At 40.7% G+C, this 127,675-nt stretch overlaps 1 protein-coding gene across 3 annotated transcripts; it reads right to left on the bottom strand.

The window, feature by feature from the left end:
• Positions 1–16,751: 16,751 nt before the first annotated feature.
• On the bottom strand, positions 16,752–114,906 carry AKAP10 (A-kinase anchoring protein 10). Of its 3 annotated transcripts, none has more exons than XM_045889772.3 (15): positions 114,652–114,906; positions 103,747–103,794; positions 96,949–97,131; positions 93,317–93,874; positions 66,196–66,294; positions 53,996–54,080; positions 53,054–53,177; positions 51,868–52,004; positions 48,996–49,140; positions 46,816–46,989; positions 40,306–40,415; positions 37,277–37,359; positions 28,960–29,012; positions 28,222–28,317; positions 16,752–23,761 (listed from the first exon to the last, which is right to left on the bottom strand). In XM_045889772.3, exons 1-15 carry the CDS (start codon positions 114,737–114,739, stop codon positions 23,756–23,758), a joined length of 1,989 nt encoding a protein of 662 aa, XP_045745728.1. In that variant the 5' UTR covers positions 114,740–114,906; the 3' UTR covers positions 16,752–23,755. The 3 variants fall into 3 exon arrangements, 2 of the variants coding, with proteins under 2 accessions (XP_045745728.1, XP_064439283.1); XM_064583213.1 differs by lacking the exon at positions 114,652–114,906 and adding an exon at positions 106,277–106,421; XR_010408682.1 differs by lacking the exon at positions 28,960–29,012.
• Between the last annotated feature and the right edge of the window lie 12,769 nt (positions 114,907–127,675).

Genomic DNA, 127,675 nt, shown 5'->3' with positions numbered 1-127,675 from the left:
CCCAGGGCTTGATCCCAGGACCCCGAGATTGTGACCTGAGCCAAAGGCAGACGCTTAACAGGCTGAGCCACCCAGGTGCCCCAGCACAGAGGACTTAATGTGCCAATCCCCTCCACCACCAAAAAAAAAAAAATAGCTCTTCAGGAATATGTATCTTATGGGCTATAGGACCCTGAACAAGTTACTTACAACCTCCCGTGCCTCAGTTTCCTCATCTGTAAAGTGAGGAAGTAACAGTAACTGCCTCATCAGTCTCCATTAAGTGAGTTAAACATGTGAAGTACTTAACCAGTGCCTGGCTTGTGCAAAGAACTATTTAAGCAATCACCAGGTAAGTAAGTGAAATCAAACCTGGCTTTCAGCAGTACTTCCCCAATCCCACACTGGTGCCCTTAGGATGGTTCCTCCTTCCCTCCTCTGTCTACTCCCATGGTAGTTCTTCTGTGAACAGAATCAAAGCTTCTCAGCTCCAGAGGTGGACCATCTATACCCACGTAAGGGTGGTTTATCTAACACATGTCTGGAGAATTCCACCTATAAACTTTCCCTGCAGGAACAATTAGTATACATTTTTTGGGATAGCAGAGAGCATTGGGGAGGTATACATCTAGACTAGGTCTGACAGTCTTTCCCACATGGTACTTGGCAGCCAACATCTCGGGAAGCACAGGGGGTGTCCTTCCAGGCTGCCCAGAAGTGGCTGAAGATGCTGCCTGGGTCTGCCTGCTGAGATGCCCCTCTGGGGGTCAGTATCTTCTGGGAGCAGTACTCTGACCTTCCTGCTGGTCACCTCATTGTCCCAGATGAGGACAGGTGTCCCCTTTGTCATCTAAGCCAATGCATATTTTACACATATCTGTGTCTCGGGCCTTTTGTCATGAAAGATAATTCATAACCCAGCTCTGTTCACAAGGTCCCGTCCGCTAGGAATTGAAGCTCATCATAATTAATATACAATTTTGAGCTATTTATATTTAATATCATTAGAATTACATCCCCACACTAGGACATTATGAAGGTGTTTTGTTTTGTTTATAAGATTTATTTTATTTTGACACAGAGAGAGCACTTGCAGGGGGAGCGGAAGGCAGAGGGAGAGGGAGAAGCAGGCCCCCCACTGAGTAGGACCCTGGGATCATGACCTTAACTGACTGAGCCACCCAGGCGCCCTTATGAAGATTTTATTTATTTATTTGACAGAGAGACACAGCGAGAGAGGGAACACAAGCAGGGGGAGTGGGAGAGGGAGAAGCAGGCTTCCCGCAGAGCAGGGAGCCCGATGTGGGGCTCGATCCCAGGATCCCAGGATCATGACTTGAGCCGAAGGCAGACGCCTAACGACGGAGCCACCCAGGCGCCCCTATGAAGATGTTTTTAAGAAGCCACCCAGAGGCCCTTGATCTGGACCTGCATCCCATTCTGTATGCCATGCATGGGCTCCATAATGCACCATTGCTTTAAAAAAGTACAGTACGCAGCTTGCACACTAAGGATCTCTGACGTCAAGCCTTATTACGGGAGCAGGGGCAGTTTAAGGGAACGTTTAGTTAGGACTATGTTGGTAGCACAAAAGAAACGCTGACTGTGATAAAGCAAAAAATGGAAAGAATGTAGATAAGGATACAGGTGTGCCTCTCAGCGTCCACACGCAGGGCCTTAAAAGCAAACTACCAGGAGGACCTCGGACTCAAGGGGGACTGCTTTGCACCTGCTTCTTGCTTCTTTACCTCTGCACTCCTTCGACATGGCAGAAGGTCACAAGCACTCACAGCCACCAGTCTCAAACCCAAATTCTTTTTTTTTTAAGATTTTGTTTATTTTGAGGCCCCTGGGTGACTCAGCCGGTTAAGTGTCAGCCTTTGGCTCAGGTCATGATCCCAGGGTCCTGGGATCGAGCCCCGCATCGGGCTCCCTGCTCAGCAGAGAGTCTGCTTCCCCCTCTCTCTCTGCCTGCCTCTCTGCCTACTTGTGATCTCTCTCTCTCTGTCAAACAAATAAATAAAATCTTTATTTTAAAGATTATTATTATTATTATTTAATGATAATCTTTTTAAAAAGATTTTATTTGACAGAAAGAGAGAGAGCAGCAGGCTTCCTGCTGAGCGAGGAGCCCGACGCGGGACTCGATCCCAGGACCCTGGGATCATGACCTGAGCTGAAGGCAGACGCTTAACCGACTGAGCCAGGCAGATGCCCCTCAAACCCAAATTCTTAAGCAAGGGATTCTGATTGGCCCACCTTAGGTGAGGTGCACTGAACAATCGTCTTAAGCCAGGGATTGGAGATGAGGGAGGCAAGTCAAGTTGTGTAGCTAGGACTGTTCCCAAGGCAAGTCTGCAGGTGCAAGAGCGGGGGTCGGGGCGGGGGGGAAGGAGGAGGACATCCACCCAGAAGCAGGGGCTGGACGGACAACCCAGGAAGTATTGGCCATGGGTCAAATTCAGGCTTTCTTCAGGAATGGAAGCAAGGGGGAGTTTTAGTTTGCTTCTGAAATCACTCAGTGTGGCCAATCTAATTCACTTTCATTGGTCTTAATTTGTCCAATCTAACTCTCTGTGTGCGCATGCGTGCAAACGTGCCTATTGATAAACTATTGAAATGTGTCAGTGCTAATTAGTAAATTGGTTACTAGTGACCACAACGAGAGGTAAAATGAATTACTAACATAAATTCTAGTATGCACTTTATCAGCCAAATGCTGGAGGATGTCATGGTGAGAAAAGAACCTCTTGGACGATTAAATGTGAGGAATATTCACAGTCCAGTCCCCTGGGCAGGGAGGTACTCAAGATGTAGGAGAATCGCTGGTTTATCATTCTCTTCAAATCACATCATTGCTTCTGTTTCAGTTCTATTGTTTCTACGTTGATCCTACTGCTGATGCTCTGAAATTCTTGTGAATAGTTAGTATGCAGAGCTTTGATATTTATACATGCATGAATTTATAATAAATTATGGAAATAACCACATAAAATGAAGAGACAACAAGATTTGGGTATATTTCTTAAAGCTTTTAGGAAATATCATAGCCACAGTTCTTCTGAATCATAAACATACCTCTTCTGAAATTATACCAAAAATAGACTTCAGCCTAGATATCTGCTGGTACTCTGATAATGTGACGACAGCAAGGAGCATCTTTCCATATCGTGCAAGAACTGGAATAAAATTTGCATTTCTAAAATGACAAACAGTTTGATTGTTTCAACCAAAATCCCGAGTAGCTTATTTTTGCTATTGCCATAACTGTTAGACCCAAATGGTGCTCACAGTTTGAATCATTAAAAGTTAAACCTGCTAAACACACATTTCGTAGGACCGGCTGTAATGTTTTGCTAATGCTAACAGGTGAAATAAAGAATATTTGCAAACATCACCGAGATAAATTGCAAGGAACACCGTGAGTCAGTTTTCCCAATAAAGCATCTGAAATATTAAAACTCCTAAAAGAAATATTTTAATGATGTGAATGATAAAGAAAATGAAAATTTTTAAATTTTAATCCAAAACTTAAACAAGGGGTGCCTGGATGGCTCAGTGAGTTGGGTGTTCCAACTCTTGATTTCAGCTCAGGTCATGATCTCAGGGTCATGAGACTGAGCCCCACGTCGGGCTCCCCATGCTGAGCGTGGAGCCTGCTTGGGATTCTCTCTCTCCCTCTCCCCTCCTCTCTGCACACCCCCCTCTAAAAAAAAAAAAAAGTACTTGAAAGTACTAAGAAGAAAAAAGCCTCAGAGTTGACTCACGTTGAGCCAAAATGTTCCAGCTCACTCATCACCTGTTGGGGCTGCACTTCAGGTATGACTCCAGGTGGGCTAGGCTGTGGTCAGGCCCTGGAGGACCAGAGAGCCGGAGGCTGACCGAATTTCCCCAACCGAGCAGTGCATCCTTCCTCCCACTGAGGTCTGGGCAACATAGCTCCAAGTCGACTGCAATGTTTTGGAAAACTTAAGAGTCAGGCTGTAAAATTTCTATCATTGTCAATGATGTGTCTATTGTTTCCCATACAAATATTTTTGCTTTGCTTTGTTTTTTTGTTCTTTGTTTTTTTAAAGAAAAACACTGTTTATTTTGGAAACTTTCAGAGTGTTGCTGTGCTCGATTTGTCCATCTGTTTATTTGTCCAGAAGTACCAGGCTGCGGGGCACCTGGCTGGCTCAGTCCAAAGAGTATGTGACTCTTGATCTCGGGGTTGTGAGTTCGAGCCCCACCTTGGGTGTAGAGATTACTAAAACAAATAAATAAACTTAGAAGAAGAAGGAGGAGGAGAAGAAGAAGAAGAAGAAGGAGAAGAAGAAGGAGGAGGAGGAGAAGGAGAAGGAGAAAAAGCACCAGGCTGCTAGGATGGGCCCAGAAACTAAGCTTTGAAATTCTTGTGAATACTTAGTATGCCTCTCTAAGGCTGAGTATTGGTTCTCCTGCTGGTCCTCTTTCTTTCCAAATCCACCTGCCCACTGTCAATCAGCCTGTAGCTTCTCCAGCCACACCCACACCCACTCATCCTCCCTCTTCACCCAAGAGGCGCTGTGTTGGGAATCTGGCCTCATCACTCAGATAGCAACTTGGGCCCAAGGCGGGGTGGTGCTGAACAAGGTCCCATCATCCTGAGACCAAGGACCCCAAGGCTCTTCATCCCCTGGTAGGAGTGGACAGGGGAACGGGGCCGAGGGCAGGGATGGGGTAACCAGTCCAGAGGACCACAACCCTCCAAAAAACTCCTACAAACAACTCTCAAAACAAGTAGCAAACAGAGGTGCAAACCATTCCCAGGCCCACTCATTTCCTTCTCCCAGCAATGGGCCAGCCATCCTACCCTAGATCCTCTTCCTTTATAGTCTGGGAGTCTGGACCAGAGTGGGCTCAGGCTGGGGGCAGACCCCAAGTGTCCCTGCTGCAGCATTCCCAGCTGTGACTTCCATGTCCTCCATGCTGGCTGCCTCATCCTCATCATCCTCACCTGGCTCTCTGGCTGCTCTGGCCCTGCCCTTTCTTTGGGTGATGAGGGAGGCCATCTCCCTCCGAGCAGCCCTCTCCGCTGCTGGCTCACCTGGAGCAGAATCCCATCCTCCTGAACACATCAAACCCATTGGTCTGAGCTGCCCCATAAGCTTCCACCTTATCCAGCTCCTGGTCCACCTCTGGTTGGTAAGTCGAGGTCCAGATGGTGAGCCCTTTATTCACAGAAGTGCGCATTGTGGAAGAACTGCTCCATTGTACCCAAAGACTCTGGCCTCCTGGCCATAGTCCCTCTGAAGCCGTTCTCCATAGCCATCTGCAAGACCAGCCGGGGACCCTTGGTGCGCTGGCACATCTCTCCCAGGCCTGCCATCATCCGGCTGCAGACCCCACATACAAGTATCTTAATCCTGTACTTACAGTGCAAAATGGAAAACTTGGAAGATTGTTGACCGGTTCTTACGGATGATGTGGCGCTAACAGGAATAGCACCTAAAATCAAATCATATATTGAATTTGATGGTCAGTGCTCTGGAAAAAGGGTTTCAGTGAGAAATATACACGTGAGAACTTCATTGGATGTTGCATGCATGGGGCCAGTGTAATGCTAGGGACAAAGTCTAGCATTTCAAAATTTTTGGAAAACTTTCAGATGTTTTCATGGGATGCTTAGTCACTGTGTTCAGTCATCACTGGATGATGCAAGACATTTACAAATCAAGTAACGCACTTTAAAGCTTCCCTTGATAAATGTTTTTACTACCCTGTGTCAAATAAACAGCAGGGAGAAGGAAACAAAATACTTGACAGCAGGGATTGAAATAATGACAGCTGGATGAAGACTTGGCTCTTGATAGGCAGTCTGTTATCCTAGGATGACAAAGGAGTTAAAAAATTATATCAATTGGAGCACCTGGTTGGCTCAGTCTATAGAACGCAGGACTCTTAATCACGGGGTTGTGAGTTTGAGCCCCAAGCTGGGGGTAGAGATTACTTAAAGAAAAAAAAAAAATTCTATCAGTCCTGCTCTATGGAGTTTAATAAAAACTATAAAATGGGAGTGGCTAAATAAATAATAAATACATGGAGAACTTTATGTGTTTGGGCTTAATAAGCGATATTACATATTTTCAACTATCTATTATCATAGAAGAATCAGCACTTTACAAGATATTGTTGAAGCTGAAGAATCAATTCAATGGTCCTCAAAATGTGGATTCCTGAAGATTCTGGGCCCTTTCAGGGGTTCCGTGAGGTCAGACCATGAAGTCTTCCTTGTATTTTCATAAAAATATGAGTTGCCCTTTACGTTGTATTAATATTGGTACTGGTGGTGCAAAAGCCACTTTTCTCGCTAAATTTGTTTTGGAAAACATAGTTATTTTTTATTACAATATGTTATTTGTGTTCACTTACAATGGGCTTATTATTGTTGTTTTTAAATACAGAATAAATTTATTTTGCATTTCTTAGCTTTAATTTTTTTTTAAAGATTTTATTTATTTATTTGAGAGAGAGAATGAGATAGAGCATGAGAAGGGGGAGAGTCAGAGGGAGAAGCAGGCTCCCTGCCGAGCAGGGAGCCCGATGCGGGACTCGATCCCGGGACTCTGGGATCATGACCTGAGCCGAAGGCAGTCGCTTAACCAACTGAGCCACCCAGGCGCCCTTAGCTTTAATTTTTAATACAGTAAATATATTGGGTCTTGAAGCTAAACAGTTTGAGGACTGCTGGAGTAATTAAGCCATGATAAAAGTGATTAAACATGTAAACCTAAAGACGGGAAACTATGACAAAGGAGTGGGTGAAAGAGAAATAAAGAAATATGGTGTGCTATTAGAAATAAAACAGGGGCACCTGGGTGGCTCAGTCGGTTAAGTGTGTGACTCTTGATTTCAGCTCAGGTCATAATCTCAGGGTCATGAGATCGAGCCCCACGTCAGGCTCCTGCTGGGCATGGATTCTCTCTTCCTCTCCCCACCTCTCTCTCTCCCTCTAAATAAGGAAGAAAGAAAGAAAGAAGAAAGAAAGAAAGAAAGAAAGAAAGAAAGAAAGAAAGAAAGAAAGAAAGAAAGAAAGAAAGAAAGAAAGAAAGTATCAACCCCAAGGGAAAATCTTGGTTATTTAATTACATAATAAGGAAATTATTTAATGACAACTACAGTAAACTTTTAAAACTTTCCATTTATTAAATGCTGAAACTTGTTCAAATGATGTTTTGGCTTCATGGATTGAGGACGAACAAAAAGTCATACAGTTACATCAACTGATTCAATAAGACGTGCCAATAATCTTATATATACTTGATAATAAAGATGTTGAATGTATTTTTTAAATCTCTGAGATTATTACAAGGATTAAGAAAGGATTCAGAGTCATGAACAACATAGTTTATATATTTTTAAAGATTTTATTTATTTATTTGACACAGAGAGAGAGGGAGAGAGAGCACAAACAGGTGGAGAGGCAAGCAGAGGGAGAGGGAGAGGGAGAAGCAGGATCCCTGTTGAGCAGAGACCCTGATGCGGGGCTCAATCCCAGGACCCTGGGATCATGACCTGAACCGAAGGCATACGCTTCACCGACCGAGCCACCCAGGCACCCCAACAACATAGTTAATATTAAGAGACATTTGCTACTTATTAAAAATATTGAAATTATTCTCAAATTATGAATACTGAAATGCCTTACGACTTTCAATTCAATGGAGAATTCACAAGGAGGGTTTGCTGTATTCCCTATGGTTAAATCATGGTCCAAACAGAGCCCTCATTTGACTAGTGACAGCCAGCCACATCAGAGAAATGATCACCCAATAATTTCAAAACATGAACAAATCATTCATGAATTATCAAAGTAATTTAATAAATTATTTATGCTACATCGTATTTGCGCTGGGAAGAAGCTTTGTGGTGTATTGTTTAGCTTACTCAGATAATAAAATGGAATGTTTAATTTATTATTATACTTGTATTTGAGCATATAACATTGTTTATATTAAATACTGTTAGATATTTTTTTTTAAAAAAAAGGTTTTATTTATTTATTTGACAGAGAGAGACACAGCGAGAGAGGGAACACAAGCAGGGGGAGTGGGAGAGGGAGAAGCAGGCTTCCCACGGAGCAGGGAGCCCGATGTGGGGCTCGATCCCAGGACCCTGGGATCATGACCTGAGCCGAAGGCAGACGCTTAATGACTGAGCCACCCAGGCGCCCCAATACTGTTAGATATTTTTAACATCACCCTGGATACAGAAAAGATTGGGTCCCTGTCCTCAGTAGCCTCTCAAGGATAAATAAAAACTGTTTCAGTAATCTATTGCCACATTGTAACACTTAGTTGCTTAAAACAAGAAACTTTTTTTTTTTAATTGCTCACTGTTCATTCCATGGGTCAGGAATTTGGATGGGGCCCATCAGGCATAGTTCATCTCTACCCCACATGGTATTGGCTGTGTGGCTTCATTGGGGCTGGAGAATCCAAGACAGCTTCTCCTGGGTCATGGCTTGGCCAGCTAGGACCTGCTGGAAGCACCAAGACTCTTCTTGTCAGGTGTGCCGGATTCTTTCAGAGAACCCCTCCAGCCACCACCCCCCAAAAGGGTAACACTATCCCAACTTGTGGATTGAGTTTTATCCGCTTTGTGCATGGCATCTTGTGCTCTGCGTTATGTATCCGAGAATCATCCAAGTTGTCATTAGTTCATTCTTGTTGCTTTTCAATACTGCACAGTATGAAGACACCCCAACCTGTGTATCCATTCTGCTATTGATAAGCACTTAAGTAACGTCCATTACAAACATTACAAACAAAATAGTTTGTCTATTACAAACAGTGCTGCTATGAGCACTCTAGGACATGAATTTTGGTGAATATAGGTATACATTTCTGGTTGGCGTATACCTAGCAGTGGAGTGCCTAGGTCATAGCGTGCATACTCAATGCTGATAGATGCTAAGAAAGTATATTCCAAAGTATATTCCAATGTACACCCCACCAGCCAAGTATGAGAGTTCTGGTTGCGTCAGTCTTTTTATCACCTGGAGGCTCTGACTTGACAGCCTTAACCTCCTCCTCCGAGAAGGTTGTGAGCTGCATTATATGACCCAAGGAAATCCCACGGAGCTGTTGTCAGGTGCAGAAAGAGCAACCACCTCCCCTCACCCAGAGGGATCCAAATTTCCTGCCAGTTGGTTGGACAGATGATGATCTGAAAACCAGTGGGAGTGAATTTGGGGATGTGGGTGATGGTTTTGTTCCCTTGGTTCCCTCAGAGTCTTGTGGCATCCCCAGCCCCTGAATCAGGAGATGAGAATCCACATCCTGATTCCTTCCTGCTCTGTTTCCCCTCACCCTTGTCATCACACACCCCAAATTCAGCTCCGGACACTGCAGGCTAGTCACATCTCAAACGCATCAGCCCCTTCACACCTCTGAGATGTGGTTGCTGTTGTAATCCTTCTGCCTACTGTGACTCTATTCTCCACCAAAAGCTCTCTAAAGGCCCAACTCAAGTGTCACCTTTCTGGAAAGTTCTCCCACATTCCCCAGTCCTTTCTGGATCTCCTCACGGCAAGTTATCTGTGTCCTGCATCAGGGTCTTTGCATCTGCTGTTCCCTTAGCCTGGAACTCTTTTCCTTTCCCATTTCCCCCTCACCTCCTTCTTGTCTGTTTTACCCCTTTGTCTCTCTAGTGTCTGTCTGCTCTCACTAGAAAGGAGGCTCTGTGGGGGCAAGGATTTGTGTCTGTTTTCTTACTGCTCCAGCCCCTGTGCCTGGAAATGTGTCCGATGAAGGGTAAAGGCTCAGTTTGTTGAATGAATACATTTTGTCTTTTGATTTACTTGTCATGCAGTGGCAGGGGGCTCCCACAAGCCAGAGCAATCTGCTGAAAGCTGAACTAGAATTAGAATTAGAAGAGCTGATCCTATCTAGAAGGAGTCCAGTGAGGCTAAAATGGAGTTTCGGGTGAATCTGGAAAACGAGTCAGGTGTCCATGAGGAAGGAAGGCTCCTCAGACAAAGTTAGCAGCTTTTGCCCAGATCCAGCAACCGCATAAAGCCTCGTAGGGCTGGGGTATAGGGATTGAGTAAGGGATGAAGAAGATGAAGCCAGAAGGTAAAGAGCAACACAGCCTTTCTTCACTCAACAAACATTTGTTTAATACCTGGACAAGAGAGAGGTTTGGGAGTCATGAGTGAACATGTATGAGACAAAGCAGCGAGAGGGGTTGAGACAAAGAGGAGAGAGGAAGTGGGAGCCATTGAAGCATCTGGTGGGAGGATACTAAGAAACGTTCCCTGGTCTTCTTGTTTAAAATATTATCTTTACTTATAACAAAAGCAATAGCAGTTCATTGTAGAAAATTATGAAAAGACATCCAGTCTGAGCATAGATACCCATCGTTTTTTGCCCTATCTGTGTACAATTTTAGAAAACAAGAGGGATGGTGGTAATGTGTCTATTTTAAGCTATTTTAAAGTTTATTGATATATTCACTTATGTAGATTTCCCCCCCAAAATTATAGAGTATTACGCTATACGTGCTGGCATTTTGTTTTCCTACTCTTTTTAAGTTTTCTTCTAATTTTGCTCACCTCCCTCTCCTTCCTCTTTCATGAGACACATGTCAGCAACCTGTTATAGATTTTCCCCAGGCAACTACAACCACATAGAAACTTATTTAAACAGATGCTTATAAATACGTATGTGGATAACACCCTTCCTGTATATGTCAGAGTTTGACAAACATGGGATCACACAATAGACACTTTTCCTGCATTTTGCTATTCTTAGGTTATGACCTGATAGAATTCCTTCAAGTTAACCAGAGCCAATCTAGTTACCTCCTTTTTCATGGCTGCATAATATTCCACAGTGTGTGATGAGGAAAACAAAGGTGGGAAGAATGTAACCAAAAGAGGATCATCTTACAACATGTGGCCCCCTGATGCACATCTGAGCCATGCGGGACACGGCATTCCTACAGGGTCTCACGACTAATGTTTTACTGATAGTAAAGGGTAAACTTGTCTTGACAATAGCCAGACCTCCAAGGTCCTGTAAACTTCACTTGCAACATACACAAATTCCCCAGATATTTTCTTATCCCAAACCCCCTAACTAACTGATCGGTCCCTCCTCACAATCACAAGTGCACTTTTTTCTGCCCTCGGGTCCTGTCCCCGTGTTTTAATAAGAGTACCTTTTTGCCCCGTGAAACTTTCTCAAGAATTCTCTTTATTTTTTAATTTATTTTATTTTTTTAAAGATTTTATTTATTTATTTGAGAGAGAGAGAATGAGAGAGAGCAAGCACATGAGAGGGGGGAGGGTCAGAGGGAGAAGCAGACTCCCTGCCGAGCAGGGAGCCCGATGCGGGACTCGATCCAGGGACTCCAGGATCATGACCTGAACCGAAGGCAGTCGCTTAACCAACTGAGCCACCCAGGCGCCCTCAAGAATTCTCTCTTGACCGTCATGCTCAATGACCCCGCATCAGCGTGGATGCACCAGAAGATATTCAATCACCCTCTGCTGTTGGACATTCACTGTTCCCTGTCGTGTGTGTGTGTGTGTGTGTGTATGTGTGTATTTGCTACTATAAATCATGCTACGTTACATCTATACTTTATGTATCAAGGCTTTTACTTCTTGGAATAGATTGCCAGGAATGTGATTGCTAGGTCTAAGGACATATGAACTTTTTTCGTTTTAAAGATTTTATTTATTAGAGAGAGAGAGAGAGTGCTCATAAGGGCAGAGGGAGAGGGAGAAGCAGACTCCCCGCTGAGCAGGGAGCCCAATGTGGGGCTTGATCCCAGGACCCTGAGATCCTGACCTGAGCTGAAGGCAGATGCTTAACCAACTGAGCCACCCAGGTGCCCCAGATATATGAATCTTTAACTGTAATGGATTTTTCCAGACTGCTTTCCTAAAATGCTACCATGGTTCCCATTTCTACCTCTTTAGTGTTTTCCACTCTCATGGCAATAAAATGATGTTTCGTTTTTCTCTAATGTGATTTTTCCTAGAAACTAAGGAGCCCACACATCTTTTCGTGTACTTGTAGACCATTTGGATTTGCTTTTTTGGTGATTTAATACTTATGTGTCAATGGCAATGTGTCAGAGCTCTTCATGGAACTATATCACACACACACACACATGCACACAGAGACTTTGTCATTTGCCTTGAAAATATTGTTTTTCCAAATCTATAATTTATGTATTGGCTTAGTTTACGGTGTTCCTCAAAACACATTTTTAATTTTCAAACATGGATTTCTTCCCCTCCCCTCCCCCCCCAACCATTCTCTGGGTTTCCAGTGTGAGTAGGGAAGTGGGTTTTTTTTGGGTTTTTTTACATTTGATTTTTTAATCCATCTGAAATTTATCTTTTCCTAAGGTAAAAAACGAAAATTTAACAACTTGCTCTTATTAAATAAGGCATATCTGTTTTATGATGTCTCTGTCATTCCTTCTGCTTCTATCCGCTGTGTTGCGCCCTAGGATGACCACGATGGAGGTGTGCATAACTGATGTTTTGTAGCATGGCTACATGGATAGAGGGTTGGCTCTGAGACTCAGAGTTCAAAACCATCACAATGGCTCACAGCAGAGTTCATGCAAGATGTCTTAGGGGCACCTGGCTGGCTCAGTGGGTGGAGCATGCAACTTTTGATTTGGGGGTTGTGAGTTCGAGCCCCACATTGGGTGTGGAGATTACTTAAAAAAATAAAATCTTAAAAAAAAAGTCTTAGGGAAAAAATATGACTCCCAAGACCATAAAGTTGAGCATATCTGAAGAAATCCCATTCCAATCAGAAAGGGGCTCGGAACCTTAGAAGAATAAAAAGGTGGAATCAAGGAGACGGTGGAGGAAGAGGAGATATTGGTTGAGATTTTAGTTGCCTTGATGTGGGCGATTGTCTCCAGTGCCATTGCCCTGGATCAGCAAATGACCTTGGTTCCAATTGCAGCTCACTCAGTATCCCTGGAGATCTGGCTTCCTATGTGGCTTTACGGTGGCAAGGCATGTCATGATCTTCAGACACAGCATTCTAGCCCACATATTCATTCATTCAACAAGGATTTATGAGTGAACCAAACCGACAAGGTGTCTACACTCAGGAAGCTTATTCCCTGGTGGGGGAAGTAGACCATAAATAGGATCAATAAAAGAAGATGTTAGCTAGTGATAGGTACGAAGGAGAAAACAAAATCTAGGAAGGGAGGTAGGAAATATGGAGAGAGGGATATAATTTTTAAAAAGATGACCAGGAATGGCTCCACTGAGAAGGTGACATCTGAGTAAAGACCTGAAGGGAAGGAAGGTGTGATCCATGCAGGTATTTAGAGGGAGAGCATCCCAAGTGCAGAAGCCCTGAGGCAGGAGCATGCCTTTAGCCCAGAGTGGCTGGAGCTGGTGAACCAGGGGGAGGGTGATTGAAGATGATGCCACAGAGTCAACAGGCCAGATGCTATAGGGTCTCAGGGGTCATTATAAGGACTCTGGCTTTTCCCCTGGTCAGATCGGAAGCCTTTGTAAGGTTTTAAACAAAAGAACACCACCACTGCAGCAAAACTGAGCAGAAGGTTGTCCCCACCCCTAGAAGAACGTGTAATTAATGACATAATCACACTGTAATATAAATGTATCAGATCGACACGCTGTGCCCCTTAAACTTACACAATGTTATATGCTAACTATATCTCAATTTAAAAAATGGAGCCGAGGGTCGTCTGGGTGGCTCAGTCGGTTAAGCATCTGCCTTCGGCTCAGGTCGTGATCCCAGGATCTTGGGATCAAACCCCGCATTTGGTTCTCTGATCAGCCGGGAGCCTGCTTCTCTCTCTGCCCCTCCCCTGCCCGGCTCGTGCTCTCTCTCTCTTTCTCTCTCTCTCTGAAATAAATAAATAAAATGTTAAAAAAATGGACCAGGAAGTGCAGAGATTTTGCACATATATCCCGTTCCCACATGTGCACATCCTCCCCAAATGTCCACATCCAGCACCAGAGTAGGACATTTGGTACAACTAATAGGCCTTCGTCGGCACACCATTATTCCTCAGAGCCCATAGTTTACATTAGGGTTCACTCCTGGTGTGGCACACTCCGTGCGTTTGCACAAACGTCAAGGTTGAGAAAAGTTCACCTCTATTCCTGGTTTGCATGAATGGGTGTTGGATTTTGCCAAATGCTCTTTCCGGTTTCCTTTTTGACAGTTGAGCTTTTTCTAATAAATCAATACATCGGTCCTCTGGTGTATATCTCTGGGAACTGGGTTGATGCGACCTGTTCTTGAGAGAATCTCTCAGCCTGACCTCTGGATGCTCATGAAATCGGGGTTGTGTGAGTTCTCTGGAGGAGGCTCCCCTCGTAAAGCCTTAGGGAGGACAGCGGGGCTGCCGGCTTCTCCTGATGTCCCTGCTCCTAGTCAAAGCAGTGCTGAGGGCTAACCTCAGACCCACAACCTCCACGAGCTTCCTTCCCGAGAGGCCTGGAGTCTCAGGGCTGTGGCTGACCTCAGGCAACACAGAAGGGATTGCTTTGGGCCCCGCGGTCAGGACAGAATGTTCACTTCCTCCTGAGTTGGGGGAAGACGTCAGATCAGCAGTTCTCACCACAGTGGGGAGAGGAGAAGGAAAACTCCTTTTTCCGGTGCCGGCAACCACACAACCCCAGTAAATCCTCACGATCAGACACCTCGAACGAGGAACCAAGGGCCTGCGTGACCTGCTGGATCTACGCTATGGCAGCAGCTTCGGAAGAAAGATTTTCGGAGAGGGTCTTTCTTTGTAATAATCTAAAGAAAACCAACTCTTCACCCTCTTCTTCATAATACATCATCAGGACCTTTCGATTGCATTACCAAAGGTTTCTCGAATCGGTGGACTTCTTTCTCTCTCTGCCACCACCAGCTGCTGAAGAATCATTATCTTCATTTCTGTAGATGATACAGAGGCCCAGAGAGGTGAGGGAAATGCTGAAGATCCCACAGCAAGGATGCAGCACGATACGGGATAGAACCTGTTTTCATGCCAACAGCACAGTGCGGATAAGGTCTGGCCTCCTTGGTGTGGCTTTTTCTACCAGCCTGAGGTTTAGACAAGTGGTGTAGTTCTAAGACTTCCTCATTTTGGCAACCTTTCATGCTCTATTGGTGGATCTTGCGCTTTGAAAATGAATCTCTTACCGATGCATGGTTTGGCTCATCACACCTTGGTCATTTGGGAAACGGTTCATTGGGTTATGCAGATCCTCCAAATGTTGACACATTTCATCAGACGGTATCCAAAAAAAAAAAAAAAAAAACCCAAAAAGAATCATATCTGTTAATCCGCTTGCGACAGAAATGCCTTGTAAGCATGGGAAGCTCTCCAGCTCACGGTGGCAAAGACCAGTTCTCCAAAATTCTAAATTTTGCCTGAAAACTCACATTTTTATCCTTGGCAATAAATGTTGTCAGTGTTTTCTTCTCAAAGCTGTAGGCTTGCTTCTCTCGTTTTCGAGAAAACGTCTTTTAAAGAGCCAGGTCTTTAATACCCAGGTCTCTAATACCCAGTTAGTCAGCTGTTTGTTCTGTAGCCGGTTCTGCTAACAACCCAAACAATTGCATAAGTGCTTTTCCTGGAGCTACCGTCATATTCGCTGTGCAGAAGTGTTTTATCGGTACTTCCCATTTTGTCCCCCGTGATATTAAAAAACATGTACTTGAGGGTTGAGATTTAATAAAATTAATAATTGTTTCTGCTTCACCAATGACACTCTTATGGAAAACTGTTTTTTTTTTTTTTTTTAGGACAGGTGCATGATAGTGAAGAATACAGACTGCTGGTCCAGTTTGGTGTCACTGTCCAGATTCCTGGAATGGTGCCAGAAGTTTCACCCACCATTGTGTTTGCCTTGTCAGTGTAAATATTCACATGGTGGAAAAGGTACTTAATGTCTTAGTGTTATTATGATACATAATTTTGAGCCTGCAGACCTCCTGAAAGGGTCTTAGGGCAGTCAGGCACTTGTGAATCAGACCTTAGGAATTGCTGGACTAGTATAAGAGAGTGACATCTCAACAACAGCCTCTTGCCAGGAGCAGGTAGCAGGGACCCACCCCTTCAAGCTCTAAGGAATAGGACGACTTAGTCCTGATTCTGGGTATATGGGCCTGGAAGACCATTAGCTGGGGCTCATTTAAAGCAAGTTTTTTTTTTTTTTTCCCCCTTTCCTCCAGCATCTCCTGGGCCATGCTCTGTGGATCAACCCCAGCTCTTCCCTGGGAAGAGCTCACTCATATCTGGTGAAGCCGACCGGCCCAGAACCAACCCTCCATGACATCATATTGGAAGATGTGTGAGAACGTGCTCCAGGGAACTCAGACAGACTGGGCACCAGGGAAGGTTTTTGGAATAAGAGGCAGAGGAGGAAGTGAGCCAGCTTTTAGAGGCGAGAAGGACTTCTTTAGGCAGGGTGTGGGGGAGGACATTTTAAACTGTAGGCATTGCTTGAGCAAAGGCACAGGCTCAGAGGCGTGAAAGCCCACTGAAGAAAGGGTGCAAAGAAGTATGGCTTAAAGTCTAGTGTTCCAAGATCAAGGCAGCTAGATCAGTCAGGGTGTTAAATGCTACATAAGGAACTTGGAATTTATTCAGCAGCAACAGGGAGTTCATTAATGATATAGGTGACCTTGTATTTAAGGCAAATCCCTATTTTCCTAATGAAAACATTTTTAAAAATTAAGGGATCAATCCAGATAAATTTAAACTCTTAGGAACGTTGATGAACTAGTCAGATGTCGAATTATAATATTTAATTTATTTAGTTACACATGCATATTTAAAATAACATTATATACAATAATACATTAATACAAAATATGCTTCCCCCCCCATTCTTACATGTCAAGTAACAATTTTATTCAAAGTCTCTACATGCATCTTGGACATCAATGTCTTCATCATATCCAGAGCCACTTTCTTCAAATATATATCCTTCAATTGCATCTAAGTTGTCTGAGATGCAGCATTTAAAAATACTTGTCTGACACTGTCATTGGAAAGTTTGATCCAAGTCACCACGTTAGGACAGTTCTCCCCCCACCCTCAACTTATCATGTAGGTGCAAGTTTATAATCCTTACAACAAAAGTATTCACTTATTGCTTTTGAAGTTGCTCTTTGAAAGGCTGGTTTACAAAACCGAACTCTTGTAATAGTGAGGGCACACTCCTGGAATGATTACGAAGGTTCTTCCCACCTCTCTTTTCACCCATTCCACTAGGAGTCTATAACATTTCTTGCATCGTTTGTGGTTATGGTGGGCTAAAATGTGAGGAGAGACCAAGCAGAGGTAGTAGAGCTGTTGCAGGAGATGACAAGACCTAGTTACGGGTGAGACTGAAGAGTAAAATACGTTCTTGAGAACGAAGAATGACAAAGAGCTCTAAGTTGGGTTGCCGGGTGGATCATCATGATGGACAGTCAAGTGTCTTGGGGTGGGAATGAAGCAGTGATGCATCAAGGACTTGGCAAAAGATAGCTGGGCGTGTCCTGGAGCCGGGTAGGGGCAGCCTCCCGACGTGGCAACGGAGGATGTGGAGCAAGGATATGGAAACAGCACTGGCCAGCAGTGGGCAGTCATGCCAATATACCAATATGGAGTCCTGGTCCAGTTGCGGGGGGAAGGGGGAGTGTCGGGACTGGGAAGAAAGGGTATCTTGAGGTAAGAGATACATGCAGAATGGACACGCTCTGGAGGAAGACTGAGATGATCAGGAAGTCTGTGAATCACAAAGAGGGGTCCACCTAGACTGCCCCCAACGGTTTCTCGTGCTCTCCCATAACACTCATCGCACGCATAGTCATTGTTTTCTAGACTGCAAGGAGGATAGGCAATATGTGTTCTGAGGACTGCTGTACCCCCAGTAACTAGAAGAGGCATATAACAAGTCCCCAGGAAACATGTGCTGAAGGAAGAAACGGGGAGGAGGGAGATGAAGAGGGGCAGAAAGGAAGAACAAGGTACCAGTGTCCTATGGGAGGGACTTAAAAAGAAGGACAGTAAGGGAGACGGGTCAGGAAAGGCATGGTCAAGACCTTAGAGGGCAGTTGGCATCAAGGAGCTGGGGGACACACTTGAAGGAAGTGGACCAGACAGGGATTGCACCCAAGATTCCACTGGGGCCTTGGGTGTGATCCCAACAGCCCAAAGTCTCAGCCCTGGAAGAACATGTCAGGAGCACTGCCCGGCAAAGGCACGGGGCATAGGGTGGGCAGAAAGTGGGGAGGAGACCGTGGGGCTGAGACTAGACTGTGGCTTCTTCTAAGCCTTACCCCAGCAGGAGACACTTGCCTCGATGGTCTCAGACCTGCTCAGTGACTGAGACAGTGGGGTGGCGTTTGGGTGTTTGTTTTGGCGTTAACATCTGAATACTAATAAAGGATACGTGTGCTTGTTTTGGTGACTCACGAGTAATAAGCCTCAAATTCCATTTCTGTGTAGCATGGGCATTTCCAATAAAAGGGAATGAAAATACTCAGTTCCCAATTTGCAGGAACAATTGGAAGGCAGTGATTCTCAAAAGTCTGGTCTCTGATTCTCTGGTCTGGTCTCAAAAGCAGCAGTAGCATCACCAGGAAATGTGTTAAAAATGCTAATTCTCAGCCCTTACCCCAGACCGATCAAATCGGAACCGGGGTTAGGCCCAGAAATCCATGGTTTAACAAGTTTCTCCAGGGGATCCTGATGCATGTGAAAGTTTAAGAACTGCTGCTTTAAAGCAATGGATGGAATGTTTTAAAGCCACGGTCCCCTTTTCTGGAAACCTTCAGCATCTGCTCCACTAGTCTTTAATGAGTACCAACAAGCAGCACAATGAGAGAAGAGCCGAAGGCGACTTACGACAGAGCAGGGTGGTGGGAAAGAGTAGGTTCACTGCCTGGATTGGCTTCCTTGGCCTCTGGAGCCTCAGCCTGCCTCATACGAGGGGAAGAGTAGGTACTTACCTTTCCAGTGCCTGGCACCGTGTTAAGTACTCAGTTCTGCTGCTTGTTGTCATTATCATGAAAGCAGAACTCAGAAAGAGCTGATCACCTCATGGAATCAGCTCAGTCGCTAGCTAGCTTCTTCCAAGGCTGGGATTTTGTCTCACGTGCAGGTAGTAATTTTACACTACTAGCCTTCTCGTTTCTGAGAATTCACATTTCCCCAAGTTCTGCAGAGAGCCCCCAGGGGGCTGAGACTGAGCCTTTGGCCTCCTCTTAGCCTACCCCACTCCGAGAGACTTGCTTGATGGCCTCAGACATCAGGTGCCGCCCCTTGTCGTCAGCCAGGTGCTCAACACCTGAGTGTTCTCGTTTTGCAGGGAGTAAATGGAATGGCGGGGCAGCCAGTCCTCGAGGGGTGGGTGCTCTCGGAAGAGCGACCCCTCCTTAGGCCTCTTCTACCCTGTGGGTCTCTTTTACGGGTCAGGAAAGCCTAGTGACCCCCTGCAGGGCTCTATAAGGAAGGGGTGTTAAATCATAGGCTCAAAAGGCTATCTTGAGTCCAAAAATACCAGCAATCATAGATGGAGCTCCAGCTTCTATCTCCTCCTCAGTAGAATGGAAGCTCCAGGTGGCCCAGAAGTTTGTCTTATTTCCCGTGTCCCTGCACTGTAAACAGAGCCCGGCACTTGGTAGACATTAAAATACTTTGGAATGGGCAAACATTTGCTAAACCGGTGGCTCTGTCATTAGAAGGAACAAAAGGTTGCTCTCTGTTAAGAGGAGGGAACCGAAGGTGTGGGTGGAGTGCACTGGGTTCTGGGGAGCACCAGAGCTACGCAGTGTGGAGGCCCATGGTGCTGTTTGGCTAGGGCCTTTCCACGAGTTGCATGGTGGGCAGGACTCTTACTGTGACTAGGCAGAGGCCAGCCGGGGATCATCTAGGGGGTGAGCCTGAAGACACATTCAAGATGGGGGACTCAAGATACCTGAAGTCAGGGGAGATGCCGGTCACCACAATCCTATCTGCTCCTTGGCAATTCCCAGCTTTCTCTGAGCTGAACTTAAGCCCACTTTTTCTAGGCACCTTGCGCGCCCACCACAGGCCCAGAGGGCCCAGCTGCCCCGGCCTGTGCTCATGAACACAGGTTACAACCAAGGAGCAGTGGTGTAGGCGTCTCGGCGGTGCCTGGGGGTGAGGGGGTGGGGGGGTGGGGGCACTACCACCCTTGGGCAAGGGGCTTAATTATTCCAGGTGAATTCGGACACCCTCATTGTCCCAGAGCAGGCGGTTTGAGGGGAACATACGGAGGAAATAATTTGGTCGCATTAAGTTACTAAGGCAGAAATACTCACTACCCTGTGTGACAGGCAAGCAGATGAACTTCCTCCTCCCTAAGCATGAAGGTCTGGCTTTTGCTCATATGGATTCCTCCAACACTCGCTACACCATGGCCATTTCCACCTGTCCCAAACCCACAGGATACCATACTTCTTACTCCCAGCCATTCCCAACCCTGCCTAAGCAGAGAGGCCTATTAAGTGCCCACAATGCTTATCTATGAGGGGCCTCATGAGGTAATTATTAGTGTGGGTCTCCTAAGTTCGGAACCTTGAGGGTTTCGCTGAGATTTATTCCCACTTACGGTTCCAGCCAAAGGACAGAAGTCTTGCCTAGTCCACAGAAGTGGTCAGCAGGTACCTATTTTGTAGTAATCACTGCCCTCCATCATTTGAAGATTATCAGTTACTCATTGATAGAAATGCCCTCTATTTCTGGGTTTATTATAGTTGCTAAAAGCGGGGATGGTGTTTATCCTTTGGAAGGATGTTGGGAAGCATGAAAAGGCCCTGGTCCAGAAGGCCTGAGTTCTAACGATGACTATCCCCACAGCAGGCTAAAGACCTACCCTTTTCCTGGGCCTGAGTAACTCCTCACTATAAAAATGAGGGAGTGTCTTTTAGCTCCATTAGTTGAGGATTCCATTTTGAGAGAATTTACAAGATGACCAAAGGTTTGCTAAAGAAAAATTCTCCCGAATGTAGGGGTATTTTGCAAACATGCTAAGGATGCATGATCATGAGTTAATTACAACAGTCTGGTAGTACTTTCGTCAAGGTCCTTTTGGTTGCATGTCATAAAAAGTCACTTCAGACTGATTTTGTAGGAATGAGGGCAGGGTCAGTGTGAGTCAGGCGGGTACCCCCAAACAGTATCAGCAGAGAGAGAGAGGTCAGCTGCTTCAGCAGGTGCTTAGTTACGAGTACTTAAAACAAAGTCATCTGTAATTGTCTACAATTCAGAGTGACTTTCCCTCCAAATTCCTACCGAACTTATCACAGCTCCAGAAATGTGCATTACTTACCTTACATAAAGCTCTACCAAATACTGAAAAACCCAAGTTGAAAAAGTTACAAAAAGTTGCTCCCTGTTTTATTGCTCTTCGCTGGACTTGGCTGACATTTGCTTTTTACTTTCCTCAAATCTTACAGGAGTGAAGACATGGCAAGTTACAAACGGTACCCCTTTTGCACTAACATCTTTTCCAACAGTTTGCGTTGAGATCAGCAACATGGTAAAAACGGATGCTCAACGGATTCCTCGAGCCTATGAAAATCCTGCCGAGGCCTCATATTTTGTGGGCGCACTGCATAGAGCCTGGAACTCAGTGGTGCTCAAAGTCAGGCTGAATCCAATTCCAATTTTAATGTAAGTAGAAGGATCATACTTCTGATCAAATATTAAATTCGGCTAATAACTGCAGGCCACAATCTGCTTCTGTGTCCCACAGCAGGTGGGGCAGAAGAAAGTAACCAAGTCTCCAACTTGCTATTCTTCTCTTTATAAGAACCTTACGACTACGGACATATCTAGCTCAGAAGCACAAAACGTATACAAAGAAATTACTACGTATTAACTGAAAGCACGAGTTTAAACAGCCTAGAGTCTTACAGAAATTGTTATTGCAAAACATGCTCAGGCAGCAAGAGTCACCCAAAACCACATTTTATTCTATGACCTTTATATTGCTTTTCTGTTACTTAAAGGTTGAAGCAAAGTGAAAGGATGGAAATATTTTGTTAAAAGAACAAAATGCATCAATCACAGCAAATACACCTCATAAAACCTCAGGTCTATGCCGTACACTCCAAACACAAGGCTAAGTCCAGGAGTGGCTCATGTCTGGGTTTTTGTAAAGCAAATGGACATATATGGAAGAATCAACACATTTCAGTAGAGGACTGTAAGTGCCCTGAAAGCAGAAAGTTGACACAATTTTAAATATAATTCTCATATATATATATTTTTAAAATCAAACACAATTAAATAGAATATGGTTTAAGTACATGAATACTTCGCTTTAGAAGAATAACAGAGGTGGTACATAGTACCAAAAACTTATACACAGCCTTTTTGCTTCTTCTGTTGATGAAACAGTGAGCCTCTATACAATCACATATTGCAATGAAATAAATTCTCTATTCATTCAAGACTTTCTCAAGGACAGAGGTGATTAATAATTATATATTTATATATATATATATATATATAGATCTTCTCTTTTTTTTTTTTTTTGCAAAGTCTGAGCAAAAGCAGTAACACCTAAGAGAACGTTCTTCCCCCTCAGTCACGTGCAGTGAAGAAGCATCGGCCTCGCCTGGCCGGTGGACTGTGCTTGCCGGCGGGGTGGCCCTGCTCATGGCAGCGAGGCCCGCGCCCACTAGCTGACCGAGTGGGAGTGCAGTGAGGGAGTCTCCTACTCTCCTGAAGACAGAATGCAAAAAGGCCACCAGCTGCACACTTCCCAGCTCATAGCAAAGAAAGGAGAGGCGGTCAAGGTTGAGTGTTTTTCCTGCCTCCTCCCACCCCAACGCTTGCTTGCCAATCTTAAAAAAAAAAAAAAAAAAAAGAAAAAAAAGAAAAAACAAAACAAAAACCATACAATCTAGGTATAAACATTTGTCCAAGATATCACAGGGGGAAACTGGAGTGATTGTTACTCTTCCTTCTTTTCCACATGTACTCTGAAGGAAAAGTTAAGTAACTTGGAGCAGAGTATTCCAGAAGGGCAAGTCTTCACGCTCAATATAAAGGAGACTCATCTTTTTGTTAAGCAGGGGAGACTGGTTTTCAGTATATTGCATCTCAGGAGCAATTAAAATGTGAAAATTGCATACTGTCACCAAAGGGAAGGACAATGTCACAGAGACTTGACCTGTCGGCTAGCTTCCTTCCACATTAATGCCTCTGTGAAGGAAGACTGCCAGGGAGCCCTCGCCCCGTTCTGCTGAAGGAGAACAACCCACTAGCACCGTACCGCCGCTCTGAGCTGCCTGGCTCTCGGAGGGGCTGACTCACCTGTGTGTTTAGGAGGCCAAAGCAAAGCACTTCTGGTACCTGCTTTAGGATACTTGTAGGGCTGGGCCACTGCTACAGAATGTGCATCAAATATCAGCTCTACGCTCACCTACCTCCCACAGTATGTGGTCCCTGTCTATTCCAGTGGACTAAAACTCTTTCAAAATGGGTTATTGCCATTGGAAAGCTATTAATTTTCTAGTAATGTAAACAATACCACTTTGTCTCTTTATGACTTTCACTGTGTGAACATCATGTGCAGCAAATATGTCTACATGTCACTCTGCTTATGATGGAAGTCTAGGATTGTCTGCCATTCTTTCTTGGGAACAACAGTGATATATCAGTGAAAAGAAATACAGTGCTTTGTTTTCATTGGCTGTGTTGAAGAATCCAACCAAAGGAAAAAAGTTCTCTTATTTTTCAAAAGCAGATTTCCTTTATCTCAGGTCTTGAGTCATAGCTGAAAAAAAGAAAAAGAAAAAGAAAAAGGTAAGGCACATTTTTATAACCAGTGACATATTATCATTACAGATTAAGAAGGGAACCAACACTTAGTGTTTACTACATACCAGCACTTATGACAGCCAGGATCTGACTACAATAATGAGGTAAAACGCTAGAATTATCTTCATTTACATATGAATGAACAGAAGCTTAAAAAGGTCAACCAACTCACCCTAAGGTTACGCAATGACGACTGGCACCCAGATCTGCTTTTATCTTTCCCTTTTGGCAACAGATATTAGAACAAAATAGCTACTCTTTGATAGAATAATTCTGTTTCTAGGAATTAACCATGGAGCATAGAATTATACACGCACACATTCATTCAAGTATTGTTTGTAACAGGGAAAAACCCAAAACAACTTAAATGACAATCCACAGGGGATTCATTAAATCAGGAGAGCCATAATACAAAATACTCCAATACCTTTAGAAAGAAAAAAAGAACTCGGATTTCTAGCCACCTCACACCAGGTTCCTGAGGCGGAGACCCCTTTATTCACAGCACTGGGGAGGAAACAAACATCCCAGGAAACAAGGTCCTTGGGACCTATACACATGAAACAATTCAGAAATGCTGTGAGGTAGTTTATGTTAAATGCCCAAGTACATTTTATAGACAAGCGTAAAGTAGGACATTCAAAGCAGAGAGGCTTCAACATGGGCTAGACAGGCTGGGTATTCTTTCATGGAAATAGGATGTCTTACGTTCATATATAATCATGGAATGAGAATCAGAAGGGGATCTTATGAGACTATCCTGTCCAATTTCTCCGATCTACTGATGAGGAAATAAGACTTGGAAAAGGAAAGTAACTTGCAAAAGGTCACATATGTGCATTAAATAAAGTGGGATGAACAAGTTCTGTTTAGCCTAGCACTTTTTCCATACCAATATGCAGCGGATCCCTGAGGATGGGCAGGACAGAGATCTTAGCCAGCCAAAGAGAAGGGCTAGCAAGCTTAAAAAACAAAATACAGCAAAATATATCTGTATATCCTAAAAATAAAAAGCACATGGTAATAAAATCTGAACAATGAAAAGCCTTAATTTTATTGTTTTAATTTTTTTTTTAAGAATTTTTTATTTATTCATTTGAGACAGAGAGATACAGAGAGAAAGAGAGAGAGTAGGAGCAGTGGGGAGAGGCAGAGGGAGAGGGAGAAGCAGACTCCCTGCTGAGCAGGGAGCCCGATACGGGGCTCGATCCCAGGACCTGGAGATCATGACTTGGGTCGAAGGCAGACGCTTAACCATCTGAGCCACCCAGGTGCCCAAGCCTTAATTTTAAATATTTGCTTTCTAAAATGGTGCCTAAAGGGACATTTTTGTATCGTTAAACATTTGCTCCTCAAAGATAATGGGGAATCACAAACTCATACACCTTTATCTTGCTCTTTGCCATTTTAGGTTTGCCTGAGCCAGTGAAGATAATTATAGATAAAAATTATCACCCTTACACAGAAAAGAGGATAGAATCTGCACAAGTGAACAGAACTTTGGTGTGAATCAGCTCAGTGTTAAGTTCAAAATTAAACCAAGTTCTGGTAATGACAGTTCTCAGAGTAACAGTTGGCAAAGAAAGGGGGATGCTGGGCCTCAATCTAAATGCAAGCCCTCTGAACTACTGTGGGTTATGTGGGATGTCATCTGAACGTATTTAATTCTGATTCCCAATTTTTGCTAATGTAAATAAGAGTAGTTTAATGCCTTCATAAGGAACATGAGTTAGAGAAAGTTAAAACTGCTGAGGGGGCGCCTGGGTGGCTCAGTCATTAAGTGTCTGCCTTTGGCTCAGGTCATGGTCCCAGGGTCCTGGGATCGAGCGCCGCATCGGGCTCCCTGCTCCGCGGGGAGCCTGCTTCTCCCTCTCCCACTCCCCCTGCTTATGTTTCCTCTCTTGCTGTGTCTCTCTCTGTCAAATAAATAAATAAAAATCTTAAAAAAAAAAAAAAAAAAACTGCTGAGGAAACTGGGAATGTCTGGCTTGAAGAGAGGATCTGTAGTGATGTCCCCTCTTTCAATCCCGGTATTGGTAATTCATCTGATCTCTTTTCCCCTGCCTCCCCCCGCCCCCAGTTAGTTTTGTTAGAGGTTTATCAATTTAATTGGTCTTTTTAAAGAGCCAGATTTTGACTTTTCTCTATTATCTATGTAATTGATATTCACACTTTTTTTAAAAGCCCAACATAGGGCTTGAACTCATGACCCTGAGATCAAGAGTCGGATGCTTAACTGAATAAGCCCCAAGTACTCCAGATATTGAATTTTATCTTTAATATTTCCTTCTTTCTTTGAATTTAATTTACTCATTTCCTAGTTTAAGATAGACGACTGAAAACTTTTTTTTTGTCTATTTAATATAAACATTTAATGCTATAAATTTCCTTCTAAGGACTGCTTTAGCAGTATTCCACAAATACTGTTGTATTTTCATTTTAATTCAGTCCAAAGTATTTTCTAACTTCCATTTTGATTTCTTCATTGACCAATGGAAGACTAAGAAGTATGCTGTTTAATTTCCAAATACTTGGAAGATTTTCCACATATCCTTCTGTAATTGACTTCTTGTTTAATTCCTTTGTGGTGAGAAAACAGACTGTATGATTTCAATCCTTATAAATTTATTTATTTATTTAATTTTTTAAAGATTTTATTTATTTGACAGAGAGAGAGATAATGAGAGCAGGAACACAAGCAGGGGGAGTGGGAGAGGGAGAAGCAGGCTTCCCGCCGAGCAGGGAGCCCGATGCTGGACTCGATCCCAGGACCCTGGGATCATGACCTGAGCCGAAGGCAGACGCTTAACGACTGAGCCACCCAGGCGCCCCTCAATCCTTGTAATTTATTGAAACTTGTTTTATGGCCCAGAATATGGTATATCTTGGTAAGTGTTCTATGTGTAGGCCAAAAGAATATGTACTCTGCTGCTGCTGAATGCACTGTTCTATAAATGTCTCTTAGGTCAAGTTGGTTGACATTGTTGTTGAATCCATTACTGAGACAGGGCTGTTGAAATCTTCAACAGTCATTATGGATTTGTGTATTTTCCTTATAGTTCTATCAGTTTTTGCTTTGTGCGTTTTCAAGCTGTTATTGGATGCATACACATTTAGGATTCTTGATGTCTTCTTGATGAACTGACCTTTCATATAAAATGTCCTTTTTGCCTGGTAATATTCCTTGTTTTGAAGTGAACTCTGACTTGTAATACAGGCAGTCCAAATTACTTTGATTATGTCTGCATGGTATATCTTTCCCATTCTTTTACTTTTAGCCTATGTCTTTATATTTAAAGTGGGCTTCTTACAGATAGCAACTAAGGAGGTTCTGCCATTAAGTATCTAATCAATCTGTTTTTAACTAGACTATTTAGACCATTTATATTTAATGTGGCAATTAATATGATTTCATTTAAACCTACTATCTGGCTATTTGTCTTTCATTTGTCCCACAGGATTCCTTCTTCTCTTTTCCCCCCTTTTCTTGAGTTCTTTTGTATTCAGTATTTTTTTTAGGGTGTGGTTTCTATAGATGGCGTTTTCTCCTGATTGTGGGTTAAGTTTTTCTGCTTCCTTGCATACCCAGTAATACAGTGGATGGCAGACACTGTTATTTTTATACTGTTGAGTGCTGAACTTCATTGTGTTCCTTTAAAGAGGGTTGGCCTTTGTTCTGACATGCAGTTGTTACTTAAAGAGCAGTCTGATCCTTTCCAAAAGTTGCTTTTAAGCTTGGTTAAGGTGCTTTACTCTAGGGCTAATTTAGCTCCAGTGGTAAGGCATAATGTTTCTGAGGACACTACCCAATGTTTTGTACAAGATCTATTCCACACTGGTCAGTAGGGATGTGACCTATTCCTAACCCCATGTTTCAGGAATTGCTCAGCCTACTAATTTCTGGTACTTTTTTCCCTCCCCATGGGCATTTTCACCCAATACATGTATAGATCAGTATTTGGCCAAGGACTTCAAGGGACCTCCATAAGGAGATAAACTCTAGAGCTTTCTTTCTGTGAAGCTCCTTTTCTGGTATCCTGCTCTGACTTCTAGATACCTTGGGCTATCCAAACTTTGATTTCTGACTCCTTAATTCAGCAACACTATGAACTCTGTTAGGCTCTCCCCTCCCTGCACTTTGAAAACTGCTTCTAGGCAGTGAGCTAGGGATAGTGTCAATGTTACCCTTCTTTCAAGGATTACAGACTTCTACTGCCTGTTGCCCATTATCTGGAAACAGTTGTTTCATTTAGTTTGTTAGTTACTTAGTTGTTCATGATGAGAGGTCAGTTTCTAGAGCAGCTAATCCTTCAAAGGCAGAGGAATGTCCCTTATGTCCTTTTTAATTTTTATATATCTGGAATGTAATTCTTCTCAGTTTTATGCAAGCTAGATCAGAATACAAGTCATCCTTACCTTTGTAGACTTCTCTAAAGGTTGATCATATTGTGCCTGTTGCATAACATCACTGACTATCATTTTAGCAATCTTCCAAGCTAGCTCTTCTTGGGCCTAAAACAAAACAAAAAAAACCCCCAATTCAACTGTTGATAATGGTTATTCATTAGAAAAATCAAGACTTATATTATCAGTGCTCTAACACAACTATATATGCATATCATGTCTACTTCTTTGGATAAGAAGCACATTCCATGTATGAACGGACCTGGACCACCTTCTGGCTACACTACATTAACATGCTGTTCATGCACTGTCTTCTAGGGTCAGCTACTGGGTACCCAACATCATGACTATTTTCATGTTAGATGATCAAAACAAAAAGTTTTCTTTTTCCACTCACATCTCTCAATGTACTTAACTAACTAGTCAAAAACCAAGCCTCTTCTGAAAACTGACAGTGAGGAAGGAAACATTTGAGCTTTTTGTTTCTACTGATGCCTGCTGGTTGATGAAAACTTGAAGGCATGGATATTTTTCAGTGGCCAGAGTTCTGAACTAAAGATCCTGCACTGCCCCATGAGGCAACTGTTAGATGCTAAATAGGGCCTGCCCTTTCTTGTTACATCCTGGATAAAAGAGCAATGTGCCACACCACTTAAACATGGGAACTAAAGAAAGAGAAAACTTGAAACCTTACTTACACAAGGTGCCACTTATAAACAGGAATTTCTTTACACTAAAAGTAGACTTTACCTCGTCAGTATTTCCTTGCACCCATTTCTTCATAGCTTGTGAGAACATGAATCCTAGTAAACAAAACCAAAACTGAATGTAGATTTCTTGCACAATTTTACATTTAAAAAGTGCTCTCATTCAAAAGCTACTTCAGAAATGGATATTCTTTTTTTGTACAATCTCATCTAAAACATTAAGGAATATTACCATTAATCAAAACTGATTATCTCCATTAACAAGTATTTAACTTGCAAACACCATGGTTCAAAAGACCGAAAAGCTGTTTCAGAGTTCTGGACTTTTCTTTCTTTTATTCTCCTCTATCATCTAGTGTTAGATTTTCAGCAAACATTAAGCGAGCAAAAGAAAACTGTGACCAGCATTTGGTCTTAGGTAAGAATCTAGCAATACATCAGGAGATATCAATCTATTTGCTATATATCCAAACTTTTCAGACCAGCTCCTATACAAAGGGGCTTCCAGTAGAGATTACACTGTTAATGCTCAATCTCTGGTCTGTATAAATTAGCTGGGTAAGAGCAGAGTTTTAAATAGCCATGTGTGTCTGAGCCATGGCACACCTCACTCTCCTAGGAGATATGCAAAAACCTATCCACATCTGTACTCAGGTGCTGAGGAATCACCAGGACATAGGCTAGTCACTTTTTCCATGAAGGAAATACACAGCTTATCCTTTCATTAACACAAATAGGCTCCTGTCCTAACTCTGCTTTAAATCAAATGGTTGGTAGATTATTTCTTAGGCAAGGTCCTTATTAATTCAATGGCTGGATTAGAAGTAAAAATAGCATTCATGAGAAGTACAAAACCTGGATCCATTCCCTAATTTTCAGTATTAGCTAAAAGTCTGAATACTGGTCTAGTTATACTTTATGGCCAAGCAGTCAACAGGGGCCACAACATTACATGTTCCGCCTAAAGTTGCAAATGGCTGTTGAATTGCCCACTTGCTGCTTCCTCTTCAGGCTCACCCAAAGAGTCACACTGTTGACAGTCTCCTACTTGCTTAACACTCTCTCTCCTTTTCTTTTTAATACCTACATGTTTGACTCCTTTCTGTGCATTCCTTCCTCCTTTAACAGAGAACTTCTCCAGGACCCCATTCCCCAGCCTTCTTTTCTCCTTCAACATATATTCTTTGGGGTATCTCATCCCCTCCTGTGACTTTAACTTCCTTCCAAATGTAAATAATCAAAAAACTTGTCCTTGGGTGTTAAATTCATACTTACAAATTATCCTAAGGTGTCTCAAACTTAATGTGATCCAAACTGAGCTCGTCTGTTTCCTACCTACTCTTTTTTCTTATATCCTCTATATCTCAGAAATTAATTTAATCCTTTATTAAAAATTCACATCATAAATTTTCACCCAGAGAACCCATGTTAAAAAACTCAATCCACCGGGACACCTGGGTGGCTCAGTCGGTTAAGCCTCTGCCTTCGGCTCAGGTCATGATTCCAGGGTCCTGGGATCGAGTGCCACATCGGCCTGCTTCTCCCTCTGCCTGCCTCTCTCTCTCTGATTGATAAATAAATAAAATCTTTAAAAAAAAAAAAACCACTCAATCCACCTTCTTCATTTACTCTTTATATGAAATCTGTCACCAAATTCCACCTTGAATGCAATCTCTTGAATTGCCCTTTCCAAGTCTTAGAAATCTGACCTAATTCCTGCTAGCACTACCTACTTTCAAATCCTCTTCTTCAATCTACATTACTAGCTAATTCTACTACCTGACTGGTTTCTCTGATACCAATTCATTCCTGTACCCACTGCCAGAAAAATGCATCTAGTTAGTACTCTGCTAATGCTGGGGGGCACCTGGCTGGCTCAGTGGGTGGAGTGTGTGATTCTTGATCTCTGGGCTGTAAGCTTGAGCCCCACGTTGGGTGTAAAGATTATTTAAAAATAAAATCTAGGGGCGCCTGGGTGGCTCAGTAGGTGAAGCATCTGCCTTCGGATCAGGTCATGATCCCAGGGTACCGGGATGGAGCCCTGCATGGGGGCTCCCTGCTCAGCAGGAAGCCTGCTTCTCCCTCTCCGCCTCTGCCTCCGCCCCTCCCCCCCATGCTCTCACTTGCAGGTTCTGTCTCAATAAATAAATAAATAATCTTAAAAAAAAAAAAAGGAAGAAGAAAAAGAATCCCTGGGGCGCCTGGGTGGCTCAGTCGTTAAGCGTCTGCCTTTGGCTCAGGTCATGATCCCAGGGTCCTGGGATCAAGCCCTTCATTGGGCTCCCTGCTCCGCAGGAGGCCTGCTTCTCCCTCTCCCACTCCCCCTGCTGTGTTCCCTCTCTTGCTGTCTCTCTGTCAATAAATAAAACCTAAAAGGAATCCCTGATACTTACACGACAGGAACCCAGGCTTCTTACTACAACACGCCAGGGCTTTCACAACGTAAGTGCAATTTCATCTCCCACCACTGTATCCAAGCACTAAGACTAGCCACTACACATGCTCACGACATCTTTTACAATTCCTTGTTATACTTTCTCCTAAAGGATTAGAATGCAACTTTTTTTTTTTGAAAAGATTTATTTTAGAGAGCAAGAGTATGTGTGCACATGCACAAGAGCAGGGGGTAGGGGGGAGAGGGAGAGAGAGAATCTCTAGCAGACTCCCAGCTGAGCATGGAGCCAGACCCGGGGCTTGATCTCATGACCCTGAGATCATGGCCTGAGCCGAAATCAAGAGTTGGATGCTTAACCAACTGAGCCACCCAGGCACCCCTGAATGTAAATTTTAAAATTACTTTGCTTGCCCCGAAAGCGAAGTTCTCATACTCTCAGAAGCCTCTGAGATATAGTCTCAAAACTCAACCTTTTCCTCTGTGCTCTATCAGTATTTCAAAACCCAAACTCAAACTATAGGCTAGTAAATGATGAACATTCTTGCAGCTATCCTCAGCAAGGGAGGAGAAGAAGCAGAGCTGAATTGTCACAACAGTATTCTGAGCCAAAGCCCCGAGATTGCTATTAATCTGCTCTGTGATCCCTAACAAATTATAATTTCCCGGATCTTCAACTGCTTCCTTTGCAGAATAAGGAGGTAGTGTCCATAGAGGTTGCTAAGAAATCTCCGTTTACTTGGGGTCTGAGAAGGCTTGGGAATAGGGTTCTGTGAGTATCCTCAGAATAATAATCTGGATAAGAAAACGGAGTGTCTGTGTCAGTTCAAAAAATAGTACTTTTCTTAAATTAAATAAATATGATCCATAATCTTACTACCTAGATGGTCTCTGCAGAAATTCCTCTAGATTAATTAATTAAATCAACAAATAGTTAATTAATGCCTATCATGTGGCAGGCATAATTTTAGAATCAGGGAATACAGTGCCAAGTAAGATAGACAAAATCCCTGCTCAGAGAGGTGATATTATACTCATGGAAGAGAAATAGATGATAAATAAGTATGCAAATAAATGAGTAAGATCATATCAGACAGTGCTAAGAAAATAAAGAAGTAGTATGTTAGTGGTACAGATGAGTTGAGATCATGTGGGCTGGGAAGTCCTCTGAACAGAATACTTGCCATGAGAAAGAGCTCATGAAAGCCATGGCAGGGGGAACAGCAAATGAAGAGGCCCTAACAGAGAAGGGACCTCAAAAAAAAAAAAAAAGGAGATTCTACTTAGATCCTAGTCCATGAAGCAGAGAGTGGTGCAAGGCAAGGTTGTAGAGGCAGGCAGGGAACATTCATAGGTCACAGCAAAGAGGCGATCCAAAGCTATGGGAGAAAAGATAGTTGGGTAATTAAGCAGTAAAGCATGTAGGGTAAGAAAATTCAAAAAGTAGAGGAAAAGGTATAATGAAAAGTAGAAGGCGTCTCCCTCTTCTCAGCCTTAAACTATGTTACAAGCTTTGTGTATCCTTTCAGGAAATATATGTATATTCTTCTAAAAATATCATATACAAGATCACCTATGATGTATTCTAATCAAAAGGTGTAACTCAAATCGATTTTAGGTACAAATCCCAGTTTACAAGAAACACAGGTAAGAAAGGAATAAGCTGAATAGTATAACCAGGAAAATCCAGAAGACTGGGCATTTTACAGAATAACTAGCACGATAGGCTTGTGAAGTCAGGGTCACAGAAGAGGGACTAAGCTAGATTCAAATAAACTCAGAGTACACCTTCTTATTTGTATCCTTGGCATATAGCATCATCTCTGGCCTTCTGAGTAATGAATCGAATCTGCTGGCTCCTGTATTAGGTCATTTACGTACCACAAAAATACATGACTTAAAGACATGTCTGGACAGCTAAAGGAAGCACTGGGATATATGGCTGCAATTACTCAAACTGCAGAAATTACTATTAATTACTTTATGTAGGCATGTCTCAATTACATTAATAATGCAAGTAACTTGATGGATAAGCCTGCTGGTAGATATATAATCCTGTTGCCTCTACCTTCAAACCCAACCCAAGTCTGACCATTCTTCCATGACCTAAATCACGACCACCATCATCATCCTTTCCTTAGACCATGGCAAGAATGTTGTTTCCCTGCTTCTCCTCTTAACCCCTACATTCTGTTTTCCAAACAGCTGCCAAAGCCACACCTTTAAAACATGAATCACATCCTGGTACTCCCCTGTTCCAACTTCTAACACTTTCAACATCCTACCATGGTCTGTGAGAACCCTCCCAACCTTACTCGCCTCCTCCACTCATCCCTCTGCTCACTTGTCTTCAGCCACACTGGTCTTGCTGCTGCCTGATCACGCTGGACTCTTAAGCTTCTTGTTCTTGTTCCTCCTGCCGAGAACCCCTTCCTGCAGATCTTGCCAGGGCTTACTCCCCCATTTTGCCCAGGTCTCTACTCAAAATGCAACTTCCTTAGGGAGACCTTTCTTGACAACGTTTTTTTTTTTTTTAAAGATTTTTTATTTATTTGAGAGAGAGAGAATGAGACAGAGCGAGTACATGAGAGGGGGGAGGGTCAGAGGGAGAAGCAGACCCCCTGCCGAGCAGGGAGCCCGATGCGGGACTCGATCCCGGGACCCCAGGATCATGACCTGAGCCGAAGGCAGTCGCTTAACCAACTGAGCCACCCAGGCGCCCCCATTTTTTTTTTTTAAGTAGGCTTCATGTTCAGCGTGGAGCCTGACGTGGGGCTTGAACTCACGACCCTGAGATCGAGACCTGAGCTGAGATCAAGAGTTGGATGCCTGACTGAGCCACCCAGGCACTCCTCCAGACAACCACTTTTATTTTTTCCTTTTAAAGACTTTATGTTTACTTATTTTAGGGAGAGAGAGAATCCCAAGGAGACTCCACACTGGGCGCAGAGCCCGATGTGGGGCTTGATCTCTCGACCCTGAGATCATGACCTGAGTCAAAATCAAGAGTCAGACGCTCCGGGTGGCCGGGTGGCTCAGATGCTGGGCGTCTGCCTCCGGTCTGACCTGGGGCATGATCCCGGGATCCTGGGATCGAGCCCCACATCGGGCTCCCTGCTCCGTGGGAAGCCTGGTTCTCCCTCTCCCACTCCCCCTGCTTGTGTTCCTTCTCTCGCTGTCAAATAAATTAAAAAAATCTTAAAAAAAAAAAAAAAAAGTGTCAGACGCTCAACCAAATGAGCCATCCAGGCGCCCCTGACAACCACTCTTAAAACAGAACTCCCTACTATTCTGGTACGTGCACCCCGATGTTTATAGCAGCAAAGTCCACAATAGCCAAACTGTGGAAAGAGCCAAGATGTCCATCGACAGATGAATGGATAAAGAAGATGTGGTATATATATATACAATGGAATATTATGCAGCCATCAAAAGGAATGAAATCTTGCCATTTGCAACAATGTGGATGGAACTGGAGAGTGTTATACTGAGCGAAGTAAGTCAATCAGAGAAAGACAGGTATCATATGACCTCACTGATAGGAGGAATTCTTAATCCCAGGAAACAAACTGAGGGTTGCTGGAGTGGTGGGGGGTGGGAGGGATGGGGCGGCTGGGTGATAGACATTGAGGAGGGTATATGCTATGGTGAGCGCTGTGAATTGTGCAAGACTGTTGAATCACAGATCTGTACCTCTGAAACAAATAATACATTATATGTTTAAAAAAAAAAAAAAAAGAAGAAGATAGCAGGAGGGGAAGAATGAAGGGGGGGAATCGGAGCAGGAGATGAAGCATGAGAGACTACAGACTCTGAAAAACAAACTGAGGGTTCTGGAGGGGAGGGGGGTGGGAGGATGGGTTAGCCTGGTGATGGGTATTAAAGAGGGCACGTTCTGCATGGAGCACTGGGTGTTATACACAAACAATGAATCACGGAACACTACATCAAAAACTAATGATGTGATGTATGGTGATTAACATAAAAAAAAAAAGAACTCCCTACTATTCTTATATTTTTATATATAAACACACACACACACACACCCAGAGTATTTATCTGTTTAATGTCTCTTCCACTATAATGTGAGCTCCACAAGGGCTAGAAATTTCATTTTCTTCTCAGAATTTAGAACTGTAGATGGATAGAGCAGGCACTCATATTTTAGAGTGAATGAATAAATGAATATTATGAAGAGATTGAATAAACAGAATGAGCAGAGATAGTGTCTGGGGAAACAAGTTTCTTGTATATCTTTAGCTACTAACTACATATCTTAATTCCTATATATACTAAAAAATAAAAACAAACCTGCAAGCACCCACACCTATACTCTAGAGAGGCAGCACTTCTTCATGAGATGTCAGAGGAATAAGACCAGCTTTTTAAAAAATTAATGAGCTCAGAGATTCTCTTAATACTGGAGATGTCACTGTCCTCACAGAGCCAGCTGAGGACGATGTGGAGCCCTTCCTGGCCAATCCCCCACAGAGCTTGTCCAGCACTTCCTCTGCTCCAAGGCTACCAGGAACCTCTTCCTCCTATTCATGTTTTACCCAATAAAAGACGCTACTAGACTCTAAGTTTCTTAATGGCAGGACCTGTATCTTCTAACCCACCCAGTGAATATGAGTGCACAGAGGCACTAAAAAATTATTTACTGAATGAACTGTGTAGACTTCTTTCAGTCTTTAAACTTTCCTGACCATGTACTTCAGACTTCTTTGACAAAACAGGAAATAAAATCAATTACTTAAATAAACTAATAAGGTGAAGTAGGTAACAGGCCCTTTTTTGGTCTAAATTATTTCAACAATTTTTGCATTTTTTGCTTACTCTGTCAATGTATATCTGACCCAAAAATAGACTGTTCATCAACATAAAGTGGTGTGATTCATTACTCAAACAATAGTTGCATTAAAAAATAAACATAATATGGGGCACCTGGCTGGCTCAGTCAGTAGAGGAGCATGCAACTCCTGATCCTGGGGTCGTGAGTGTGAGCCCATGTAGAGTTTACTTAAAAAAAAAAAAAATTTAAAAATACACATAATAGGAATGCAGTCCTACTAAATTTAATAGGAAGATTAACAATAGCTCTTAATTTTAAACACACTTACCAAAACAGAACATTTTTTTCTCTAAAAAATTTTTTTAAAGATTTCATTTATTTGAGAGAGAGCAAGAGTGCATGCAGACAAGGGGGGGGGAGGGGCAGAAGAAGAGGGAGAAGCAGACTCCCTGCTGAGCAGGGAACCTAACGTGAGGCTTGATGCCAGGACCCTGAGATCATGACCTGAGCCAAAGGCAGATGCTTAACTGACTGAGCCACCCAGGTGCCCCTGGAGTATTTTCTTCTTACAAAAGTTAGTATCTTTTACTCAAGACAATACTGTCAATCCAATCATACTGAAAAATTTCTAGATCCCAAGTGAATGGATCCACATTGGTTTCCAAAATCTTCCTGTGTAACCAACTGTTTGGAAGTTGAGATCAGTCACAAATAACGTTCTTGTCAAAAAAGACGTATATGTTTAACTCTTGCAGTTGACTGAGCACTCTCCTGCTGATTAAACAGAGGATTTGCATTTCAACCTATTAATATTTTCCACGAATATTTCATAATAACTTTTAGCAAATTAGAGGAAATTTAATGAACTAAGGGTCTCAAGATAAACGCTAAGTCCAACCTGGGCTGGGTATTCATCATCTTTAATAGAAAGGTGACGAACATTCTTTCATAAAGATGTGCTTCTGTAATGGTTAAGCAAGTTCACGAACTTTCGTTCAGAAAGACTGTATACAGACACAACCACATGTAGCCCTTGGACTCAGCTGTGATTTAAACACAAGTGAGAGACAAGCAGTTACTTCATAAAATAAACGGTTTAAACCTTAATGATCCTTCACTTAAAGTCAATGACTAATGTGACTGAAGGCTTAACATGGAGTATAAAACACCACAAACCTTTTGATTTCTTTACGTCAGGTTCAGGCTCAGATTCTCGGATGAATTGCCCCAAGTCACTTACTCTTCCAAATGTCATCTTCCTAAATAAGTACAAAAAGAACATAATTTCTAACAACCAATTTTAAATTAAGGAAAGAACCCCCCGCCCCCGGCAAACAAGGAAAGAAAGATTCCATTCTTAAGCATCTCATCTAAATCTAGAAGCTAGAAATACAACGTATAGCTAGCTCATGTTATTCAAAGCAAGGCTTATTTCAAATAGAACTATCCCCAAAGAAGCAAAATAATCTTTAATTCAATGTAATTCCATTCAAAATCCCAAAAAGGTTTATGAAACATGATGGGTGAAGAGGCAGCTCACAATTCTAAAATTTACACAGAAGAGAAAAGGCATAAAATAAAAATAGCCAAGATAATTTTGTAAAAGAGATAAAAAGGTAGGAACCTGCCCAAATCAAAATGTGTACTATAAAGCTAGAATAATTATATACAATAATTAAACATGCTATAAAGCTATAACAATATAAAAAAGTTAAAAGGCAAAGAACACAGTGAAAGATCTTATTTAACAGATATTACTCATCAATAATAAATATTAAAAAACATACAGAATTCCAACAAGTCACTAAGAAATCATACAACAGAAAAACATAAATAGGAGACGAATAGTCAATTCATAAAGAAAAACCTGAACAACCAGCAAAATGCCAAAAGAAGCTTAATCTCATGAGCAGTATAGTCCAGATTGGTAAAAAATCAAACATCTGAGGTTATTTAGTGTCAATAAAGATGTGGGGAAAATTAGTATCTTTATTAATGGGGGGTAAGAATGCAAAATATACAGATACTTTTAAAGGTAAATCGGTAAGACCTATTAAAATTTAAAATCTGCTTCTTCATCTGCCTTCGGCTCAGGTCATGATCCCAGTGTCCTGGGATCGAGCCCCGCATTGGGCTCCCTGCTCCGCGGGAAGCCTGCTTCTCCCTCTCCCACTCCCCCTGCTTGTGTTTCCTCTCTCGCTGTGTCTCTCTCTGTCAAATACATAAAATCTTTAAAAAAATAAATAAATAAAATAAAATAAAATAAAATCTGCTTCTTGGTATAAGTGAATAAAAGGAAGTCTTTTGCTATTCTGTATGTAACAGTGAAAAACTGCAAGCAACTTAAATACTCATCAATACCAAAGGGCCAAACAGTGGTCACGGTTATGAGCTATAATTAATATTATATATAGAATACTACAACATAGTCAAAATGACGTAAATCTTTATAGATTAACAAAGAAAAATCTCCAAAACTCACTGTGAATGAAAGCACAAGATACCGAATAAAGTATGGTATCAATTACACAAATATAAGCAAACAAAAATACATACTGTAACATAACAGTGATTATCCTGAGTAGGAAGGGGAGAGAATAAGCATTGGTGTGTGACCAAAGGGGACATTAGCCTCATCTATCCATTTAATTTTTATAAGAGATTAATGTATTTGTAATTAAAAGTTAAGTAGAAAAAGAAACTCTGTGATGCCTATGTATTATTTCATTCTGGGCACAGTGGGTCTTATTTTAGGGCTATTGTTCCTAGTAAGTCATCATTTCACATGTGGTTGCAATACACCAATGGATACAAATTTGTCTGCCTTGAGAAAAATTTCAGGAAGATGCCAAAACCATAAAGCTAAAACAAACACTGAAAACCATCTTTAAACATTATTTCTCTATTTCTGACCCATTTTCTACAGTATCTGTTAAAATATATTTATTTTACACACACAAAAAACTTACAGAAGTAAAACATTTTGCAACTGACAGACTGTCTTAAGTAAGGTTTTAAGTAAATGAACCAACCATTCCCTAATAAATATAATCTTTGGTAATTAAATCATGTAGGCTTACTGTCCACCATTTCCTAAAAGACGAGCTAAAGATTACAACACTGACTCAGCTGTAGTGTGCTTTTTGAAGACAATGTAGTCAAACAGCCCTTTATTTACTTCTGAGTGCTTTCCAGGATTCCTTGGTCTCCCAAGTATCACTGTTACTTTTTTCTAATTGATTTAAACATGTTGAAATCCCTTTTTCATGGTGATGCCAGGACTGCGGTTGGGGTAGGGTAATTAAGAATTTACACAGGTTTATGGGCTCATCAAGCCATCTTTAGTAAAGAGGAAGTGATTTTATGATTTGATCTGTGGTAAATGCTGGCAAGTGGCATATGCTATGAACTGATGTCTTTTTGTTACAGGATAAAATAAACACCCAATCCTTAAATACAAAGAAATAATTGTATTCCATTTTCAAGTATTAGTTATACAGTCTGTAATAAATGATGCTGGCATCTTTGTACTTTATTTTTATTTTTGATTTTAAGAGAGACTTTGAAATAGCTAACATATGAACCAAATGAAATATGGGAAGAGATATAGCCTAAAACATATCACATACATATGATACTCATCAACCTTGTCTAGTGTGGTGGAATGATGATGGTAATGATATTTATGGAGTGTTTACTAGATACCCGGCATGGTTTTGAATGCTTTTCATGTACCTCATTTAATCCCCTAAACAACCCAATGAAGTGGAGATGAAAACACCGAGACAGAGAAGTTAAGTAGTTTGCCAGTAAGTGGCTGAGCCAAGATTAAAACCGAGGAAGTTGCTCCCGAGCCTCCACTCTCAACTGTGGTCTACTGTATACTATATATAAAAGTGCTGGGTATGTAATAGATTAGAAACAATTTTTAAATTTTATTATTATTTTTTAAATCTTATTTATTTGAGAGAGAGAGAGCACAAGCAGGGGAGCGGCAGAATGAGAGGGAGCAGCAGACTCCCCACTGAGCAGGGAGCCTGATGTGGAACTCGATCCCAGAACCATGAGATCATAACCTGAGCTGAAAACAGATGCCCAACCGACTGAGCCACCCAGGCGTCCCCAATTTTTAAATTTTAAATAAAAACATAAAAGATGCAAAATTCGGTAGACTTGTAAAAATTCCAGACACTAGTTAAACTTACCCTGCGTATGTCCGCTGATACAAAGATTCTGGATCCAGACTCGCAGCATCCACAATTATCGCTTCATCAAAATTTTTCAGAATTTTAACACTGGCTTTTTTCATACTGGACTACAACAGAAATTGTAAAATTAACAGTATGTTATTCGGGAATCAAACAGTCCCAGGTTTGGATTATGACAGATTTTACAAAATCTTCAGTATTTGAAATACATGTAATTCTCACTCAACCCCATCATTATAGAGATGCTAAACAGCAACGATTCTGAAATGTAACCTCAATATACAACTACGGGAAGAAAGCACAGTATTACAATGTATAACATATGCATTTAATGCCAAATCTGTTTCTTTATGATCTAAGTTCCAACAAATGTGCTATCTTCACAGGCATTACATTCCCAAGTGTGCAAGATTCGCATCCACCCAGACATATATAGCTTAGCTACCTTTTACAAATAAACATGAATACTTTTGATTTTCAGTGAGGCTATGCGACAATGGAGAAGCTAAAGAAATCTTTCTAAAATGACCAGCTAGATGAGTGTAGTAAGTTCCCCTCCAGCATGTCATCTCCCACTCCTCATCCCACAAAAAAAGCAAATCAGAATTGGTATTTCTATGAAATACCAGAGCCACGGGTTTTCCCAGATATTCCACCTCTAAAAACTCAATTACAGACAGACTCAGTTCCACAAAATGACTAATAAACAAGATTATTATTCACTGTAGCATTGTTTAAAATAACAAAAGATGGGAACGTCCTTAATATCCATGACTAAGGGGCGCCTGGGTGGCTCAGCTGGTTAAGCGACTGCCTTCGGCTCAGGTCATGATCCTGGAGTCCCGGGATCGAGTTCCGCATTGGGCTCCCTGCTCGGCAGGGAGTCTGCTTCTCCCTCTGACCCTCCCCCCTCTCATGTGCTCTCTTTCTCATTCTCTCTCTCTAATAAACAAATAAAATCTTTAAAAAAAAAAAAATCCATGACTAAGGTATAGGTTAAATTAATAAAATAAAAACTGAATAGACACTTATAGAACACACTCTACAGTGGGGGGTGGGGGGGAGGGGTTCTCTTTATGTGCCAGGAAGGGTAGATAATTAAAAAGAAAGAGGTAGGGGCGCCTGGGTGGCTCAGTCGTTAAGCATCTGCCTTCGGCTCAGGTCATGATCCCAGGGTCCTGGGATCGAGTTCCACGTCGGGCTCCCTGCTCGGCAGGAAGCCTGCTTCTCCCTCTCCCACTCCCCCTGCTTGTGTTCCCTCTGTCGCTGTGTCTCTCTGTCAAATAAATAAATAAAATCTTAAAAAAAAAAAAAAAAAGAAGAAAGAGGCACCAAAATAAAGAAGAGAGAACACTTCTTTGAGGCCACTGTTAACTCAGATACCAAAACTGGACATCATAAGAAAAGAAAACTAAAGGTCAATCTCTTGTGAGTATAGATCCTAATAAAATACCAGCAAACAAGTCTAGCAATATATAAAAATATATATCATGATCAAGTGAGATTTATCCCAGAAATGCAAGGTTGGTTTAACATCTGATAATGGGGCGCCTGGGTGGCTCAGTTGGTTAAGTGACTGCCTTGGGCTCAGGTCATGATCCTGGAGTCCCGGGATCGAGTCCTGCATCGGGCTCCCTGCTCGGCAGGGAGTCTGCTTCTCCCTCTGACCCTCCCCCCTCTCATGTGCTCTCTCTCTCTCTCTCTCACTCTCTCAAATAAATGAATAATCAAATAATGTAGTACAACCGTATCAAAAAGTAAACACCAAAACCCACATGACCATCTCAATTAATACAGAAAGAACATTTGACAAAATCCAACACCCTTTCCTGATCAAAAAAAAAAAAAAAAAAATCCAACAAATTAGAAATAGAGGGAAATTTCCTCAACTTGATAAAAAGCATTTATGAAAAACCCATACCTAACATTATATTAAAAGATGAAAAACTGAAAACTTTCCTCATGAGGTCAGGAATAAAACAAAGATGCCCACTTTCATCACTTCCATTCAACAATGTACTGCAAGTTTAAGCCACGGCAATTAGGCAAGACAAGGAAATAAAAGGTACATTCAATGTAGACAGGTAGAAAGAAAACTATTTCTATTAACCGATGACACAATCTCATATATAGAAAATCCTAAAGAATCTGTAAGAAAGGAGCGCCTGGGTGGCTCAGTTGGTTAAGCTTCTGCCTTTGGCTCAGGTCATGGTCCCAGGGTCCTGGGATTGGGTCCTGCATCGGGCTCCCTGCTCAGCGGGGAAGTCTGCTTCTCCCACTGCCTCTTCCCCTTGGCTTGTGCTCTCTCTCTCATTCACTCTCTTTCTCTCAAATAAATTAAAAAAAAAAAAAAAAAAAGTATCCAAAAGAAAACTATTAGAGTTAACAAAAGAATTTAGTAAAGTTACAAGGTACAAGATCAACACAAAAAGTTTATTTCCATGCATTACCAATGAATAAGAAAATGAAATTAAGAAAATAATTTTATTTATAATAACATCAAAAAGAATATTCAGGACAAAAATGACGCCAGGACATATAAGACTTGTACACTGTAACCTACAAAACAGTGATGAAAGAAATTAAAGACAGCTTAAATAATGGGATGACATCCCATGTTCAGGCTGGAAAAAGACTTAATATTGTTAAAATGGCAATACATCCCAAAGGAATCTACAGATTCAATGTAAACCCAATCCTAGAATTCTTATGGAATTGCAAGGGACCCAGAGTAGCCAAAATAATCTTACAAATTGAAAAACACAAAGTTGGAGGACACACAGTTCCTGATTTCAAAACTTGCAAAGCTGTAGTAATCAAAACAATGTAGTATTGGCATAAGATACACGTAGATCAACATAGAACTGAGTGTCCAGAAATAAACCGGTGTATCTAAGGGCAAATGATTTTTGACAAAGATGCCAAGATCATTCAATTTACGTAAAAGAATAGTTTTGTCAATAAATGGTCCTGGGACAACTAGATATCCACATGCAAAAAATAAAGTTGGCCCTTATCTCATACAACATGCAAAACTAACTCAAAATGGATCAAAGGCCTAAAATTCTTAGAAGAAAACAGGTGGGCATGGGGAGTGACTGCTTAATGTTCCATTTGCGAGGTTTCCATTTGGGGTGATGAAAAAGTCTGGAACCAGTTAGTGGTAATGGTTGCACAACACTGTGAATATACTAAATGTCACTGAATTAGACACTTATCACAGCTAACTTTATGTTAGGTGAATTTTACCACAATTATAAAAAATTGTATTTCTATACGTTTACAATGAAAATATGAGCGTAAGAAAAAAATTCCATTTATAATAGTATAAAAAAGAATAAAATACTTAGAACAAACTTAAGAAATACATAACTGATACTTGAAAACTACAAAATGTTATTGGAAGAAATTAAAGAAGATCTGAATAAATGAAAGGCATCAACTATGTTCATGGGTCAGAATATTTAATATTGTTAAGATGGCAATTCATCCCAAATTGATCTATGGAACCAATGCACTCCCTATCAGAATCCTGGCTGGAGTCTTCATAGAAGTTGACAAACTGATCCTTAAATGCATTTGAAAACTCTAGGGACCTCGAATAGTCAAAACAATCTTGAAAAAGAAGAACTAAGTTGGAAGACTCTCCCTTCCTTCCTGATTTCAAAACTTGTTACCCAAGCAAAGGTAACTAAGACAGAGTTAAACAGTTATCATTTTGGCTAATAATTCTAATTCTAGGTATATACACAAGAGAAATGAAAACCTATATCCACACAAAAACTTGTACAGCAGCATTATTCATAATAACCAAAAGAGAGAAACAACCCAAATGTCCATCAACTGATGGATTAACAAAATGTGGTGTGTACAATGGAATATTATTTGGCCATAAAAAAGAATAAAGTTGTGGGGTGCCTGGGTCACTCAGTCAGTTGAGCGTTGGACTCTTTTTTTTTTTTTTAGATACAGTGAGAGAGGGAACACAAGCAGGGGGAGTGGGAGAGAAAGAAGCAGGCTTCCAGCGGAGGAAGGAGCTCGAGGTGGGGCTTGATGCCTGGATCCTGGGATCATGACCCAAGCCGAAGGCAGATGCTTAACGACTGAGCCACCCAGGTACTCCCTGAGCGTCAGACTCTTGATTTTGGCTCAGGTCATGATCTCAGGATCCTGGGACCGGGCCTAGCGTCAAGCTCCCTGCTCAGCAGGGAGTCTGCTTCTCCCTCTCCCTCTGCCCCACCCCTGGCTCATGCTGTCTCTCTCTCTAAAATAAATATATTTTTTTTAAACCAACAACAAAAACAAACAAAAAAAGGAATAAAGTTCTGATACATGCTACACATGGATGAACCTTGAAAATAGCATGCTAAGTGAAAGCCTGTCTCGAAACCACACATCATATGGTTCCAATTATATGAAATGTCCAGAATAGGCAAATCTATAGACAGAAAATAGATTGGTAGTAGCCTAGGGCTGGAAGAATTGGAAGATTTGGACACAGGTTAGTTAATTAGTTAAAGGACACAGGGTTTCTTTCTTAGGTGAAAAACTTTTTAAATTGGCTGTGGTGACAGTTAAGGAACTCTATGAATATACTAAAACCACTAAATTATACAACATAAATGGGGGAATTGTATGGTATGTGAATTGTATCTCAATAAAGCTGTACCAAAAAAAGAAAGAAAGAAAAAAGAGCATATACAGAATGATTTCAATTATATAACTATTCTGAATAGGTAATACTAACCTATACCATCAAAAGTCAGGATAGTAGCTATCCTGGCAGGGAGGACAGTGACTAGAAGAGGGCACAAGAGGGTTTATGACATACTGGTAATGTTGTGTTTTTTGATCTGAATGTTACACAGATCAAGTCTGTTTATGAAAATTCTTCAAGCTACATATGATATATTGAGTTTTCCGTATATATATTAAACTTCAACCGAAAATGTAAAAATATGTTTTAAGGTCAGCACCTAGACCTTTTATTTATTTATTTTTTTTTAAGATTTTATTTATTTGAGAGAGAGACAATGAGAGACAGAGAGCATGAGAGGGAGGAGGGTCAGAGGGAGAAGCAGACTCCCTGCTAAGCAGGGAGCCTGATGTGGGACTCGATCCCGGGACTCCAGGATCATGACCTGAGCCAAAGGCAGTCGCTTAACCAACTGAGCCACCCAGGCGCCCCATCACCTAGACCTTTTAAGTGCTTAAATAACAACAAAACATTCTAGCCTATATCAAAAAACAAAATGGCAACCGCTTTCAGCAGGTCATTTGCCACATAAGCTAAATAGGAGGAAAACGTACTGAGGAGAGCCTTGTTAATGGTAATAAATAGTACTGTCGTATAAATTAAGAAAATTTATCCAAGGCCCTGTGTCAAAAAATCTGAAGTATTATTTATGTGTCAACAGTGTGATGAGAAAATAATTATGCTACATTATGGTAGCAGGGAGCCCAATGGGGGACTTGATCCCAGGACCCCGGGACCATGACCCGAGCCGAAGGCAGGCGCTTAACAACTGAGCCACCCAGGCGCCCCAAAATTAGTTAACTTAATACCTTCCTAGATCTCTTCTCTCGGGGACAACCCATTTAAATGACCCAATTTGGGGGAGAATCAGATAAGGTTTGATACATGAAAGCACTCCAAAAAACCAAGTAAGATTAAGGAAATATACAATGGCACTACAGTTCAAAATGAAACCAAAAACTCTTTGGTGAAATACAATATTAAGAAAGAATTGTTTTTTTTTAAAGATTTTATTTATTTATTTGACAGAGAGACACAGCGAGAGAGGAAGCACAAGCAGGGGGAGTGGGAGAGGGAGAAGCAGGCTTCCCACTGAGCAGGGAGCTCGATGAGGGGCTCGATCCCAGGACCCTGGGATCATGACCTGAGCCAAAGGCAGACGCTTAACGACTGAGCCACCCAGGCGCCCCAAGAAAGAATTGTTAAGAATTAACAATTAACAAGAGCATCCGACTCTGGGTTTCAGCTCAGGTCATGACCTCAGGGAAGTGAGATCAAGCCTGCTGCCCTCGGTGTGGAGTCTGCTTGCGGTTCTCTCTCCCTCTCTGTCTCACTCTGTCCCTCCCACTCATGTTCAGGCGGTCTTTCTCTCTCTCTAAAATAAAGAAATAAATCTTAAAAAAAAAAAAAAATTATTCTATAAAAAAGCATCCCAAATGTATTTACTAAAATTTCCCAAATAATTACACAAAGAGCTCTTCAGAGGCTATAAATGCATGTGGCATAATTGATGACTGATACCAGCAGCTGGAGTGTGAGGCAGAAAAATGGCCTGAAACAGCACAATACCTTACAATATAATATACTGTTCACTACAGATATTCTTATTAAAACATATAGTAACTAGGCTAATTGTATTTTCTTCTTTGTTTCTTCTACAACAAAAACTCCAAACAGAATCTGCTATTGGTATTTGAAGGACATGATCTGTAACCCTTTCTTCCAATTGGCAGAGGCTAACCGATTAATACCTGAGCAGCCGAGCTGTCGGAACCACCTGGGTGAGAGTCATCAGGAGGGCCGACAGAGCCATGAGCAGTCAGTGAAACAGTTCCTCCCAGAAACTCATCTCCTCGAACCGAATGGATGAGATCATTCAAATACTTATAATAAAGATTGCTGGACAAGAAGCCAGGCAAAAAGACCTGAAAGAGAGGACAAGCATTATTTTAAAGGTGAGATCAAATACAATTAAAACTTTATTTGAAAACAAAATTTTATGCACAATTCTACCAGCTAGCACAAATGATTTTGCTTTTCCTTGTTATACTCCAAGTATTACCCCTTCGTGTACAGTTCACGTTGTGACTAAAATTATGAGTACAATTTATAGGTGTGTGTCCCCCCCCACCAATGCCTGCCATAAAACTATTACATAGACTTGATATTCAGACTTCTTAGTGACCAGAAAACATGCAGGGAGTGAATCTAATCTGAAATTAGATTTTTCTGGTTATAAATATTAAAGTCTTTGTGCATATATTAATTTTTTTTTACTTTGAACTGATTTCCTTAAGATAAATTACCAGGTGTGTGATTATTCAGTTAAACGGTGTGAACGTTTTAGCTTTGATATATATGGCCAATTTACTCTTCAGAAGGATGTTGTCAAATTTGTATCATTCGCAGTATACTAAGGTCTCTGTTTTGACACAGGCTTTCCAACACCTGAGTGTGTTTTTCCAAATCATTAAGTAAGTGCCTAAAGGGGCGCCTGGGTGGCTCAGTTGGTTAAGTGACTGCCTTCGGCTCAGGTCATGATCCTGGAGTCCCGGCATCAAGTCCCGCATCGGGCTCCCTGCTTGGCAGGGAGTCTGCTTCTCCCTCTGATCCTCTCCTCTGTCATGCTCTCTTTCTCTCTCATTCTCTCTCTCAATAAAATCTTTTTTAAAAAGTGCCTAATGATATATGGATGTTTTTATTTCCATTTAAAAATTATTAATGATGCCGAATAAGTTCCCATGTTTGTTACCGGCATTTCCTATTACCAACTTTTACTTCACAGCAGTTAACACATGACTGTAACTAGTATGTGTTAAACATGTGCCTTCTTTACAGACAGAGCTCCAGGAAGGCAGGAACCACATTTCTCCTGATTACCACTAAAACACCAATACCTAGCACAGAAATTCTCTACTGATCATCCATGTCTTTTTCTCATTCATCTACTCGATATATTAAAATTAGTGTTAAGTTCTTTACATATACACATTTTATAAGAAAAGAAATATTAACACTGTTTTTCTCTGTATTTTCATTTTCTTTTTTATCCAGCAAGTTTACATTCTTTATATGATACAGATTTGGAACTTTACCTAATTTAAGATCAGAAAGATTTTAATTTTAATCATGAAGAACTCTTTATCCCTGGGCAATAGCTGATACTCTATTCAGCTTACCATGAGCTTTTTTTAATGACTTGATTTTTATATGTAACTCTTCCATGTTCCTGAAATTCAGTTCTCATGTGGGGTATTATTTAACAGTGCTTACTTAACCCTTTTCCACCTAGAAACACAGGATATATATAAACGACATAAACTCATGACTTATCCTGCGCTCTGTGCAATTCCTGGTAAAATCTGCTCTAGTTCATTAGAAGAATAAATCATTCACAAATTCTAACACATTATTATTAATAAGCTATTAGTGATACCCCAGAAGTTACGATACACAAAACTAGTGTTCTAACCCCATTGATAGATATTGATGAAATGTTTGGATCATTTTAAGCTAACTTTGCCCAATACTGCTATCTAATTATTTTTGAAAATTTAATAATAACAGTGGTAATAACTGCCGTTAAAATTTTTTAATGCTTACTATGTGCTGGATGCAATGCTGATCATAAGAACTTTATACATCTTACCTCATTTTTATCTTTAAAATAACTTTTAGGTAAGTATCCATATTATCTCCATTTTACAGATGTGGAAAATGGCATTAAAGAATTTCAGTAGGTGCCTGAGGTCATTCAGCCTATAAAGGCTAAATTAATACATACCAAGTCAGACTCAAAGCCTCTGCTCTTAATCACTATGCTCCATTGCTTCAATTTTCCAGTTTTGTTACATTTGTTTTTCTCCCGTGTTTTCTGGGTTTCACCAGTAAAAACTTCTTGCAGTTTAATATTTTTGAAGTTCTTGGTTACCTTCTCCATGGTCGTCCAGGCCTGACGTAATGGAGTTGTGAAACAGTTAGGGAGTGGCCCACCTTCCCTGCAGATATTGGATTCAATTTCTAATCGCACAACATCATCAAATCCAAGAGGATGTGTGGCTTGGAGGGAGAAGTACCTATGGTAACAAGACAGCCCAAGTCAAACCAAACCTCCTAGCCTGTATAAGCAACTTTGGCACCTACTCTTCTACGAGGCTACTTGATTCAGCCTGCAGATCTAGGACTTGAGAGCCGGCTCCTAGAGGCCATGCTGCAACCTTTATTCCCACAGCCCCAAAGGTATCTGAGTCAACTTGCTACCTTCCTATCTCCTTCCATCTTCCTTAGTTCTTAAGATTGCTGAGGGTCAGGCTACAACTGAGACAAATCAATCAATCACACATTTTTTTTTTTTAAAGATTTTATTTATTTATTTGATAGAGAGAGAGAGCGAGAGCAGGAACACAAGCAGGGGGAGTGGGAGATGGAGAAGCAGACTTCCCGCGGAGCAGGGAGCCTGATGTGGGGCTCGATCCCAGGACCCTGGGATCATGACCTGAGCCGAAGGCAGACACTTAACGAATGAGCCACCCAGGCGCCCCAATCAATCACACATATTTAATGGGCACCTATTCTCTGTTCAGCACTTGCGAAACAGAAATGGACTTAAAAGAGGGTAAGACACAGTTCTTTCTCCTGGAAAGGGAGCAGAAAAGATCCCTGTATCAGACACAATGAGAACACACCGCTGTAACTATGGGGCATAGGTAATATTGATGCAGGAACTGAAACCACAATAGCACCGAGGGTGAAGCAGATGGATTTCATGTATTTGGACAGAATAATAGGACTTGGTGAAGACTGGATGTAGAAAGGAAAAGGAGTAATCAATGCTACCTCAAAGATTTCTAACTTCATAAGCTATAATGCAAAACTAGTGGTTTGGCAAGCTGATTATAAAGTGGATACCAAAAAAAGGAAGATTAAGAGCAGAAAATCTATGTATGTTCTCTTCCAAGCATTCTAGGGACTTCTAAATCTTGTCTATGATACAAATACAGAAAGACTGATTAGGTATGACTGTGATGATACATACATAACATACATAAGATATAAAAACAAACAGGGATGGGGGGGCCTGGGTGGCTCAGTCGGTTGAGCGTCCAACTCTTGATTTCAGCTCAGGTCCTGATCTCAGGGTCGTGGGATGGAACCCTGTGTTGGGCTCCGTGTTCAGCGGGGAATCTGCTTGAGATCCTCGATTCTCTCCCTCTCCCTCTCCCTCTGCCCCTCCCCTGCCTCATGTGCTCATTCTCTCTCAAATAAATAAATAAATCTTTTAAAAAAAACTCAAAACTGGCATCGGTGAAGTCAAATTTGGCACAGTGAACTTGACAAAATAACAGTGCCAGTGGGATGCTATACAGTGATCTTCATCTTAAAAATGGCTCCCAATGCGAAAATGGGATCCAGTGAGACAACAGGGTCTCTGCTCTGTGTGGCAACTGAGCTCCAGCCAGGACCTTACTACCAGTGCCACTCTTCTGTTCTAGCATTAAAATAAAAAAATTATTTTTCTGTTATTAGACTTTTCTTAACAAATAGTCTCCCATCTTGTAACAAATAAGTTGGTAAATACTCCTCCATGATTGGAATTTTGGGGCACCCCAGACCAAATTTCTAAATGTAAACACTTGCTATTTCAACATCCATGTAACAATGTTTCTTATATAATATTTTCCACAAATACATTATACTAAAATAAACACTGGGCAAACATTAAGAATTGCATTCCAGCTCAAGTTCTGCCACTAACTTGCCCCGTGACTTTGAGAGAAAGGGTCTTTGTTTTCTGTTCTGCAAAATGGGAAAATCAGACTAGATCCTGAATCTGGCTACCCATCAGCATCATTTGGGGTATCTTCTAAAAATAAAGATTCCTGGGTCATGCCTCAAATGTGCTGAATCAGAATCTCTTAGAGCGGAGGGCTGGAAACCTATTTTTAACAAGCTCCCAGCTGGTTCTTACGCAGACAGCCCAGCACGGACCTGCAGAGCAATGCTCAGGAACCACTGACCCAGATGCACTCAGCTCTCTTGCAACCCTAACTAACATCCTAAGAATTTTCCTCTACTGTCAAGTTATCTTCTCAGTGGTTGCTTGTGGATACAAATTGCACATTACTTTTCTTTACAGAATAAGAAAAATTAAATGAAAATTAAAAGAGTGGCAACAGTTGGCCATAGGCTTATCACTCAACTGACCAGATGTTTTCAGTTCTGTTCACTGTAAGATTTTGCCATCCTCTCATTTTCAATGAAGACCAATGAAAAACTATTATTCATTGAGTATTAATTTGGCCGTGCAGATCTGCACCAGAAATATGATACACCCATACACAGATATCTAAGACCCTTTCCAATATATTCCCTTTAGTTTCTTCTTCCTCTTACATTCCCCACCCAAGTTTTACTTACCCAAACTCAAGTTTCCTGAAAGTGCCACATTCCCCTAAGTCTCTCTGATTTGCTTCTGTCAATGCCTCTGCCTAGAATGTTCCTTCCCGCCTTCTCTGGCTAGCAAAATTCATATTCAGGATCCAATTCAAATCTTTCTTCTGTGAAACCCTCCCTGAACGCCACTGTCATCCTTCTTGCCACACACAAATCTCCCGTTCCCCTAGCAGAAACGTTTGTTCTAGGAATCCTAAAACCTTATACACACCATATGAAAAGCGGCTTTTATGCTACTCCCTGTGAGCTCCTTGACAGCAAAGACTGGATTTGTTCATCTTTATTTCCGAAATACATATCAAATACTCAATTAACATTTGCCAGATGCTGAATACATCAATAAAACTCACTTGTCATACAAAATCATGGCATCGTTCTGTGCCTCCTGTCCATCATACTGGCCCTTTTTGGCAGCAAGTTGAGACTGGAAGTTATCTGCTGCCAACCAGAACTGTAAGATATTCACTGCATCCTCTTTTTCCATGTACTAGGAAGGAAAAATACAAAAAAAAGAAAAAAAGACTATAAACATATTTCTCTAACCATCTCTAATCCATAAGCCCATCCATTAAAAATATAAGACATACACAAAAAACAAAAATAAAAACAGATCCACTTGTTCAGTTCATGCCAGTCAGCAACTCACAGTTGCTTTTGAGACTGAAAAGTTGAAAGCCATTCTTGTAGGGGAAAAAAACAAACTAACAAAAACCCCACCACACTGCTGGATACAAACTTAAGTGAACTGGAATAAGAATCACAGTAAAGATGATTAGTGGTCCCTCAGCAGCTAACATACAAAAAGTAAACTAACCAGACCAAATCTTTTATACCTCATCATTTCCATCACTCCATGCAGCCTCAGTAACCTGAACAAATGCGGACTTACACTTACAAAGAGAGGGAGTGAGAAAGTAAATCAACCGAAAGCTCTATTCTTGGGAGAGGCAGAGTGCAAGTGTGTATCTAAGTTAATGCTTTGTGACCCTGGAAATCCTCCCCTCTCTACTTAATAGTCATTTGCTTTGCAACAGAAGAATTTCATTTGCCCAAACCTAACAAATACCATTATACTAAACTGTACACCTCAAAGAAATTAATCTATTCATTGCTTGAGAAATCCTATCGAGTGGCTAAAGTAAAAGTGATGATAGCAAGAAAAAATTTACTCCTTTTCTTCCTCTCTTTTGAAGCCTGGTCTGCAAATATGTGTGCACTGGAATCAAGTATCAAATCTGTGGTTTTAAAATGGCTCCAGATAATTAAAAATATGCAGTCTCTTATAAGCAGAAGTTTGATTAAGTTTTTCAAAATTAGAGTTATTTTACACTGAATTTTCACATTCTCTTTAATCTAATATGCCATTAAAGTACTCTTGCCATTAGGTGTACAACATAAAAAAATTACTTCATTCCAACTGATCTTTTCGGAAATGATTTGGCTCTTCCATGTTATTTTCTATAGAGGGGGCCCCAGCATTTCTAGTTTAGAGGCTGGAATGCTCTAACAGAGTGTGAAAGGAAATGCAGACTTTACCTCAGAGAAATAAAAGAGGGCTGACTCACAGAAGAGAATGTCAGCCAGGTAAACAGTTCCACTGGTCAGCACTTCAATCTGGTATTTACAGAAATGGTGACTTCGCAGAAACTCACTAAAGTGCCTGCACATGGACAAAAAGGGAAAATTTGAGGGAATGACCAAGGAAAGAGCTTAACTGGGAAAAATATACTCTTTCCATTCTGTGCCTACTGTATCTTAAAAGCCTTGGTCCACACTACCTCCCTTCCCATGCTGTCCTTCCTGGTTCCTACGCCTGGAAGTAATCTCTCCCGCCTCTTAGAAACTTTGTAGCTTTCCTCTGAGATGTGACACATGCTACCTCATATTACATGTAACCAAAGAACATACCCTATTTCTCTTAATAGGCTGTAACTTCCTTCAAAGCAGGTACTGTATCTAACTATGCCCTACACAGAGCACCCTTTTCATAAATACTAAATGAATCAATATGCAGATTTTTCCCTTAAAGGACATGCACCAGTAATTAATTTAAAAACAAACAAACAAACAAACAAACAAAAACTTTGGAGACCGTTTCAACAAATCTACGTGGATTTAGTAATACAGCATCCATTAAGCTTAAAGTGTGCACTAACAAATTAGGATCTCTACATGAACACATGCATTGCTTAAATAAATAAATTCTAATAGTCAAACTGTAGTTACAATCACCCCCAAATGACTTCAGAATTTTAAAAACTTCTTTTAACTTAGGAAATATTAACATTAAAAACAAACGTGTTTTATTTTTAAGAGTTCACATAATTTATATTTAAAAGACACTATGAACCAGGTAGTCTTAGATATGCCTATAAGATGTAAACATTCAAAATACTTAAGTCCTGAAAAATTGTTTGTTTGTAGTTGAGTGAACCCAAATCCCAAAACCCAAAATGTGAAAGTTTGAAATTAACTTACTCTTGCTCCATGGCACTAAAGACTATGGACTGTGCCAAAACAAAACAGTTGGGATCCACCTGTCCATCTTCTCCACAAATCTTTGCTATAAAAGAAATGGTAAATAAATTCCTACTAAATCCAAATCATACATCTTTGTGAATCAGAGTAGGAAATAAATGGAGAGGTATAGAAATCAGAAAGTTTTAAATGGAGCTAAGAAAAATACAAGTGAACATATAATCTTGAGGTAGGAAAAGTCTTTCTAAGGACATATATAAAAGCAGAAATCAAAAGATTCAACAGCATAAAATTAATTTCTACACATTAACATACCCACAAAACAAAATTAAAAAGGAAGACTGGGGGAAAAAATTTGCAGCACCAATGACAGTGTACCCTGTATGTGATAGATTATTATCATTCATATATCAAGAGCTCCTACAAACTAGTAAGAAATGTCCCCAAAGAAAAATGAGCAAAGGACATGAACAGATAGTCTGCGAAAGAACAAATATAGGGGTGCCTGGCTGGCTCAGTCAGAAGAGGATGCTCACTCGGGGTTGTGAGTTTGAGCCCCATGCTGGGTGTAGAGATTACTTAAAAAAATTAAGTAAACTTAAAAAAGAATAAATATAAAATGGCCAATATGAAAAGATATACACGCTCACTAGCAATCAAATAAATAGAACCACAAGTTAGAATAAGGAGACACCCTACCTTTTGTCTAGTAAATTGGCACAAATTGTTCTAACAATGCATATGTTTAATTGTTTAACACCGCACTGCTTTGCTTGGGCAAGGACATGGGAAAACCGACACTAGTGTCAGTGAGAATAGACGTATATTCTTTTCTGGAGAGCATTTTGGTACTTTATAGCATAAGCTTTAAAAATAAATATGCCTGTTCAATCAGCAATTCTATTTCTAAGATTGCAACCTAAAGAGTTATGATCTGTAAAAAGGCTTATCTGTGAAAAAGTTTACCAAAATGTTATTTGGTAGAAACATGAAATGTGCAAAAATTAGGAATTACCTAAGTAAACTGCAGCAAATCAGTAAGCTGTTTAGCCAGCTATTAAGTACGGCTGGGAAAAAACCATTCACCCACGATGGCTGGTTTCACTTTAAGTTCACGACCTTAGTGGGACCTTATTGAAACCCAAGGATCTTACTATAGTTTCTTGGTCCATTTACTCTCGTACTCTGCCAGACAACACACAACGCAACATTTCCTCTCTTTGAACACCTTAATGCCTCTTCTACTCTCTGCTGATGACTTTGCTTCCTACTTCATTAAGAAAATAGAAGCAATCAGAAATTTATTTCCATCACTTCCCACCACATCTGCCTCATACTCACCAGCTGTAGTCTGTGCTATACATATATACTTGTTTGTATGCCATACCTTATATGCTTATAACACATCACCACAAAAACAAAACAAAAACCACTGTCCCTTGACTTCACATCCCCTTCCAGCTCATCTTTAGAGCAAAATGCCTCGTAAGAGTTGCTCATACCTGCTGTCTCCACTCCGCCTCCCGTTCTAAGACTCCTCTGGTTAAGTTTCTGTCTCCGGAGATCCAATGAAATTAAGATAACCGATGGACTAGTTGTCCACAAGGTTGGCAAGTCCATTCCATTCCTAGTATTCATCTTATTTAACTTCTCAGCAGTATTTAACACACCTCTGATCACTCCCTGACTCCCAGAAACACTTTTTCTTTGGCTTCCAGAAAGAACTACTCTCCTGAGACAGGGTTCATATAGCAGAGCCAACTTTACGGGCTGCTACTCCTAAGTCTCCTTTGCTGGTTCTCCCTTGCTGGTTCTCCCTCACCCACCCACCAGACTTGTGAATGTTAAGCCTGCCCCAAGACACAGTCCTTAGACCTCTAGTCTTCACTCACCATACTCACTCTGAAGATAATGTTATCCATGGCTCTAAACCCATCTATATGCTGATGACTTCAAAACATATCTCCAACCAAAGCCTCTCTCATCAACTCCTAGCACAGATATCCAACTGCATACTTGACATTCACCATTTGGGTGCCTACAAACCCCAACTCCTGATTTTTCCCTTAAGCTATTACTCCTATGATCTTCTTGATCTTATAAATGGCAATTTCACTCTCCCAGTTACTCAGGTTTTCAAAAAAAATGAAGTCATGCTTGGTTCCTTTTTCCCTCACACCACTCACTTTCAAACTATCAGCAAACACTATCAGCTGTACCTTCGAAATATTTTTAACATTCTACCACTTCAAGGATTTGCAGAAGATGAAGGAGGCAGTGGAAGCATAGTTTTTGGGTTATTCTGAATCTCCATATAAAAAGGAAGTAATTAGACAGCAACACCCAAAACCCATGGATAACATTTACAACAAAACTAGGCAGGTGGGATACACAGTAACAGCTCAAGTGCAGACTTCTTCCAGCTGTCATGTATTTGAAGTACAGCTGTATTAGAATATTCCAACTGAAAGAGGAGGATACTGGGTAGGATTAAGAAGAATGAGGCTCAAAGAGGTAAAATGACTGGTCTAAAAACATACAGGTAATTAACATTTTAACTTTCTCAGATCCCTTAATCACTAAATGTTATCAACTTATACTTCCTAAGATTTTTTTCCCCTCAGGGGATTGTATCATTAATTTGATAAAGTTTAAGAAAAGGAAAAAAAGAACTGAAGTGATATTTCTTCTTTTTCTTTTTGTTTTAGATTTTATTTGTCAGAGAGAGAAAAAGACAGAGAGAGCGCACAAGCAGGGGGAGCAGTAGGCTCCCCGCTGAGCAGGGAGCCCAACGTGGGGCTTGATCCCAGGACCCTGGGATCATGACCTGAGCCGAAGGCAGACGCACAACTGACTGAACCACCAGGTGACCCCTGATATTTTTTTTTTTAATTTTTTTATTGTTAAGTTAATCCCCATACATTACATCATTAGTTTTAGATATACTGTTCCATGATTCATTGTTTGTGCATATCACCCAGTGCTCCATGTAGAACGTGCCCTCCTCAATACCCATCACCAGGCTAACCCATCCTGCCACCCCCCTCCCCTCTAGAACCCTCAGTTTGTTCCTCAGAGTCCATCGTCTCTCATGGTTCATCTCCCCCTCCGATTTACCCCCTTCATTCTTCCCCTCCTGCTATCTTTTTTTTTTTTCTTCTTAACATATATTGCATTCTTTGTTTCAGAGGTACAGATCTGAGATTCAACAGTCTTGCACAATTCACAGCGCTTAGCAGAGCACATAACCTCCCCAGTATCTATCACCCAGCCACTCCATCCCTCCCACCCCCCACCACTCCAGCAACCCTCAGTTTGTTTCCTGAGATTAAGAATTCCTCATATCAGTGAGGTCATATGATACATGTCTTTCTCTCTTTGACTTATTTCGCTCAGAATAACACCCTCCAGTTCCATCCACGTCATTGCAAATGGCAAGACCTCATTCCTTTTGATGGCTGCATAATATTCCATTGTATATATATACCACCTCTTCTTTATCCATTCATCTGTCAATGGACATCTTGGCTCTTTCCACAGTTTGGCTATTGTGGACATTGCTGCTATAAACATCGGGGTGCACGTACCCTTTCGGATCCCTCCTTTTATATCTTTGGGGTAAATAGCCAGTAGTGCAATTGCTGGGTCATACGGTAGCTCTATTTTCAACTGTTTGAGGAACCTCCATACTGTTTTCCAGAGTGGCTGCACCAGCTTGCATTCCCACCAACAGTGTAGGAGGGTTCCCCTTTCTCCGCATCCCTGCCAACATCTGTCATTTCCTGACTTGTTAATTTTAGCCATTCTGACTGGTGTGAGGTGGTATCTCATTGAGGTTTTGATTTGGATTTCCCTGATGCCAAGCGATATTGAGCACTTTTGCATGTGTCTGTTGGCCATTTGGATATCTTCTTTGGAAAACTGTCTGTTCATGTCTTCTGCCCATTTCTTGTTTGGATTGTTTGTTCTTTGGGTGTTGAGTTTGATAAGTTCTTTATAGATTTTGGATACTAGCCCTTTATCTGATATGTCATTTGCAAATATCTTCTCCCATTCTGTCGGTTCTCTTTTGGTTTTGTTGACTGTTTCCTTTGCTTTGCAAAAGCTTTTCATCTTGATGAAGTCCCAGTAGTTCATTTTTGCCCTTGCTTCCCTTCCTTTGGCAATGTTTCTAGGAAGAAGTTGCTGCGGCTGAGGTCGAAGAGGTTGCTGCCTGTGTTCTCCTTTAGGATTTTGATGGACTCCTGTCTCACATTGAGGTCTTTCAACCATTTGGAGTTTATTTTTGTGTGTGGTGTAAGGAAATGGTCCAGTTTCATTCTTCTGCATATGGCTGTCCAGTTTTCCCAACACCATTTGTTGAAGAGACTGTCTTTTTTCCATTGGACATTCTTTCCTGCTTTGTCAAAGATTAGTTGACCATAGAGTTGAGGGTCCATTTCTGGGCTCTCTATTCTGTTCCATTGATCTATGTGTCTGTTTTTGTACCAGTACCATACTGTCTTGATGATGACAGCTTTGTAATAGAGCTGGAAGTCTGGAATTACGATGCCGCCAGCTTTGCTTTTCTTTTTCAACATTCCTCTGGCTATTCGGGGTCTTTTCTGGTTCCATACAAATTTTAGGATTATTTGTTCCATTTCCTTGAAAAAAGTGGATGGTATTTTGATGGGGATTGCATTGAATGTGTAGATTGCTCTAGGTAGCATTGACATCTTCACAATATTTGTTCTTCCAGTCCATGAGCATGGAACGTTTTTCCATTTCTTTGTGTCTTCCTCAATTTCTTTCATGAGTACTTTATACTTTTCTGAGTACAGATCCTTTGCCTCTTTGGTTAGATTTATTCCTAGGTATCTTATGCTTTTCGGTGCAATTGTAAATGGGATCGACTCCTTAATTTCTCTTTCTTCTGTCTTGTTGGTGGTGTATAGGAATGCCACTGACTTCTGTGCATTGATTTTATATCCTGCCACTTGACTGAATTCCTGTATGAGTTCTAGTAGTTTTGCGGTGGAGTCTTTGGGGTTTTCCACATAAAGTATCATATCATCTGCAAAGAGTGAGAGTTTGACTTCTTCTTTGCCGATTTGGATGCCTTTTATTTCTTTTTGTTGTCTGATTGCTGTGGCTAGGACTTGTAATACTATGTTGAATAGCAGTGGTGATAGTGGACATCCCTGCCGCGTTCCTGACCTTAGGGGGAAAGCTCTCAGTTTTTCCCATTGAGAATGATATTCGCTGTGGGTTTTTCATAGATGGCTTTTATGATATTGAGGTATGTACCCTCTATGCCTATAGTCTGAAGAGTTTTGATCAAGAAAGGATGCCGTACTTTGTCAAATGCTTTTTCTGCATCTATTGAGAGGATCATATGATTCTTGTTCTTTCTTTTGTTAATGTATTGTATCACGTCGATTGATTTGCAGATGTTGAACCAACCTTGCAGCCCAGGGATAAATCCCACTTGGTTGTGGTGAATAATCCTTTTAATGTACTGTTGGATCCTATTGGCTAGTATTTTGGTGAGAATTTTTGCATCCATGTTCATCAGGGATATTGGTCTGTAATTCTCCTTTTTGATGGGGTCTTTTTCTGGTTTTGGGATCAAGGTAATGGTGGCCTCATAAAATGAGTTTGGAAGTTTTCCTTCCATTTCTATTTTTTGGAACAGTTTCAGAAGAATAGGTATGTATTCTTCTTGAAATGTTTGGTAGAATTCCCCTGGGAAGCCATCTGGCCCTGGGCTTTTGTTTGTTGGGAGATTTTTGATGACTGCTTCAATTTCCTTAATGGTTATAGGTCTGTTCAGGTTTTCTCTTTCTTCCTGGTTCAGTTTTGGTAGTTGATACACCTCTAGGAATGCATTCATTTCTTCCAGGTTATCTAATTTGCTGGCATAGAGTTGCTCATAGTATGTTCTTATAATTGTTTGTATTTCTTTGGTGTTGGTTGTGATCTCTCCTCTTTCATTCATGATTTTGTTGATTTGGGTCATTTCTCTTTTCTTTTTGATAAGTCTGGCCAGGGGTTTATCAATCTTGTTAATTCTTTCAAAGAACCAGCTCCTAGTTTCATTGATCTGCTCTACTGTTCTTTTGGTTTCTATTTCATTGATTTCTGCTCTGATCTTTATTATTTCTCTTCTCCTGCTGGGTTTAGGCTTTATTTGCTGTTCTCTCTCCAGCTCCTTTAGGTGTGGGGTTAGGTTGTGTACTTGAGACCTTTCTTGTTTCTTGAGAAAGGCTTGTATTGCTATATACTTTCCTCTTAGGACTGCCTTTGCTGCATCCCAAAGATTTTGAATAGTTGTGTTTTCTTTTTCATTGGTTTCCATAACTTTTTTTAATTCTTCTTTAATTTCCTGGTTGACCCATTCATTCTTTAGTAGGATGCTCTTTAGCCTCCATGTATTTGAGTTCTTTCTGACTTTCCTCTTGTGATTGAGTTCCAGTTTCAAAGCATTGTGGTCTGAAAATAGGCAAGGAATGATCCCAATCTTTTGGTACCAGTTGATACCTGATTTATGACCTAGGATGTGATCGATTCTGGGGAATGTTCCATGGGCACTAGAGAAGAATGTGTATTCCGTTGCTTTGGGATGGAATGTTCTGAATATTATCTGTGAAGTCCATTTGGTCCAGTGTGTCATTTAAAGTCTTTATTTCCTTGTTGATCTTTTGCTCAGACCATCTGTCCATTTCATTGAGGGGGGTGTTAAAGTCCCCCACTGTTATTGTATTGTTGTTGATGTGTTTCTTTGCTTTTGTTATTAATTGGCTTATATAGGTGGTTGCTCCCATGTTAGGGGCATAGATATTTACCATTGTTAGATCTTCTTGTTGGATAGACCCTTTAAGTAGGATATAGTTTCTTTCCTCATCTCTTATTACAGTCTTTGGTTTAAAATCTAATTTGTCTGATATAAGGATTGCCACCCCAGCTTTCTTTTGGTGTCCATTAGCATGGTAAATGGTTTTCCACCCCCTCACTTTCAATCTGGGGGTGTCTTTGGGTCTCAAGTGAGTCTCTTGCAGACAGCATATCGATGGGTCTTGTTTTTTAATCCAATCTGATAGCCTCTGTCTTTTGATTGGGGCATTTAGCCCATTTACATTCAGGGTAACTATTGAAAGATATGAATTTAGTGCCACTGTATTGCATGTAAGGTGACTGTTACTGTATATTGTCTGTGTTCCTTTCTGGTCTATGTTGCTTTTAGGCTCTCTCTTTGCTTAGAGGACCCCTTTCAAGATTTCTTGTAGGGCTGGTTTCGTGTTTGCGAATTCCTTTAGTGTGTGTTTGTCCTGGAAGCTTTTGATCTCTCCTTCTATTTTCAATGACAGCCTAGCTGGATATAGTATTCTTGGCTGCATATTTTTCTCATTTAGTGCTCTGAATATATCCTGCCAGTCCTTTCTGGCCTGCCAGGTCTCTGTGGATAGGTCTGTTACCAATCTAATGTTTCTACCCTTGTAGGTTACATATCTGTTCTCCCGAGCTGCTTTCAGGATTTTCTCTTTGTCTCTGAGATTCGTAAGTTTTACTATTAGATGTTGGGGTGTTGACCTATTTTTATTAATTTTGAGAGGGGTTCTCTGTGCCTTCTGGATTTTGATGCCTGTTTCCTTCCCCAAATTAGAGAAATTCTCTGCTATAATTTGCTCCATTATACCTTCTGCCCCCCTCTCTCTTTCTTCTTCTGGGATCCCAATTATTCTAATGTTGTTTCGTCTTATGGTATTGCTTATCTCTTCAATTCTGCCCTCGTGATCCAGTAGTTGTTTATCTCTCTTTTTCTGTTTCTTTATTTTCCATCATTTGGTCTTCTATACCACTGATTCTCTCTTCTGACTCATTTATCCTAGCAGTTAGCGCCCCCATATTTGATTGTACCTCATTAATAGCCTTTTTGATTTCTACTTGGTTAGATTTTAGTTCTTTTACTTCTCCAGAAAGGGTTTCTCTAATAACTTCCATGCTTTTTTCAAGCCTAGCTAGTATCTTTAAAGTGATGATTTCTGAACTCTAGATCTGACATCGTACTAATGTCCGTATTGAGTAGGTCCCTGGCAGTCGGTACTACCTCTTGTTCTTTTTGTTGAGGTGATTTTTTCCGTCTTGTCATTTTGTCCAGAGGAGAATAGATTAATGAGAGAACAAAATGCTAACAGGGTAACAACGTTCCCAGAAAATATACTCTAAACAAATCCGAAAAGACCTGAAGCAGTGGGAAAAGAAAGGGAAAGAGAGAAAAAAGAAAAAAAAAAAAAGATAAAAACAAACAAAAACAGAACAAAACAAAAAAAACAGAATGTGATCAAATATGATCAGTCTGGTATATACATCAGTGCCACACACTAGATTTTGGGTGTATTTTGGTCTGTTAGAAGAAAGTGCCTCCCAAAATTTTAAAGAAAGAAAAACTTATATATGTACAATGAGGGTTGATATGATGAAGGGATGGAATATGACTGTAAAAATGGAAATTATAAAAAATTTTATAAAAGGAATTGATAAGAAACTGTTTGAAAAAAGAAAGAAGAGGATTTAAAAAAAAAGGGAGAGAATGTGATCAGGCAGAGGAGTAGGAAAAAAACCATACACTAGACATTTAGGGTATATTTTGATCTGTTAGAAGAAACTATCTCAAAATTTTAAAGAGAGAACAACTTATATATATATGCCAAAAATACGGGTAACTACTATGAAGGGATAGAATATGACTCTAAAAATGAAAAATAAAAATGAAAAATAAAAAAAATTTTTTAAAAAGGGGACTGATAAGATGTTGGTTGAGAAAGGGAAAAAGAAAAATTCAAAAAAAAAAAAAGACAGGTAAAAAAAAAAATTAACTTTGAAAGACTAAAGAATCATGGGAAAAAAAGCCATGGATTCTATATGCAGTATTCCCCTAGCACTGGAGTTCTGCCGTTCTCATTGATCAGTAAACTTGGTCTTGGCTGGCTGTTCTCGCTGATCTTCTGGGGGAGGGGCCTGTTGCCGTGGTTCCCAAATGTCTTTGCTGGAGGCAGAATTGCCCCGCCCTTGCCCAGTCCAGGCTAAGTAATCTGCTCGGGTTGCTCTCCGGAGCTTTTGTTCCCTGCGAGCTTTCCGTACAGCTTTGGAGGCAGAGAGTGAAAATGGCGGCCTCCCAATCTCCGCCCCGGAGGAGCTGAGAACTCGGGCCCCGCTCCTCAGTGAGCCCCCAGAGAAAAGCTGTCAGTCACTCCCGTCTCCCTGGTCTCCAGCCCACTCCGTGCTCACCAGGCCTGTGACCGAGCGTTTCTATCTCTGGCACCCAACCCAGTGTGGAGTCTCCAAACCCAGCAGATCCCTGCGGTGCACTCCCACGCCGCTCCTCCCGGGGGAAGAAGGTGAATCTCCCTGGATCTGCCGCTTGTTGGGTCCCTGCTCGAGGAGCAGGGGCCCGACTGTGGTCCAGATTATGGTCTATGGCAACCCCGAGCTGAGAGCCCGCGCCTCGGCTCCGTCTCTGCAGCCGGCTTCCCCGCTCCGATACCTGGGAGCTCTGTCGCACTCAGGCACCCCCGGTATTTCTATGACCCCGAGGGTCCTGAGACCACACTGTCCCGCGAGGGTTCCACCCCTCGCTTAGCCACCGGAGTGATGTCCCTCAGCGGAGCCGACTTCTAAAAGTTCCGATTGTGTGCTCCGTGGTTCTATCACTTGCCAGAAGCGGCCGACGGAGGACCCTCCCCCGCTGTCTATCCTCCCGAATATCACCTCGGATTCACTTCTCCGCACGTCCTACCTTCCAGAAAGTGGTCGCTTTTCTGTTCAGAGAGTTGTTGCTCTTCTTTTCTTCGATCTCCTGTTGAGTTCGTAGGTGTTCAGAATGGCTTGACCCCTATTCAGCTGAATTCCTGAGAGGAGATGAAATCCAGGTCTCCTACTCCTCTGCCATCTTTGATATTTCATTTTTAAATGTAATTTATTTGGCTCAAAAATCCCCCTTTCTGGAACCCTCCTACACTGTTGGTGGGAATGCAAGCTGGTGCAGCCACTCTGGAAAACAGTATGGAGGTTCCTCAAAGAGTTGAAAATAGAGCTACCGTATGATCCAGCCATTACACTACTGGGTATTTACCCCAAAGATACAAACGTAGGGATCCGAAGGGGTACGTGCACCCCAATGTTTATAGCAGCAATGTCCACAATAGCCAAACTGTGGAAAGAGCCAAGATGTCCATCGACAGATGAATGGATAAAGAAGATGTGGTATATATATATATATATATATATATATACACACATACACAATGGAATATTCTGCAGCCATCAAAAGGAATGAGATCTTGCATTTGCAATGACGTGGATGGAACTGGAGGGTGTTATGCTGAGTGAAATAAGTCAAACAGAGAAAGACATGTATCATATGACCTCACTGATATGAGGAGTTCTTAATCTCAGGAAACAAACTGAGGGTTGCTGGAGTGGTGGGGGGTGAGAGGGATGGGGTGGCTGGGTGACAGACATTGGGGAGGGTATGTGCTATGGTGAGCACTGTGAATTGTGCAAGACTGTTGAATCACATATCTGTACCTCAAACAAATAATACAATGTATGTTAAAAAAAAAAAGAAAAAGAGGAAGATAGCAGGAGGGGAAGAATGAAGGGGGGGAAATCGGAGGGGTGGACGAACCATGAGAGACGATGGACTCTGAAAAACAAACTGAGGGCTCTAGAGGGGAGGGGGGTGGGAGGATGGGTTAGCCTGGTGATGGGTATTGAGGAGGGCACGTTCTGCATGGAGCAGTGGGTGTTATGCACAAACAATGAATCATGGAACACTACATCAAAAACTGATGATGTAATGTATGGTGATTAATATAACAATAAAAAATTTAAAACAAAATCCTCCTTTCTCCCCTACCCCAGACAGTTTGGTTATTCACTGGTAAAAATGAATCCTCAAAGGAATCACTAGCCAACCAATTCCTCAAATAGCCAAACGGTAATCAGTTAGGACACCCTAGTTGTATTATTATATAGGAAATGTTGGTCTAGAGAAGTCTGGAAGATGGCAGCAACAAATTCCCACATAAAAATAGAGGAACTACATAGAAAAGCCAAAATCCAATGACAACATTTGCAACAAAACAGCGTGAAAACCCAAAATATAAGCAAATGGGGACAAACAACCACCAGCCACAAGACCTACATGTTATAGGCGTCTGTGTGGAAGAAAGAAAAGAAAAACAATGGGGCCAGCAGCTGATGGGCCCCAAAATAGCCCACAGTTGTTCAATGGTAAGTATAGTGGGCCAATTTAAGAACCACAGCTCAGACAGGTTTCACTGTGTCCAATGATGAGCGAGTCAAAGTATCTATAGTAAAGATTTAAAGAGCCCCACACTGGGAAGAATCAGCGAGGAGCAGAAAAACACGCAGAATAACATCATTTATTTCATAAATAAAAAATATAAAGTCCCTGTAATAAAAATATAAAACTCAGTACTAGGACTTGATGGGACTATAATAAATATTTAATCAACAAACAAACCACTGTCATCTGTGATTACAGGTGCACCTAAGGTCCTGATACAACACAGCAAAAACTTTCAATTTTTTTCTTACTATGACCTACAGAGAAATAGATATACATGACACAGTATACAGATACGTATATGAAAACAATGTTCTGAAATGATGTTTATTTGCCCTTATTACCAAGCACCTCAATTTTTCTATTCTAGTCTTTTTTTTTTTTTTTTGGCAGGAAGCTGAGGTCTAAGAGGAGACTGGTCTGAATCTACAGTTTGAAAAACACTGTGTGTCTGAGCTGTGTTACTCTGGGCAAATTATTTACCCTCTTTGTGCTTCCGATTCCTCATTTATAAAATAGTAATTATATTTACGTTACAAGGTTCTTTAGAAAATTAGAGTTTATCCATGGAAAGCACCTACAATGCTGTCTGAGACACAGTGAGCACTCAATAAATGTGTGCTATTATTGTTCCCTTGCCACTGTTGTTATCTAAGGCAAAGTCTAAGAATTTGGGTCCAACATATAAGAGAGGAAAATTTCAAGTGAGATACAGTTCATATAATAAAGTGCTCTGAAAACAGACTAGGAAAGGGTATGTTGAATTCCATGTTCATAAAAAATCTCTTAGTTAATAACCAAAAACATGCTTTTTTTTTTTTTTTTTGCCATAGCTTCAAGCACTGCTTACCTATGATGTCATTTCTCATTGCTTCTGTAATTGGTATCGGTTTAGCAGCATCTGGAGATATATATTTGGTAAAAGTATTCACTGCATCTTGTTCTATACCTGCAAGGGAAGAAGGGGACAACTTCAAAATTTAAAGAGCAACTTGGACGAGTAATGCACTAGAATCATGAAGAGCACAGCTGTTTGTGGTATGACCAAGCACACACACTCACACAAATACATATACGTGTATTACAAATATGTAACAACATATTTAGGACAAAACAGCCTCCAGCATGTTACATTTTCACTGTTTGGTTTGTACAACAGAGTTCTATGTGAATCCCCCCCCGCCACTCCCCATCTAAACTAATGAGCTTCATAACAGCAATTACTTCTGCATGTTCTCTTTCATTGTCTCTTCTCCAAAGTCTGAACCTGAGGGACTTGCACAGCAATGTAACAGCAAGGGCTATTAAAAATAAAAAAATAATGGGGTGTCTGGGTGGCTCAGCTGGTTAAGCAACTGCCTTCGGCTCAGGTCATGATCCCAGGCTCCTGGGATCGAGCCCCGCATCGGGCTCCCTGCTCGGTGGGAAGCCTGCTTCTCCTTCTCCCACTCCCCCCTGCTTGTGTTCCCTCTCTCGCTGTCTCTCTCTCTCTGTCAATTAAATAAATAAAATCTTAAAAAAATATATTTATAAACCTACACTTAAAATATTTTACAAAATTATTTCAGGTTTATGAATAAATCTGTTTAACTTTCAACAACCTTAGAAGGTTAAAACAATGGATCTCAAACTTTTTAGTTTCAGGACTTCTTTGCAACCCTAAATTACTGAGGAACCTAAAGAACTTTTGTTAATGGGAGTTTTATCTATAGACATTAAGGTATTAGAAATAAAAAAAACAAGAAAAATTACTGACTCAAAGTTAACAATACTAAATCTTTTATAAGTTAAATACATTTTTTTATGGAAAAAAACTATTTTCCAAGCTGAAAAAAATTACTGAGGGCATTATTTTCCATTTTTGCAACACTCTGTCTTGATACGAAACTGCTATGTTTTCATATCTGCTTTGACATTCAATCTGCTGTGCTATTTTATGTTGGCTGAAGTCTATTTTGATAGTGATATAATAAATATATGTATATATATATTTACACACATACATACATATAGTCTTCATCCTTGCTGCTGGCAGAGAGCTTTTCTAAAACCCCTGGAATTTCCTGAGTGGGAGGGGTGAGAGAAGCGTATTTTGTTATTCATAATAAGCCTCTTTCAACCATAGGGAAGTTTATGGTTGAGGTGACTTGCAGAATGGGGCTGGCTGCCAGAGGAACCAACCATGTGATTATAGCATTGGAACTTTCAGCCCCACTTCCCATCCTCCAGGGAGGGTAGAAGGGCTGGGGATCATCAAGTTAATCACCAATGGCCAATAATTTAACCAATCACGCCCACGTTATAGAACCATAAAACCCCTGAATGAAGTGGTTCAGAGACCTTCTGGGTTGGTGAATGCATCCATTTGCTGGAAGGGTGGCACATCCCAACCCCACAAAGACAGGGGCTCCGGCACTTGGGATCCTTCTTTATTTTTTAAATCCGTGGGTTTTTTTAAATGTTATTTCAGCTTTTTTTTTTAAAGATTTTATTTATTTATTTGACAGAGACACAGCGAGAGAGGGAACACAAGCAGGGGGAGTGGGAGAGGGAGAAGCAGGCTTCCCGCCGAGCAGGGAGCCCGATGTGGGACTTGATCCCAGGAGCCTGGGATCATGACCTGAGCCGAAGGCAGACACTTAACAACTGAACCACCCAGGCATCCTTGGGATCCTTCTTGACCTTGCCCTCTGTACCTCTTCACTTGGTGGTTCATCTGTATGCTTTATAATGTACTTTATAATAAACCAGTAAAGGGTTCCCTAGGTTCTGTGAGCTATTATAAAAGATTACTGAATATGAGGAGAGGTTGTGGAAACCTTGGATTTATACAGCTGGTTGGCCAGAAGTATCGGTGATAACTTGAACCTTGCAGCTGGCATTTGAAATGGGGGCAATCTTGTGGGACTGAGCCCTTGACCTGTGAGGTCGGCACTACCTCTGGGTAGTTAGTGCTGGAATGAATTAAACTGTAGGACCCCACAGAGAACTGGAGAATTGCTTGGTGTGGAAAACCCACACATGTCAGAAGTGTTGTGAATGGAGAAATGGTTTTCTTTTATCTATATTAAGAAAATCTGGCCTCAGACATGCAGAGATGGGAAAAGGGGTATTTTAACAGCTTTTTGAAATCACTGTGAAGATATTCTTCTTTGATACTACACCAAAACTTGACAAGTGGTAGTTTCTTAAAGGTTAGTTAGAATGTGGAAGTGCAAACCAGATCAGTGAACTTGTCTGTTACATTAAAATCCAATGGTCTATCTTCCATGGTAAGTAGATCTTTTTACTCATGATTTTATGACATCATATATTTTTTAAATTTTGGAAAATATTGGTTCACTGGCTTATGCAGGCCTTCCAAATGTTGATACACTGCATCATATAATGTAAAAAAAGAAATCACATTAATATCACCAATCACCTTATCAGAACACTATTTATTTTTTTAAGATTTTATTTATTTATTTGAAGAGAGAGACACAGCGAGAGAGGGAACACAAGCAGGGGGAGTAGCAGAGGGAGAAGCAGGCCTCCCGCCGAGCGGGGAGCCCAATGCGGGGCTCGATCCCAGGACCCTGGGATCATGACCTGAGCCGAACGCAGACGCTTAATGACTGAGCCACCCAGGCGCCCCATCAGAACACTCTTTAAAGCTGCCAAAGCAAAGGGTGGTGAATACAAGTTTCCCAAAATTCTAATTTTCACTTGAAAAGCTTACATTTTACCAAGGGCAATAAATACTGTCGGCTGTTTTCCATGAAATGACAAGCTCACTTCATTCATTTCCAAGAAGACACCTGGCAAATACCCATGTCTGTGCAACCACAGTCATTCTTTGGAGTAAAAATGGTATTCCATTTAAAAAGCAGCTAATTGAGGGGCAGCTGGGTGGTTCAGTCAGCTGAGTGTCTGACTCTTGGTTTCAGCTCAGATCATGATCTCAGGGTTGTGAGATCAAACCCCGTGTCAGACTCTGCACTCAGCATGGAATCTGCTTCAGATTCTCTCTCCCTCTCCCTCCCGTTCGCACGCTCTCTCTCAAATAAATAAATAAAATCTTCAAAAAAAAGCAGCTAATTGAGTTCACAAAAGCAGTCAAATACACATGTACTTTTCCTTAGAATAAGTAGTATATTTGAGTATGCAGAAGTCTGCATACTTCCCATTTCATCACACATCTTACAAAACCACATACCCATGCTATGAGCACTGGGTGTTGTATGGAAGTGTTGTACATCTGAAAATAATATTACATTGTATGTTAACTAAGTGGACTTTATTATTATTGCTTTTTAAATATTTTATTCATTTATTTGACAGAGAGAGAGTACAAGCAGGGGGAGTGGCAGGAAGAGGGAGAAACAGGCTCCTGCTGAGCAGAGAGCCCGACGTGGGGCTCGATCTCAGGACCCCGAGATCATGACCTGAGCCGAAGGCAGACACTTAACTGACTGAGCCACCCATGTGCCTGACAAACTGGACTTTAAATAAGAAAATTAAAAATAAAATAAAATAAAATTTGTATCTTAAAAAAAAAAACAACCCATATACCCAAGGGTTTAGATTTAACAAAATTAATTATCTACTTCCCCAAAGACAGCTTTAAGTAAAACTGGCACTTAGTTTTACTGAAGTATGTAGCAGCACAAAATGACTGTTAGTACAATTTGGCCCAGTGCCAGCAGGTTTTCCCAGTTGCCTTTGCCCCATCATTACAAATGTCCACACAGTGAAAAAGACAAATACCATCTGAGAATTATTATGTAAACAGTTTTGACTAAATGGACCCTGTTGAAAAAAATCTCTAGGGACCCTCTATGGGTGTGCAAACCATACTTTGAGAACCCCTGGGTTAACAGAACAGTTGTGGGTTTTTTTAAGAATAGATTATTATCCCTATTTTTACAGGAAAAAAACCCACCTTATGTATAAAAAACTAAAATGCTCTATTTGAGTTAAAGTGCTGGGGTGAGGGTGGGGCCAGGGAGAAGCAAAAACATAGTTTTTGTATGTGACTGAAGTTGTTATCAGCTTAACATAGATCGCTGTAAGATCTTTTATGTAAGTCCCATGGTGACCACAATGAAAATACTTTTGGAAGATATGCAAAAGAATGAGAAAGAAATCAAAGCATGTCACTACATAAAAACAAGGGAACACAAAGGAAGACAGCAAGAGAGGAAGAGAACGAAAAAGACCTAAAAGTCACTCAGAAAAATAATGAACAAGATGGCAACGGTAAATCCTACCCTATCAATAAATACTTTAAATGGAAATGGATTCAGGGGCACCTGGGTGGCTCAGACGGTTAAGCGTCTGCCTTCGGCTCGGGTCATGATCTCAGGGTCCTGGGATCGAGCCCCGCATCAGGCTCCCTGCTCAGCGGGGAGCTTGCTTCTCCCTCTGCCTCTACCTTGGAGCGTTGGTGGTATAGTTAGCATAGTCGCCTTCCTCTGCCTCTACCTGCTGCTTCCTCTGCTTGTGCTTGCTCTCTCTGTCAAAAATAAATAAAATAAAAATAAAATAAAATAAACTACCGTGGAACTTCTGGATGTTCCCAGTGATGTACATATTAAAAAAAAAAGAAAAAGAAAAAGAAATGTAAATGGATTCAATTCCCCAAAAGACATAGAGCAGCTGAATGTATTTTACAAAAAATTTAAAAATAAACCAAGATCCCACTGCATGCTGTTACAACAGACTCAATTTAGATTTAAGGACAAACATAGGCTGAAAGTGAAGGAATGGAAAAAGATATTCCAGGTAAATAGTAACCAAAAGAGAGCAGGGGGAAGGGGACTAACCTTGTATCAGACAAAACAGACTAAGTCAAAAACTGTCACAAGAGACAATGATAAAAGGGTCAATACACCAAGAAGATATAACAATGATAAATATATATGTACCCAACATCAGAGCATCTAAATATATAAAGCAACCACTGACAGAAGCGAAGGAAGAAATAAACAACAATACAATGACTTCAATACTTCATTTTCAGTAATGAACACAGAACATCCAGACAGGAAATCTGGAAGGAAAGAGGACTGAAACACCACAGACCAAATGGACCTAACAGACATATACAGAACGTTCCACCCTATAGCAGCAAAATAGAATACACATTCTTCTCAACACATTCAGATCACTCTCTAAGATCACATGTTAGGTCACAAAACAGGTCTTAAATTTAAGAAGACAGAAATCATATCAAGTATCTTTCCCAACCTCAATGCAATAGACTCAAAAATCAAACGCAAAACAAAAACTAGAACATTCAGAAATATATGGAAATTAAACAATATACTCTTGAACAACCAATGAGTTGAAAAAGGAAAAGGAAATTTAAAAAATATCTTGAGACAAATGAAAACACAGAATACCAAAATTTTATGGGATGCAGTAAAACCAGTATCAAGGGGGCATTTATAGCTATAAATGCTTACATTAAGAAAGTAGATCTCAAAGAACCTAACTTTACACCAGATGCTAGAAATAACAAATTAAGCAATTAAGCATAAAGTTAAAAGGAAGAACAATTAGAGAAGAAACAAATAAAATACAGAATAGAAAAACAGTGGAAAAAAAATCAATGAAAAAGTTGGTTTAAGATCAACAAAATTGACCAACTGCTAGACTATAAAAAGACAACTCAAACAAAATAAACAACGAAAGGAGATATTACAACTGATGCCACAGAGCTAGAAGTATCATAAGACACTTATGATATGCCAACATATCGTATGCCAATAATATGCCAACAAATTAGACATACGCCAACAACTTAGAAGAAATTCCTAGAAACATACAACTTACTAAGACTGAATCACCAAGAAACAGAGAAATTGAACACATCTATAATTTGTAAGGAGACTGATTCAGTAATCAAAAACCCTTCCAACAAAAAAAAGCCCAGGAACAGATGGCTTCACTGGTGAATTCTACCACATTTAAAGAATTAACAATAATCCTCAAACTCTTTCCAACAAAATTAAAAAGAAAGAACACTTTCAAACAAACTCATTTTATGTGGCCAGCATTACCCTAATACCAAAGCCAGACAAAGACACTACAAGAAAACTACAGAACAATATCCCTGATGAACACAGATATAAAAATCCTCAACAAAATACTAGCAAACAGAATTCAACAATACATTAAAAGCATCACACACCAGGACCAAGTGGATAGCCCAACATATGAAAATCAATTATAGTGACACACCACATCAACTCAACAGATGCAGAAAAAGCATTTAACAAAATTCAACACTCTTTCATTATTTAAAACTCTCAACACACTAGGAACAAAAGGAAATTACCTCAACATAATAAAGGCCATATATGGAACTCACAGCTAACATCCTACTCAATCGTGAAAAACTCAAAGCTTTTCCTCTAATATTAAGGAATAAGGCAAGGATGCCCACTTTAACCCTAACTCTATTCAACACAGTACTAGAAGTCTAGCCAAGGCTATTAGGATGGGGGGTGGGGGGGAGTATCCAAATTGGAAGGGAAGAAGTTACATTATTTCTATTTGCAGATGACTTTATCTTATATGTAGAAAACCCTGATGACTCCACAAAAAACTGATAGTTGAATTCAGAGTTACAGGATACAAAATCAACATACAAAAATTAGCTGCATTTCTATAGACTAACAATGAACTATCCTAATCAAAAAGGAAATTAAGCAAGTAATCCCACTTACAATAGCATCACAAAGAATAAAATACTTAGGAATAGACTTAAGCAAGGAAGTGAAGGATCTGTACACTTAAAACTGTAACACATTGCTGAAAGAAATTAAAGAGGGCACAAATAAATGGAAAAACATCCTGTGTTCGTGAAATGTAAGATGTCACTTCCCAAAGCAATCTACAGACTCAACACAACCCCAATCAAAATGTCAGTGGTATTTTTTTACAGAAATAGAAAAAACAATCCTAAAATTCATAAGGAACCACAAAGGACGTGAATAGCCAAAACAACCTTGAGAAAGAACAGAGCTGGAGGCATACACCTCCTGATTTCAAAATATATTATAAAGCTACAATAATGAAAACAGTATGGTACTCGCATAAAGACAGACGTACAGGCCACAAGAACAGAACCACAACGAGATATCATCTCATACCTGTTAGGATGACCGTTACAAAAAAAAAAGTTAACAAGTGTTAGTGAGATGTGGAGAAACTGGAGCCCTCATACACTGTTGGTGGGAATGTAAAATGGTGTGACTACTATGGAAAACAGTATGGAGACTCCTCAAAAAAACCAAAAAAAACAAAAACCTTTTATACCAGCCAGCAATGCCACTTCTGGGTATTTATTAAAAAAAAAAAATTGAAAACAGGATCTTCAAGAGATATTTGTACTCCCATTTCATTGCAGCATTATTCACAATTGCCAAGATACAGAAACAACCAAACATCCATGGATAGGTACATGTATCAACAAAATGTGGTATATACATACAATGGAATATTGTTCAGCCATAAAAAGAAGGAAATCCTTCCATATGTGACAACATAAATGAACCCTGAGGATATCATGCTAAATAAAATAAGCTAGTCACAGAAAGACAAATACTGCAGGATTCCACATCCATAAGGTATCTAAGACAGTCAAACTCAGAGAAGCAGAAAATAGAATAGTAGCTGTTAGGGGAAGGAGGAAGAAATAGAGAGCCACTGTTAACAGGTATAAAGTTTCACTACCCAAGATGAGTAAGTTCTAGAGATCTGCTATACAACATTGTATGTAGAGTTAACAATGTCATACCATGTACTTAAAAATTTGTTAAGAAGGTAGAGTTCATATATCTTTTCTTACCACATCAAAAAAAAAGAAAAAAGAATTCAAAGAAAAAAGGGAAAGTCCAAGAGTTAGGACAAAAGCTCAGGTTTGACATCAGCACCAGTATTACCTCTAATATATAGAGCTATAAAAAGATATGTTTTGGAGAAGGGAAGTTGTGCTTGTGTGTAAATTAATCCTCTCTACAACCAGGGCCTCTATGAAAGGTATCATTTGTTAAGATCTGGGGGGGACTGTTCTGCCTTTAACCAGATATAACATAATCCAAGCTAAGTCCACTCTCTCAACAAACATTTATTGTATAGCCACTATGAGCAAATTGTTAATCAGAACAAAGACACTCGTTTTGCTGAAAATGTCTGTCAAAAAGCCTAAAAATCAGAACTTGGGTTGTTTCTCAGTTCTTGCTTTTCCACCATTAAAAATAGCTGCCAATCCCAGGCAAATGCTATAAGAAGTTGTAGAGACACTAATGCACATTTATTTTCTGGGCGATTAAACTCACTGAAAGAAGTTTTGACATAAAACATTAACTATATTTCATTTCAGAAACCCTGAATGAGGTTATACCTTTCTTTTGGATCAGGAGAATTCACTTTTCATTTAAGAATAAAAGGACATTGGGGCGCCTAGGTTAAGTGTCTGCCTTTGGCTCTAATGATCCCAGAGTCCCAGGATGGAGCCCCAGCTGGCCTCCCTGCTTAGTGGGGAGTCTGCTACTCCCTCTGACTCTCCCCCCTCTCATGTTCTGTTTCTCTCTCAAATATATAAAATCTTAAAAAAAAAAAAAAAAAAGAAAGAAAAGAAAAGAAAAAAGAAATACTGGGCTAAGCTAAGATAAATGCTTTGGTCCAATTTTTAAAATACTCTTAATAAAAGAACAAAGGAACATAGAAATGCTTAAAACAACTGCTTTGTTTTTTAAAAACATACCTTTTAGGAACCTGTGAGGCCAGATTACTGGAAATAAAGAACTTTCCTTCAATTATTTGAGTGATCTCAAAATTCCATTTACTCAGTGTAGTATTTCACTAAGAAGTTAAAAAATTTTTAAATGGCTAGTACTTTTAACTAAAACTAATCCTTAACCACAACAAACCCCAAAACACAAAACACCAACCGACTCCATGAATTGATACAAATATATCCAGAACTTTACCAAGACTTTCCTGTAACCAGGGTACAACAGTATTTCATTAAAATGGATCTATTTTAATCCCCGATTTTAAAGACAAAGCTGTGATTAACAGATTTAAACATGAACAATAAAGTACAAAAGATAAAAATTTATTATTTAACAGAGAGAGAGACACAGCCACCAGAGAGGGAACACAAGCAGGGGGAGTGGAGAGGGAGAAGCAGGCTTCCCGCAGAGCAGGACCCTGGAATCATGACCTGAGCCGAAGGCAGACGCTTAACGACTGAACCACCCAGGTGCCCCCAAAAGATAAAAATTTAAATAAAGAAATTCTTGGGGCCCCTGGGTGGCTCCATCAGTTAAGCGACCGACTCTTAATTTTCGGCACAGGTCACGATCTCAGGATCATGAGATCAAGCCCTGATTCAGGCTCCATGCTCAGTGGGAAGTCTGCTTGAGATTCTCTCTCTCCTTCTCCCTTTGCCACCCCCCCACTGTGCTTGCTCTCTCTCTCTCTCAAATAATAAATAAATCTTAAAAAAAAAAAAAAAAAGAAAAGAAATTCTTCAGACTATAAACTTCATTCAATGGACAAAAATTTTCCTGAATGCCCAGCCTGTGACTATTTCACTTATTTCTGCCTCCTTGATGTCCAGTACAGTACCTGGCATTACAAAATAAGTGCATAATAAATATCCACTGAAAGAATAAACTTACCACAAATATTGGCTGAAAGAATTAATTTACTTGAGACAGTAACACATTTTTTTCTATTATTTTAAAATTAGCAGCATCTTATGAAAAAATTTGAAGTCAAAATTCTTTTTAATTAGAGGGAAGAGGTCTTGTGATAAAATGGCTTAAAACAGAGAAGAAAATCAAGGGAAGTGGGCTTCAGCACAAGGAACATGCAAGTCTATTCCTAAAAGACTCTGCATTAGTTACTCAAAGTGGCTATTAAGGAGAACGTGTTTTAGCCAAATGAAAAATTAACACATTTACCAACGTCAGCTCAGAAGAATGTATTTTGTTAACCTCCACCTCTTAGCACAAAGACCTTAAAACCAACTTAGTATCTATTTAAATGGAAGTACAAAACACCACTATGTCTTAAAGAAGTTACTCAGAAGAAATTACACATCAACTCTGAATTCTTAATCTTTAGTTACAAAAGCAATAGGCCGTTACAAATTCCTTTTTTGGTAAAAGGAGTTATAAGGACATATTAAGAAAACCTTAGGCCACCTGAGAGTGATATAGGCAAATACAAAAAGTTTTTACAAGAAACAGAGCTCCACCCTATGAAAAATGAGACCTGGAACCAGAAAGAGAAGAGTAGGCATTTCTATGCTCCAGAAAAGTTCTAAACACAAATATAAGAGGTGCTGACACATGGCCACCTTCTGTAGCTTAATAGGCTTTAATACAATGAAAATAATTGTAATAGGAACCACAGAGGCAAGTATTAAACCACTATCTTCCTAATGTATTTGCTTTTAAAGGGAAAATAGAAAATCCATATTCTGTGACTTGATTTGAAATCCTAAGGAGTGCACACGAAATAAGCACACTCCACCCTATCTCTCCCACAGAATGCAACTAAAAACACTGGACAAATTTATCTGAGGACCTAGAAAAGTAAATGGTAGCAGGCAGATATAGAAAGGAAACCAGGACTCGAAGTACCACCATAACAGGGGCAAGTTTCCAACTTTCTGTTCCTCCAGAATCTCCCAGCCTGGACTCAAAAGCCGACACACACATCAGATGCACAAAGGAAGAGCTCCAGAGAAGCCCCCTATTTCTGGTCTAAGGAGCAGGAAGGGGATTCCTATGGATAACGGAGAGTGAGGGAAATCCCCGGGGCTTTTCTGTTCTATTCCTTTCACGCTAGTCTTGGTCCCCAGGGAATACCAGGCTAGCAATAGGGGCAAAGGCAGCAGCACTCAGGCAGGCTCCTAAAGCTCCAAAACCCCTGTTTGTTGACAGAGAAACTGCAGTCCCAGTAGGAAGAGGAGAATCCCTATTTCTTTTATCCTCTGTCTTCTTGCTGCTTGGCCACAGAGGCTGACATAGTCATGGAAAGTAAAGCCCCAACTTTTTAGCCAAACAACCAGGAAGGTGGGCTCCCCTACGTGCCAGAAGCTGTTAGGGAGACTGAAGAAAGGGAGGTTCGTGAAAAGCCTATCAAGTTGTGTATGTGCTCCTGGCCTCACACCTGAGCTGGGCATGCATGGACGTGCTGTAAGAGCATACGAAATGGTCTGAGAACTAACTATGACCTTTCCAGACTGGATACTAGCAGGCATATATAAAGTAAAATCCAAAACATGAACGGACTCTGGAACCACAGCCTACAGAATGCCAGTTGGAACTTGTAGCCTGAACTTAACCAGGTGAATTGCTTGCTAAAGCAAAAATTCTACAGGATTTAAACATGACCCAGAATCACAGAAGTCAAACTGTCCATAATACAATCCAAAATTAACTACCATTCAAAACCCCAGAAAATCCCATTATCTCACAAGGGAAAAGACAAGCAAGATGATATAGATGCTGGAATTATAGAACAAAGTTGTTGTCGTTGTTGTTGTTTTTTAAGAAGCTATTATAGGTGTGCCAGGGTGGCTCAGTCGGTTAGGCATCCAGCTTTTAATTTCGGCTCAGGTCATGATCTCAGGGAAGTGGGACTGACCCCGCATCAGGTTCTCTGCTGAGTGTGGAGCCTGCCGGAGATTTTCTCTCTCTCTCCCCCTCTGCCCTTCCCCCACTTGCATGCTCACTCTTAAAAAAAAAAAAAAAAAAAAAGTATTATAACCATTTCCCAAGAAGGTCAAATACTCTTGAAACAAATGGAAAGATTGCCTCCACAAAGAAAGAAGATTTAAAAAAAAAAAACAAATGGAATCTTTAAAACCAAAATAATAATAATAATAATAATAATAACCCAAACTTAAAATTCACTGGAAAGACACAAAGCATGATGAAATGACAGAGGAAAGAATCAGTTAATCCAGAGATAATATGAACAGAAATCTTCCAAGCAGAATAGGAAAAAAATGAGAAAAAAGTACAGAGCCTCAAGGACCTGCAGCACAATGACAAAGATACAACATCTGGATCATTAAAGTTCCAGAAAAAAGGGAAAAAAGTACAGTGCCCCAAGAATGTGAAAAACAATGGCTGAAAACTCACCCCCAAAACAGTAAAAACCAAAATTTTAAAATCAAGAAGTTCAGTGAACCTCAAATAGGAAAAAATCTCAAAGAAATCCATACCCAATCACTATAACCAAATTGCTGAACATTAAAGATAGGGAAAATATTTCAAAAGCAGCTATAAAAAAGATATTAAATATAGAATAATAATGATTCCAAGACTGCAGATTTCTACCAGAAACCATGGAGGCCAGAGGCAGTGAATCACCACTTTCAAAGTGGTAAAAGAAAACAATCAACCCAGAATTATCTATCAAGCAAAAATTACTTCAAAATAAGGAGATTCTCAGATGGAAAATAACAAAAATTCTCCGACAGCAGACTTGCTCTAAAAGAAATGCTAAAGCAATTCTTGAGACACTGGTAAGATGATAACAGAAATAACTCAGTTTCAGGAATGAAGGAACAGCAACAGCTACAGCAAATATCTGGTTTAAATATAACTGACAATTTTTCTCCTTTTAAGTTCTTTAAATTGCGTACAAGTTGAAAGCCAAAGTCCTAACATTGTATGATGGGGTTTTCAACAAAAATAGATGACAAACTACACCACATGAGTGGAAAGGAAAAGGGACCTAGGTGGTGTGCTCTACATTCCACTTAACGTGATAAAATGCTAATTTTAAGTAGACCGTGTAGGTATACATATATTGTAATCCCTAGAGAAACCACTAAAAACCTATACAAAGTGATATAATCAACAACTCATGGGGTGCCTGGGTGTCTCAGTCAGTTGGGTGTCTGCCTTGGCTCAGGTCATGATCTCAGGGTTCTGGGACTGAGCCCAACGTTGGGCTCCCTGATCAGCGGAGAGTCTGCTTCTCTCCCACAGCTTTTGTTCTCTCTCTCTCCTCTCAAATAAAAAAAAGAAAAAAAAAATCTTTTAAAAAAATTCATAATTTCTTAAAAAAAGAAAAAAAATCAAACAATCCAAAAGAAAGAAGAGAACAGAAAATCAAAGGATGGGAACCAGAGGGAATAAAGAAAAAAATAAAATGGGAGACCTAAATCCAAACACATTAATAATTACACTTAATAAGTAGAAATAATTATATTTATATATTACAATGTAAATAATCATGTTGTAATTAATTACACTTAATACAAATAACTACACTAAAACAAATTTATCAATGAAAAACCAGACTGTCAGAATGGATTAAAAAACATGACCCAACTACATGCTATCAAAAGAAACTCACTAAAGGGATAGAAAAAGATATACCATGTAAACACCAATCACATTAAACTGGAGTGGCTATATAAATCAGACAGCAGATTATTTCTGACCTTAGAATAAGTGAAGTTACCACAGACAAAGAAGAACATTACATAATGATAAAAGATTTGATTCACCAAGAAAATATAATGACCCTAAATACGTACACACCTAACAGAAGAACCTCAAAATACATGCAAAAATGGATAGAACTGAAAGTATAATTGGAAAAATCCACAATTATGGTTGGAGACTTCAACACTCCCCTCTCAGTAAAGGATATAAAAAGCATACAAAGTATCAGCAAGGATACAGAAAAACTGAACACGATCATCAACAAACTCAATCTAACTGACATTTATAGAAAACTATAGAACAGCAGAATGTATATTCTTTTCATTGTATGTGAGTCACCAAGACAAACCATGCATGTCCAAGGCCATTTAAAATTTTTAACAAATTTAAAGGAACTGAAATAGTGTGGTGTTTTTTTTCAAAGTATGTTTTCTGACCATAATATAATTAAATGAGAAATCAACAACAGAAAGGTAACAGGGCAAAAATTCTCCAAATACCTGAAAATTAAGCATTTCTAAATGATCATGGGCAAAAGAGTAAGATGCAAGGGAAATCAGACATTTAATTTTTGCTCAAAGTATCAGAATTTGCAGGGTGTAGCTAAAACAGTGATTAGAAGAAAATTTGTAGCATTACATGCTTATCTTAAAAAAGAATGATATCAAATAAACAATCTAAGTTTCTACCTTAAGAAATGAGAAAGAGAGTAAAATAAATTCAAAACAAGCAGGAGGAAAGAAGTAACATAATAGCAGAGAATCCATAAAATTGAAAACAGGGGAAAAAAGATAAAAGCCAATTAAATCAAAAGTCGTTCTTTGAAAAAGACAGATTAAACCCCTATATATACTAACAAAGAAAAAAGATGACAATTACCAACATCAGGAATGAAAAAGGGTTATCACTACAAACTCAAGATTAAAAAGACAGTAAGGGCATGATAGATAATTACATGCCCATAAATTCAACAATTCAATGAAATTAACAATTCCTTGAAAAGAACAAACTACTAACATTTGCTTAAGAAGAAATAGATAACCTGAATAGTCCCATGCCTATTAAAGAACTTGAATTCATAGTTTGAAACTTCTGAAAACAAAACAACAAACAAATCCAGGCCCTTGCAAATTCTACCAAACATTTAAAGAAGAAATAAAAACAATTCTACATAATCTCTTTCAGAAAACAGAAGAGGTGGGAAAACTTTCCAACTCATTTTTGGGGGCCAACATTACACTGATACTAAAACCAGACAAAAGCAGTACAAAAAAACTACAGACCAAATCCATCATAAACATAAATGCAAAAATGCTCAACAAAATTTAGGAAATCAAATCTAGCAACATATAAAAAGGATAATACACCACAACCAAATGGGGCTTACCCTTGAAATGCAAGCTTATTCAAACTTTTAAAAGTCAATCAATATGATCCATCATATTAACAGGCAAAAAAAAAAAAAAAAGGAAAACCATTTGGTCATTATCAAACAACACAAAAAACATGACAAAATTCAACATCATTCATGATTCAAACAACTCTCAGGAAACCATTAAGAGAAATAAACTTCACCAACCTGATACAGGGCATTGACAAAAAAACCCATGGCCAACCTCACAGGGAGTGAAAGACTGAATGCTTTCCCTCCGAGATCAAGAACAAGACAAGAATATTCATTCTCACCACTCCTAACCAACATGATACAAGAAGTCCTAGCTAGTGCAATAAGGCAAGGGGGAAAAAAAAGATTGGAAAGGAAGAAATAACACTGTCCCTATTCCCAAACAACATCAATGTCTATGTAGAAAATTTCAAGCAATCTACAGAAAAGCTGCTAGAGTAAGTGAGTTTCATAAGGTCACAGAATAGATGGTTAACATATAAAAGTCAATCATATTTCTAAATACTGGCAATAAAAAAATCAAAAACAAAAAATTTAAAAAATACCACTCACAATAGCACCAAAAAGAAATATTTGGGTATAAGTTTAACAAAACATATGAAGGATCCGTATGCTGAAAACTACACAATGCTGATGAAAGAAATCAAAGACTTAAGTAAAAAAAGACATACCATGTCCATGGATTTTAAGACCTGATACAGTTAAGATATAAATTCTTCCCAAACTGACCGATGGATTGAATGCAATTACAATAAAAATTCCAGCAGGATTTTCTTGTAGATATAGACAAGACTATGCTAAAAAATATATGAAAAAAAAAAAAAAACAAACCTAGAAGAGACAAAACAATTTGGAAAAAGAAGTACTATCCAATTTTAAGACTTACTGTAAAGCTACAGTAATCAAGACAGTGGGTATTGGTGAAGGAATAAACACATATATCAATGGAACAGAGCAGACAGTCCACAGATAGACCTACACAAATATGGCTAAGGTACAAAGGCAACTCAATGGAGTAAGAGCAGTCTTTTCAATTAGTGGTGTTGCAACAACTGGGTATCCATTTGCAAAAATAAAAACCAATATAAAAAAAAAAACTGACCTAACCCTTACATCTTATATAATATTAACTCAAAATAGACCATATAGCTAAATATGAAGTATAAAACCATAAAACTTTTGGAAGAACACACAGGAGAAAATCTTCATGAACTTAAATTAGGCAAAGAGTTCTTAGGGTATGATTCCAAAAGCATAATCCGTAAAAGAAAAAGTTGGTAAATTAGACTTAATCAAAAAAGTCCTCTCGTTCTGTGAAAGACACTATTAAGAGAATGAAAAGCCAAGCTATAAACTAGGAGAAAACATTTGCAAATCACATAGCCAATAAAGGTTTAAACCCAGAACACAAAAATAACTCTCAAAATTCAACAGTAATAAAACAGATAATCCAATAAAGTACGGGACTATGTTGCTGGTGAAAATGCAAAATGGTACAGCCACTCTACAAAACAGTCTGGCAGTTTCTTACCATTTTAAACATGCACCACGTAATCCAGCAAACCTATTATTGGGTATTTACCCTAGAGAAATAAAAAATTTTGTCCACACAAAAACCTGTACACAAATGTTTATAGCAGCTTTATTCATAATCATCAACAGGTGCAAACAACCCAAATGTCACTCAGCAGGTGAATGGATGGTACATCCATACAATGGAATATTACTTAGCAATTAAAAGCAATGAACTACTAAGAGAATATGGATAAATTTCAAGCCCTTACACTGAAAGAAGCCAGTCTCAGGGGCTACATATTATATAAATTCACTTGTATAGCACTCCAGATAAGGCAAAACTACAGTCAGAGAATAGATCAGTGGTTGCCTAGTACTGGGATAGAGGAGGGTTTAACTACAAAGGTGACAGAACTGTTCTTATCCTGACTGTGATGACAGTTACAGGAATCTATGCAAGTGTTAAAATTCATGCAAGTATACATCAAAAAAGGTCAAATCTGCATAAAAATTTTAAAACTGAAAAAAACTAGTACTCTTTTAATGACTCCACTATTTCTACTTTTTATTGAAATGAACTATCACCAAAACAAAAAGCTCCCCAAAACAATAAACTGTATTACAATGAAAGAAATAGACTTCCATTTCCAGAAACAGGCCAGACTAGATGTTCAAAGAAATTCTTCCCAATACTGAATTCTCCCAAAAAGCTTTTTAAAAGTATATCAGGGTTTTTTAATAAGATTTTATTTATTTATTTGAGAGAGAGAAAGCACATGAGAGGGGGAGGGTCAGAGGGAGAAGCAGACTCCCTGCTGAGCAGGCAGCCCAATACGGGACTTGATCCTGGGACTCCAGGATCATGACCTAAGCCGAAGGCAGTCGCTTAACCAATTGAGCCACCCAGGCGCCCAGAGTTTTTGGTAAAGTAAGGGAAACAGTAATATTTCAGAATTCAGAATCTGGGTTTTTTTTGTTTGTTTTTACAGAGGGAACGCACTATGTTTATATATACCATGTTAATACTCTAGCAGCTTGTGGGACAACACCACGTAATCAAACACATTCACATTTCTGCAGTAAGTTCATACCAGTTCAGGTCAAGTTTTGTTCATCTAAAAAATAACTCGTGATAGTCAAAGCTATCTGGGTTTCTAAATTGCAGATAAAGAAATCGTGAACCTGCAGGAGCCAGTGCAAATCAAGATGGGCAAAGCGCGAGACAGGCAACGTGTTCACCTGAGAAAACCAGCAATGCCAAGAGACTTGAAGTGTGCACTTTCAAGGGCAATTGCCCAGGGACCAAAGAGAATAGAAGATTAGACCAAAATCATGCCAAAGGCCCTAAGAGTTTGCCTGAAAAACCCAAGACAAAAATGTAGTTTAAGTGGTACGAGGAATGTAATGAAGCTGGCCCCAGACGCATGGCAGAAGCACATGCCAATATACTCTGGAATAACCCAATTTATTTATTTTTATTTTTTTCTGGAATAACCCAATTTTTAAAAAACATTTTTATTATTAATGTTAAGCACCATACATTACATCATTAGTTTTTGATGTAGTGTTCCATGATTCATTGTTTGTGCAATCCCACCGAAAAAATCCAAAAACCTATGTTCAGACAGCCAAAAACCACTAAAATCACAAGCTACTAAGAGTGTGAATCTGAAGAAACAAATGCTGAATCATGTACATAAAACCTATAGACATTAGAATTATCAGATGATGAATATATGTTTAATAAACTTAAAGAAATAAAAAATGGGCTCAAAGTGGGATGAAGGGATAAAGGAACAAGAAACTAAAAACTGACCAGGCAAATCTGAATTTTAAAAAATCTAGAAATACAAAATTCAGTAACTTTTAAATAAAAATAACATTTTAGATAATTGATTCAACAGCAGATTAGACCCATCTTAAGAGACAATAAATGAACTAAAACACAGATCTGAAGAAACTACCATCAATGTAAAAAAGCTACACACTATATGGTTTCAACTATATGACATTCTGGAAAAGGCAAAAATACGAAAACAGTAAAAAGATTAATGGCTGTCAGGGATTAGCAGGTAGGAGGAGATGAAAAGGCAGAGTATGGACAGTTTTTAGGGCAGTGAAAATACTCAACACCATAATGATGGACACATGTCATCATACATTTGTTCAAAGCCACAGAAGGCACAACACCAAAAGGGAACCCTACTGTATGTAAACTATGGACTGTGGGTGACTATAATGTATCCAGGTAGGTTCAACAATTGCAAAAAATGTCCTGGTCTGGTGGGGGACGTGGATGATGGAGGTGGCAGACTTTATACATGTGTGGGGGCCAAGGGTATACAGGAAATGGCTGTACATTCCCCTCAATTTTGCTGTGAACCTTAAACTGCTCTGAAAAGGGGCGCCTGGGTGGCTCAGTCGGTTAAGCATCTGCCTTGGGCTCAGGTCATGATCTCAGGGTCCTGGGATTGAGCCCCGGGTGGGTGGAGGGCTCCCTGCTCAGTGGGAGCCTCCTTCTCTCTCTCCTCCCCACTTGTGCTCTCTCTCTTGCTATCTCAGTCGCTGTCTCTGTTTCTCTCTCTCAAATAAGTAAAATCTTAAAAAAAAAAACAAAACTGCTCTGAAAAAATAAAGTCTTACCAGGAGAAAAAAAAAAAAAAGAAAAACCAAGAAACAAAGAAGAGATAAGATGAAAGAGAGAAACATGTAGGCTGTCTAATCAGAATTCCAGAAGGTGATAACTGAAAAATTAAGAGTGTAACTTCCAAATGAATAGAGAAGAAATAAAGAGGTGCTACTGTTGAAATGCTGATTTTTAACTCTAGCTCCCTGCTCAATCTATAACCTGAGGCAAGTTACTTAACTTTCCTAAACCATGATGTTCTCATTTGTAAAATGGGGCAATAATGCCGGCCTCATAGAGGTGGTGTGACCATTAGGTGAAATCCAAGTATAGCACTTAGGACAGAACCCAATAAATGTCAACTGTTGGCAGTTAAAAAATAATTTTATCTACAAAGTTCATTAAAATAGTAGTAAATTAAGAATGAGATGAGGAGAGGAGCAAGATGGTGGAGGAGCAGGAGACCTGGATTTCGTCTGGTCTCAGGAATTCAGCTGGATAGGGATCAAACCATTCTGAACACCTATGAACTCAAAAGGAGATCTAAGAAAAGAATAGCAGCAACTCTCTGAACAGAAAAGCGACCACTTTCTGGAAGGTAGGACGTGCGGAGAAGTGAATCTGAGGTGATATTTGGGAGGATAGACAGCGGAGGAGGGGTCCTCTGTCGGCCACTTCTGGCAAGTGATAGAGCAGCCGAGCACAAAATCAGAACTTTTAGAGTCTGCTCTGCTGAGGGACGTTGCTCCAGTGGCTAAGTGGGGGGTGGAACCCTCGCAGGACAGGGTGGTCTCAGAACCCTCGGGGTCATAGAAATACCGGGGGTGCCTGAGTGCGGCAGAGCTCCCAGGTATCAGAGCGGAGAAGCCGGCTGCAGAGAGGGAGCCGAGGCGTGGGCTCTCAGCTCGGGGTTGCCATAGACCATGATCTGGGCCACAGTTGGGCCCGTGCTCCTCCAGCAGGGACCCAACAAGCGGCAGATCCGGGGAGACTCCCCTTCCTCCCCCGGGGAGGAGCTGCACGGGAGTGCACCGCAGGGATCTGCTGGGTTTGGAGACTCCACCCGGGGTGTGCGCCAGAGATAGAAACGCTTGGTCACAGGCCGGGTGAGCACGGAGTGCAGCCGGAGACTGGGGAGACGGAAGTGATTGACTTCTTTTCTCTGGGGGCTCACTGAGGAGCGGGGCCCCGAGTTCTCTGCTCCTCCGCGGCGGAGATTGGGAGGCTGCCATTTTCACTCTCTGCCTCCAAAGCTGTACAGAAAGCTTGCAGGGAACAAAAGCTCCCGAGAGCAATCCCGAGCCGATTACTTAGCCTGTCCCCCGCAAGGGCAGGGCAATTCCGCCTCCAGCAAAGACATTTGGGAACCACGGCAACAGGCCCCTCCCCCAGAAGATCAGCAAGAACAGCCAGCCAAGACCAAGTTTACCGATCAATGAGAACGGCAGAATTCCAGCACTAGGGGAATAATGCACATAGAATTCATGGCTTTTTTACCATGATTCTTCAGTCTTTCAAAGTTAATTTTTTTTAATTGTCTTTTTTTTTTTTTCTTTTCCCTTTTTCAACCAACATCTTATCAATCCCTTTTTTAAAAAAACATTTTTATTTTTCATTTTTAGAGTTATATTCTATCCCTTCATAGTAGTTACCCTTATTTTTGGCATATATATATAAGTTGTTCTCTCTTTAAAGTTTTGAGATACAGTTTCTTCTAACAGCTCAAAATATACCCTAAATCTCTAGTGTATGGCTTTGTTCTAGTCTCCTGCCTGATCACATTCTCGCCCTTTTTTTTTTAAATCCTCTTTTTTCAAACAACTTATCAATTCCTTTTATAAAATCTTATAATTTTCATCTTTACAGTCATATTCCATCCCTTCATCATATTAACCCTTATTTTTGTACATACATAAGTTTTTCTTTAAAATTCTGGGAGGCATTTTCTTCTAACAGACCAAAATACACCCAAAATCTAATGTGTGGCACTGATCTATGCACCAGCCTGATCATATTTGATCATATTCTGGTTTTTTGTTTGTTTGTTCTGTTTTTGTCTTTTTCTTTTTTCTTTCTTTCCCTTTCTTTTCCCCCGATTTCAGGTCTTTTCTGATTTGTTTGGAGTATATTTTCTGGGGACATTGTTACCCTGTTAGCATTTGGTTCTCTCATTCATCTGTTCTCCTCTGGACAAAATGACAAGATGGAAAAAATCACCTCAACAAAAAGAACAAGAGGCAGTACCAACTGCCAGGGACCTACTCAATACGGACATTAGTACAATGTCAGAACTAGAGTTCAGAATGATGATTTTAAAGATACTAGCTAGGCTTGAAAAAAGCATGGAAGTTATTAGAGAAACTCTTTCTGGAGAAGTAAAAGAACTAAAATCTAACCAAGTTGAACTGAGAAAGGCTATTAATGAGGTGCAATCAAATATGGGGGCACTAACTGCTAGGATGAGGCAGAAGAGAGAATTAGTGACATAGAAGACCAAATGATGGAAAATAAAGAAGCTGAGAAAAAGATAAACTACTACTGGATCACGAGGGCAGAATTGGAGAGATAAATGATACCATAAGACGAAACAACATTAGAATAATTGGGATCCCAGAAGAAGAAGAAAGAGAGAGCGGGGCAGAAGGTATAATGGAGCAAATTATAGCAGAGAACTTCTCTAATTTGGGGAAGGAAACAGGCATCAAAATCCAGGAGGCACAGAGAACCCCTCTCAAAATTAATAAAAATAGGCAAACACCCTGACATTTAATAGTAAAACTTAACGAGTCTCAGAGACAAAGAGAAAGTCCTGAAAGCAGTTCGGGAGAAGAGATATGTAACCTACAAGGGTAGAAACATTAGATTGGCAACAGACCTATCCACAGAGACCTGGCAGGCCAGAAAGGACTGGCAGGATATATTCAGAGCACTAAATGAGAAAAATATGCAGCCAAGAATACTATATCCAGCTAGGCTGTCATTGAAAATAGAAGGAGAGATCAAAAGCTTCCAGGACAAACAAACACTAATGGAATTCGCAAACACGAAACCAGCCCTACAAGAAATCTTGAAAGGGGTCCTCTAAGCAAAGAGAGAGCCTAAAAGCAACATAGACCAGAAAGGAACACAGACAATATACAGTAACAGTCACCTTACAGGCAATACAGTGGCACTAAATTCATATCTCAATAGTTACCCTGAATGTAAATGGGCTAAATGCCCCAATCAAAAGACAGAGGCTATCAGATTGGATAAAAAACAAGATCCATCGATATGCTGTCTGCAAGAGATTCACTTGAGACCCAAAACACCCCCAGATTGAAAGTGAGGGGGTGAAAAACCATTTACCATGCTAATGGACACCAAAAGAAAGCTGGGGTGGCAATCCTTATATCAGACAAATTAGATTTTAAACCAAAGACTGTAATAAGAGATGAGGAAGGACACTATATCCTACTTAAAGGGTCTATCCAACAAGAAGATCTAACAATGGTAAATATCTATGCCCCTAACATGGGAGCAACCACCTATATAAGCCAATTAATAACAAAAGCAAAGAAACACATCAACAACAATACAGTAATAGTGGGGGACTTTAACACCCCCCTCAGTGAAATGGACAGATCATCTAAGCAAAAGATCAACAAGGAAATAAAGACTTTAAATGACACACTGGACCAGAATACCAAAGTATTCTTTGTGCATCTCAAAGCAACAGAATACACATTCTTCTCTAGTGCCCATGGAACATTCTCCAGAATCGATCACATCCTAGGTCCCAAATCAGGTCTCAACCGGTACCAAAAGACTGGGATCATTCCCTGGATATTTTTAGACCACAATGCTTTGAAACTAGAACTCAATCACAAGAGGAAAGTCGGAAAGAACTCAAATACATGGAGGCTAAAGAGCATCCTACTAAAGAATGAATGGGTCAACCAGGAAATTAAAGAAGAATTAAAAACATTCATGGAAACCAATGAAAATGAAAACACAACTATTCAAAATCTTTGGGATCCAGCAAAGGCAGTCCTAAGAGGAAAGTATATAGCAATACAAGCCTTTCCCAAGAAACAAGAAAGGTCTCAAATACACAACCTAACTCTACACCTAAAGGAGCTGGAGAAAGAATAGCAAATAAAGCCTAAACCCAACAGGCGAAGAGAATAAAGATCAGAACAGAAATCAATGAAATAGAAACCAAAAGAACAGTAGAACAGATCAATGAAACTAGGAGCTGGTTCTTTGAAAGAATTAACAAGATTGATAAACCCCTGGCCAGACTTATCAAAAAGAAAAGAGAAATGACCCAAATCAACAAAATCATGAATGAAAGAGGAGAGATCACAACCAACACCAAAGAAATACAAACAATTATAAGAACATACTATGAGCAACTCTATGCCAGCAAATTAGATAACCTGGAAGAAATGAATGCATTCCTAGAGATGTATCAACTACCAAAACTGAACCAGGAAGAAAGAGAAAACCTGAACAGACCTATAACCATTAAGGAAATTGAAGCAGTCATCAAAAATCTCCCAACAAACAAAAGCCCAGGACCAGATGGCTTCCCAGGGGAATTCTACCAAACATTTCAAGAAGTATACATACCTATTCTTCTGAAACTGTTCCAAAAAATAGAAATGGAAGGAAAACTTCCAAACTCATTTTATGAGGACACCATTACCTTGATCCCAAAACCAGAAAAAGACCCCATCAAAAAGGAGAATTACAAACCAATGTCCCTGATGAACATGGATGCAAAAATTCTCACCAAAATACTAGCCAATAGGATCCAACAGTACATTAAAAGGATTATTCACCACAACCAAGTGGGATTTATCCCTGGGCTGCAAGGTTGGTTCAACATCCACAAATCAATCAACGTGATACAATACATTAATAAAAGAAAGAACAAGAATCATATGATCCTCTCAATAGATGCAGAAAAAGCATTTGACAAAGTACAGTATCCTTTCTTGATCAAAACTCTTCAGAGTATAGGGATCGAGGGCACATACCTCAATATCATAAAAGCCATCTATGAAAAACCCACAGCGAATATCATTCTCAATGGGAAAAACTGAGAGCTTTCCCCCTAAGGTCAGGAACGCGGCAGGGATGTCCACTATCACCACTGCTATTCAACATAGTATTACAAGTCCTAGCCACAGCAATCAGACAACAAAAAGAAATAAAAGGCATCCAAATCAGCAAAGAAGAAGTCAAACTCTCACTCTTTGCAGATGATATGATACTTTATGTGGAAAACCCCAACGACTCCACCCCAAAACTGCTAGAACTCATACAGGAATTCAGTCAAGTGGCAGGATATAAAATCAATGCACAGAAGTCAGTGGCATTCCTATACACCACCAACAAGACAGAAGAAAGAGAAATTAAGGAGTCGATCCCATTTACAATTGCACCGAAAAGCATAAGATACCTAGGAATAAATCTAACCAAAGAGGCAAAGGATCTGTACTCAGAAAAGTATAAACTACTCATGAAAGAAATTGAGGAAGACACAAAGAAATGGAAAAACGTTCCATGCTCATGGACTGGAAGAACAAATATTGTGAAGATGTCAATGCTGCCTAGAGCAATCTACACATTCAATGCAATCCCCATCAAAATACCATCCACTTTTTTCAAGGAAATGGAACAAATAATCCTAAAATTTGTATGGAACCAGAAAAGACCCCGAATAGCCAGAGGAATGTTGAAAAAGAAAAGCAAAGCTGGCGGCATCGTAATTCCAGACTTCCAGCTCTATTACAAAGCTGTCATCATCAAGACAGTATGGTACTGGTACAAAAACAGACACATAGATCAATGGAACAGAATAGAGAGCCCAGAAATGGACCCTCAACTCTATGGTCAACTAATCTTTGACAAAGCAGGAAAGAATGTCCAATGGAAAAAAGACAGTCTCTTCAACAAATGGTGTTGGGAAAACTGGACAGCCACATGCAGAAGAATGAAACTGGATCATTTCCTTACACCACACACAAAAATAGACTCCAAATGGTTGAAAGATCTCAACGTGAGACAGGAGTCCATCAAAATCCTAAAGGAGAACACAGGCAGCAACCTCTTCGACCTCAGCCGCAGCAACTTCTTCCTAGAAACATTGCCAAAGGCAAGGGAAGCAAGGGCAAAAATGAACTACGGGGACTTCATCAAGATAAAAAGCTTTTGCACAGCAAAGGAAAGAGTCAACAAAACCAAAAGGTAACTGACAGAATGGGAGAAGATATTTACAAATGACATATCAGATAAAGGGCTAGTATCTAAAATCTATAAAGAACTTCTTAAACTCAACACCCAAAGAACAAATGATCCAATCAAGAAATGGGCAGAAGAGGGGCGCCTGGGTGGCTCAGTTGTTGGGTGTCTGCCTTCGGCTGGGGTTTTGATCCCAGGTTCCTGGGATCAGTCCCCGTATTGGGCTCCCTGCTCAGCGGGAAGCCTGCTTCTCCCTCTCCCACTCCCCCTGCTTGTGTTCTCTCTCTTGCTGTGTCTCTCTGTCAAATAAATAAATAAAATCTTTAAGAAAAAAAAAAAAAGAAATGGGCAGAAGACATGAACAGTCATTTTTCCAAAGAATACATCCAAATGGCCAACAGACACACGAAAAAGTGCTCAACATCGGTCAGCATCAGGGAAATCCAAATCAAAACCTCAATGAGATATCACCTCACACAGTCAGAATGGCTAAAGTTAACAAGTCAGGAAACGACAGATGTTGGCGGGGATGCGGAGAAAGGGGAATCCTCCTACACTGTTGGTGGGAATGCAAGCTGGAAAACAGTATGGAGGTTCCTCAAACAGTTGAAAATAGAGCTACCGTATGACCCAGCAATTGCACTACTGGGTATTTACCCCAAAGATACAAAAGGAGGGATCCGAAAGGGTACATGCACCCTGATGTTTATAGCAGCAATGTCCACAATAGCCAAACTGTGGAAAGAGCCAAGATGTCCATTGACAGATGAATGGATAAAGAAGAGGTGGTATATATATACAATGGAATATTATGCAGCCATCAAAAGGAATGAGGTCTTGCCATTTGCAATGACGTGGATGGAACTGGAGGGTGTTATGCTGAGCGAAATAAGTCAAACAGAGAAAGACATGTATCATATGACCTCACTGATATGAGGAATTCTTAATCTCAGGAAACAAACTGAGGGTTGCTGGAGTGGTGGGGGGTGGGAGGGATGGGGTGGCTGGGTGACAGACATTGGGGAGGGTATGTGCTATGGTGAGCACTGTGAATTGTGCAAGACTGTTGAATCACAGATCTGTACCTCTGAAACAAATAATACAATATATGCTAAAAAAAAAAGAAAAAAGAAGATGGCAGGAGGGGAAGAATGAAGGGGGGGTAAATCGGAGGGGGAGATGAACCATGAGAGACGATGGACTCTGAAAAACAAACTGAGGGTTCTAGAAGGGAAAGGGGTGGGAGGATGGGTTACCCGGTGATGGGTATTAATGAGGACACGTTCTGCATGGAGCACTGAGTGTTATATACAATGAATCATGGAACACTACATCAAAAACTATTGATGTAATGTATGGGGATTAACAGAACAGTAAAAAAAGAAAAAAAAAAGAGAGATGAGGATAAATAAGCATTTCTGGATAATGATTTGATTTCAAAATCTCTGGATGGCAAAGGTAGGATGACACTTGACCCTTCTTCATTTGTTAATTCTGTTAATACCCTTCTGAGAGGATCCAATCACTGTAGGTATGTATCCCTGCTGTTCCTTTTTCATATACCAATCCTCCTCCAGGACATTCTCCAAATCCTTCCAAATTTGCAAGTGGGTGTGAGAGAAAGGAAAACCATCCCAATCCTTTTATTCCCCACCTCAAGTTCCACTTTGTAAACTGATTAAACAAACAGGATAAATAGGCAAGAAAACCACATACTTACTTTTCATTAATTTTCCTGATAATTCCTTTAGTGGTGAAGAGGGACTATTTCTACTGGCTACTAGAAGTCTGGAGGAGGATTCTTGGGTTTCCATGGAAATTTGATGCGTTCCTGTTCTGGCCATTTCAAGATGGAGAGAATGGGCATGGTCACATTCCCGGGAAAGCAGCAAGTGATTCTGAATGTTGCTAGTTCTACTGTTCAGGTTAATTCCTTCGGATCGGGTCATAAGCAATTGGGCTGGGCTAGAATCCTCCAATCTCTTGTCAAGAGACTCAGTTACAAAAGATGTTGCAGTTTCATGCTTTTTAGATGGAGAGACAGGCTCAGCCAATGAGCTCTGCTTCACAGTGTTCAGACTGTGTGCTCTTATTCGGGACCAAGTTGTAGAGTGAAAACTTTCAGCTTCTAACCAAAATTTAACCAAATGCTCCATTCTCCGAAGTTCCATGAATTGAATGAAATAAGGGAGGACAACAGTGTCGTGCAAGACTTGTTCAAGGGTCTTTGAAAGACTTGATTTGGTCTCTTGAGTCTGGTAGTCCAGACAAGATCTGCCTGAAAGAAGCAAAGATTAGCAGTTCAGTAACAATTTAAGATTAACGGATTTGTCAGCCACCTTTAGCATCAGTGGTACCAGAATTCTTGAATAAAGTTTATTTCCCTAGCAATTTAAATGAATAAAGAGCTAGAAATACTATCATTGTGGCTTCTAAAGTGGCAAAGAAACAAGTCTCCAAAACTTAATCCATCTATTAAAAAGCTCTAGCTCAATTATTTTTACGTAACTTTTAATGGCAGTTCAGACCATGTAAATTCTTGAGAAAAAAAAAAAAATCTTACGATACTAGCCCCAAAGAAAGAAGGCCAATAAAAATATGAAAATAGATTCAATCTAATTAAAAACGCAGAAAAGGACATTAATCAAGATAACATTTTTGTCAAACTGGAAGATGTTTTTTCAAAAAATATCAAAAACAAAGGCACAGCAGAACAGGCAACACGGCACCCACTGATGATGAAAATAAAAAACGGCAAAACCTCTTTGGAGAAGCATTCATAACAGCAAAGCTCTAATAATCTGCATGATCTGCAATCCAGTAACTCCACCTCTAGGAACTTTTCCTGAGGAAAAATGGTCCATGTGTGGATACAGCCAGAAAGATGTTACCAGCTCTCAGCATTTGTTACAACAGAATAAAGAGTAGCTCTGGGATTTTATCTTGAAAAATAAAATGAAACTTACCAAAACTTAGTAAGTTCATTTTATATGTAACTAAATTTAGGTTACGATTATAACCACAGTTATTTTTTTGTTGTTGTTTATATTTACGGCATTGACATATTGAGGTTCATCTTCATAAAATTAACAGGGTTTCATCAATTTTTCAAAAGGGCTTTTCTTAATCCTTTGATATTCAAATCATTTTCTTTTGAAGCATTTCATGTGTCATCCTTGCTGGCTGTCTCATTTTCTTTTTCTTTTTTTGAGAGAGAGGGCACACTTGAGCAAGCACAGCCCAACACGGGGCTCTATCTCATGACCCTGAGATCATGACCTGAGCCGAAATCAAGAGTGGGGCACTTAACCGACTGTGCCACCCAGGCACCCCCTGGCTGTCTCATTTTCAATGTTAACCAGTGCATCTCTGTCAACATCACTTCCTTGAACTTCAGGAAATCCTGATCCTTTGCAAGATTTACAATTTTTTAAATTAAATTTTTAATTTTGAGATAACAGTAAATTCAAATACACTTGTAAGACACAACACAGAGAGATCCCATGTACCCTTTACCCAGGTTCCCCATGCTAACATCTTACAATACTATAGTACAGTATCACATCAAGGTACCGACAGTCACAATCTTACAAGGTATGACCCACCAATCTTACTCAGATTTCCCCCATTTCACCTGTACTCACCTGTGGACTTCATTCTATGCAATGGAATCTATGCAATTTTATCATATGTAACCACCAAGATACTGAACAGTTCCAATGCCACGTGGATCCCTCATGTGGCCTTTTATAACTAACTCTTCCGTTCTTAACCTCTGGCAAACTCTCCTCAGTTCTTCATTTTCTAATTTTGTCAAATGGAATCATACTGCATATAACCTTTTGGGATTGGCTTTTGATCCTCAGCATAATTCCCTTGGGATTCATACAAGCTGTCAGGTATATCAACAGTCTGCTCTTTTTTATTGCTGACTAGTATTCTCTGGCATGCACGTACCAGTTTGTTTAACCATTCACTTGCCTGCTGAAAGTCAGTTTTTTACTTTTAAGCTGCTATGGACATTGGAGTATAGGTTTATGCGTGAATGTAAGTTTCCATTTCTCTGGGATAAAGGCCAAAGAGTGCAATTGCAGGGTCATATGACAACTGCGTGTTTAGCTCTCGAAGAAACTGCCAAACTGTTTTCCAGAGTGGCTGTACCATTTCACATTCCCACCAGCAACATAGGAGTAATCCAGTAAAACTTACAATTTTACTTTGTGATCAACAAATGCTGTTTGCAATGTACTGCTGAGCATGACCCATCAACACTTTGACACCCCTGAATATATACAAATGTTAAGCAAATATGTCAAAAGAGGAACTAATTTTATTAGACTTCAATTTATTCATTTTTTTTTCAATTTATGATACCACAACATGCAATTTTTGTAAGTGCAGAACTTTGGGTAATAAAAATTCAGAAATCATCGATCTCTTGCATATCTTTTTTGGGGGTGGGTGGGGGGAAAGGAGAAGTTATTTAAACATAATAGGGATCCTGGTACATTCATTGCTATGTGACCTGCTTTTTGCACTTTACCTTAGATATTTCTCTATGTCATCTTCAGACTTTTAAACGGCTTCCCAGTATTCCAGATGCAGGTATACCACAATTTGACTACTTCTCCATTAATAGATATTTGCATGTTGTTCCTCATTTTTTTGCTTTCACAAACAATACTGCAATAAACAGCTTTATACATACTTGTATATACATCTTTTTGCATATATGTGAATACATCTGAGGGCTAGATCTTCTATTTTATATTTCGATAAATATTTCCAAACTGCCTTCCAAAAAATCTTCATCAATTTACACTTCCACTAAATAGGAATGGCCATTTCTCTTCATCTCCATTACCACTCAAATGATCAAACTTTAATATTTGCTGATATGTTGGGGGAACATTATCTCATTACTAAAATTTGCGTTTCCCTGAGTATGAGTGAAATGAGGCATCTTTTTCATATAATTAGTGACCAAATGTATTTCTTCCCCTGTACATGGCCCATTTTTTTTTTAAGTTGAGAATGCTTTATATTTTATGCTTATGGGAACACAATAGAGTATCATTATACTTACAGCTGTTATTTTATTTTTTTAATTTTATTTATTTTTTTAAGTAGGCTCCATGCCCAGTGTGGGGATTGAACTCACAACCCTCAGATCAAGAGTCACATGCTCTACTGACTGAGCCAGCCAGCCAGGCCCCCCTATAGCTGTTATTTTAAATACATTTTTTCAAAGCCCATTCCCATTATACAGTTCTAGTATCCTCCAGCAAGAGTTTCACATAATACAATCAATCCTTCTTCCTGCTGGACGTTAACAAAAAGGGAGTCACTTACCCAGGTCACCAAAATGAGCAGCCTCCATGTGGCTTGGCTGCTTCTTAAGTGTCGCTGTCCTGCTACTTGAAAAGGAGTCCATGTTGGCAGAAATGGCATTGATTGCAACATGACTTGGTCCTGCCGCCTCCAGCAAGGCATGATTTTTAGTGCTTTTTTGTGGGGAATGTACAGATATTGAAGCTATAATTTTTTAAAAAAAGAAAAAAGGTTAAAAATTTAGCACAATTTGATAGCCTAAAAATGTCTCATAAAGGGCTTTAAGAGAACTTTAAAAATTAAATTTTGTAAACACCTCTCTTAAGTATGCACACTCAACAAAAAGTACTTAGGGGAAAGGCAATCAAGCAGCAGAAAACTGGAAAGAAATGTCCTATTATTATTTATAACTCTCAAAATACTGTGCCAAAAATGGAACTTAAAACAGAGATGTTTCTTTGAGAACTTCTACTGATGACAGAAAGTACCAAAGCCAGAAAACATTCTAATATATGGACCCTTTTCTGTTGTTTTTTTTTTTTTTTAAGAATTTATTTATTTATTTGACAGAGAGAGAGACTCCGAGAGAGGGAACACAAGCAGGGGGCATGGGAGAGGGAGAAGTAGGCTTCCCACCGAGCAGGAGTCCGAAGTGGGGCTCAATCCCAGGACCCTGGGATCATGACCTGAGCTGAAGGCAGATGCTTAGCAACTGAGCCACCCAGGTGCCCCTATGGACCCTTTTCAATTCCTTAATCCTTTTTTGTCCAAGGAACAAAACTAAACTTGTGGAATGGGGTAAAAATGAGAAAAATACTCCTCAGAATACTTATTTTACTTTTTTAAAGATTTTATTTATTTATTTGTCAGAGAGAAAGAGAGCTCACAAGCAGGGGGGAGCGGCAGGCAGAGGGAGAAGCAGGCTCCCCGCTAAGCAAGGAGCCCGATGAGGGACTCGATCCCAGGACCCTGGGATCATGACCTGAGCCGAAGGCAGACGCTTAACCGACTGAGCCACCCAGGTGTTCCTTTATTTTACTTTTTAATTGGGTAACAAAATTTCTCTAATGAAAAACTTTTATGATCAAAGTTCAAGCTGCTTAAAGATAAAGCACACTTAAAAAATTCACAAAATACATTTTCTTTAGTAGTCTGAAGAAATATCCTATTGACATCAGAATAAAGAGGTTACCCATTAACATGTTAATAGGATATAAACAACTCAGTATCACAATATTGTCAAAGTAGTCCTGTGACCTTGTTGCTACAGCTGGATCAACATTCTACCTCTCCTATTTATTCCACACAAATATTAATGACTCTTATTAAAGGTTTTTAAGAAGTGTCGGCCTAGTACATTGCTATAGCAAGGACAGAAGGGATGCCTGGGTGGCTCAGCCGGTTAAGTGTCTGTCTTCAGCTTAGGTCGTGATCCCAGGGTCCTGGGATCGAGTCCTGCATCAGGGCAGGGAGCCTGCTTCTCCCTCTGCACCTCCCTCTGCTTGTGCACTCTCTCTCTCTGACAAATAAATAAAATCTTAAAAATAAAAAAGAAATGATACAGGTCAGCCTCAAGATAAATACTCTCAGAGAACCAAACTTGAAGCTACTAGCACCATTTTTTTATTACATTGTCAACAGATAAGTGCTCTCATCTCAGCAAGCAGTTCCCAGACACAGAATCTGAGTAATACCAGGCAATATTTCTTATGAAGAATACATAGTAATGTAATTCAGTCTATTACTCTTTGAGATGCTTTTATAAATATTAAGCAGGTAAGAATGTGAATGTCCATACCTGTCTGCCAGGTATCTATATTTACTAGTGATTCAACGAGAGGTGGGAGAATGATGCATCTGAGTTGTCTTCAAGAAATTTTTAATTTCATTTATTTATTTAAAAGATTTTATTTATTTATTAGGGACAGAGAGAGAAAGCACAAGCAGGGGGAGTGGCAGGCAGAGGGAGAAGCAGGCTCCTCGCTGAGCAGGGAGCCTGATGTGGGACTCGATTCCAGGACCCTGGGATCATGACCTGAGCTGAAGGCGGACACTCAACCGACTGAGCCACCCAGGCATCCTGAAATTTTTAATTTTAGAAGTCTTTTTTTTAAATTTTCATGATAAACTGAAGAAAGCAAAATCATTTCAGCAAGTTTATAAACAGTAATAGCTAGGTTTTTTCTATAGACAACAAGCTACAAATATCATTCTATAAGAATAAGACTTTCTAATTGTTTCCTAATTAGGTATGTATGATGATACAAAATGCCATTAATATTTTTGTGCAAGGCTTTTTTTTCCTCCTCTTTCTGAACTTCTCTATTAGAACTATTAACTTACTTTAGATGTTGCTTCCAGATAGTCTATCTTCCTTTGGTCTCCATGGTACTACCTGCTCCTTAGTTTCCTTTTCTATCTGTGCCTGCCTCTCAAGCCCTTAAAACACAGTTATTAAATGCCCACTAGGGGCACCTGGGTGGCTCAGTCGGTTAAGCGTCTGCCTTTGGCTCAGGTCATGATCCCAGGTTCCTGGGATTGAGCCCTGAGTTGGGCTCCCTGCTCAGTGGGGAGCCTGCTTCTCCCTCTGCCTGCCACTCCCCCTGTTTGTGCGCTCTCTGACAAATAAATAAAATCTTAAAAAAGAAATTAAAAAAAAAAAAAAGGCCCACTATGTCAGATATGGTCTCTTTCCATGACTCCTCTTCCTGAAGTTCTCTGTTCTTTTATTCTTTCTGCTAGAAACATTTATTCTCAAACCTTTAATTATTACTGGAGCCATCTTTTCCAAACATATTATTTAAACCTGTAAGCACTCCTCTTTTTCCCCCAAATAAACTTAAGTGAGACCCTAACACATCTGTAAAATAGATAAAACTCTAAAAAATATAGGTACCTAAATCTAGATAGATATCTAAAGGAGATTAAAAAAAAGATTTAGTAACTCTGGCTGATTCAAGGGGAAAGTCTCACTCACACTGTGGCCTGGACCTCTCGGCAACAGCTCGTAGGGTACACCTCTATGGTACTGGAACCCCAGTGAAAAAGCCCTGACCTGTATCTGAGACCTGTCCTTTGATCTGGGCTTGGGGCCTGTATCTCTAATTCCTTACTGCTAGCTATTCTCACTATGACTTTACCATATCAAGACCAACTTGTCCAAATATCAAACTTACCACGTTAATTCTCCTACTCAATTTCCCCAGTCTCTGTTCAATCTGCCAGTCTCCAAAGCTCAAAATCTTGTACCCATTCTTTTTCAGTCTACATGTTTACCTGCCAAGATCGGTTAATTTTTCCTTAAAGATATTTAAACATCTACTAACCTGTTTATTACCAACACCACACCTTTAGTACAGGCCTTTCCGTATTACAGCAAAAGAACTTCTAGGGTCTCCATTCTATAGAACTCTTCCGGACTAACCTTTCATAAATACCACATGTAAAGCATCGACATCCTGTTCAAAAGCCTACAGGCTCCCTATTTTCTCTGTCGCAGCTCTCTGTTCTGGTCTTTAAGGCCCTTGTAATTGGCTATCAGTCTTCTGTAAAATTATCCTTTTAACTTGTCTGAAGGTCCCTTTGCCTAATATATACTCAAAGAAATAAGAAGCTGGGCTGGTAGGGAAAAGAGAAAGAACTGCCTCTTTCATTCAAATCCTTATTATTCAACTTTTATATAGATTAAGTCCCATTTCTACAAAATCTTCCCTACACTTCAGAAACCATTTGCTGATCTCAAATTCCTCTGAACTCCTCACAATACTTCATTTAACGAAGTCAGCATACTGAGGCCTCTTGTGCTACAACCAGAAAACAAGAGCTACCAAGGAAGTACCTCCTACACACCAGGCATCATGCCGGTTGCTTGATACACATTTTTGGGGGTACATTATTTCATTATCTCCCATAACAATTCTGCAAGACCAGCATTTTCCTCATTTTGGAGATGTGGATACAGACAGACAAAAGTTAAATACTTTGCTCTAAGTCAATGAGCTGGTAAAGAGTCCTATCAACAGGCAGGATTTCAACTTTGGTCTGCCAGACTCTAGGAAATCACCCTTTTACCTTTGGTTGGAAACTCAGACTCTAGAATTATTGTGTGGATAAAATAATATATATAAATGTCTCCAAGTACCTCCCACCCAACATGCCAAAATTGAACATATAATTTCCCAACTTGGTTCTCCACCAGTCGCACTGTTAGGCAAGCCAGAAAAGTAGGTGTTAATTTGAAACTTCCCTGTCCCTTACACCTCATATTTAATCAATAACAAAAGTTCTATCCATTTTAGCTCTAAATTGATCAATCCAGATCTCTTTATTTTCATCATTATAGATCTAGCCCATGCCATCTGTGGAATCACTTGATTAATGTTCCTCTCCCTTACCAATCTGTAAGTTCAATGAGTGCAGATCAAGTCTTTTTTGGTTTAGCCGCAGTTTTGGGCTAATGCCTAAAACAGAACAGGTGTTCAAGAAATGGTTGTTATTAGTATGTTAATAGTATGATTCTATTCCGTGTCTAAGTTCTAATCAGACTGCAAACTTCTTGAGGGCCTGTTTCCTATACTGCTTCCATATGATTCTAAGGTAAGCCAATGTAATGCTAAGCACATTATGTACTGTCACAGGGTAGGAAAATGGAATTTTTTAGCCGGGTACAGATTTAGAAGTTAGGCAGGCCAATCCTCTCCACAAATGAAGAATCTGAGGAAGGTTACATGACTTCCCAAGGTCATACTGTTAGTAGCAGAGTTTAGAGTAGAACACCTGAGAAATCTAAATGCCTGAAACATCAAATCCTTTCCTTCTTACATTCAGATCTAGTCTTTACACATGTTGCTTGCTAAGGGCTTGAAGTCGTTATGAAAGTCAATCAAATTTTGCTTAAGGAAGGCAGTATGAACCAACATGGAATCCAACTGGCTTTAAATTACCAGAAGTGAGCAGAAAATAAGACTGTCAGGTACCCTAGTTCTTCCCTAATGTTACAAATCTCGTAAGTTATAATTAGTCTCTCTCCAGCAAACTGAGCATATATAGTTAATACTCAATGCTAGCCACACAAGATACAAACATTTGAAAGAAAAAAAATCTAAGTAGCAATCTACAGATCTCAGGTAAATAAATTTTATTTATGAAATTTATATGTAATGGCTATATAATTAATTTCCATTATAATTTTCCATTCCAATCTTTGTAATTAACATAATGAAATCAGTCAAAACTATAGTAGAGATTACAACCTAAAGAAGCATGCTCTAACCTATAAACAAGGACAATATACTGATTACAATAAGGTACTCTGAATATATTTTAAGTTAAGACCATTCATCCAAAGTAACAGAGAAGTAAAAACTGTCATCATCCACACTTCTGGATAAACAGAAAACCAATCTTGTAAGTGGCAGTTCTTTACTCCAGAACTGTCAGCTCATTTCAGAGTATTTTTCACTTTTTGTTTTGTTTTTAAAGATTTATTTATGGGGTACTAGGTGGCTCAGTCAGTTAAGTGTCCACCTTCAGCTCAGGTAATGATCCAGGGTCCTGGGATCGAGCCCCGCATCGGGCTCCTTCCTCGGCGGGGAGTCTGCTTCTCCCTCTCTCTGCCCCTCCCCCACATTCATGCTCTTTCTCTCTAATAAAATAAATTAAAAAAATAAAAAAGGGGCGCCTGGGTGGCTCAGTCGTTAAGCGTCTGCCTTTGGCTCAGGTCATGATCCCAGGGTCCTGGGATCGAGCCCTGCATCGGGCTCCCTGCTCCGTGGGAAGCCTGCTTCTCCCTCTCCCACTCCCCCTGCTTGTGTTCCCTCTCTCGCTGTGTCTCTCTCTGTCAAATAAATCTTAAAAATAAATAAATAAATAAAAAATAAAAAAGATGTATTTATTTATTTTAGAGAGAGAGAGTGCGCACAGTGGGCAGGGGCATAGGGAGAGAGAGTCTGAAGCAGACTCCGCGTCAGCAGACCTGACACAAAGCCCGACGCAGAACTTGATCTCACGACCCTGAGATCACGACCTGAAACAAAACCAAGAGTCAGACACTCAACCCACCCAGGTGCCCCTCGCTTTTTGTTTTTTAAAATAAAGTCAACTACAGGGGCGCCTGGGTGGCTCAGTCGGTTAAGCAGCTGCCTTCGGCTCAGGTCATGATCCTGGGGTCCTGGGATCGAGCCCCACATCAGGCTCCCAGCTCCGCAGGAAGCCTGCTTCTCCCTCTCCCTCTGCCTGCCACTCTGCCTGCTTGTGCTCTCTCTCTCTGTGTCAAATAAATAAATAAAATCTTTAAAAATAAAATAAAATAAAGTCAACTACAAAGCATAAGAGACTCTCAACTATAGGAAACAAACTGAGGGTTGCTGGAGGGGTGGAGGGAGGGGGGGATGGGGTAACTGGGTGATGGGCATTAAGGAGCACACCTGATCTAATGAGCATTGCATGTTATATGCAATTGATGAATCACTAAACTCTACCTCTTAAACTAATAATACAATATATGTTAATTCGTTGATTTTAAGTTAAAAAAATAATGAAGTCAGCTCATCGATTTTAGGGAACAAACAGGATTAACAGGAGGGCACTGGTTTACTCTATCACTAGAACAGCCAACAAGTGCTTAGTAAAAGCCTATTATATGCAAGGCGTTGAAGAATATACAGGTTGAACAAGGAAATAAGTCACAATCATAAATAATTATAAAAGAAGGAAGAGACGATTAATGGCAAAAGAAGGGGGAGGATAACAGGATTAAAAATAGCCTGTAAATGCAAAGCACATCACTTTTTTAATATAATGGTATGCCACTGAACTCACCTTTAATTGACTTGACATCTGAGGTCTTCTCTTGTTCTTTGCCTTTCACTGGAAGATAAAAAGAGCATTCATGACCAACTTCTGCAGTCAAAAAGATTCCATCTATATGATGTAAAAATTAGACAAGCTTTATCCTACCAGATGAATATTCAAAGTTGAACGATGGAATAACAGCCTTGGAGGGGGACAGGGCAAGACAGTTGTCAGGGGAAGCTTCTCTAAGGAAGTGACCTTTGAACATCATTCAGTCAAGAGCACTGAGTGTGCTTATGGAGAGACAGTGTCAGAACACCTGGGTTCAAATTCTAACTTGCCACTTTTTACACAGCCATGTGATCATGGACAAGTTACTTTACTTCTCTGGGTCTCAATTTCCTTGATTTATAAAATTAGAACAGTAATAACAACACCTACCTTAGAGGGTTATGAGTGAAAAAATAAAAAGTTGTAAAGGGCTTAGAAGAGGAACAGGCACACCGTTAGTTTAGGATGTTAACTAATATTATTAAAATATGCCTACTACTAGATGCATCTTGAAGAAAAAGAGTTCTTTGATTGTGTATCCTATCTGACTTGTGTATTCCTCTCACAACATCAAATACAAACATTCTAAACTTATATTCTAAATATCTAATACTCAAGGCTTAACCATTTCAGTCTCTTCTCTATAATACAGAACAGTAAAAATTCTACTGCAAATATGCTAATAATATAATATCCAAGAAAGGAAGGTACATGGCAGCTTAACCAAAGCGTGAACTCTTACAGGATCTGACAAAGGACTATTTTTAACCTTCCTTACTTTTCTTGTATTTTTTTTTCAACATTAAATTTTCTTTAACCCTACCATGAAAAGCCTATCAAAATAAGAAATCCCAAAATGTGACCATCTCTCTACTCGTGCTCTTAAACATTCAACACTGAAAGGCTAGTAGCAGGAAATAACTAGCTCTCAGAGTATCTGATAAATTAATCCATCAACAAATATGTGAGTGCCTCGTATGCGCTAGACACTCTCCCAGCTCCAAAAAAACAGTCCTGTCTTCAAAAAGTCTATCTACAAGAATGTGGAGACAAACATGGACAAAAATAAGATCATTTCAGGTACTGATCACTGCTGTTGGGAAGAAAAGAAAATAAGGAAATGTGGTAGAAGTAACTGGGTTGCAGCCCTCACTGTAGCATCTGCCAACTGACTACATCTCCCACTTGAAACATGAACTTGTCTTGACTTCCAAGGCACTCAACTCCCCTCGTTTTCTAGCTGCTCCTTCTCAGTTTTATCACCTGGCTAACTCCTCCTCTACCTACTGGGAGTTCCTCAGAGAAAGGGTTTGAGCACCTTTTCTTTTCACTACGTACACATATGTATTTCTTGGCTGAACTGACCCATTCTGAAGGTTTTCAGTACTGTAGATAAGCTATGAATCCTGAATTTCTATTTCTAGTCTAAATTCTTTTTGACCTTAAATTCATTTAGTTAACCATCTACCCATCCTCTTCTATAATTACACTGGTCCAAAATGGAACATACCATCTCTTCCCAAACCTGGTTTACCTTACTTTTCATTCTCTCTCATGAATGACACTCCCACCCCAGTTTCTCAGGCCAAAATTCTGAGTCATTCTTAACATGTCTCTCCCTTACTTCCCACACCCAAACCACTTCTAAGACCAATTGATTCTACCATTAAAACATACCTCCACAGTTCTACTTTGTTACTCTCAATACATTCTCATCAATCAGATCTAGTCAGTATTTCAAACAGAAAAGTAACACACAATCCAACTTCACCACATATTAGTGTTTTGCCTTACTTCCTTTACCCCCCTAAATATTATATAAAGGGTCCTATGACTCACTACCTGATCCCATTGCTCTTCTTCCCTTCCCAGAGATAAATATTGCCCTAACTTGGATGTGTTTACTACCATGTGTTTACTATCAAACAAACCATATATGTTTTTAGACTACTACTACATGCATGTAAAACATATAATTATTCTGTACATTTTTAAAAATGACATGAATAGTATTCTTCTACACATATCTGAAACTTGTATTCATCCCATAATTTGACTTGTCTATACTGATGCATTCATGTAGCTCTAGTTCATTCATTTTAGCTGCTTAATTCCTAAAATACACCTTTATTTATTCATTTTCCTGGTAATGAACACTTCGGTTTTATTTCCCAGTTTTTACTATCACAAACAATGATGTGATCAACAGGGGCACCTGGGAGGCTCAGTCGTTAAGCGTCTGCCTTTGGCTCAGGTCATGATCCCAGGTTCTGGGATCGAGCCCCGCATCCAGCTCCCTGCTCCGCGGGAAACCTGCTTCTCAGTCTCCCACTCCCCCTGCTTGTGTTCCCTCTCTCGCTGTGTTTCTCTCTGTCAAATAAATAAATAAAATCTTAAAAAAAAAAATGATGTGATCAATATTCTAGTACATGTCTTCCTATGCAGTCTATATGTAAGAATTTCTCTAGGAGGGGCGCCTGGGTGACTCAGATGGTTGAGCATCTACCTTCGGCTCAGGTAATGATCTCCAGGTCCTGGGATCGAGCCCCGCATCCAGCTCCCTGCTCCGCGGGAAACCTGCTTCTCAGTCTCCCACTCCCCCTGCTTGTGTTCCCTCTCTCGCTGTGTTTCTCTCTGTCAAATAAATAAATAAAATCTTAAAAAAAAAAATGATGTGATCAATATTCTAGTACATGTCTTCCTATGCAGTCTATATGTAAGAATTTCTCTAAGAGGGGCGCCTGGGTGACTCAGATGGTTGAGCATCTACCTTCGGCTCAGGTAATGATCTCCAGGTCCTGGGATCGAGCCCCGCATCCAGCTCCCTGCTCCGCGGGAAACCTGCTTCTCAGTCTCCCACTCCCCCTGCTTGTGTTCCCTCTTTCGCTGTGTCTCTGTCAAATAAATAAATAAAATCTTAAAAAAAAAAAATGATGTGATCAACATTCTAGTACATGTCTTCCTATGCAGTCTATATGTAAGAATTTCTCTAGGAGGGGCGCCTGGGTGACTCAGATGGTTGAGCATCTACCTTCGGCTCAGGTAATGATCTCCAGGTCCTGGGATCGAACCCGGCATCAGGCTCCCAGCTCAGCCGGGAGTCTGCCTCTCCTCCCTCTGCCCCTCTCCCTGCTTGTACTCTTTCTCTCTCAAATGAATAAATAAAATCTTTAAAAAAGAAGAATTTCTTTAGAACACTATAAATGTAACCGATAGGTAACCAATGATGGGCATTTTTAATTAAAGTGGCTATTTAATGAATATTTTTCAAATGGTATTTGATGGTATTTTTAATTCATTTCCTTGATTTCCTTTGAAGGGCTATCCTTTCGTATTTATTGGGTATTTAGGTATCTTCTTTTATGGGCTGGCTATTCAATTCCTTTGTCCTTTACTTATTTGTAGAAATTCCATACATAGTCTGGATACTAATCCTTTGTGTTGCAAATACCTTATGTGTATTTTATTGTATGGAAGCTTTAAATTTTAATGTGGCCAAATTTACATTATGTGGATTGTATTTTCCTACCTCATTGTTTAAGATATCCTTTCTTAGCCCAAGATCAGATTTTTTTCCCCCTGTATTTTCTTCCATATGATTTCAAATTTTGCTTTTTTAAAATTCTGGGCTCTTAGCTACCTGTATTTATTTCTATTTGTCAGAAATCAGGAAACTACAGCCCATGGGCCAAATTAAGTTTTTATAAATAAAGTGTTAGTTTAACACAGCCACGTCCATTTGTTAACATACTATCTATGGCTACAAGGACACTATCTTGTCTTTTACAGAGTTAGCAGACCCCTGATGTATATGATAAGAGATAGAAAAACCCTAATTGTTTTTTTTGCCAGAGGGATAGCAAACATCATTTACTGATTAGTCCAACCTTTCCCAACTGAACAGGAACTCTTTATATACCAAGTTCCCATACATACATAGGTCTGTTTCTGGGCATTTAATTCTACTGTCTTAATTACCTAACTATATAATCAGACTTTGGCAGGGCCAAGTCCTCTACCTTATTCTCTTTCGAAACTGTCTGCCCTATTAATTATAGGGTCAACTTGTCCTGATCCTAAAACCCCCATGGGAATTTTTAGAGTAGCACTGACTGAATGATTAATTTGGGGGAGAGTTCACATCTTTCTGGTATTGAGTCCTTCTATCTATGAACATAGTATACCTCTCCATTTATTTGGGTTTCCTTTCACGTCAAACTAGGTTTTGTAAACTCCATAAAGATTTTAGTCTTTTGCTTTTACTAGCATACAGCAGTACTTTAAACTGAGTTTTAAATACTTACATATAAATGCATTTATTTTAAAAACCCAGTTGAACTCTTAGGAGTTCTAATAGTGTGTGTAGATTTTCTTCAGTTTTTTAGATATGCAATCACGTTATCTGGGACTAATGATTCCTTTGTTTCCCCTCCCTCCCAAAACTTAAATTTCCCTTCTTTTTTGTTCTGTGTATGTGCTACTGTGAAGACTATATTAGCTTTCTTTTTGTCTAATATCCCTGATATGTTTTCCCATCCTTTTGCTTTTAACCTTCTCATGATCCTTTTTATACTAAACAGTATACAGGAGGAATCTAGTCTTTTCACTGAGACAGCCCATTTCTGCTTATTGTGATTACTGCTCTTGATTTCTAAAGATCATTCTTAAAACTTTAACTATGACTATGAATTTGTTGATTTCTCCTAGTAATTCTGTATATTTTGCTTTATGTATTTTGAGACTGATATTGGTGCAAAGCAGTTCAGAGTTTTATCTTCCTACTACCCTGTTCATTTTTTCATAATGTAGTGACCTTTTTAGCCCTGATAATGTTTTGCGCTTTGAAGTATGTCATCTGCCACACAGCTTCTTCTGGTTAACATTTGTCTGCTATATTCTTCTATCCAGTTATTTTCAATTTCTCTATGTCCTTATGTTTTAGTTGTGTTCCCAGTAGTTTATGGCTGGATCTTATCCAGCCTTTTTGTTTTTTAGCTATACAATCTTCTGCTAGAATTTAGTCTATTTACATTTATTGTGACTACTGATCTATTTAGGTTTATTTCAGCCACCTTATTTTGTACTGCTGACTATGCTTTTTCTTGTTTCTCTGTTTCTTTTTATTATGAAACATCTAAAACAAAGACAATACTAGAATATAATTTGAGTAACACTCAGGCTTCTCAAATCTTAACATTATGCTATATTTGCTTCTGAAAAATTTTCAAAAGAAATAAGACATGTATGTGCAACTTAAGTCTCTCCCTGATCTCATTCCCCCTTCTCCCTAGGGAAATAATTTCATAAATTGAATATTTATTGTTTCTACTCATATTTTTATTCTTTAATATATTTCTATATCTATAAACAACATACAGTACTGATTGAAGGTTTTTAAACTTTATACAAGTGGTCCTACCAATTGCCATTCCCAACAGCAGCATACCCTAACCAAATCTTGGTATAGTCAGGCTTTAATCCCATCCCTCAGGACTTAACACCTCTCTCTTCTGTACCATTTTCTCCCTCTCTACCAGATCATTCCTATCAGCATACAAACATATTCTAGCATCTTTTATCTTATAAATCAATCAATCAATCAATCAATCCCTTAACCCAAGAGCCCCTTTCAGCTCCTTTTCACTGTAGTTTCTTGAAAAAGGTGTTTTTACTCTTGCTACTTTCCACACTTCACATTCTCCCTCCAACCCATTCCACTGATACCCCTCTCAAAGTCATCATTTACTTCCACATTATCAAACTGAGTAGTTATTTCTATCTTGATCTTGCAAGTGACATTCAACACAATACTCCCTTCTTTTTGAAACATTATCTTCTCTTAGCTTCCATGATATCACACTCCTATATAACTGGCATTTTATTTTCGATTCTCCTTTGCCAATGGTTCATGTTCCTCGATTTAACTTCTTTTTTAAAAAATTTTTTTAAAGATTTTATTTATTCATCTGAGAGACAGAGAGAGCACAAGCAAGGGGAGAGGCAGAGGAAGAAGGAAAAGTAGACGCCCTGCCAAGCCAGGAGCCTGACAGGGGGCTTGATCCCTGGCCCTGGAGATCATGACCTGAGCAGAAGGCAGACACCCAACCATCTGAGCCACCCAGGTGCCCCTCAACTTAACTTCTAAAAGCTGGCTTAACTCCAGAGCTTTCACCTAGGCTCCGTTCTTGTGTATGGTATGGCAGGAAATGCTACCTGGCCCACAGAACTCATTTTCCTCTTTCTAGCAAGAGGGCTGTAGCCTAGTAGCTAGTTACTAGCTGGCTAATTACTCTAATTTCCCAGAAGCTTTTGCAGTTATATATGACCATATGACTAACTTCTCACCAATAGAAGATGAATAGAAATGATTATGTGCCACTTTCTGGCTAAAGCTTCCCTTTCCTCCTTACCATGGGTCAAAGGACTGAGGACAGACAGAAAGGGCTATGACCCAGTTTTGACAAAACAGACCATACTCTAAGGGAAAGAGGTGTAACAAGATGGGAGGAAAGTGATCCCCTGAATGATTGTGAAGCAAAGCCACCCAATGAACTTGGACCGTTACACTCAAGAGAGTAATAAAAAAATCTATCTTGTTTGAGCCATTACACTTCGGTGTATCTTTGTTACAACAGCCTTAGCCTTTCAACATAACTAATTCACACATTTTATGTATTCTCTAGGTGATCTGATCTAGTCCCATGTCATTAATCATCAGTTATGCATAATATTTTTTCTTTTTAAAAGATTTTATTTATATATTTGACAGAGAGAGAGAGAGACCACAAGCAGGGGGAGCGGCAGGCAGAGGGTGAGGGAGAAGCAGGCTGCCTGCTGAGCAAGGAGCCTGATGCAGGGCTCAATCCCAGAATCCCGGGATCATGACCTGAGCCTAAGGCAGCAGCTTAACCCATTGAGCCACCCAGGCGCCCTTGCAAAATATTTTTAAAGCCAGAACCAGATCTCACATTCCGACCTCTTTCCAGAACTACAGACTCATACATCCCACTGCCTCCTCAATGTATCCACATGGATGTGTTATCACAAACTCACAATTGCCAAAAGACAGTTTTTAATTTTTCCTGCTCCAAGCTCTAAGCCCAAAGCTTTCCCAGGTTTTCTTCACTCCAATCACTTATTCAAGTTATGCTATTTCTATCTCCAAAACATATCCCATACCCAGTAAGTTCCAGCCTTCTTCAGGTTCCTTAAACACACCCAGCTATTGCTGCCTCAGGACATTGGTACTTCTAGTTCTTTCTGGCTAAAATGCAGTTCCTTTGATCTTTTGTGAGGCTGGCTCTCTCCCCTCATTCAGATCTCAAACTAAATACCATCTTCTCAGACAAGCCTTCCCTTATTATCTGAACAAATATTATCATCCTGTGATCTAATCCCACATCAGTTTAAATTCCCTGCTCAGCACTTTTTACTAGTGGATATTTTTTCTTGTTTTTATTCACTTATTCAACAAATATTTACTAAATTCCTAACTATACCCAGGCACTGACCTAGACATGGGGATACAGCTGTGAACAAAATCAGCTTCCATCTTAATAAAATACAGAGAAAAGTAGATGGTGATAAATGCTGTAGAGAAAGTAGGCAAGATAGGAGTGCAGGGGCTAGGGACTGCAATGTTAAACCTAAGATGAACAGAGAAAGCCTCACCAAGATGCCAAATGATCAAAAACCTGAAGAAAATGAGAGAGCAAAATAGTGGGTGTCTGTGGGAAGAGGTTTCCAGGCAGAGAGAAAAAATAAGTGCAAAGGCCCTGAGGCGGGAATGTATTTGACAACAAAGAGGCTAATATAAATGGAACAGTGATGGAAAAGGAGAGGAGGAGATGAACACAGAGAGGAAATGGGAACTAGATTAGGGAGGGCCATGTATAGGAAGTTACTGGAGGAATTTGAACAGAGATGTGGCGTAACGCATTTTGAAAATATACCATAGGGGTCAAGGATGGAAGAAGGGAAACCAAATTGAAGCCTACAGCAACATCACTCTGCTTTTCCTATTTCCCTTTTGTCTTTAAAGATTTTATTTATTTATTTGACAGAGCGAGCGGGTAAACAAGCAAGCACTGCGGGGGGGTGGGGGGAAGAGCAGAAGGAAAGGGAGAGAGAGAATCCCAAGCAGGCTCCACGCTCAGTGCGGAGCTCAATGCAGGGCTCAATCTCACGACCCTGAGATCATGACCTGAGTCAAAATCAAGAGTCGGACACTCAACCGACTGAGCCACCCAGGCGCCCTTGCTTCCTCTACTTTCATAAAACCAGCTTCCTCTTAACATTTAAGCTGAGATTTGAATGACATCCTCTCAGAGGACTTCCTTAACTGTCCAATCTAAACAGAGATGACCACCTAGACCAGGGAGTTAATAGTCAGGGATGGCGAGAAAAGGCTGAATTCGGTTACATTCTGGGGTAGGCTTAGCAGATTTGCTAATGTAGATATAGAGTAGGAGAGAAAGAGAGGTTCAAGAAGGTACTAAAGTTTTAGCCTGAGCAATTAAAAGACCAGAAATGCAATTTACTGAGGTGACAAAAAATCTGGAGTTAAATTTTAGATATAGTTAGTAAAAGATCCATCTGTTAGTCTATTATTTCTATTAATAGATACAACTATATCTATTAGGTAGAGGTATAAAGTGGACCAACAGTTGGATGTATATACCATTCCTAATTCAGGGGAGAGAATTCAAGCTGGAGATGTAAATTCAGGAGTCATCAGCATATAGGTGGTATTTAAAAATGGTATTTAAAGACTGGATGGGATCCCTAAACAGAAGCATCTCCAGCTTCTACTCTTGCCACATTCAGTCTGCAAAAAGCATCTACAATGATCTTTTTATAACATAAGATCAAATCATTCCTCTTTAAAAATTTTTAAGGGGCACCTGGGTAGCTCAGTGGGTTAAGGGTCTGACTCTTGATTTCAGCTCAGGTCATGATCTCAGGGTCATGAGATCCAGCCCCGAAGCGGATGTAGCCTGCTTAAGATTCTCTCCCTCTCCCCTGCCCCTCTTGTGCTCTCTTTCAAAAAAAAAAAATTTTTTTTTTAAAATAGTGTCCCTGCATTTGGAATAAAACCTATGGCCTACAAAGCTCTGAATCTTGTCTACCTCTCTAAGCCCAAATCACAGTGGCCTTCCGTCCTTCCTTGAAGGGCATCAAACTCTTTCTTGACTCACCACCTTTGAACATGCTCCTCCCTAGCCTCTGTTACCTCCTACTGATTCCTCAGCTCTAAGTGTCAAGGTCACCTGCTGAGGCTTTTCTCTAACATCAAACCAAAATATGCTTCTCCTCTCACCTTATCTGTGTTATAACATGTTACCAATTTGTAAATACACACAGGTACTGAAAGAGATTTATTGTCTGTCTGCCCCAGCAGACAATAAGCTCCATAGGTGCAGGGACTTAGTCTTGTTCAGTGCTTAATAATGAGGGCCTAACACAGTGCCTGCCAAGCAGCAGACATTCAATAGTATTTGTTGAACAGAGACAACGGTCTATTACGCAACATGCAATCTGCCTCATTATACATAGAATGCTTTCTTTCCCCTTAAAAAAAACAAAAACAAAGGGGCGCCTGGGTGGCTCAGATGGTTAGGCGTCTGCCTTCGGCTCAGGTCATGATCCCAGGGACCTGGGATCGAGTCCCGCATCGGGCTCCTTGTTCAGCGGGAAGCCTGCTTCTCCCTCTGCCTCTCTCTCTGTCTCTTATGAATAAATAAAATCTTTAAAAACAAAAACAAAAACAAAAACACAAAACCTACTTTAACACTGTCAAACAACTTAGAGCTATAAACTACACCAAGATACCTTACCAACAAAGCTTCCTTGTACCATTTTACAGGTTTCCTTCATTCAGCAGTGCTTTCATTCATTCATCACAGTTTCATTCACTCACCCCATGACATCAGTTACTAAAACTCTACTTGTACTTAAAAGGAATTCTTGAATTCATATCTGAATGGGGCCTTTAGGAATCATCTAATTCTCGGTTGAAAGAGGAGAAAAAAGTGGGTTAACGCTTTTCTGTCCCAGGTGACAGAAAGTAGCAGAGCAGTCATGTGAACCCAAGTCCCTGATACGGTTTGGTGTTTTTTTTTTTTTTTCTCTTGTACCTTTTCTCTTAAATAACAAGAATTGAAAGAACCACCATCATCCAAAAAGACCTCCACTTGTTCATTTTGGATATGTATTTTGAATGCAACACAACAACTTTATCCAGGATCAAAATTAAGCTGCCTCTACTTAAAAACTGGGCAGCTATTACAACTGAAAATCAGAAATACAAGGAGTTTACAAAGTGAGCGTTCCAATAGTTAGTCCACTTGCTAAGTCATCAAAAGAAATAATCTTCATTAGGGAACTTTTAGCAATAAGTAATGTTATTTTAGGAACTGCAGGATTCCCCCTCCCCACACCCCCCAGAAAAGGGAAACTAGAAAATAGCACCAGTTGAAGAAAACAGCTTTTTCACATGTTGCTTTTAGACATAAAACCCTCAATATTCAGAAAAGTCAGAGACTTCCGTAACACGGTACTAAAAGAATTTCTTTTCTGGATCCGCCGTTTAGACACGCACGCACACAAACGCGAAAACTGTTTCTGCGCAAACGGGCATTAACTTGTACGGGCTTCGGCAAATACTTTTGGACCAGCGAGACGATTCCCCTCTGACCTCGCGCGAGGAGACCACCTTCTCCCTCCCTGCAGAGTCCCGGAGCAAAGCAAGGCACGCAGGGGGGGGTCTGCGCGGAGGCCGAGGGCCTCGCCGCCACCCGGGAGGAAGCCCGTGCAGGCCCACCTGCCCCACCGCCGCCCCTGAGGCCCGGCCTGACTCCCCGCCGGAGCCCCGTCTGCTACCTTTCCGCCGGAAGAAGGACATGGCGGGGCCCGGGTCGGGGCGGAGGGCGCGGGGGGACTGTCGCGGGGAGGGCCCGGCTCCCCTCATTCAGCAACCGGCCCGGACTTCCGGGTCCGCAGCGGCCGCCGCACTAGCCTGAAAAGAGACCCTTCTTCCGGGTGTGGGCCCCACCGCCTCCTCGAGAAGCCCAGGCAGCTCCTGCCGCCATATTATCAACAAGCCGCCCGCCCGGAGTTCCGGTCCTTCCCCGCGCGAGGCTTCACGGGAGGCCGCGCCGCCGGCCCCGCCCCCATCCCCGCCTCCTCTCGTGGGTGCGGGGGCTCGCGCCCGGCCCGCCCACGTGACCCTGCGCGCGTGCGTCTTGTGCCCTTTCGCGTCGCTGGCCCGGGTGGAGAGATGCCGCGCGAGAGTGACCGTCCCGGAGCCGGAGCGCCCCCCCAACCCCCCGACCTTGGAGCTGTATGGCGCGGTGTCTCAGGTTTGGGGCGGCCGGCCGTGGGCACTCACAGCGTGCCCTTGTACACAAGGCGAGGCCCGCACTGCCACGCTCCGGCTTAGCCGCTTCTGTTTCTCCGTTCCAGTTAGCTGACCGGCCAGAGCAGCTTCCCCCTGCACCGCCGGGCCTGCTCTCCCAGGCGAGCAGAGCCCCCCACCCCGCCCCGGGTCGCGCGGGTACCAGGAGGTCACGATGCCTCGAAGAGGGAAGAGGAGACATAACCTGCTTTATGCGGCTCCACTGGCTTCTCAATCACAGTGACCTCGGCAATAAAAAGGAGAAGTGGGCTGATTTTCAGAACCAAATCCCTGCACCAGTGCTCAAGGTTGAAAGGGACGGTAAAATAAAAGCATCGCCAGTAATTACAAGGCAAACTCGTGAACGATCCTTCAAGCTTTGTTCAACTGCCTTTTCCCCAGTAACTCTGGCCCTCCATCCATCCCTAAAGCAGAGGGAAACAAGTCTTCCCCCCCCCCACCAACCCCCACCAGTGTCCCTCACCACCTGGTGAGTGCGCTGATTGGGTAATAATTGTAGCCTTGGGGGTACTCCTTTGAGGAAGGACTCTGGAAGTTAGCACTCAATAAATGTTCACTGAGGTTTGTTTTTTTTTTACATCAGTGAAGGCCATCACGTGACGGTCGGTCGGGGGCAACAGGATCAAAAAGAGTCCAACTTATCCAAGATTATGAAGTGTCAGTATTGGGACTATAATTAGAACCCGGGGTCTTTTCACTATATAATTAGAGAAACTTAATAGGTTTGTTTGTTTTGGTCCCGGGCCTGTGAGGTAGTCACAGCTGATAGTTATTGAAAGTTTTCTATGCAGTTACTGTGCCGGACCCTCCAGATTAATAATGGTCGTTGGGTCAGTCTTGGTGTGGGGAAAACTAGGCACAGAAAAATATCTTGGGGCGCCTGGGTGGCTCAGATGGTTAAGCGTCTGCCTTCGGCTCAGGTCACGATCTCAGGGTCCTGGAATCGAGTTCTGCATCGGGCTCCCTACTCCTTGGGAGCCTGCTTCTCCCTCTGCCTCTCTCTCTCTCTGTCTCTCATAAATAAATAAAATCTTAAAAAAAAAAAAATCTTGTCCAAGGTCACAAGCTAACTAGGGATGAACCCTGGATTTCAAACTTAGAGAGTCACCTCCAAAGCTAAAGATCGAACGTCTTGCTGCCTGGGTAAAGAGAGTGTGGCCAGGCAGAAGCGAGAGAGACTGGCCGAGGCTCTGGATGCCTGAGTGTATCCTCGACCTGAGTTGGTGCTGAGAATGGATGTCTGTTTAACTCCTGTGGGCCTCAGTAGAGGCAGCAAGGGGATTTGGGCAGTGTCTGTCCTCCAGCGATCAGAGGAGCTGTTGGAAACCAGGCTGCACTCAGGAGAACCACTTTGCTGCCTGTGGCCAATAAAACCAAAGGTTTTGCCCTTTGCTCCCGGGAAATGGAGATTGGCTGAAGTCAAGGAAGAGTGCGGCCGAGGTGCAGTTGATATAAGGGAATAAGTGGGATCTAGCAGAAGTGTAAGGACAGGGCATCCACACACTTGGCAAGAAAGCACAGTGCCCTTCTCTCTTTCCCTTCTCCCCCGGAGTCCAATCCCTTGGCAGCGCCTTTTTGTATTTGTTGACTGGTTAGTTTCCTGGGTCAGAAGAGGGAGTGCAAGAAATCCCCTGAATATGATCACTGAACGGGAACAGTGCCAAGGAATATGGGGGGAATGTTCTAATACCTGTAAGTCGTAAACCCTTCCTCGTTTTCTCTAAGCATAGAATCAATGTAAAAGCAGCGTCCTACCCTGCCTTCCTTTGTGATTACTGCTCTTGAGCCCCTCCTCGCAGAAATGCTGGAGCTGTCTTTACTCCTCCAGGCAGCAGAATATGTATTCTCAGTGAGGTAGTAATTCCTGCCATTATTTCTTAAGTACTTCTGTGCTCTCAGTATATTAAGTGCTTTATAATCACAATCTCAGTGTATCCTTTACATTCTCCCCTCGCCAAAAAAGACCCCATGAGATGGCTTAATATCATTACCCCCAATTTACAGATGATGACCTTGAGGCTCAGAGTAATTTACCCAGGGAGCACAAGGCTAGAAAGGGGTAGAGACAAGATTTGGACCACTGTCAGTCTGACTCCAAGCTCTTTGCTCATACTGCTTGCTCCTGTCTTTTTCTCCCAACTCCAGCTAATACCTATTCAGCTGATGTTCCAGCATGGAGTGTCTATTTATTGGGCAAATACAAGGCGATGAGTGATAGCTAGTAGTGCAGATGCCTTCTGAATCATCACCCATTAAAGGGTTTATACGCTTAGGGAAGCTTTAAGTGTACTGTACTACCATTTAATCTGTAGGAATTTGATGACCCACAGATGAATAAAGTTAAAATAAAACAAGAATATAAAAATAAGCAGGAGTATTCCATTTGCCTGAATACCCAGTTGTGGCAAACTGGATATTCTGCATTGCATTTCTAAATTAATTTGTTAAAGCCACTTTAATTTACACATAAAACAAAATAAATTTTCACCAGAAGGAATCCCTTTAATTATATTCCTAATTTTTTAAAGATTTTATTTATTTATTTTTGAGAGCTAGAGAGAGATCAAGCATGCACACGCACAAGCCAGGGTGGAGGGAGGGGCAGAGGATGAAGCCGACTTCCCCCTGAGCAGGGAGCCCAACGCAGGACTCGGTTCCAGGACCCTGAGATCATGACCTGAGCCGAAGGCAGACGCTTAACCAGCTGAGTCACCCAGGCGCCCATTATATTCCAAATTTTAAGGGAATCCTCAGTCTTTTTTAAGATTAATTTATTACTTGGGGGGGGAGGGGCAAAGGGAGAGACGGAGTGAGTCTCAAGCAGACTCCACACTGAGTGCCGAGCCAAACATGGGGCTCGATCTTACGACCCACAAGATCATGACCTGCGCAAAACCAAGAGTCAGACGCTTAACTGACTATGCCACCCAGGTGGCCCCCTCACAGTCTTTTTATAACAGTTGTATCAATCACAACAAATCAGCGAGGTAATTATCACAAAGCCAGTGAATAAAAACACCTTTTACAAATTTAATGAAAAATTCTATAACAAACATTCCAACAAATGTAGTTGTCTATATCAAACATTCATAACCTGAAGGAAATTATTCAAATAAATCTTTTGACACTATAGGAAAAAAAGTTCCCTGTACCAGATAAAAACAAACTCAGATTTATGACAAGTCTCAGAATATGTATTGCTGTAACTTACAATTCTCATCAACTCTCAAAGGCTAATTCTTAAACCAGTGTTTTACATTCTCAAAAACATTTGCATCCACAGCTTTGTAAAATTTATCTCTAAGAAAAATCGTGGCCTCTGAGTTTAGCTTTAATCAAAGCTAAATCAAAGCAATTTGGGCTTACTGTAATTTATGTCTTCTATAGTCTCTAATCATGCCAGATAAATGGGAGTTTAGTGCACATTTTTCCCATCAAAGGAACCCGAAACAAGTAGGAGATATGACAATAATCTCTTAAATATGCATAACAGAGACTTCCTTACGTACACCCCTGGGGCATAACATCCTTGATCTGCTCTGGAGGTAAGACTATGACACATAACTACTCTCAAATACTTCTTCGCAGGTGGTCTACAAGCATGTACTCCCCGGCCTCTAGAATTATAAAAGCAGTTCTCACTGGAGGTGGGGTTGTGGAAACCCACTTTCTTACAGCTGCTCAAGACACACTTCTGTCCATAAGTCCCCTTAATAAACCATTTCTTGTCAAGCTGAAGTTGTTGGCCTTTTCCTTCAGTCTTTCCTTTGGCCTTTGGAGGTCCCCTTGCATATACCTCCCTCTCATGAAATAACTTCTAATAACAGTAAAGCAGGTCATGTGGACTAGTCACCTGCTGTGGCAAACTAAAAAAGGAAAACTAAACCCAAAAACTGCAAGACATTGAGGCAGTAAGAAGATAATGAAAAATTATCAGATGAAGAGAGAGCAGAAAAACAAAATCCAGTGAATCAAGTCCCGCATTTGGGACCTCTTTTCTGGGAGCTTCCCTGTTCAGGGAAAAGAGACTGAGAAGCTAGCTGAGTGATGCTTTTGATGATGTCACAGACATTAGGACAAAATTTGCAGCTCCAGGCTTGCTTTGGGTCAGGATTCTGAAAAAGCTACATCAGAAGTAAACCAGCCCTTTCCAGGGATGGCAACCCAGCTTCAAGTCATCTGTGTGACTCAGGAAATCTTAACCCCCAGCAATTCATCAAGAAAATTCTGATTCCTGGTGCCCTGGGTGCCTGGTGGAAGCAAATAAAAATCCACATGGAATAAGATAATACCACCCAAGGTCTCAAATTATTTCCATAAACGATTGTTCAAACATAATGTCTGGCACACAATCACAGATACCAGGTGCATGAGGAGATAAGACGCTGGGAAAAAGAGCCAAGAAAAATGATAAACAATAGAAATAGTGATACGGGAGCTCCAGGTATGGCATTATTGGTCATAGATTTGAACATACTTATGCTTATTATGATCAAGGATATAAAAAAGAACATTGGAAATTTGGGCAGAGAACTGGAAAGTATAAAAACTGACAGAATATAGACGAAAAAGAAGCAACTAGAAATTCTAGAACTGAAAAAAACAAAATAATTGAAACCAAGAACTAAATTGATGGATTTGTAGGCAGAGTTACAATAGAGAGAATTTGTAAAATGGAAGACAGGTCAGAAGAAAATATCCAGAATGAAGCATGTAGTGAAGGTGAGAGACATAGAGAAGAATTCAGTGAGGTCTACCATATGCTTGATGAGAGTCCCAGAAGGGGAGAAGAGAGAGAATGTAGCAGAGGAGATATTTGAAACATTAATGGCTGACAATTTTCCTGAAGTGAAGACAGAAACCAGCCTACCAATTCAAGAATCACTATGAGGGGCTCCTGGGTGGCTCAGTCAGTTAAGTGTCCTACTCTTGATTTCAGCTCAGGTTATGATCTCAGGGTCGTGAGATCGAGGCCCTCGTTGGGCTTCACACTGGGCATAGAGCCTGCTTAAGATTCTCTCGCTCTCTCTGCTTCTCCACCCCCCCACCCCCGCTAGCACACTCTCTCTAAAAAAAAAAAAATCACTATGAACTCCAAACAAAAGGAAATACACACCTAGACTATTATAATGAAAATTCAGGAAATAAAAAAACAAAAAAAATTATTTTTTAGAAGATTTTATTTATTTATTAGAGAGAGAGTGTGTGCGTGAGTGGGCAGGGGAGGGGCAGAGGGAGAGGGAGAAGCAGACTCCGTGTTAAGCAATGAGCCTGATGCGGGACTCGATTCCAGGACCCTGGGATCATGACCTGAGCCAAAGGCAGACACTTAACCTACTGAGCCACCCAGGTGCCCAACAAATATTATTAAAAATAGCTGGGGGTTCAGGGCGCCTTTGTGGCTCAGCCAGTTGGGAACCTAGGTTCACTGATAGCTGTTACCTTCATAGCTATAATTTCTAACTGCTAAAAGATACAGGTTAGAGTCAGCCAAGGGAAGGAATGCATAGGGCAGAAGCCAGGCAAGTACAAAACACAGAGCTTCCAATTGTCCTCTCCCCATGGAGTCAGGAGAGTATTATTCTCCTGGCATTGATATATGACAATACGATGGAATATTTCCAACCAGGAAGCTTACCCAAGGGTAGAGTTCAAATTCTCTTTTGGGACTCCATCACACAAGCATGGTTGATTGCCTTTGCAACTGATCTCAGTCTGCAGCACCTCCAGAGGTCACCACGTGATACGAAGGCCCCACCCCAAATCATACTGTTACAATATGGCTGGCCCAAGTTATAACAAAACACTTCTATCAGATACGACATTACAACAGTCTAGAGATGACTGCCTACTAGCCAAGAGCTGAGGCCAGACCTCTCTTTGGGCAAGTTAAATTATTTTCTACATAAATATCTAACAGTTTTAAAAATTTCACCAGGGTGGCAGGCCCCTGAATCTTTGTAGGGCTTATATCCCACCTTCTGGCATGTACGTGTCTTACCAGGGCATCTAGAATACCTGCCATTTCTTGTTCACTGAGTCTAGTTAGCATGATGTCATCAATATAGTGTCCTAGAGTGATGTTCTGCAGAATGTCCAGACAATGAAGGGTTCTTTAGACCTGCAGTGTCCAAAATGGAGCCCACTAGCTCCATGTAGCTATTCAGCACTTGAAATGTGGCTAATTAAGATGTGCTATAACCATAAAAAATACACTAGGTTTTGAAGATTTGGTATGAAAAAATAATGTAAAGTATCTCATTAATATTGTTATATCAATTACATATTGTAATTGATAATGTTTTAGATATGTTTGGTAAGTCAATACATACATTATTAATTTCACTTGTTGCTTTTTGACTTTTTTCAGTGTGGTTACTAAAATTACACGTGACTTACATTATAGTTCTGTTGGACAGCATTGCTTCAACTATTTTGATACTGAGTGTGATGGTTAGTTTTATGGGTCAACTTGACTGGCCACAAGGTGCCCATAGTAAGCGTTCTTTCTGGGTGTGTCTATGAGAGTGTTTCTGGATGAGTTAGTGTTTGAATTGGTAGACTCAGCAAAGTAGATTGCCTGCTCCAGTGCGGGTGGGCATCATACAATTGTTGAGGGCGTGAACAGAACAAAAGTTGGGGGAAGGAGGAATTTTTACCCCCTTTTTGCTGCCTCACAGCTCAAGCTTGGACATCTCATCTCATGGTTTCCTTCTCTCAGACAGGGTTTTGTACTATCAGTTCTGGTTCTCAAGCCTTTGGACTCAGACTGAATCACACCTTGGCTTTCCTGGGTCTCTAGCTTGCCGATGGCATATTATGGAACTTCTCAGCCTCCTAAATCACATGAGCCAACCCTTTATAAAAAAATCTCTCTTGGGGCGCCTGGGTGGCTCAGCCGTGAAGCATCTGCCTTCAGCTCAGGTCATGATCCCAGGGTCCTGGGATCGAGCCCTGCATCGGGCTCTCTGCTCGGCGGGAAGCCTGCTTCTCCCTCTCCCACTCCCCCTGCTTGTGTTCCTTCTCTCGCTGTGTCTCTCTCTGTCAAATAAATAAAATCTTAAAAAAAAAAAAATCTCTCTCTGTCTCTCTGAGTTCTGTATTACTGGGGAACTGTGGTTAATCCACTGACAGCAATAGAATTAACAAGGACTGGACAAGACTGAGTTTGTGCTGTTCTCCATCCCGGATGAATGCAAACTGCTTTTGAGCCTCCTTCTTAATGGAATTCGAAAACAATGTGTTTGCTAAATCTATAGCCACATACCAGTTGTCAGACGCTGTGTTAATCTGGAAGGGCAACTATAATTAGGGCTACATCTCAGTTAAATTTATAGTAGTCCACCATCATCCAACATGATCCATCTGGGTTTTGCAGGGCCATATGCCCATGAATGAAATGGAAAGTACAATGGGGACCACTGCTCATTCTTTAAATCTCTGAGGGAGGCAGTGATCTGTCATTCCACCCAGGATGGAGTATGGCTTGATTTATTTTCTTGGCCAGGGGTTGGGAGTACTTTCAGAAGCTTCCAGTTGGCCTTTCTTTCTCCTTTTAAAAAAATTTAATGACGCTCACTCAATAGGTCAGGGGGCTAATGTGAAGGTTCTGCCAAATTCTAGGGAAATCCATATTGATTATGCCTCCATAAATGACTGAAGGCCCTATTTGAAGAAAGGATTGGGAGAATAGCCACTATATGTATTTGTTGTGGTATTTCAGGGTTTCTCAAGATTTGGCCTCCTTTTCAATTGCTAGGCTCAGATCTTAGAACTCTTTCAGGTTTGGAAACTGATGAAAGATCATGACTTTTCTATCATGGTAGTGACATCAGCCTTCTGATACCTGGTCTTGATCTTTTGATTTTGTGAGTCAAATAATACCCTGTTTGCTGCCTGTCTTAGTCCTTTCAGGCTGCTCTAACAAAAATACCATAGTCTTGATGCCTTGAACAAAAAACTTTTATCTCTCACAGTTCTGGAGACTGGAGAGTGCAAGATCAGGGGCACTGGCAGAGTCTGTGTCTGCTTAGGGTCTAATTCCTGGTTCATAGATGGTCACATTCTCTCTGTGTCTACACAAGGCAGAAGGGGCAAGAGAGTTCTCTGGGGTCTCTTTTATAAGGGCATTAGTCCCACTGATGAGGGCTCTCTGATGACCGAATCACCTCCCAAAAGCCCTACTTCATAATAACATCATACTGGGGGGGTGGGATTCCAACATATGAATTTAGGGCAGACATAAGCATTCAGTCCATAGCACTGCCCATCTGCTCGCTCCAAGAACATAATCATCATTAGCCATTCCCACATATCCCTGTGGATCCAGGCACTCTTGGTACTTTTCCCACCAATGTGGTAATTATATCTCTGACAATTTAGGGCTGTCACGTGGGCTCTGCGATTCTGGAATCCTGTTATCACCATTAACACTAGGGAGCCCAATTCCATAACAGCCTCTCTTACCATAAATCCTGGGCCACCATTCAAGTTCTCAATAATCCAGTGGCCTTCTCACTAATTCGTTCTTTGTTTTACAGAGGGGTGACTCCTGGGACCTCTTAGGAAACATAGTCAGCTGAGAGATCCTCTGGCATGACATAATACATTCTGACATTCCAATCTCTCTGACCTGGAATTATCTCTCTGGCAAACCCAACCTTCTCCATGCATAGGCTAGCTGCTAAAGAAAGACCATAGGCAAAGACTCACTGATGTTTGCTGTAGGAAGATATCTGGTTACGGTGCACAGAAGTAGTGAGTGGTGTGGGCCAGGTATCTACAGTAGCTGCTGCATTATCACAATCCCCACTTTGTGGCTGAGGAAATAATCACAGGGCCCATCATCAGCTAGATTTGAGCCTGGACTTGATTATCATTTGGCCTGCATAAGCCTTCATTCTAGGCAGAGGAGGATGTGATGTCCTCTGGTTTCGGTCAGTCTTATCTGAGATCTCTTGTCACAGTCCTTGGAAATTCGGGGTCTTTCTTTTATCCTAGTGCATAGTTACCCTGGAATATGATCTCAAGTCTATCCGGGGGAAAGATTGGGGAAAAATTCACTATATAGACTTAGGGTGGTGTTGCAAGGTCCTTCCTTAAGGGGACTCGACTTCCCTTTCAAACAATGAACTCTGGGCCTGTGAACTGACTTTCCCTTGGGAACTTGAGAAGGAATGTGGTTTCCATGATGACAGCTGACATTAGCCTTCTACTCATGAGCTCTTGATTTCTTTTTTAATTATATAAAAAAGCATGCCCTGCTCAGTTGTCCCCATCTTTTCCCCACTAGTAACACTATGATCCATTAGCCATCTCTCCAAATAGATCCCTGTGGGTCAAGGAACCTTGATGGCTGGTTCAGCCTTGCTTCCCAACACAATAATTACACTCACCTTCCTTTGATGTTTAAATGCAGATACTGGCCTCTGCCATTCTGCAATCCTGTCATTCCCATGGATAGTAGCACCTCCCTCACTGTCCACACCAGGCTGACAGAGGTCTGCCACCATTGAGTGTTTCAGAGATGCTGGTGGCCTTAATAAAGGCAGTGTCTCCTCTGACCGGTTCTCGGGTCTTACATAGTAAATCAGTTCCAATGTCCATACTTATCCTTCTGACCTTTCCTTGATACTGTGTCCAGGAAGTTCTGCTAATATCCTCTTCATTTCTCTAGGCTAAGTTCCAGCTCAGTAGTTAATTAGGACCAGCTGTGGGTATTGTGGCCATAGCGTTGCGTCTTGATTTGTGGATGAAGGCCCCCAAGTGGGGAAAAGTCCCCTTTACCCAGGCTTATCTTTCACCCCTCCCCCAAGCCAACAGTTTCAAAATCCACTCTCTCACGCCCACCCCCCCACCCAGGTTCTTCCCATCACAGTAGCCAGGGCCCATGAGTCCTACGATATGTGTGCTATTTTCTCCTAGAGCATCGACTGATTTTCTTGTCCAGGATATGCAGGCACCTGACTTTGGTTATTTGCTTTAAAATAGTCAAGAGTGGAAGGGTGGCTCTTCCATAGAGAAAGAACATTCTGCAAGGTTTCTGCTTCAGCAAAAGTCATGGTACAGTGTCCTCTGGGGAGAAGGGGGCTCAAGAAGTCTCCCGGGTCAAGCTTCTCAGGCTTATCTACTCCAACGTCCCCATTTCACAGCTCAGATTCCACTCTTCTCTGTCGTGCTGACCTTGACTAGGACACCTGTCAAGACGATGCATTCTCTTTTTCAACTATGCCATTTTTTGTTTGTTTGTTTTTAATTAACATATGATATATTATTTTGTTTCTGGGGTACAGGTCTGTGATTCATCAGTCTTACACAACACCCAGTGCTCACCACAACACATACCCTCCCCAATGTCCATCACCTAGCCACCCCGTGCCCTCCACCCATCTCCCCTCCAGCAATCCTCTTTCCATCAACTCTGCCATTTTTGCAGTTAGATCCTAGGCCGCTCTTCAGTGAAGTCTGTTCTACGGGTGCTTCCTGAAAGCTGCCAGAGGGGCCCTGTGGCTTTTCACAGTGTGGCTGGAATTGGCGATCGGCTACCCTGAACCTGCTGTTTCGTTTTCAGCCAGAAGCCAGACCTACCACCAAACTTCATTTCAGTGACTCATAGCTGAAAGCCTGAGTAATTGTGACACATGGGTTCCCCTCTGTTTGCACGGGGCTATTTGCATCTCCACCCACCACAATTCATCATGTTTTTATGTCTATCATACTGGTGAATAATCTAACTCCCAAATCTCAATCACCCAGTTAGGCTTAGCCTGGGTTCCCCAGAAAGCAGAGCGGGTAGCAGAGGGCTCATGGCAGGGCTATGTCCAGTAGCACATTCCCAGGGAGCAGGAGCAAAGAACAAGGGGAGGGAAGCAGGACAGAGTGGAGCCAACATGAGATGGTGTTATTGAGTGGGCTGCCACCAAGTGGGAAGGCTTGCCGGTCTGTAGGGTCATGCCCCCAATAACCTGTATAAATGCACCCACCAGCTCTTATCTCCCATTGATCAGCAATTCACCCCACAGGGCATTAACTCTCCTGCACCTCAGGCTGTGCATACAAACCGCAGGGTGTTGTCAATATGGAAGCGCCAGAACAGGGGAGAGGAACAGTTGGGACAGGAAGTGAGGTACCCGGTATGAATTTGTCCAGAGCCCCTGCAGAGCTGGAACCAGAGCCACAGGAGACCAAGAGGGTCTAGAGTAGCCCAAGAGAGGGATGGGAATTAGTCGGTCACCACACATGTTCCACCCCAACTCCAGACCTGAAAGTCCAGAGGGGCCAGGAATGAAGCCAAGGAAATGTGTTTGTATGAGTCACCAAATTGCATGGATTCTAGGTATCTGTAGGGCCAAAGGTTTGACTGCCCATATCCTTAATGTGCTGCTGGGACTGAGGGCTGTAAAGAAACTAGATAAATGGATTGCTAGAATAACCCATTTGGGTTTTGGTTTTGGTTGCCATTGTTTTGTGTGTACAAGGACAGTTGAGTCATGTCCAATGCGTCAGGAGTGGCTGAGCCTCCCAAGTCAGTTAAGCCACCACAAGTCCTGTGTGGTCCTTTATCCAGGATGTCTCAAATGTATTTCACAGAGCACCCTACTATCAGGAATGGTCAAAGCTAAAAGGGATCTTGGCAATGGCCTCCCTCAAGTCCCCATGCTCTGTGGATCAGAAAACTGAAGTCTCTCACCGTGTAAGAACAACAATCATTACCACCATGGTGATAATTTCAGCTAGCATTTTTGAGCACCTATTAGACATACTTTCTGGAAAACTTAATCCCCATAGAGGCTCTCATTTTGCAGATGAAAAAGTCTAATATAAGCTCTGGGGTAACACCAGCCTGCACGATTCTAAAGAAGAGAATGTAGAGACTGATCTTTAACTTAAAATTGCTTGATCTCCCCCATCCCCCCAAAAGGAAACTAGTGAACCTGAACCTTTATAATCATTCCTCTTGCCCCCTCCTTCGATTGCCTATCTGCCCACAATCATGGAATAAATTTGGATGATGTCTTCCCATATTCTATTATGAGCATCTATTCCTACATGCTCAATATCTAGATAAAAAGATAGAGATAAAGGACTCACATGTGTTGAGTGTATGCTGTATGCCAGATATTGTCCAAGGGACTTTTCATTTGCTTAAGGAACGTAGTATTTAAGTCTCACAACAGCCTGGGATGTTGGGTATTATTATTTGCCTCATTTTGCAAATGAGGAGATGAGCCATTGGAGAGATAAAATGAATTGCCTAAAATCTTTAAGCTAATAAAAGGCAGAGCCGAGGATTGGAACATGGTTCTGTGTGCCTCTAAAGCCCCTTTTCTTTATACCATGCTGCATAATGGTTGGGTTTGGTAAATTTAATGGTTCATTTCATTTGAAAATGATAACCACATTTCATGTGGAAGTGACTGAGAGGTTTTTGGCTCCAGATTTTCTGACTTAAACTCTCTCTCTTGGTCCTGACTGAGGAGAGTCAAAAAC

The sequence above is a fragment of the Mirounga angustirostris genome, unplaced genomic scaffold, assembly GCF_029215605.1.
Source record: "Mirounga angustirostris isolate CCGP_5_RB_7025 unplaced genomic scaffold, mMirAng1.0.hap1 SCAF_17, whole genome shotgun sequence".
NCBI lineage: Eukaryota > Metazoa > Chordata > Mammalia > Carnivora > Phocidae > Mirounga > Mirounga angustirostris.
The sequence above is the reverse complement of the archived record's forward strand: the minus strand, read 5'-3'. Positions and strand labels throughout refer to the sequence as shown.

What these genes read in the sequence shown, in the direction of transcription:
- AKAP10 (XM_045889772.3), bottom strand. Translation starts at nt 114,739, where the DNA reads ATGAGGGGAGCCGGGCCCTCCCCGCGACAGTCCCCCCGCGCCCTCCGC. An exon ending in AGATGTCAAGTCAATTAAAG is followed by an intron (nt 97,132 to 103,746) that starts GTGAGTTCAGTG and finishes AAAAAATTATAG; the next exon opens with CTTCAATATCTGTACATTCC. An exon ending in CCCTCTTTTATTTCTCTGAG is followed by an intron (nt 52,005 to 53,053) that starts GTAAAGTCTGCA and finishes TTTCCTTCCTAG; the next exon opens with TACATGGAAAAAGAGGATGC.